The 103,707-nt window shown below is 39.0% G+C and overlaps 1 protein-coding gene, 1 long non-coding RNA gene and 1 other non-coding gene across 11 annotated transcripts; 2 read left to right on the top strand and 1 right to left on the bottom strand.

Annotated features, from left to right (window-relative positions):
• Positions 1-8,275: 8,275 nt before the first annotated feature.
• CLIP4 (CAP-Gly domain containing linker protein family member 4) lies at positions 8,276-90,647 on the bottom strand. Of its 9 annotated transcripts, XM_077152510.1 has the most exons (16): positions 88,984-89,248; positions 61,630-61,777; positions 54,706-54,845; positions 53,827-53,920; positions 52,576-52,737; positions 49,979-50,097; positions 46,148-46,384; positions 39,606-39,741; positions 33,950-34,090; positions 32,528-32,617; positions 31,569-31,712; positions 29,118-29,252; positions 25,981-26,104; positions 21,534-21,598; positions 15,882-15,954; positions 8,276-10,489 (listed from the first exon to the last, which is right to left on the bottom strand). In XM_077152510.1, the coding sequence occupies exons 2-16, from the start codon at positions 61,760-61,762 to the stop codon at positions 10,162-10,164; spliced, it is 2,121 nt and encodes a 706-aa protein (XP_077008625.1). In that variant the 5' UTR covers positions 61,763-61,777; positions 88,984-89,248; the 3' UTR covers positions 8,276-10,161. The 9 variants fall into 9 exon arrangements, with proteins under 9 accessions (XP_077008625.1, XP_077008620.1, XP_077008617.1 ...); XM_077152505.1 differs by lacking the exons at positions 31,569-31,712; positions 88,984-89,248 and adding an exon at positions 90,556-90,647 and having other exon boundaries at positions 8,276-10,492; XM_077152502.1 differs by lacking the exons at positions 31,569-31,712; positions 88,984-89,248 and adding an exon at positions 90,508-90,633 and having other exon boundaries at positions 8,276-10,492.
• On the top strand, positions 73,623-82,869 carry LOC143677036 (uncharacterized). The gene is made up of 3 exons (XR_013172354.1): positions 73,623-74,017; positions 80,083-80,155; positions 82,416-82,869. It is a non-coding gene; the product is annotated as an uncharacterized LOC143677036 (long non-coding RNA).
• Positions 90,648-95,300: 4,653 nt separating the features above from the next.
• TRNAG-UCC (transfer RNA glycine (anticodon UCC)) lies at positions 95,301-95,371 on the top strand. The gene has a single exon. It is a non-coding gene; the product is annotated as a tRNA-Gly (tRNA).
• Positions 95,372-103,707: the final 8,336 nt, after the last annotated feature.

The following is a 103,707-nucleotide window of genomic DNA, read 5'->3' as shown; positions in this document are numbered from 1 at the left end:
TCAATAAGTGACTAGCCCTACGAAAAATACTAAAAGTATTTCTTCCAGCTGAAAAAAAAAGGACAGGAGAGAGAGGTTTGGAGAAGGGCACAGAATTGAAGAGTACCACTGAAGGTAATTTAAAGAATATAAAGAGAAACAGGGAAAAGAGAAACATGGCTTTTCTAGGGTCCATACATCCTTTCAAACCAGCACACAAAGATACAAGTAGATTGAAAGTGAAAGGATGGAAAAAGATCCTCCATGCAAGTTGTAACCAAAAGAAAGCAGGAGTAACTATGCTAATATCAGACAAAATAGACTTTAAATGTAAAAACATCACAAGAGACAAAGAAGGACACTATATACTAATTAAAGGGTCAATTCACCAAGAAGATAGATACAGATCTGAAAAATAAAATTAAAAAGATAAGATGATGGAATCAAGAAATGCCTTTTCAGTAATAACTTTGAATGTTAATGGACTAAATTTACCAAATAAAAGATACAGTTTGACAGAATGGATTAAGAAACATAATCCAGCTATATGCTGCTTACAAGAGACTCATCTTAGACACAAGGTGTTCTAGTTTGCTAGCTGTCGGAATGCAATACACTTGAAATGGAATGGTTTTTAAAGGGGGAATTTTATAAGTTGGTAGTTTACAGTTCTAAGGCCAAGAAAATGTCCCAATTAAAGCAAGTCTATAGAAATGTCAAATCTAAGGCATCCAGGGAAAGATACCTTGGTTCAAGAGGGCCAATGAAATTCTGGGTCTCTCTCTCAAGTGAGAAGGCACATGGTGAACGCAGTCACAGTTTCTCTCTCAGTTGGAAGGGCACATGGCGAGCATGGCATTAAATGCTAGCTTTCTCTCTTGGCTTTCTGCTTCATGAAGTTCCTTCTTTCATCTCCAAAGGTTGCTGGCTCATGGACCTCTGCTTCGTGGTGCTGCAGCATTCTCTGCTCTCTCCGAATCTCCTTCATTCTCCAAAATGTTTCCTCTTTCATAAAACTCCAGAAACTTATCAAGACCCACCCAAATGGGTGGAGACTTATCATCACCTGATCCAGCTTAACAACCACTCTTCATTAAATCACATCTCCAGGGAGATGCTCTGATTACAGTTTCAAAATACAGTATTGAATAGGGATTATTTTGCCTTTACAAAATGGGGTTTTGATTAAAACATGGCTTTTCTAGGGTCCATACATCCTTTCAAACCAGCACACAAAGATACAAATAGATTGAAAGTGAAAGGATGGAGAAAGATCCTCCATGCAAGTTGTAACCAAAAGAAAGCAGAAGTAACAATACTAATATCGGAAAAAATAGACTTTAAATGTAAAAACATCACAAGAGACAAAGAAGGACACTATATACTAATTAAAGGGTCAATTCACCAAGAAGATATAGCAATCATAAATGTTTATGCTCCCAATCAAGGAGCACTAAAGTACATGAGACAGACATTGGCAAAACTGAAGGGAGAGATACATGTTTCAATGATAATAGTAGGAAACTTCAATACACCACTCTCCTCTAAAGATAGAACAACCAGACAGAAGATCAATAAGGAAATGGAGAAGTTAAATAACTTGATAAGTGAATTAGACCTAACAGACATATATAGGTCATTGCACCGCAAAGCAAAGGATATACATTCTTCTCTAGTGCTCATGGAACATTCTCCAGGATAGATCATATGCTGGGGCACAAAACAGGTCTTTATAAATTTTAAAACATTGAAATTATTCAAAGCACTTTCTCTGATCACAATTGTATGAAGCTGGATCTCCATAACCACCAAAGAATAAGAACATTCACAAATATATGGTGATTAAATAACACACTCTTAAACAACCAGTGGGTCAAAGAAGAAATTGTTAGAGAAATCAGTAGCCATCTTGAGATGAATGAAAATGAGGAAACAACTTATCAGAATTTATGGGATATGGCAAAGGCTGTGCTGAGAGGGAAATTTATTGCCCTAAATGCCTATATTAAAAAACAAGAGGGCGGGCCACGGTGGCTCAGCAGGTAAGAGTGCTTGCCTGCCATGCCCGAGGACCCGGGTTCGATTCCTGGTGCCTGCCCATGTAAAAAAAAAAAAAAAAAAACAAGAAAGAGCAAAAATTGAGGACTTAACAGCACACCTGGAGGAACTTGAGAAAGAACAGCAAACTAACATCAAAGCAAATAGAAGAAGAGAAATAACAAAGATTAAAGCAGAGATAAATGAAATGGAGAACAAAAGAACAATAGAAAGCAATAATAAAACCAAAAGTTGGTTCTTTGAGAAAATCAATAAAATTGATGGGCCATTAGCAAGACTGACAAAGAAAAAAAGAGAGAGGATGCAAATAAACAAAATCAGAAAAGAGAAGGGGTATGTAATTTGCTAGCTGCCAGAATGTAACACACCAGAGACAGATTGGCTTTTAATAAAAGGGGATTTATTTTGTTAGTTCTTCAGAGGAAAGGCAGCTAACTTTCATCTGAGGTTCTTTCTTATGTGGAAAGGCTCAGGGCAATCTCTGCTGGCCTTCTCTCCAGGCCTCTGGGTTCCAACAACTTTCCCCAGGGTGATTCCTTTCTGCATCTCCAAAGGCCTGGGCTGAGCTGCAAGTACTGAGATGAGGTATGCCGAGCTGCTTGGGCTGTGCTACTTTGCGCTTTCCCATTTAAGCACCAGCCTATTAAGTGAAACGTCATTCATTGCAGCAGCCATGCCTCCTAGCTGACTGCAGATGTAATCAGCAACAGATGAGGTTCACATACCATTGGCTCATGTCCACAGCAACAGAACTAGGTACCTTCACCTGGCCAAGGTGACAACTGAATCTAACTACCACACCATGGACCCTGAAGAAATAAAAGAAATTATAAGAGGATACTATGAACAGCTATATGCCAACAACTAGACAACTGAGATGAAATGGACAAATTCCTGGAGACACACAAACAAGCAACACTGACTCAGGAAGAAATAGAAAATCTCAACAAACCAATCACAAATAAAGAGTTTCAATCAGTCATCAAAAATCCTCCTACAAAGAAAAGCCCAGGGCCAGATGGCTTCACAGGGGAATTTTATCAAACATTCCATAAAGAAATGACATCAACCCTGCTCAAACCTTTCCAAAAAATTGAGGAAAAAGGAACTCTACCTAACTCATTTTATGAAGCTAATATTATTTTAATATGAAAACTGGGTAAAGATGCTATAAGAAAGAAAAACTACAGACCAATCTCCCTAATGAACATAGATGCAAAAATTCTCAGTAACATATTAGCAAATCAAATTCAACAGCACATTAAAAGAATTATATATCATGACCAAGTGGAGTTTATACCAGGAATGCAAGGATGGTTCAACACAAGAAACTCAATTAATGTAACACAACATATTAACAAATCAAAAGGGAAAAATCACATGATTATCTCAATTGATGCTGAAAAAGCAGTCAACAAAATTCAGCATCCTTTTCTGATAAAAACACTCCAAAAGATAGGAATCAAAAGTAATTACCTAAATATGATAAACGGAATATATGAAAAACTGATAGCCAGCATTGTACTCAATGAAGAGAGACTGAAAGCTTTCCCCCTAAAATCAGGTACAGGACAAGGATGCCCACTGTCACCACTATTATTCAATTTTGTGCTAGGAGTTCTAGCTAGAGCAATCAGGAAGGACAAAGAAATAAATGGCATCCAAACTGGAAAGAAAAAAGTAAAACTCTCAATATTTGCAGATGATATGATACTATACTTGGAAGAACCTAAGAAATCTACAGTAAAGTTACTTGAGGTAATAAACAAATTCAGCAAGGTGGTGGGATATAAAATTAATGTGCAAATATCAGTAACATTTCTACACACAAGTAATGTGCTAGCTGAGGAGTCAGTTAAGGAAAAAATTCCATTTAAGAAAGCAACGAAAAGAATCAAGTACTTAGGAATGAACCTAACAAGGGCTGTAAAGCACTTGTACACAGAAAACTACATAACATTGCTAAAAGAAATCAAATGAGATCTAATTAGATGGAAAGACATTTCCTGCTCATGGATAGGAAGGCTAAATATAGTCAAGATGTCAATTCTCCCAAAATTGATTTACAGATTCAACACAGTACAAATCAAAATTCTAACAACGTACTTTGAAGATTTGTAAAAGCTAACTACTAAATTCATCTGGAAGGGAAAGAGAACCCAAATAGCCAAAAGCATCCTAAAAAAAACACGAACGAAGTGGGAGGATTAACATTCACTGACTTTAAAACCTATTATAAAGCCACAGCGGTCAAAATAGCATGGTACCAGCACAAAGATAGAAGCATTGGCCAATGGAATCGAATCGAGAGTGCAGAAATAGACCACCAAATCTATGGTCAACTGATTTTTGAAAAGGCCCCCAAATCCTCTGAACTGGAACAAAATAGTCTTTTCAATAACAGGACATGGAAATTAACAGCCAAGAGAATGAAAGAGGAATCCTATCTTACACCCTACACAAAAATTAACTCAAAGTGGATCAAACACGTAAATATAAGAACTAGCACCACAAAGCTTCTAGAAGAAAATGTAGGGAAATATCTTCAAGACCTAGTAATAGAAGGTAGTTTCCTAAACTTTATACCCAAAGCACAAGCAACAAAACAAAATAAATGGGAACACCTCAAAATCAAATGCTTCTGCACCTCAAAAGACTTTGTCAAAAAGGTGAAGAGGCAGCCAACTCAATGAGAGAAAATATTTGGAAATCACGTATCAGACAAATGTTTGATTTCCTGTATATACAAAGAAATAATACAACTCAACAACAAAAGAACAAACAATCCAATTATAAAATGGGCTAAAGATTTGAATAGGCATTTTTCTGAAGAGCAAATACAGATGGCTCAAAAGCACATGAAGAGATGCTCATTTTCACTGACTATAGGTAAATGCAAATCAAGACTACAATGAGATACCACCTCACACCTATAAGAATGGCTGCTATTAAACAAACAGGAAACTATAAATGCTGGAGAGGATGTGGAGAATCTGGGACACTTATACACTGCTGGTGGGAAAGTATAATGGTGCAGTCACTATGGAAGACTGGTGGTTCCGCAGGAAACTAAATATGGAGTTGCCCTATGTTCTAGCAATAGCACTACTTGGTATATACCCAGAAGAACTGAAAGCAATGACACAAACAGACATTTGCACACCAATGTTCATAGCAATATTATTCACAGTCACCAAAAGATGGAAACAAACCAAATGCCCATCAACAGACAAGTGGATCAATAAAATGTGGTATATACATACGATGGAATATTATGCAGCAGTAAGGTAAAATGACATCCTGAAGCACATGACAAGATGGATGAGCCTTGAGGACATAATGCTGAGTGAAGTTAGCCAGACACAAAAGGATAGATACTGTATGATTCCATTTTTATGCCCAACATAAAGGTATAATCAGAGGCTTATAATACAGAAAATAGGGGACTTAGAGATACACAGAAGCTAGAGATGGGTGAACCGTTAGCTAATGAGGTTGAATTCCAATGTAAGGGAATAGATAGGGGTGAAGGTGGTTCTCTAGTGGGTCTATAAGTAATATCATCATATTAAAGATGAACAAGATTGAAAGGGGTTGTATAGACCTATGTGTCCCACTGATTAACACTAGAAATACGAATTCTCACAGTAATTACTTCAAAGATATGATTCTTGTACAAAGAATGTTTAAGTCCAGGGTACAGGGGGAAACTGCTATTGTATGCTATGAGCTATGTTCAAAAGAAAACCATCAGCGCTACCACAGCAACAGCAGAGGTAAATAATGGGGGGAGGGACGAGGGTTAAGAGAAAGTTTAGATTTTGTTTGGCAAGCATGTGTTTATTGGTTTTCTTTCTCTTGGGAACAATGAACTTATCTAAAATTGAGAACGTTGATGGACTGCGGACTTTGGGCCCTCTACATGATGCCCGATGAATGCAGGTGGCTGAAGGATGCACTGATGGAGAAGTAGATTGGTCTACGATGGTGTATACTTATGAACAAAGGTTGTGCTGCTACAAAAAGCAGCAAAGTCATGAGGCATGCAACGACGTGAATGAACACATGGGACATTTGGTGAGACAAAATAAACCAGAAACAAAAGAACAAGAACGGTATGGTCACCTTTAGAAAATGCTTATAAGAAAACAGGGGCCTAGAATGTAAGCTTTTAGAGCAGACACATTAAGTCTAGAGTGGTGATTATTATTTCTGGGTTTTGAGAGGTTGTTTTGTACATATATAACCTGATATTTAGAGATAAGAACAAATCCAAACAGGTTGGGGTTAAAGTAATTCAGAAAATAGGGGTAAGGAAGACAGAGTCTGTATTTTAGAACCACACATACTCTTTGAGACCAATGGAAGAAAGGTTTATTTGGTCTGGAACTGAAATTTTTTGTAGTGCATAATCTAATTCAACCCATCTGTATAGCTCATTTGAACAAATGAAACACAAGGAACACAGAATAAGAAAGAGGTCTTTTAATCCTATATAGATTATTGCAATGCCTGGACACATCCTAGAGTATATTAAGCAGATAATCAAAAAGTATTGGCAAAATCCCCTGAGGAATAGGAGAAAAATATCGAACTATTAAATCTTACCATTAGGAAATCCCCTGATACTGTGTCAAATTGTAGGGGCACCCAAATCAATAGGCCATGCCCTCGATCAGGAGGCTTACTCCCGTGTAGCTTATGTAGATAGTGGAGAAGCTTAGACTACCTATAGGTGAGCCTAAGAGTTACTTCTGGAGGACCTCTTTTGTTGCTCAGATGGGGCCTCACTCTCTCTAAGCCCAACTCTGCAAGTGAAATCATTGCCCTCCCCACTTTGTGGGACATGACATCCAGGGGTGAAAGTCTCCCTGGCGATGTGGGAGATGACTCCCAGGGATGAATCCAGACCTGGCACCATGGGATCAACAATTCCATCCTGACCAAAGAGGGGAAAGAAGTGTAATTAATAAAGTATCAGTGGCAGAGAGAGTTCAAATAGTCAAAGGCTACTCAGGAGGTTGCTCTTATGCAAGCTTCAGTTAGACTTTGCTACCTATCATAACCTGCCAACCCCCAACCAAGATCATTCCAGCCAATATAACGAACACCTAGGGCAATATATAATATTCCACAAGGGTTCCAGGCACTAGAGTAACTTTCCAGAAACCTGCTACCTCCAGATGCATCCCTGGCCCACATAAATTCTGAAACCTAGCCCAGCCTCTCCAGAACATCAGATAGTTCCATCTCCCTATCCCATATTAGTGACAGATCCTTCCAATATGAAAAATTTAGAATTGCCATAGCCCAAACAACAGTAAAGAGAGGGATGGAAAAATAAAAGGTGAGGGTGCAGTTATACAGAGAAGATAGGATTTAAGAAACGAATATGAATGCTGAATCATTAAGTTGATATTTCTTTTAGTCTCCAGTATTTTAGAGCAGCTAGAAAAACCTAAAATTGTGAAATTGTGACCCATGTCAAACTCTGAAATATGTTCTACAACTTGTGGTGCTGTGCTTTGAAATGTATAGCTTTTTTGGATATATGTTATTTTTCACAAAAAAAAGAAGGAAAAAAAGTTGATTGTGATGACAAAAAATATTTAAGCCCTCTAGCGTCCTATATTCTGGAGCAGCTAGAAGGAAAAATATGTGAGGATCATATAGTAGTCCATGACATACTCTGGAATCTGTCCTGTAACTACTTGTTAAAGAGTGCTTTGAAAACTATTGCTTTTTTATTTCTTTGCTTTGTATATATGTTATACTATACAATAAAAAAAAAGTTTAAAAAAAATCTTAATTCAATGTGTTCCATCTTACTCTAAATAAGTAAGTGAAACCCTAGCTCTAAAAAAAACAGGACTGGGTGATGTGATGGTGGCTCAGTGCCAGAATTCTCACCTGCCATGTCGGAGACCCAGGTTCAATTCCTACTGCCTGCCCAGCAAAAAAAAAGGAAAAAACAGAGGACTGAAGAGATTTTAGAAAACACTCTTTTCTAAAATGGCCCTCTGCCCACCAAAACAATCTTAATAGGTGGGTGGCTACATACATGCATAGCTTTACATCTTGAGTCAAGTATATACTTTTAAGGCTCTTCACAGGAATAGGACAAACCAAAACCATCATGAAGGAAAGAAATCGTCCATTACAAGGCACACACACTGTGAGTTTCCCAAGAATAGGAGAGTTGATGATAAGGGTAGATGACAAGATACCATTCCAAAACCGCAGCAACTTCCCATTTTATTAATGTTCAAGAAGTAAATTTTAAATGACATTTAATAAGCAAAACATAAAAGAAAACACCTGATTTGCATGTATATTGTATGTAAACATAGGCATTTATATGTACTTAATAATCTAATCTACACATGAGGGGAAACTTTGGTTCTCTGACCTCAAAAATAAATTCACTGTTGACATTACTGCTTCTAACTTATAGTGTTTTCTATTTAACAGAAGAATTATGGACATCCAAGTTCAGTGTAGTCATAGATTTCATCTAAAGATATAAATAGAGATTTTAAGAAATAATCTGTATAATAAAATAAGTTTACTTTTGAATTGCAGTACAGTCATTTTCTTCAATCAATAAAAATATTTCTTGAGTACAAAGCACCCTTATTTTGCAAATGTATTACAGGAAAATAGCTCTTGCGATATTTGAAATACCACACTTAAAAAAAAAGGCAGCAAAGCAAAAGAATTTAGATTAAAAATAGTATATTGCAAAATAGTTCAACATATTATTTCTAAGCACAAAAGAGAGCTCCATTCTGAGGGATGCTTTTAATCTTATAAAGCAAATTGTTCCAATATTTCTACGGTAGTTTAAAGTCTGAATATCTACAATAAAAGATAAATCTTTTACACATATAGGACACAAACATCAATAGAGATCCACAACACAAATGTTCTGCATTATTACACCACTCTGTTTTGAAACTTAGTTTGTTAACATGTACACAAGAAAGAAAATAAAAACATGATACAGTCCCACAGCTTTGCAACAAGCTGGATTCTGCAACAACTGACAGTATAAAAACAGCAGCTACAGCAAACGGTGCAAGTTTCATGAATGATGAAACAATCGAGAAATCATAAAAAGATATAACTGCTATACTCTTCCTAACACATCTTAATTTGTCCTCTTATCTTAACTGCATTTTTAAAAATGTTTTTCATATACCAGGAGGAAACGATGGCAAATTCTCCAAAGAGATGAAAGTGCATCATGTGTTAAAAGTGCTTCGTGTGTTTTACAGATACAACCAATAAAGAAGTATGTGCAAAAAATTCTTAATTATGACTTGAGTTCATAAACCTTAACTGAGGGTTTTCATAGTTCCTCTAGATGAAGCAGTGAGGCAGCACAGAGGGAAAATCTGATATTGTCCAGTCTGTGTAAAGGACGCGCCCTGAGCACAAGGCTGGAGGCCCCGTCTTAGGCTCAGCTCTGCCCACCAGCCAGCTAGGAGCCCCAGAAGAACTGCTTTAGACTTACACCCCCTATTTGGCACTAGGCAAAAGGCTGGGCCAGAGAGCCTCTAAGGCCCCGACCAACTCTGAAATTCTAGTATCTTTAGATGAGGCATCCCTAAAAAGGCAGATAATTTATAGAAAAATCATTCTGATACTGTTCTCTTTTTGTACTTATCGATAGTAAAATACAGAGAGTGATAAAAACTCCAAAAATACTTAACAGGAAAAGGTTGTGTGGAAATCATACCTTAACCAAAGCTAATGAAAGCCTTCACAATTATGGGAATTACGAAAATTCCAGTATTACGTGCAAAGTTAATACATTGCGTGGTCGCTTAATAAAATGCACATTTTTACATCAGGTCAAATTTTTCTTGGGTCCAAACCTTTCAAATCTTTAAAAATTGCTTATTGCTTTACAAGACCCATGACTCCCAGAGTTCATTCTTCTGGCTTTTTTTTTTTTTTTTAAGGATTCTCTCTGAATTGTTATAATGGTTTTTATGACGATAACTATATTTTCAAATTTTAAACAGTGGCTAAGTAAAGCAAACCATCTGCATGGACACTTTATTTTACACCCTAATATGTACAGTATGCTAGCGCTAACGGTTCGTGCAGGCGCGACACTCAACCGCTCTCGTCCACGAGCTTGGACCCGTTAATGCCGCGGTAGGTCACTCTGCTCGGTCTGACCAGGATGCCGTGGTTCGGCTTACAGGTGAAATAGCGCTTGTCCCCCACCGCGCCGTCATTCTTCCCCTTGGCGCTCCGCAGCTCGAGGCCCAGCCAGATGCCTGCCGCGAAGTCGGTGGGACCCACGTAGCGCACGGCGCCCATCTCGCTGGAGCTGGTCAGCAGCACCTGTGCGCCCTCGCGCAGCTTCACGCGCCCGGCGCCGCCGGCGGGACCCGTGGGACCCGCGCTGCTCCAGCTGCGCCGCAGGCCGGCTTTCGACCTGCTGGGAAGGAGGAGAGGGAGAGGAAGTCTTAGGGGTCAGGGCCACGCCATGCAAGTTTTCATGCCCATTCGCCGCCAGGCTCAGAATTCATTATTTCCATCCAATCCAGAAGAGAGCACTTTAAAAATCACCACTTGATTTTTTTTCCTTTTTTAATTCCCAATAACAGCGTTAGAATACACTTTCACTTATCATTAAGAAAGTCTTTCTAATTTTGGCTACTTTACTACAACCCTAACCTGGATGTAAGAATTCACCTGCAATTTCTGGGGAGGTCAGAGGGACTCTATGCACACAGTGTCAGCAACGTAACAATTAGGAAAATGCACTGACACCTCTTTATTATCAATACTATCAAATAGAGCGAAAGGAAAAGAACCTGGCATTTTGGCTACAGTAAATTAAAATAACCTTTTGTTCGCTTTTAAAATATTTCTACTTATGAAAACAAATTTAAAAACTAAATTCACAACTTCAGAAAGTATTTTTATGTCTTCTACATATGAACTGCAGGTACACCAAGACTTGCTCTTGCTCCTTCCCTGACGCTAAAATTAAAGAGGATCTTGATTGCCCAGTGCAGGATTTATTTCTTCTCTACGCCATCACTCACAGTGGCCTCGAGAAGCCTCCCAGCACCCGCCACTAAGCCACCGGAGACCCGAGCAAAGCTCTCCGGGACACACAGGCGAGCTCACCCAAGGGCTCACGTGAGCACGGCCCAGGCTCCCTCCAGCGTCTGCGGGGACAGCTGACCCTGACACTGGCCCCACGAGGGGAGCGTCACCAGGGATCTTACCGCCCCAAACCCGAGACCCCCTAAGACAAGGAGGCAGAAGCCACCAGCCCCGCTTCTTGGAGCCTTCCATCCTCCACCCCTCCCACGGCGCGCACACCCCAACCCACGCCCACCCCTCCGTCAAAAAAGAAAATCTTCTCCTGCCCCTGCCGCACATAGAATGAAGCGCCTGTTACCAAAATTACATTGGCACTTACTACTTACTTTGAGCAGGATCTGGGTCCCGCTTAGTTAACATTTCATCTCATTTTCCATATTTTCTAACCCCACACACTCTGTCTCCTGTGCACCCACTGACCACCCTGTAAGAAGCGACGTGCAAGTATCAGTCATTCCAATTTTACGTATAAGAAAACTGAGGCTCAGAGACTTGTCCTGAGCTACCTCTGCCAGGAAATGGTAGATTTATAGTTAGAAAATACAATGAAAAAATGTATTAACCACATCAAATGCACAAATAATAATAAAGGTAACAAAGAAATGTGTAATGCCTGTAAGAAAAACTAGAAATTTTTACCAAAGGATAGACAAAAGAGAAATGAAAGACCTTTGTTAGTTCTTCCCAAATTCATCCCCAAAGCGGTATTTTTTGTAACCAAAGAAAATTATTCTAAATTTCACACAAATAATAATAGCTCTCATTTACATGGAACTAGCCATGTGCCAAACATATTTCACATGCAACCTCACCCAAGCCAGTGAGGTAGGAATTCTTATCTCTTTCTAACAGAAGGAGAATCTAAGGTACAGAGAAATCAATCTATTTGCCTTGGGTCAGAGAGACGGTAATGCGCAGAGATGGGATTCAAATCCAGCATCCAAGTACAAAGCCGGGCTCTTACTTACAACCATAATAGGCATTAGTAGTTAAGAAATATTGAAAAATAATAATAAAGGAAGACTTAACATTGCCATTATATTAAAATATATTATAAAGTTACAAAAATTAGAACAATGTGGCTCTAGCACAGAATAGACTTTTTTTTTTTTTCGCATGGGCAGGCACCGGGAATTGATTCCGGGTCTCTGGCATGGCAGACAAGAATTCTGCCACTGAGCCACCATTGCACCACCCAGAATAGACTTTTAAATGACACAGAAAAGACATCTTTAGGAAAATACATATAATTATTTTATATATGAAAAAAAAGAACTTCAAGTGAGCGGGAAATGAATGAACAAGTATGTTATTATCACTCACTATATATTAAAAAAATTCAAATTAATTAAAGAGTTAAAAGTGTATATGGAAATAAAAAATATAATGAAAAAGCAAGATATTTATCTGCTCTCACACACGCATACCCACACAGAGAGAGAAGGCGAGATAGAGAAGGAGCACAAACACAAGGACAAAAGATAGCTCAAAGGAAGTGTGATGCTTAAAAGTTGTTCATCTGCTTTTAATTAAATTATAATTCTGGTGGATTTAGTTTTTGTTTATAATTATGCCTTAAAAATGTTTCCATAGCACAGCATAGTCTTGAAAGTCATTTCAAGAGTCACACTGAGGGAAATAATACGGAAATATCCTCATGATATTTTAAGTGGGAAAAGATTACAAAAGGGTATTCAGGGTATAATTCATCCAACTTGGCTTAAGAATTCAGATACATGCATTAAAAATGGGAAAAGTATACATCAAATGCTCATAGTGATAATCTTATGTAGATAACAAGATTATACATGATATAAATGTCTCATTTTTCTTATTTTTTCAAATTTTGTGTAATCAACTTTCATAATCAAAAAAGTTTTTAAGGAAAAGAACAATAACTGAATCCAATACCTAACCAAAAATGAATGGTTTAGGTAAACACAACATTCTATTAAGAATGATTTTAAGTTACATCAAAGCTCAAATGTCCATGGACTTGAAAAACTTACAATGACAGTGCACTTGAAAGCTACATTTACTCATCTGAATATATTTATTGACCACCTAGCAAAATGGAAAACACAGGGCAAGGTTCTAGGAATTGGTGAGTAATAATCAATAAAATGTTATAGGTTCCAAAGTACAGAATAGCACGCACTTCATGGAAGATCTGAGAAGACTGATGAGGAAGTGCCAGTTGAGCCAACAGAAAAGGAAAGCAGAAATACTTAGAAAGCAAAATATATGCATATGGTACTTTATTTGATCAGCACAGAGCTTAGAAAATGTGAGACTTTTTCCATGAGGACTAAGGCAGGAGTGACAGCAGCCAATAACATAACGCCTTAGATGCCATGCCAATGACTCCAGATTTTATCCTGTGTTTGAGAATCGAGAAGCTTCAGGGACAGGCAGAAAGTGAAAACATATGACATGAAATGGTGGAACCTGGGGCAAACTGGATTGTATGGGTTCTACCTAACGGCATTCACACTGGAGCGAACCAACCAAACCATGTCGACGGGAGGGAATCTACAGACAGGACCTAGTAAAGAGTTTTAAGCAGCTCCCAAAGAGAAGCTGAAATAAACTGACAACGAGGAGGCAGCTCTCGACAGGTGAGAGGGAACAAAGACAGGAGGTAGCGGGTGTAGAGGTGCCTGTGCAAGCAGGTCTCCATGGCACCTGTTAAAATCTCATGCACAATGCACACTTTCCTTACCAATTCATCTTGGCACTAGCCTTGGGGAGAATGCTGAAGACGAGCACTGCTTCCAACCCCCTTCCTGTTGCTTCCTCCTTTAGAGGAAATACATCTGTCACTGCTGTCTCAATACATGGAGCTAGAGAAACAAGTCCTGTTCACTCACAAAGGCTGGGGTGGCCTGCCACTGTCCCTGCCCACAGGCATCTTCACTCACAAGGGTCCGACAAGACGTATGCCCCAGGACCTTTCAAGGTCCTTGCCAAGAAGTTTCATCACCTCTGTGTTTTCCAGGTTTCTTCTAGAAATATTCATTTCTGTTTGAACAAGCCACAAAATGGGTGGTTGGTGGATCTCCATAAACTCGTTTTCTCCACACATGCACTTCCCCACTCACTTCCAGACAGCCACCAGCCGGAGGGCCACCACCTATCAGTCAACGGTCACCTCCCCAGGGGAGCCTCCGGTCACTGCTGTGTCACTCTAACCCCAGGAAAGGGGTGGACTTCCTAGTACCTGCCAGCACATAGTCTTTCTTTTGTTCCTTAGATCAGTGATTACCAAACATTTTGGTCGAGAGATCTATAAAGTCAAAAAACAATGGATTGGGTGGGCCACCGTGGCTCAGCAGGCAGAGTTCTCGCCTGTTGTGCCAGAAACCCGAGTTCGATTTTTAGTACCTGCCCGTGCAAAAAAAAAAAAAAAAGGATCATATATCCTCAATGAAAGCATGTTTACTTCTTTAGAAAAAAAACAGGTGCTAGTATTGATCTATATAATATATGTTAGTAAAGCTTAATTTCTTTTCACTCTTATAGAAAATAGAAGTACTGATCTCTTCACCCGCCAGCAGCCTGTCCTGGGTGTAAATGACCATCCCTGCCGCAGAAGTCCAACAGCTCTGGCCTTCTCCTCCTTCCCTCACTCTGTATCATGCTCTTCCACTCACCAACTTCTGGGCACTGATTTGGATGCCTCTCCCCCTTCAGAAGCCTTCATCTCCCACTTGTCTCTTCTTAGTGATTTCTTCCATCCTGCCTAAGAACTCTCAGAGATCTTCAATGAACTGGAGTGTAAGTGCCTGCTCTTAAACTCTTTCCTCTACTCAACCGAGGAGACCAAGCTCAACAATCGCAAAACTGGTGGAAGCCTCAGGGGAGGCAGAATGGGGAGAAACACCGAAACCATCCCGCCCTCCCTGGCAGCAGCTGCACAGCGCCTGAGGACAGGTTAGGGTTCCAAGTGAGATTTCAGATGCTCCCGGGGACAGGAGAAGCCCAGTCTGGCGCGGCTGCTCGCAGGGCCGCAGGGCGGGAGCTCTAATTTCTGGGGGCGCTGAGGGCCCCACGACTTAAACAAGGACGTGTACTTCCCTGCTCAGCCCTTTTTTCCAGAGCATTATTCACATTTTAATTGAAAGGCTTAAAAAAAAAAAAGGAACTCTAGAAGGGTCTCACATTCCTCTAAAAGTAAAAATAGTTGCAAAAGTTTCAGAAAACTTTTGGGGAAAGTAAAGCAAGTCTGAGGGAGGTAAACATAAAATTAAAAGGGGAAAGGGCATTCTCTTCAGAGAGAAATGAAAAAAAGCTTTCTGAAGAGTCTACTGTAAAATAAGAAGTGGACACTTTTTTGAAAGTAAATAAAACATATTTTTTTAATGTATTATCAGTATTGCCAACGATATTGGGTGAAATCTCTGACCAATACTACAAATGGAGTCTAAAATCAATCTCCTCTATTCAAGGATCACTCAAAATGAATGCAAACACCCCCAACTTTTATTAACAGCACTAACCTTTTCAAAAAGAAAATAAATGCAGTGTGCTATTTTTGGTCACTGGTTACATATTTAATTGAGTTTGCAAAGGAGGGAGGAACGCTTTTTTTTCTAAGTGGTAAAAATCTACCAAGTGATGCAAAAGAAATAAAATTCCATTTTTCTTCCTTCACAGAATTCCCAGTCATGTTCATCTTGAAAGGTGTCTTACCAAATCTTTTTAATACTCACTTAGCAAAAGCATTTCTTCTATTAATCTCTTTTTGGGAAGATGCAGAAGTTGTACTGAAACTTCTCCTAAAACCTAAATATGAAAGTTATCATTAGAAGAGGGAAAATAAATCAACAAATTTGCAGTCCGTATTAAATGTCATCTTTTACCATTCCTTCTGTTCATTCATATCAAATGTTTCTTTAGAAATGGAATGCAAAGAGAGTATGCATACAGAACATAACTGTAACTTAGATTTTTTGACAAATTTTTATCCAAAATCTAAATGGTTCTTTGCCTTTCACATCAAACTATGCACACATATGAGTAAGTTAAGATCATTATATTACTTTTGATCGTTTTTGTTATGAGATTTCTTGAAAACCAAATAAAACTGAATTATACATTGATAAAGCTGACTACTATTAAATATTATAGTCCTGATAAAACATTAAAAAGAAAGGAATAAAAATGGTTAAAAAATCCCATTTTTAAAACATTAAGCAATAAATGTCAGAACTTATGATTACTGGCATCTCCAAATGACAGAATTTTTAAAGAAGACTTCCCAAATGGTAAAATTTTTAATTTTTTTTTTTAAGGAACAGGATTTCTGTTCCTGGCAGTTATGGAGGCCAGAGGAGCTGAATGAATCTCTTGATCAAAACAACTATAATTTAAAGCAATTGTAACATTTTTAAACAGAGACTGTTGAGCTGATATAAAAGGCACGATTCCAAAGAAGCCAAAAACTAAACAGAGAAATCATGAGAGGTAAACAGATACCAAAGCAACCTATCTTTTGTATCACAAGAGTTCCCACTGAATTCTAGAGAAGTTGGGTGTGTGCCTTACAGGCTGTGCGGGATTAAAGGGAAGGAAATAGAAGGTACAGCCTGATAAGACTGGGATTCTAACGAAAGCCTCCTGGTCAAAGTTAGGGTCCCAAACAGCTCACTTATAGGGTAAGGGCAAATGAGAAACAAACCGAGACACCATTCAGACAAGGACAATAAGGAAAGTGGCTTGTATCAACCTCAGTGCTCAGCACAGGAAAAAAATTAATCTCCTCAGAATTCATTACCACAAGCCAAATTCATATTATCTATTTAATATAAAATAACATTCCAGAGAATATAAATTAAAGTAGTCCCAGGTTGCCCATGCCTCCAGGCCACTGGCAGATGTAAATATAATCTTCTCTAGAGGCATCAACCCAGGCCTTAAAGATTTCCCAGACACAAAATTATGAGGGAGATAAACATCTCACAGCAATAAATTACAAAGTCACAAGGAAAGAAAGAGCAATAAATTAGGCTCAGCAGAAACACATGGAAGAAAGCAGGCCTACAAAATTCAGTTACTGAATTATTCAACACAAAATAAAAGATGAAAATATAATGTTTATAAATATAAAAGGAAAACTTGAAATTCTCTCCCATAAACAACAAGAGAACTGACTGGTAACAACCAAGATGACTTGCAAAAAAAAAAGGAAAAATAAATAAAAATATTATAATTAAAAACTCTGTAGGGCACTGCAACTGTGGCTCAGCGGCAGAATTCTTGCCTGCCATGCCAGAGACCCAGAGCCTGCCCAGGCAAAAAAAAGCAAAAACAAAAACAAAAAACAAAACTCTATGGCTGGAATAAGCATCAGAATAGACATAGCTAAAGAGAGAATTGGGAAATGGAAAGCTAGTCCTGAAGATATACCCAGAATACAGTTCAGAGAGACAGCTGAGAAAAATATGATAAAAAAGCAGCATAGAAAAAAAAGTGAAAAAGTCTAAAAAATCATTAGTTAGAGCTTCAGAAGGAGATAATAAAGAAAATGGAGAGAATATATGAAGTACAAAAGTATAATAGATAATAATTTTATAGAACTGAGCAAAGATACCAATTTCCAGATCCAGAAAGACTCATGAATTCCAAAAAGGATAAATAAAAAGAAATCTACACACCTAGACACACCATAATAGTGAAATTATAATATGCAGAGGAAATAGAGAGGATCTTAATAATAAAAGATAAACCACCTATAAGAGAATGGATTAGACTGACAGCTAATTGTTGACATCATCAACAATGACAGGAGCCAGAAAATGGTAGAATAGTATTTTCATTGTGCTAAGAGAAAAATATCTTCCAACTTAAAATTCTAACCCAGTAATACTATTAGAAAAGACAAAACCTGAGAAGGTTCAACTCACAGAAAGAGACAGTGATTCTAAATTTGTATGTATCCAGAAATATAGCTTCAAAGTATATAAAGCCAACTTTTATCACCTCAAAGAAAATTTGGCAAATGAGAGATTTCCATATACCTCTCTCAATAATTGACAGATCAAGCAGACAAAAACTTTAAATAAAGATATCAAATAGCAAAATTAACAAACTTGATCCAAAATACATTTTTTTAAGAACTGCACACAACTAGAGAGTACACATTCTCTTTCAGCATACAGGGAACAATTATCAAAATATTGTGCTACATTAATGCAAAGTGTTAATAATAGAGAAAACTGTGGGAGAGGGAGAGTGATTATATGGGAACTCTATATCTTCTGCATGATTTTTCTGTAAACTTACAACTCCTTTAATAAAAATAAATTAGGTTTTAAAAAATATGCTCGACCATAAAGTTAGTCTCAACAAATACTGAAGGGGTGGTTATGATACAAATCACATTATCTGACCACATTGTCTTTAACAAAATAAAATAAAAAGGAGATAACTAGAAATGAAATACCCCATTTATTTGGAAATTTTAGAACACACTTGTAAACAACTAAGGGCCAAAGAAGAAATAAAAATTGATTGAAAATACAGCACTGAAAAATAAAATACCATGTAACCAAACTGGAGAGATGCAGAAAGCAGCATAAAGAACTTACAGTCTTAAATGATTACATTAGAAAAGAAAAAGGCTGAGAATAAACCAAGCACCCAACTTTAAAAAGTTAGAAAAACAGAACACATCCAAAGAAAGCAGAAGGAAGAAAATGAGATCAATAAGAGATAACAAACTTAAATGGAATGGAGCCACAAAGACAAAATTTGGTTCTTTGAAAAGACCCAATTCCTGACAAGAATAATTAGGAAGACGAGAGAGAGAAAAAAAGGGAGAGAGAGAATAAATAATAAAAAAGAACAGAAAGGAGGAAGTACAATTGTAACACATAGTAAATGTTAAACATATAACAACAGGATATTGGTAATAGCCTTTCATCAATAAATTCGAAGTGCACAAATACTTGGAAAAATAAAACTTGCCAAACCAACTCAAGCAGATACAGAGAAACCTAATGTACTAAAACCTTAAAATAAAAAAAAATAAAAATATAAAAAGTGTGGGTTGGTTGGTAAGGAATTATTAACAAAATAGTAAACAACAAAGCCTGGTGAGTGTGACCAAAAATTAATGGAACACACAATTCCAGTCTTATACAAACACAACCTGAAAACAAAAACAAGGCAAAGCAAACAAAAAAGGAATACTCTCCCTTAAATCATTTTGAGACTGGCATAATGCTGATACCAAACAAGACAAAGACACTACACAAAGAAAAAAAATCATAGGCCTTTTACTATCGAATATAGATTTTTAAATCCTCATTTAAAATATGAGAAAACCTAATCTAGCAATGTTTTGGAAAGAAATATATATCATGACCAAATCAAGTTTATCCCAGAAATCTAAGGTTGGTTTAATATTAGAAAATCAAATAATGTAACTGATTACATTAAAAGATTTAAAGAGAAAGATCATAAGAAAATCTCATTAGATGCAGATAAAAATAAATAAAGCTCCATATTCATTCATGATAGCAAAAAAAACTTTAAACCCCCTTGGCAAAGGAGTAATGAAGGACATCTATTTAAAAAAATACAGCAACATCAAACACAATGATAAAATGTTGAAACATTCCCTAAAGAACAAGACAAGGATCCCCTTTTATCACCACCCCATTCCGTAAGTGCTGGAAGTTCAATTCAGTACAGCAAGAAAACAGAGAAACAAAGGGTGTACCAATTAGAAAGAAGAAAACAGCTGCAATTATAAGCATGTGACACACACACACACACACACACTGTAGAATCTATAGATAAATTATTGGTGTAAAAGAGTCTAGGAAGTTTACTGGATTAAAAAAAATCAAAATATACAAGCTAAAATGCAATTCCATACAACAGGAACAAACCACCATGGAACAGTATTTTTAAATGATTCCATTTATAATAGCACAGATTATAAAGTACTTAGGAACAAATTTAGCAAGTGATATGCAAAACCTTTATGGAAAAAAAATACAAAACTTCACTGAAAGCCATTAAAGAAGACCTAAACAAATGAGAGATATATGTCCTTGGAAAGGAAGGACTCCGTAATTTGATCTAAAATTGAGCTAAAATCTCAAAGCAAAAAGAAATCCCAGCAGTTACTGTGAAACCTGACAAGCTTATTCCAAATGTGTATGGACGTGCAAAAGCCAGGAAGGACTAAGATGTTTCTGAAGGTTGATAACAAGGTGTGTGTGTCTGGGGTAGGGAGAGGGAGTGGACAGGTCTCAGACTACTGATACCAAGTCTGGCTGTTATCCCTACTAGTTAAGAGAGCTACAGGGATAGAAAAACAGACCCCTGAATCAAAGGAGAGAGAGGCTAGCAACACTCCACTGCATAAAATGCACTTGATCTGCGACAACACAGGTATTGTAGATCTCTGGAGATCTGCAATCTCACAAATGGATACCCATATGAAAAGAGGGGAAAAAAATAAAAAGAATTAGCTCCAAATCAAATCCAGGTGGACTGACAATTTTAATGTGAAAGGCAAAACTGTAAGTTTTACAGAAAACAATATAGGACGATATCTTTACGATGTCTCTTTAAGGAAAAGTTTTCTTAAGACAAAAAAATGCAAACTGTAATGGAATAGACTGCTAATTTTGACTACGATGAAATTAAGAACCTGTTGCTCATCAAAGGACACCAAGACAAAGTAAAAAAGACCAGCCACAAACGAGGTAAAGTGCACCCTCATCTGTAATCTGGAAAACCAAGATAAAACCACAATGAGACACATCCATCAGACTGGCAAAAACTTTTACACCAAACGACTCCGCTACTGGGGAAGCAAGGAGCAAAGGAGCTGCTGGGGACCGCTGGGCGCCGCGGGGAAGCCGAGGATCGGCTGGGCCATGACCCGTCCAGCCCAGAGCTGCTTCTGCATGTGTGAGCATGTGTGTGCTCACGTACATGTGTGCGCACCACACAGCTTAGATAGGAGCGACAGGCAACCCAAATCCCACCAACTGCAGAACGAATAAACACTGTATTCCAATGGAAAACTAAATAACAGTAAGATACAGCAAACAATAAGTAAAACTAAATGTATATTATTTATGGGTGATAATATAAAGGAAAACAAGGGAATAATTACTACAAAATTCAACACTCACAACCTGTGGATGGGGGTACATGAAGAGGGCGGGGGGCCAGCCTGGGAAGGAATGCTCTCCTCCCCCCAACCCCAGAGGTGGGGAACACACATGCTTTATGATGATGCGAGCTACACAAGTTTTGTGAACACTCTTTATATTTAAACAGATATACTTCCAGTATCTTTTTAAAGGAATTATTAGCAATATTGAAGTGTGTAATCTTACCGGGATAAGAATGAGTCTGTCTGTTTGATGAAATTTCTGAAAGAGTATCCATGGAATCTGTCACTCTATGAATAAAACAAACAGTACACATCTCATTAGAAGTAGGCTGTCTTCAGATCTAAGATGGATTATTAACTGAGCTCAGACACCAACTATTACTTTGCTATTTCATTCATTCCACAAATGTTTACTGAGCACTGGGTGAGTGAGGAATGAGCTTCAATCTAGTACGGGAGACAGGCAGTAATCAAATAGAAGAGGAGGTCGTTTGCTAAGATCATTAGTACTGAAAAATCGATTTAGAGTGGATTCAGTCAGAAGGATGTAGTTTTGTTTCTTTGGAACTTCATCTCCGAAAGTGAAACTAAATAGCTGGAAAATAAGTTTACTTTATATCATATTTAACAGGTGTTAGCTTCTAATTGTAAAAATATGACTAATTGTTAAATTGAACAAAAAATAAAAGATGACTCGTTCTGTGTATGTATGTAATTATTCTGCTAACATGGTCTGGCTAATACAATTCAGTATGAGCTACTTCATATTTGACTTTAAGCATAAAGGTCACTTTCCCTATAGCTTTCCTTCATTTTTTTAATATTCAAATTATTCTCTTCTTTTTTTAATGCGGGCCCTGACAGCCTCGTTTTCATTTGACTGTCAACGGATCTGAACCGCCAAGCCTTCGCGTGTTTGTCATTCCTCCCACACAACTTTTCCCATCCAGAAATCCTGCAACGCTTGAAATTTCATCTCATAATTCATATGCATCATTTCTACAGAATACACAACATTTATCCACTGGTGAGAGACTGACGGAAACAAAGAAAGTAAGTTGAGGAAGAAGACGGATATTTGAATTCAATGAGGGATCGTTAAGCGGAACTGAATTTGGAAAGTGACCAGGTCTTCAGTAGTAAGTACCCCACCGCGAGCCTGAAACTACTGAGCGCTGAGCTGACGGGGACCGCTCGGGCAGTGCGTGCGCTGGGCCTCCGTGACTTTCCTGAGAGTGTCTGTGAAGTAGCAGTGACCGACTGACAGGTTAGCAGGAGGCGTTAACTAGATGAGAGCTGGGTGGTGCAAGGTGGGCCTGGAAGGCCGGCCACGCAGAGGAAATAACATGCGCACAGATTCTGGGGCAGACGTTTTAAAATGGAAAGAAAGGACAGGCCAGCTGCCCTGTGAGAGAGAGAGCGAGGTGAGCCCGACGGCCGCGCGCTCAAGACCACCGGGAAGTGGGACCTCGGTGAAGGCTCCTCCACCTCAGGGGTCAGCGGAGCCTCTGAAGAGCCACGAGGACGGCTCAGATCCAAACCCTACAGCATCGGGGCCACGTCTGTTTTATTTGCTCATAGAATGCCTAGCACAGCACAAAGCACTAAAAGACCCTTAATAGTATCTGACGATGATGAATGAAACAATCAGATGACAGGAAGACAGCTGGCTCGGGGAGCTGATCATTTAGACAGCCGGTCTCTAAGGTGGGGGCTGGGGGGATGACTGCCTTCAAAGGAAACCACCTTCCAGAGGCCAAACTGGAGAGAAGTGAAAAACATGCTCCATAAACAAAGAGAGAAAAAAAGATAAAACCATAACATAAAGAAGAAAAAGCTGTTACAGCACAGAGAAGCACTGAGCTAGGAATCAGATAGTGCATTTGATCAATACTTAACATGCCTGCAATATGCCAACTATGTTTCTGTGAGCAATGAGACTTGAAAGAATTCCAGTCCTCCTGAGTCAGAGACAAACAAAACTTATGACACTGAGGCAGTGTGTCAGGGAAGATATGCCCAAAGTAATACGAAAACAGATAAGACCAGGTGGTGACTCAGCATGGACTTGACTCTCAAATCTATAATTTGCTAGACAGTCCTGGGGAAAGTTCACTGGCCTCTTCTGGCCATCACATTCTGATTGTAGACTACCTGGGTTCAAGTTCCTGCTTGGCAGCTGTGCACACCTGCATACCTTACTTTCCTCGGCAGCTGTGCACACCTGCATACCTTACTTTCCTCGGCAGCTGTGCACACCTGCATACCTTACTTTCCTCGGCAGCTGTGCACACCTGCATACCTTACTTTCCCCGGCAGCTGTGCACACCTGCATACCTTACTTTCCCCGGCAGCTGTGCACACCTGCATACCTTACTTTCCTCGGCAGCTGTGCACACCTGCATACCTTACTTTCCCCGGCAGCTGTGCACACCTGCATACCTTACTTTCCCCGGCAGCTGTGCACACCTGCATACCTTACTTTCCTCGGCAGCTGTCCACACCTGCATACCTTACTTTCCCCGGCAGCTGTGCACACCTGCATACCTTACTTTCCCCGGCAGCTGTGCACACCTGCATACCTTACTTTCCCCGGCAGCTGTGCACACCTGCATACCTTACTTTCCCCGGCAGCTGTGCACACCTGCATACCTTACTTTCCTCGGCAGCTGTCCACACCTGCATACCTTACTTTCCCCGGCAGCTGTGCACACCTGCATACCTTACTTTCCCCGGCAGCTGTGCACACCTGCATACCTTACTTTCCCCGGCAGCTGTGCACACCTGCATACCTTACTTTCCTCGGCAGCTGTGCACACCTGCATACCTCACTTTCCTGGGTGTGAGAGGGATAAATTCGACAGCACAGGGAGGTGCAGAGGTTACAAAAGCTGATGCACATAAAACACTTTAAAACAGGGCCTGGCACCTGTGAGCATTAGTCATGAGCTATCACTTCTTTTTATTTAGAAAATGACCATAAAAATAGAACAAGCTGTCCAAAATCAAGGACTTAGAAAGAAAATCACCATCACCACCCTGGGTTGAGTCCAGACTGAACACCATTAACTAGTCATCTGACTTTCTCTCTTAAGACTTGTTTCCCTACCTGCCAAATGGCCACGACCACAACACCTGCCTCACTGGGTTCGGGCGTTAACGATACGTGCATCCGAAGTACAATGCACAGTGCCTGCTACTGACTAAATGCTCAGTAAAATGTAAGAGACATTGCTATTTTTTTTCAGCTTACCTGACTAAATTACTTATTAGGGTCAAATGTTTAAAACCTACAAAAAATTTATGTTAAGTACTATATTATCATAAATAGTAAGAATTCTACCAAATACATCAAAGAAGAAGAGAATCAGTCAATACAAAAAGTGCATGTAGGGGTGGGCCGCGGTGGCTCAGCGGGCAAAGTGCTTGCCTGCTATGCCGGAGGACCTCGGTTCGATTCCCGGCCCCAGCCCATGTAACAAAAACGGAGAAACAGAATACAATAAAAACAAGAAAATGTTTAAAAGATGTTTCCCTTTCTTCCTTCCTTCCTTCCTTCTATCCTTCCTTCCTTCTAAAAAAAAAAAAAAAAAAAAAAAAAAAAAAAAAAGTGCATGTAATTATTCAGTAAGGAAAACGAACTAAGGACCAAAATAGATATAAAAACTGTTGTATTTGCCAGGAGGTAGTCACAATTTTTGCTTGCAATAGATTTCACTGAAAACAAAACCCAAGAGAAATGCAAATTTATCCCAGGTGCCCAAAAAAAGAAAACAGTAAATATATTATTAAAGCATAGACAATATTAAGGAAAAATCGCTACAAGAAAGTCTGAACTATTATATATGAATATTTGTTGAGAGTATCTAGTCCCACCCAATTTTTTGGTGCTTTTGTTGGAAGGGAGCTAGAAGAGGCTCTACTGTGTGACAGCAGAACTGTTACGAGTGTGATTATCACATATATGCTATTTCTTATTTAAAGATCATCCTATTTCCCATCCACTGGAAAGCATACCAAGCCAACTTCTTACAGCACATAAGAGAAGTCATTTCACATAATGGTCCCTAAAATTTCATGAGTTCTTGTTTCTGCTCAACTTATTTTTTAAAGCCAGAGTGAACTGGTACAAAAGCGTCCTATCTTAGGAAGAAACACCGATGAGGTATATCATATATAAATCCTGAAGCTTCACTTCCCCACAAAGATCTCCTGCCTATCTATTTTTGAAAACTTAAGAAATGAGAGGAAAAAGCCATTTTGGTTCCATTAGGTTTGTAGGAGAATGAATGGGGTGCCTGCTGGCAGGAAATTTAATGTACTTAAGATGTGACTGAAGCAATCAGAGAGCATTTTTACTTTTGTTTGCATGACAGATTAAGCTTGCTGCTCTCACTGTTCTTAGCTCAAACGCCGTTTCTAATAGCCTACATGTACTCATAGGGTTTGCAAATGAGGAATAAAGGTTTCTTAAAATTGCAAATCCTCCATAAAGCCAATTTAGTTTTCTATGAGTCTTCCTCTCTGAACAAGGTGGTTGGTTAACCCCTTTGGAAGAAGACACGAGCATGTTTTGAATGTAGAATTAGGGACCAACTAAAAACCACTACAAATTACAAAAAAAAAAAAAAAAAGTTCCTGTGAATAGCCATAAATTCCATTTGTCTTACCTCTGCACTCTGGATGGAGGAGCAAATATTCCATATCTTGGAGAACAACTGAAATACTGCACACCTCCAACGGAGCCGTCGTTCTTCCCGTGAGGTTTCTCGAGCTCTATACCATACCAGCACCCTAGAACGGGAATACTAGACTTTAACAGCATCTGCACTTTATTCAGAATTGTTACGCAGTTATGCAAAACCGAAGTCTAGATGGTCTAACGTTTTCACAAATAGCTAGAATGATGGAAGATCATCATGATCATTAGACTTCCAAATGATAATGTAATGAAAATAAAATCTGAAAATTTGAAAAGTGATCAGGAATAACATTTTACAAGCATAACTGCAGAGTAACACATTAAGGGAGGAAAATAAAATGCACAAACACACATTTGAAAAGGATCAGCTATTATGCAGGTAGTATATGACCAAAATTATGTAAAATCTATAATGAATAAGAAACTGTCCTTTACTTGATAATATACATGTTTAAGAGAAAAAAGTGTAGCAGACTACTGAGAGGGATAAAGCATAAAACGAATATGCAATCTTTTTATTATATGCTAATATTAGTACATCACAAACTGTTCTTAAATAATTAAAGGATGAAAATAATATGGAAAATACCACTAGACATCACGATGACTCTCTGCTTTTATTTGTATTATTATTTCATCTAGAATAGAAAGAAAAATCATTTTAACCTAAATGAAAAGAATTTAGGTGAGCTAACAGGAAGCTAACAGGAAGCATTTTCTAAAAGGCTTTTAAGTATTTAAAAGGGCCCACTCTGAGGGCAGTAATAGGATTTCCCTTTCCTAGAGAGCCTAAAATTAAGGTAATGAGGTGCTTTTAGTATCGTTCCACCCAATATTAGGGAAATGGGCAAACATTCCCAGAGCAACGATTCTGGAATTAAGGGTGTCTCAAGACCAGTCAAAAGTGCCTAATAGTCCATCCATTTGCAATTCAAAAGGAGGGTAGTGTCATAATTTATTTAGTCCCTTTCAATCAGTACCAAATAAAAAATAAGGACAAAGATTTTGATAAACTTATTGCAAATTCCAAATACAAAACTATTGGTTTCTTTCAGATTATCAGTTCGAAGAGACAATTATATAACCTCTAAAAAAGCCAACCTAGAAGCTCTTAATTTTTTTTCTCTCATATTCAAAAAGATGGCGTCTGAACCCATTCCACGTATTGGGGGGTTTGGGTTACATGACTAACGCATGACCAGTGCACTTTATATGCTACAGCCAGGTACAGGACGGTATCTGCAAACCCCCTGCCTAGCCGCACGACGGCTCTGAAAACAGGTATAAGCCAGGTTGGTCTGGTTGCTATTGTTATTTCTCAGAATGCCACGGTTATAATTGTTCAAGTTTTATTTCCTTCTGCCTTTAATGCTTTCCTAAGTAATTTTTGCATTTTCCCACTTGAATTTACTGTATAACTGATTTTGGTGTTCTAAAATATTCCATCTCTTAAAAACGTGTAACATAACAAATACAATAGACACATGTTAACAATAGTGATGACACACTGTCTGGTAGTAGTGTGGTATGGATATTTTCCCATTTAAATGTGAATTTCCTTTCAGAGGTGGCGCTGATAAAAATGCTAAAGAGGTGACACATGACCTATCTTAAGTCTAGATCTTATAATTTCTTAAAAGCCTAGATACTATCACTGTTCTGTAGAGTCGTTTGGTCTAAATTTTGATGACACAAGAAACACCTTCCTCAAGGGCAAAATAACTTTAACAGATAAAGTTTCCAACTTTACATTGATTTATTACTTTCCAAATTTCTAAATACTTTACCTTAGGAATTTAAAAATTAAAAGTCAGTCTAAAAAGATGAATTGTATCCTAAGAATCAAATCATTCCAGGCTTAATAAAGCGAGAGAAAGGGAACTCAAAAGACATTGTAAAAAATAACCTAACCTCTGGGATCCCTAAGTTTTTATTTGAGAATATTACTAAGAACATCCTAACTAATCTCAATCACTACCTGGAGACTTGAGAGAAACATGAATTATACAACGCACAACCTATCTCAAATCAAATAGTTGGACTGCAATTAAAAGTCGTACAAATGAAACAGTGTATTGGGAGACAATTCTCCACCGCTCCTTCACATTTCTGCACATCTCATAGGTTGCCTTTATTCTGGACCATCTTTTCACAGATGTTTGTACAGGGGAGAGTAGTGGGGGACAGACACACTGCCTCCCTCCAGAGCCAAGCACAAGCATGCTTATTGTTTGGGATAAAAGTCCAGGTTCGTCTCCTGTGATGTAAACCAGGGACTGCAGGTGCTGCCTCATGCTCTTGGCCCAGGGAACGAGTACAGGAAAACGCTGCTCAGGCTAGGCCAGTGCAGTGAGTCGTAACGTCCTTCCTCTCTGAACCGTGAGTCTCGTGTCTTCTACCAACACACATGTGACTGCAGCAGACTAACTCGTTAGGGGTAGAATCTCAGATCTTTCACAGTTCTTGACAAAATGTTACAAACTTTGGGGGAAAAAAATCAAATTTCTAGGTAACATTTTCCTAAAATGCTGCAATGCCACCATGTGTCAAAATAGCATATTGCTATTTCAAACATATAGAACATCGTTTCATTCAACTGGCTTCTATTTGAAACTACACTCAATGAAGGGCAAAAGAAAGATAATTTTTAGTTCTGGAAACACAACAGTAAATCCAGATTAGAATGAATATGTAAATACACAATTTTTTTTTCCATTTTCCTCAGAATTATTTTGCTTGTTTTCCTCTCTAAGCCACTATGTGAAAAGCTATACAATTGCTTCTTATCTATTGCTTTTAGAAATTATCCTTGGCAAAAATCTAGCCCTAAAATGTTCTCCCTTTTATTTAGCACACATATTCAGTGAGAATAAAATCAGCGAGTGACAACTAATTTTAACATAGACAATGTAAACCACAACTGGCAAGAAAAAATGTATAGATAACAGTCAAACTGTATAAAACACGGTGAATTTTAACATTTTCTGTGTCACATCATACACAAGAACTGTTAATCAAGAATTCTTTATAGTTGAATTTTATTGACATGTAAAATTTTAAACCTTTCGAATTTAAACTGAGCAACGATGATACAGGTTAAGTTACCTGGAGCAAAGTTTGTTGTCCCAAAAAACTTAATGGTACCAATTCTCTGGCCTACCACCAGCACCCTATCTCCAAGCTGCAGTTCTCCTTCACAACGTGTATTACTTGCTACAGATGTTGCTGAGGAATTCAGACCTGTTTAGTTCGTTGATGGTGGAAAGGGAGAGAGCAGAAAAAGGGGAGAAAAAACAAAACAAACAAAACTTAAAAAGCACATTAGCAAAAAAAATCATCATGTATTCCAGCCAGTACAATTTGTTGAAGATTTCTATATTTGATGCCTTTCAATTATACACATCATCTGTAACTGTGTTTTGCACATGTAAGGTGAAGTTACTCAAAGGGAATATGAAGGATTTCATGAGAAAATTATTGCCAGAGGTAAGCGTGGAATTTAACACAACCTGATGCCCAATACAGTAATATCAACTCTACCAGGATTGCCTGGCTCTCCCTCGACCAGAACAGGGGTGACGAAAATTTTTCTGTGAAGTGCTAGGTAATAAATATTTTAGGCTTTGCAAACTATTCGGTCTCTATCATAACTGCTCTGATCTGCCACTGCAGCACAAAAGCAGCCAAAGAGAATACATAAAAAAACGGGCACGGCCATCTTTCAATACAACATTATTTGCAAAAAAAAGGCAGTAGATCAGATTTGGCCTGTAGGCCACAGTCTGCCAATCTCCGTTCTAGGGAAATGCTGGAATGACAGTAGTTCACCGGAACTCAGTGTAAACAATACATATAGCAATGTGAGTCGAATGTACAATTGCTAGAAGGTTCTAATCATCACAAACTGATTTCCTTATTAGGAATAAAACCACTCTCCTCCCAGCTAGATTCAAACCCAAACCCTGAAATGCCCAATATTAAATAACAGAAGTACTAGAGAAATACTGTCTCTAGAAAGCTGTTCAAACCCAACAGCCAAAAGAGAAGAGATGGTCCCTAGATTCTTCTCCCATCAGTACATGGTCAGAGATTTGACCAGCTGTCATCTGGACGGCTCAGAGAACCCCAGATGAGGGCATGGGAATGGCACGTTGCATTGTGAATGGGGGAGAAATGCAAGCATGAAGGAACACTGAAAATGAAGGAACATAAACCCACGGAGAAGGGAGATGTGGTTGAAGTGCTCCACCCAAAAGTTCCAGATTCTTGAACAACTACTGTTTTCACAGTACTTCATAGTTTTAAAAAGTACTCTGCACATAAATTGCAAGGATAAATGATAAGATATAAACTCAGGAATTACCTAAGACAGTGTTCACAGCTGGTAGATGGCAGCCTAAGACTGAAGCAGAGACCCTGAGATCAGAACTCCTCAGGTCTGTCCCCAGCTGTCTGTGGACAGCGGGCCAAGGGAGGCAAGTTCAAGAATGAGATACCCAGACCTTCTCTCTCTGCTCCCCCACTCCCCTGATCGCTTCTTTCGGCTCCTCTTTTCTCCAGAATTCTTTATCCTCAACTTTCCATTAGTATCTACTCTCTGCAGTATTCATCTCCCTCAAGTACAAAATTACAGAAAAAGTGGAATGTCCACTCCTTCTAGAATAATTTCTTAAGGTAATATCTCTGAGGTTTCAAACAAGGACTTCTACTCACTTATCTCCATGTTCGTTCACACACACACTCACTCTCTTAGAAGGTCCTCTTTCTCTCTCTAACTGATAGCTTTCTTTATCATCACTATTTTTAAGTCTACATACCCCTCACATTTATAAAAAGACAAAATATTAAAATACAGAAGCATATTAAAACTTCTTATAAAAGATAAAGGGTAAAAAAAAAAGTGAACTCCATGACCACATATAAATTTTAAAGTCAAATCAATGTCAAAAGCTCAAATACCAAATGAAGTGTCTTTAAAATATAAAGACGATGAGGACACAGAGGATTGCTGCATCACTGCATCCTCTCACCTCAGCGACCCTGTGTGGTCAGGGACCAGGGACTCACCTCCCTAAGCCCTGGCTCCCTCGTTCGTAAAATATTAATACCCCTGGATTTATTTTGAGAATTAAAATAATGTATATAAATACCTAGCAGAGCATCTGAAATAGTAAGTGTACAAAAATGCTGTTGTTATTATCCATAGGTTTAGATTAGAGAAGAGATAAGTAAAGAAAGATAATAAAACATGATGGTTTCCAAGTACGTGAGGCTCTGTCACAAAGCTCTGAAATGAACGCTAAAGGAATGGAGGCTTTAGATACATGGGAAGTCATCAGGCAAGATGAGGAGAATGGCATGGACAGCAGGAGGAAGGAGAGAAATCAAAGTACGCTTCCAAGAGGTGGGAACTGAGCGGGAAGCAGACAGGAGTGCAAGTACTTCAGCCTGACTGAAGTAGAGGTTCCTTCTGCATGTTTACAAGCAGCAGATCTACTTACAAACAAACCAAGATAAAAAGCACCAAGAAAGCCTGGTAGAAAACGCCATAGATACCAGCACTGGCTCTAGACGCGACAGAGGGGCCCTTGCGCACAGCCCTCTTGGCGCAGCTACTAGCGTTCCCCTCCCTGGGGTGGCTCCGTCTGTGTTCCAGAGAAGACGCAGAAGAAGAGCTGCTGACGGATCCAAGCAGAGCAACTACAGCAGGTAAACAACAAGAATATAGCAGAGGGTGGAAAATAAGAAAAGAAATGGACAAGCTGCTTTTCCAGGCAAACCGTTCTGAAACTCTTGTTGCACTTCCTCAACTGAGGATCATCTTGTTGTTAGATGCCTGATTTCATCCAAATTTGTTGCAGGTCATACCTAGATGACTGTATAACCCAAACAACAGTATTTTAAGAATTCACACTATAAAATCATAATCTTATATAGGGTAATGTCATCAACATCAGCTAACTTAAACTGGCTACCTAACTTAACCAGCACTGTCTCCAACCACTCATTTTAGATAAGAAAGTAGAGTTCTATCTAATTTATTCTTTTGTTTGTTTTCTGTTGCTGTTGTCCTATCTAATTTAAAAACAAAAAACCTATTAATGACATTCTCAGGTCATAAAAGTTTAATATTACAATGTTCTGAATAAAGCATGAAGGCAAGCAGGAACACTTTGAATTTTCTACGCATACTCTATAAACCTAATGATTTGAGAGTTAAAGGCAATAACATTTTGGTCAAGCCAAATGCAATATAGACTCTCCTTTTATTCCTTCCTTAAGCTATTGTACTAGTTCTCTAATTTAAGAGTATATAAGAATCATAGTACAGGACTATATACAAAAAAAAATGTATATACTTTATTATGAGCTGCTTTAGCAATTTTCAAGGGTAATTTTTACTTTTCCCTCAACTGACTTTAAAACTCAACCCCCATATAAGCTGATTTTTTTCACCAAATTATTTTAGAGTACCATCCATAAAAATATTTTGAGAAACAGCAATTATATATTACCATCTTTCTCTGTAACAGTTTTCAATTCGTCACCAGGAGGCAATGAAAGTGTTGATTCAGAAGTACTGTCTCTTTTTGGTGTCATTAATCCTAGCACACAGAAACAAAACACTTAAGCAAGAATTTTTTTTAATGTAAAAATAAAAATGTATTTTTTAAAAGTTCAGACGTTCTTCACTATTGAAATCTACTCCTGAAAACATTTTGGAGGCCAAATTCACAAATAGCAAGGGCCAATATTTCATGTAACTGAAAAAGATAAGAATGCATTCTTAGTTCACTTGAAAACCTCAATCAATTTCACCAAATATTACTAAAATATCCTTTAAACAGACTGCAATTTAAGTATTAACTTCCTAATGTCAACCCCCCTCCAACCACTGGTAACCTATATTCTAGCTTCTATCTCTATGAATTTGCTTGTTCTGATTATTTCAGGTCCCATACAATATCTGTTCCTTTATATCTGGCTTATGTCACTCAACATGATTTCTTCAAGGTTCATCCTGTTGTCACATGTATTAGAACTTCAATCCTCTTTACAGCTGAATAATATTCCATTATGTGCATATACCAAATGTCATGTATCTATTCATCAGCTGATGGACACTTAGGTTGCTTTCATCTTTTGGCAACTGTGAATAATGACTCCATAAACATCAGTTCACACACCTGCTCTCAGATCTTTGGGGTATCTACCTGGAAGTGGGATTGCCAGGCCATTTAGTAATTCTATATTTTTCTTTCTGAGGAACTGCCAAACTGCCTTCCATAGCAGCTGCGCCATTTTACGTTCCCATCAGTCATGAATAAGTGTTCCATTTCTCCAAATCTTCTCCAACACTTGTAATTTCTGTTTTTTCTTAAATAGTAACCATTCTAGTGGGTGGGAAATGTTCTCTCATTGTGTTTTGTTGTTGTTGTTGCATTTCCCTATGGCAAATAATGTTGATCATCTTTTCCTGTGCTTTTGGCCATTTGTAATTTCTCTGGAAAAATGTCTCCAAGTCTTTTGTCCATTTTTAAATTAGGCTGTCGAGTTGTACATTTCTTTACATATTCTAGATATTGCACCCCTATTGGAGAAGTGGTTTCCAGATATTATCCCCCATTATGTAGGTGGTTGTTCTACTTTCATGATAAAGACCTTGGAGGTACAAAAGTTTTTCATTTTAATGAGATCCCATTTACCTATCTTTTCTTTTGTTGTTTGTGCTTTGGGAGTAAAGTCTAAGAAACCATTGCCTAACACAAAGTCCTGAAGATGCTTCCCCATGTTTTGTTTTCTTCTAGGAATTTTATAATTCAGACTCTTACATTTAGGTCTTTGATCTATTTTGAGTTGATTTTTGTATGTGGTGTGAGGTAGGGGTCTACATACAAAATGCTGAAGAAGATACTTAATTTTCTGGTTTGACCTACCAGTGTTTACTTTGGACATTACGTGGGTTACATCAATTTTCTGGGACCTGATGGAAGGTACAGCTTTTGTAGAAGGAGCGTGTACTATAGTCTTCCTTCGGTCTTTTGCTTTACTTATCTTTGAAAGAGGTGCAAAAATACCTAAGGGAGAATGAAGAATTTTAGTCAGTGTTAAGCAATTAAAAGCATTTCAAATAAAGAGGTAAGAACAACTATTTAGTAATATAAATCTTTAAGTTCTTTGTTAATGCCTACTACATGTCCTGAAACAACTGACAGAATAAAAAAAAATCAAAGCATAGTACTTTCACTCAAAGAGCTTACAATCTAGTTGTCAAGAGTAACACACACACAGAGACACACACAAGAATTTAAGAACCACATAAGAGATACATAATCAGGCGATAAGTGTAATTCACAGAAAAGAGAAATGACTAAGACAATAATTTTCTATTATGTCTGAGTAAGCAACCATCAAATACTAGTACACTATATAATATAAAAATGTGTTCTTCTATATCACTTTATATTTTCCCACATTGTAGCTTTTTATGTTTGTCTTATCTGTCTTCTGCTTGTCTTAACAAAATTTAAATGTTACTCATCTCTGCATTTCCCCACCATACCGAGGCACAGTACCTCACGCATGGCAGAGATATGATTAATCTCAGGAGCATAAAATACAATCCTCCGAAAGGCCCAGTCCTCCAGCCCTGACAAGAAGAAACAGCAGTGTGTCTTGGGGATGAGAGGCATGGAGGGGGCAGGAGTAGAGGAGAGGGCTGCCAACATACAGGGGGTGGGGGGTCTAAAATATCATCAAAAAGCAGTTTTCCAAGGAATGAAACTTTAGTACAAGTAGGCATGCATAGTTATTACAGATAGTGAATATGGACTCTAAATACCAAGATGATGTGGCTCGTACATTTACAAAAAAGAAATAAATTGTCATATACATTAAACTGTTTCATTTCGTTTACTAACAAAGACACATTATGACTAAAATGTAACATATCACAAGCAGATTAGAAATGCTCAGGACTCCACAAAGAGTGCTATGCCAATAGCTAAAAAGTGCCAACTCTACTCCTTTTCTGCTAATCTTGACTTTCTTTTCTTCTTTGGATTCTATACTACTTTACCCTAATTTTCCCAACTCTTCTTTTTTGACTTATCCATAATGTTCTCTCTTCTTTATGTCTCCCACTTACAGGATTCTCCTTGGCTTTCTATTTTTTTCTCTAAATTATTTTCCTTACCAAACACACACTCATACACTGTAAAGTCTGATGATGATGATGGTTGCATCCACTGTTGTTAGGTGTTTGAATAAATAAAATATTCTATACTCTTGGAATTTAAATTTGTACAATCTTTCTGAAAGAAATCTGGACATAATTCCTTAATGGGATATTATAAGGAAATACTTAAAGGTTACAAGGAAATACTTAAAGGCTACAAGGTTACATTTGTACATTATAAGAAAAAGATTTCAAAAGCAAAAAAACTGATCATATGACCCATCACTTTCTAGAAAGTTTATCATTAGAAAATAATCCAAGTAAGAGGAAAAGATTGTAAACCTGAATATTTCATCACTGTAATATTATTCATACATAGGAAAAAACATAACTGTCCAGGAATAGGATGAATGAATCAACTATGTACACGATTATTATGTCATCATTGAAAAGGTATAAGGAGAGTTCATTTCTGGGACCATAAACCCAAAAAAAGGTTTAAAACTTAAGTAGCAGTATAGAAAAATGTTTTTCTATACAGTAAAGAAAAGAAAAATTAAGTTATATATTTGATTACATGATGCTTACATATGTGTAAAAATTATGTGTGGATATAGGAAGGATTGGCAAGAAAACATATTTATGAGTGTAGTCAGACTATGAGCTATTTTTCTAACTTGTTTGATGTGTCATTAATGTCATGATGATGTTGTTCAATGAATGGCTTTTTTTTCATCTCAGGAAAAAATGTGGTTTCTCTTTCAAGGCCTTATCAGAAAATTTCTATAAGAAAAAGTATATTAGTTCAAAAAATATTTAATTCTATGGTTTAAAAATATTTCTATAATATATGAAACCTCACTTATATAGGTCTCACTCTTGTTGTTGTCATTTTTCTTTTTAATTAACAAAATCATTTGGGAGAAACAAATCTGAGGCTTAAAGCAAAGACCAGTCACAGCCAAAGCCCAAAGTGTGCAGGGCATATGGACTAGTTTACTATTCAATAACTCACGTTAACCCAAGCCCCAGTGGGATTTGCTCAGATTTTGACACGAACCTTTAAGATTTAACTAAAAATAAACATATAAGGAAATATTGTAAAAGAGAAGAGTAATAAATTTCCACATAAACATGGTCCATCGAACATATTCATTTAACTTCACTTCCTCCCAAAACCCTACTGAATTATCAGCAAGGAATAAAAATGGTATACGCTCTAAAGGAAAGAAAATGTAAAACAGGAGGAAAAAATGTTAAAATGCTCCCAGAGAAGAAGAAAAGAGATCAAAAACAGAAGGCAATATCAGAATACCAAACTTCTAGGTAGCAACACTGAAAGCTCAAGAGAGCCACTAGCAAACCATGACCTGAGGGTCATACCCTGCCCTCTGCTTATTTCGTAAATAAAGTTTTACTGTCATATACCCATTCCCACTTGATTAAATACTGTCTTTGGCTCCTTTTTTTTTATTACAGCAGCAGAGCTGAATAGCTGCCACAGAGGCTGTATGCTCCACAAGGCTTAAAATATTCATTTTCAGGGCTTTTAAAGAAAAAGTTTGCCAAACTCTATATAAAATAAAAGCATATCACTGTCAAAATACACAGGAATATATTTTCAAACTCAACATTCTTTATCCCACCTCATAAGTGTACCGACAAAGATAAATTTATTTATTACAATGTCTGGTATCTCTGTCAGAAAGCTACCGAAGGATGTGCTCCATGAAAACAAGTAAGTAAACCAAGAAACTGACAAAATAGTAAGAGCGCTAAATCTTTTGCTTCAGAGGAAGAATTCAAACAGATGTGTAAAACTGAAAAGATCAAGAAAATCATATAAATATATCCTTCAGTAGTATGGATATTTATATCAGAAGATACAGCTTGAAAAAAGTTGAAAAAGTTCTTACCTCTGAAAAGCAGAACTCAGCGGTAAGGAAGTAGTAAGTCAGGGGAGTTACTATTTTTTTTAATAAGCCTTGGAATTTGACTTATTAAACTAGGTACATGTATTTACCAATAAATATTTCAATATAAAAAAGAAAAACATTATTACCAACACATATTAAGATTTCTTATAAAATTTCTACAATTTAAAAAACCTAATATGTTCTAGAATTAACAAATCAAAGGAACCAAACAGATAATCCTAAAGTGGACATTCATGCTTATAAAAACTTAATTTATTAATTTTTTTACTTTATAACAATGAAAGCGAAGCACCACAAGCCAAAGGGAAAATGTTAGATCTAGAAAGAAAACAGTTTCTGAGAAAACACAGACTCTTTGATGTGTGAGTAGCCAGGGGTTCCCCTCTCTCACTCAACCCCTAAGTAGCTTAGTAATGACCTGATCAGAGACTAAGCTGGCTGTGCAGGAACGACTACTCCATCATAATCTGTACGTGATCTCTGGCCCAAATGTGCCTTTAGCCATGGAAAGGAGGACTGGGACAGGGTTATTCTGTACCAGTTTCTTCAGGGCACCCAGCTTCGTCCTGATCACACTTGTCTGACCTTGGGATAATGAGAACTTGGGAGAACCACAAGCATTCTGTTGACAATCTATCAAGCATTTCCAATAAATGTGATTTACATCCGCCCTGTGTGTCACTAATGGTTTCTGATCCTGCCCCTAGCATGCTTGACAGTGGCAAAAACATGCTATCAGAGGAAAATTCAAATTAAATTAGATCTTAACCTCACACCATTTAATCCATTTGAAATAAATTTCAGTCTTACACTAAAAACCACCTAATTCACCAATCCCAAGGAAAAACCATAATTAAAACTGACTATCTTCTTCCAATAAAAAGTGTCAAGACAATCCCATCATGCTTATTACACCATTAACTCATCACTACAAGATGTCCAAGACAACCCCAACTGGTCCTCTAAATCCATGCACCTAACCGAATAGCCCACACCTCCCCACACCCTCCAAATACTTCTGCGTCCTATGAAGCTCATGATTTTTCATTAGTAATATCAACTGTTTTGTCTGAATGAGTTCTTCATCTTTTTCCCACAACCGAAACCTAGCTCTCTCTGAAGATGCTGCTTCCCTGCAGCCCTCTCATATGGCAGCTATTATTTGGCCCAACCAGCACCTCATACTAGCCAGGAGAGGATAAAGGGTCCTTCTGCTATCTCTGCATTTCCAGAACAACAATTTCTCCTCCCTGAAAAAACAGAGCAAAGCCAGCCGCTTTGAAGCACAAGCCATCAAACTGAACACCTACTACCTCTACCTCTGGAAGAAGTACAACTACCCACTGCCTCTTCTTCTGGAAGCCTCCCACTGAAGTCCCTGTCACCTCTGCTCGGTCAGGGAAAGCCAGGACACCTGGCCAGCTTACCTTTACTTCTCCCCCATCCTCCCGTCTTCACTCTGGTGACTTCAACAACCAGTGATCAAGCCTCTATCAGTTCCTTAATCACTGTATTTCCCATCATCTTTCCCTCCATCCCAGCTAAGCCAGCCGAAGCAGGCATACCTTCACTTTATTACAGCCAATAACTTCTTTTTCCTCCAATATTATCAAAAGCATCTACCATGCCCTGTCATTCTAGGCTACACCCTCTAGTACTCTCATGTGCTCCAACTGAACTCTTCAGCCTCATCAGGAACCATCATCCCCTTCATGTCCTCATTTTCCTCCTCACCCAGCTTAGATTCCATGGCTCATCATTCCAATCACTCCCTCGCAAAGCTGTATGTCCAGAGAGAGAAAGATCAGTAGACAGGCGAATAGATGGATATCCTCAATTCCTTTGCCTCCTTCCTTTTGTTGTACAATTCATGAAAAAAAAAGCTAACACCTACTCAGTACCTATACCCAAGCAGTTTAATAAGAGTGGAGAAAACACGCAAACTGGTCTTACTTTAAATCTTACAAATCTCAAGGGGATCTGCAACAATACTACACTTCCCTGAACTACTCACATCCCCACTCTATTGGATAACTATCCCACACCATCTCTTCCCTCCTCTAACCTCTAGCTATCCTTTCCTCTCCCAATAGCAGCTAATAATTTCACTTCTTATTTTTTGAGATAAGAGAAACAATAAAGAAAGAATAGGATCATCTTTTGCATTTCTCTCAATAAAGGGCAAGCTGGGTCTGTTCTAACACAAAGCTCACTTGTGTCCTGGAGTCCATCCCCTTCTCTCCTACAATTATCCCCTTTCTCTCCTGCAGCCTCACATTCCCCCTCTGTCCTCTATCATTCTCATCAGTGTATATAAACATACAGTAAAATCTCCTATCTTTAAAGCCCTTCCTAACGCTACACCGTCCTCATGTATTACATAAGTACCCAGGGAAAAGTTTTATTTAAAAATTACAAAAGAGTAAAATTTGATTGTTTTACATTAATTCTTATTAAGTTAAATAACATCTACCTTACCGTATTTGGGGGCACATTTAAAGTATTGGATTTTTCCAACACTTCCGTTGTTTTTTCCTTCTGGTTCATCCAACTCAATGCCAGCCCACTGCCCACTTGCAAATTCAGTTGTTCCACAAAATCTTAATGTTCCAACCTAAAGAAAACATGATACCAGAATAAATTTTGACTATCATTAGTAATTCTAAGTGTTCTACTTTTAAAATTTTCTTTACCAGGGAAGCTTTTAAAAATTATTCTAATTAAACCTCAGAATAAGGAATAATACCAAGGATAAAAAGGGATATTAAATAATGATAAAAGGAGTTGAATCACCAAGGAACATAACAATCCTAAATGTATATGTACCTAACAACTGAGCTTCAAAATATTTGAAGCAAAAACTGATAGAACTGAAAGGAGAAAAAGAAATATCCACATTTAGAGTTAGAGACTTCATAACCCCTCTTTCAGTAATCAACAGACCAAGTAAGCAGAAGATCAGTAAGGTGATAAAAAAGGGAAACCAACTGTAAACCAACCTGACCTATTTATAGACCACCCCTAAACAGCAGAACACAAATTTAAAAGAATAGGAATTACACAAAATATGTCCTTGGATCATAATGGAGTTAAACTATAAGTCAACAACAGAAAGATATAAGGAAAATCCCCAAATATTTGAAAATTAAACAACAAACTCCTGAATAACTCATGATGAATGAAAAAATCACAAGGGAAATTAGAAAATATTTTTAACTGAATAAAAATAATAACATAATATATCAAAGCAAAAGCACTGCTTAGAGGGAAATTTATCGCATTAAATGATTGCATTAGAAGGAAAGGTCTCAAATCAACGATCTAAGCTTCCACATTAAGAAACTTGAAAATGAAGACCAAAGGAAGGAAATAATAAAGAGAAGAAACTGAAAAGATTAAAAAAAATAGAGTAAATCTGAAACTGAAAGCTAGTTCTTTGCAAGGAGCCATAAAATTAATAAACTACTCAACATCCTGTTAGGATTCTTAAAAACACTCAGAAATTCTCTCAGTGACTTTTTGTCTGAGAATGTTTTAATTTCTCCCTCATTTTTGAAGGACAATTTTGCTGGATATAGGAGTCTTGGTTGGCAGTTTTTCTCTTTCAGTAATTTAAAACACTGAATGAAGCTGCATCTGAGCTATATTTTTTTTTTTACTATTATTACTTTTATTTTTTCTCTATATTAACATTCTATATCTTTTTCGGTTGTGTTGCTAGTTCTTCTAAACCGATGCAAATGTACTAAGAAACAATGATCATGCATCTATGTGATGATGTTAAGAATTACTGATTTTGATCATGCATCTATATGATGATGTTAAGAATTACTGATTGCATATCTAGAATGGTATGATTTCTAAATGTTGGGTTAATTTCTTTTTTTCCGTTAATTAATAAAATAAATAAATAAACACTCAGAAAATTAGGAATAGATGGAAACTTCTCAACTTGATAAAGGACATCTACAAAAAAAATAGACAACTAACAATTATCATACATGACGGTGAAAGGCAGTGTTTTCCTTCTAAGACTGAAAATACAGCAGGGACAGCAGCTCTTGCCACTGCTGAGCTGGAGGGCCTGACCAGAGAAGTAAGGAGAGGAAAATAAACAATGGATTAGAAAGAAATATTAAAAATTGTCTCCATTCACACAGAACATGATTGTCTACAAAGGAAGTTCTAAAGGTTCTACCAAAAAGAAAAAGAGCCAATAGAATTAATAAGTTCAGCAAAGTCACAGGATACAGGGTCATATACAAAAATCAGTTTTATTTTTATATTCTAACAATGAACAGTTGGAAAATGAAGTTTAACAAACCTTACCATTTACAACAGCACACACACACACAAAAAAAAACATGATAGACTTATCTAAATCTAACAGAATGTATATAAAATTGTGAATGTTTAAAACCCTGACTAAAGAAACCAAAGAGCTATATGATTGGGGAGCTGTATCAATGTTTGTGAATTGAAAGACTTGATATTTCTAAGATGTCAATTCTCCCCAACCTTATCTATAGACTCAGTACAACTCTAATCAAAAGACCAACAGGATTTCTTGTAAAAATCTATAAGCTAATTCTAAAATATATAAGGAAAGGAAAATAAACAAGAATAGCTAAAACAATTTTGAAAAGAAAAGAATATCACTGAAGGACCAGAGGAATTTCCAGGGAAGACGGCAGATTAAGGAGCTCCAGGGCTCACTTCTTCCACCAAAACAGCTTAACAGGCAGGAACTGTCAGAAATAATGGAGGCCAGAAGAACACTGTACAGCATGCAGAGAAGAGAGGGAGGCAGAGGCTGATACACTGTGATAAAGACAGTGAGTTGCTCTCTGTACATGGCAGGTGCTCATGCCCAGCCCCCACCCTCATGGTGGGCCACCCTGGGGTCCAGTCCCTGGCTAGCTCACTGAAGTCCAAAAGAGACATAAAATTTTTCTCCCCAGAGAACATGAGTGGGGACAGTGGATCTCTGATCACAGCTTTTAATTGCAAATTCAGATTACTGGGTCCTGTCTATGAGCTAATGTTTCAACCCATCCTGAACAGAGGCAAGGGCAGCTCCACAGAGGGGCAAAGCCAGTGGAGATTTGAGATGCAGTGATACCTCTGGGCTCTGGAGGATGGTTAGCTGAAAGGCTGCATTTTGGGGGCAGCACAGTTTTGAAGAGACATCAAAGAGGCTTTTGGTGCCTTCCCAGATCCCCTCTCTCCAGAGTACGCTGGAGCCAGTCAGTCCCACCTCATTGGTCCCTGTCCCTGTTTTGGCTGGGAAATACTGACTTGGGAAAGTCCTCTCCTGAGCAACTCTCTTTCCAGATTAGACCTCCAGGCAAAAGCAGCTAGGACAACAAAAAGAGTACAAAAACTATGAAGGCAAAACAAAAACAGAACAAATCAAGATTCCCAGGGAAAGAACAGAAGAAAGAAAGCTTTCTCTTGCAGATGAAACAATTGCACAAAAAGTTCAATCTTGAAAATTATACCACATATCCAGAGCAAGAATTAGATGAAGAGCTGAAAAATATGTGATCAGTTAAACACAGCCTATTCTAGAGGTATTGTATAAGGCAGACTAAGCATCAAAGAAGACCTTTCACATGAAGCCAATCAACAATAAGACCCTAGTTGAGAGAGAGAAACTGACCTTCAGAATAAACTCCTCTAGATAACCAAACACCCAGAAATCAGCAAAAATCACAAGCCATAATAAGATATGGGAAGATATGGCCCAGTCAAGGGAACAAACTAAAACCTCAGAGGACTTACAGAATTTGGAACTAACTAAAGATGTTCAAATAAATCTACTAAATCAATTCAGGGGGATGAAGGAATATACGGCTAAAGAGATAAAAGGATATTAAGAAGACAATGTGTGTACACGAAGAAGACTCTAAAAGTATAAAAAGGCACATTACAGAATTTTATGGGGATGAAAAGCACAATATAAGATTAAAAATGCACTGGAGGCATACAACAGCAGATCTGAACACGCAAAATAAAGAATCAGTGAACTAGAAGACAAAGCACTCAAAATCTTACAGAACTTATAGAGAAATGAATGGGAAAAAAAATTGAGTAGGTTTCATGGATTTAAAACAGCACAAGGCACACAACATACATGTCATGTATGTTCCAAAAGGGATAGGGACAGAAAGAATATTTGAGGAAATAAAGGCTGAAAATATCCCAACTCTCATAGAAAAGCCAAAATATACATGTACAGGAAGTGCAACTCACTCCAAACAGAATAAGTTCTAACAGACTTACTTCATGACACATACTAATCAGAAGGTCAAATGCCAGAGATAAAAGGATAATTGTTAAAGCAGCAAGAGGAAAGCAATGCATTATATATAAGGCATCCTCAACAAGACTAAGTGCTGATCTCTTATCAGAAATCATGGAGGTGAAAAGGCAGTGGTATGATATATTTAAGATAATGCAAAAGAAAAACTGCTAGGCAAAAATTTTTTCCGCAAAACTGCCCTTCAAAAATGAAGGAGAGTTTAAAATATTCAAAGAAAAACAGAAATTGAGAATGGCTGTTGACAAGAGAACTGCCTTACAAGAACCACCAAAGGGAACTCTGCCAATGGAAAGGAAAAGAGAAGAGAGAGTGGCTTGGAGTAGTGTGAAGAAATGAAGATTGTAAGAAGCATATCTAAACATGTAAAAAGAGAGACAAAGAAAAAAAGATATGACATATAAAGACGTAAGGACAAAACAGCTGAAGTAAAGTACTGCTTTACAGTAATAGCATTAATGCATTAAATTCACCAATCAAAAACACAGATTGGCAGAATTGATAAAAAGGGATGATCCAACTAAATGCTGCTTAAAAGAGACTCATCTACACTCAAAGACATAAATAGACCGAAAGTAAAAGGCTGGAAATAGATATCCTATGCAAATAGTAACCGAAAAAGAACAGGGGTAGCTATACCAATATCAGACAAAATAGACTTAAACGCAAACCTGTTACAAGAAACAAAAAAGGACACTATATATTAATAAATGGGACAATCCACCAAGAAGAAATAACAATCATATCATTATTTTCATTTTCATAAATAAAAATATTTGTGCACCTAATCATGGTGCTACAAAATACATTAGGCAAACACTGGCAAAACTGGAGGGAGAAACAGAAACCCCTACAATAATAGTTGGAGCTTTCAATAACTCTTATCAATAGACAGAACATCTAGGCATAAGATCAATAAGGAAAGATCTTGAATAATATGATAAATGGAACTAGGCCTAACAAAACATGCACAGAACCCTACATCCCAAAACAGCACGCTGTACATTTTTCTCAAATTCGCACGGTTCATTCTCCAGGATATACCACATGTTGGATCAAAGAACTAGTTTCATTCCATTTTAAAAAGACTGAAATCATGCAAAGGACTTTCTCTGACCACAACAGAATGAAGCTGGAAATCAACAACAGGCAGAGAACTGGAAAATTCACAAATACAAGGAAGTTAAACAACACCTGCTTAAACAATCACTGGGTAAAAAGACAATTTCTTTACAATTAAAGGAAATCAGTAAATACCTCTAGAAGAATGAATATAAGAATACAACATATCAAAACTTATGAGATGAAGTGAAGGCAATGTTAAGAGGGAAATTTATAGCCCTAAACACTTACATTAAAAAAGGAGAAAGAGCTCAAATCAAAGATCTAATATACAGCAGGAAGAACTAGAGAAAGAACAGCAAACTAATCCAAAAGCAGGCAAAAGGAAAGAACAAATATCACAGTAGAAATAAATTAGAGAATAAGGAAAATATAATTAACAAAACCAAAAGTTGGTTCTTTGAGGTGATCAATAAAATTGACAAACCCTTAGCTAGATTGACAAAGAAAAAAGAAAAGAAGATGAAAATAAAAATCAGCAGGAAGACGTTGCTACTGACCCCACAGAAATAAAAAGGATCATAAGAGGATACTGAACAACTGTATGCCAACAAATTAGACAACCTAGATGAAATGGACAAATTCCTAGAAACACGCAAAGAGCCTACAGTGACTCAAGAAGAAACTGAAATCTTCAACAGACCAAAGAAACTGCATGTGTCATCAAAAATCTCCCAACAAAGAAAGCCCAGGACCAGATGGCTTCACAGGTGAATTCTACCAAGTACTCCAAGAAGAAATATGCTCAAATGCTTCCAAAAAATTGAAGAAGAGGAAACACTACCTAACTCATTCTATGAGGCCATCATCAACCTAATACCAAAGACAGGTAAAGATACTACCTAATAACCCTCAAATTAAAAAACAAAAAAGAAAAAGAGAGATTGGCACAAGTGAATGACAGTGTCTGAAACTGAGTGTCTGAAGAAAAAGAGTTATCTGGAGCATTTCTAGTGCAGCGGAGAAGTCCTCTTTTCCACATAAATCTTTATTACCTGGTTAATACAATATCTAAGATTTTCCTATTTGTGGGATTTAAAGTCAAGACATCCATGTTGTGGTGAGGTTCTTCTTTGCTCAATTTCTGTGAAGCAGTAGTGGTGGGGGAAGAACCAGTGGGGGCCTGGGGAAACCAAAGGAAAACTCTCCAGATTCAATAATTTCTCATGCTTCTAAACTCACTCAGCAGTTCTGCTATACTCTACTCTTCTCCTACCCCAATAAAGATAACTTCATCATTAAATTCAAAGAGTTTATATCTTTCAAGTATTCTGTATAGTAAACTTACATGTAAAGTTTCACACTTCCCGCTAAGAACCTTTCTGCCTACACACTGAACTGCCTTCTTTTAATCTCAAAATTCTGAGCCACAGTGGCTGAGCAGGTGGAGTTCTCACCTGCCATGCCAGAGACCCAGGTTCGACTCCTGGTGCCCGCCCATGCAAAAAAAAAATCTGACCCAGGTTCGACTCCTGGTGCCCGCCCATGCAAAAAAAAAAAATCTGACCATAATGTGTGGACCCCTTAGCACAGAGGCCATGGACATAGCTTTGGTGACTGCAGTTACTTACTGTACCTTCTGTCCTGCAATAACAACACGATCCCCCAACTTCAGACCAAGAGATGCAAGCATTGCCTTGCCAGTAACATGATCACAGTTTGAAAGCATGGACTTGGAGATATCACATGACAGGGGCACTGCATCTAACAGCATCTGCTTGATTTCTTTAGCAGTGGCTGCGGCATCCGCCATCTCCAATGGCATATCTACAGGGTCTGGAACAACGTCAGCGGGGGTCTGTCCTTTGTCATTCTACAAATAGAGAAAAGAAAAAAATTCAATTCATAGCTACTGAGACTCTATAGAATCATATAACATTATTTTAGAGGAATTTTAAGTCAAATTATTCATCATTCATTTATTCAAAGATATTTACTGAGCACCCATTATCTGCCTTGCATCCTTCTAGGTGCTAGGCATATCACAGTGAAGGAAACAAAATGCCCTGCTCCCAGAGAGCATACACTCTTCTGAGAGAGATGGACTATAAACAACAAAATAAGTAAAATATATGTATATTTAATGGTAATAAGTGTTATGGGGGGAAAAAACTAAGCAGGAAAGGAGAACAGAGGACATGGGAACAGACGTGGCTGGGGAGGTGGGGTGGATATGTAACCAGCAGTCAGGGAAGTCCCCTCCCCGATGAGATTCATTTGCCCAGAAACAAAGGAGGTGAAGGAATAACCATCCAGGTTATTCCTGGATGGGGAAAGCGTTCCAGGCAAAGGGAAGAGCAGTGAAAAGGCCATGGGTGGGGAAGTTATAGAGAAGGCACATTTGGAAACAGAAGCCACAGGACCACTGGTGTCCCAATCCAGATCTGAGACGCTCACCAGGGCATTCCAGAGCTGCCACCACAGCTCTATGACCTTAACCTGCCCCTCCCACCCATGGAGTGACTCAGGTTTCACGAACAGAGTTCATAGTTTTGAGATTTCTAAAACTTGGGCTCTACTCACAAACGCAGCTCTACTCTCACTATGAAGAAAGACTGTATCCTTTGATTTATCCTGTGACAAGATAAAATGGACAGCTACAAAACAGCCCACTCTGGAATGTAGAGTGTTTATATCATCAGAACCCTACCACGTAAATTCTCTCTCGGTTCTCACATCAAGAAGTGTGTGCCTTCCAGGGAAAGTGGCTGAGTAGGGAGTTCCAGGATTCACTCCTTCCTCCAGAACAGGTAGTAAACAGGCAGGAACTGTCTGAAACAACTGTTCTGGGATCTGTAGAACATCCAGGGAATAGCAGGAAGAAGAGGCTGAGAAACTGCAGTGAAGAACTGCGATGAAACCTAGATTAAATGGACAAATTCCTAGAATCACGCAAAGACCCTACACTGACTCAAGAAGAAATTAACGACCTCAATAGATGAATTATAGGTTGAAACAGTCATCAAAAACCTTCCAACAAAGAAATGTGCAGGGTCAGATGGCTTCACAGGTGAATTCTACCAATTATTTTAAGAAGAACTAATACCAATCCTGCTCATACTCTTCCAAAAAAATTGAAGAAGAGGGAACACTGCTTAATTCATTCTATGAGGTCAATATCACCCTAATACCAAAACCAGATAAAGACATGACAAGAAAAGAAAACTACAGACCAATTTCTCTTATGAATATAGATGCAAAAATTCTCACCAAAATACTTGAAAATCAAACCCAACAGTACATTAAATGAATTATACATCATAATCAAATGAGTTTCATCCCAGGTGTGCAAAGATTTTTCAACATAAGAAAATCAATTGATGAAATACAACATTTTAACAAGTTGAAGTGGAAAAAATATTTCATCTCAATTGATGCAGAAAGGGCCTTTACAAAATCAAGCATCCTTTCTTGATCAAAACACTTCAAAAGATAAAAGAGAAAGAAACTTCATCAACATCATAAAAGGTGTATATGAAAAATCCACAGCAAACGTCATATTCAATTGTGAAAGACCAACAGCTTTCTCTATTTTCAGTGACATGATCCTATATAGAGAAAGTCCAGAAAAATCTACAACAAAGCTATTAGAGCTAACAGATGAATTCAGCAGTATACAACTGGCGGTATACAAGATCAACATGCAATAATCAGTAGATTTTCTATACATTAGAAATGAGCAAGCTAAGGAAGAAATCAAGAAAAAAATCCATTTACAATAGAAACTAAAAGAATCAAATATCTAGGAAGAAATTTAACCAAGAATATAAAAGGCCTGTACACAGAAAACTACAAAATATTGCTGAAGACCTAAAATAAATGAAAGGATATTTTGTGTTCATGGATTGAAAGGCTAAATATTGTTAACATGTCAATTCTACCCAGATTGATTTATAGATTCAACATAATTACAATCAAAATTCCAACAGCCCTTTTTGTGGAAATGGAAAATCCAATTCTCAAATCTATTTGGAAGGATAAGGGGCCCCAAAGAGCCAAAAACATCTTGAAAAAGAATAATGAAGTTGGAGGACATACATTCCCTAACTTTAAAGCATATTCAAAGCCACAGTGATCAAAACAGCATGGTCCTGGATTAATGACAGATATATTGACCAATGGAATTAAACTGAGAGTTACAAAATAGACCCTCACATCTATTGCCAATTGATATTTGACAAGGCTGTCTACTCATCTGGGTAAGAAAAGTTTCTTCAATAAATGGTGCTGGCAGAACTGGATATCCATATACAAAAGAACAAAAAAGAAAGCCTATTCACACTATGTACAGAAATTAACTCAAATAGATCAAAGTCCTAAATATAAGCACCAGGGCTATAAAACTTCAACATGAAAATGTAGGGAAGCATCTTCAAAATCTTGTGCTAGACAATGGTTTCTTAGACTTGACACCTAAAGCACAAGCCATGAATGAAAAACATAGATTAATCAGAATTACTCAAAATTTAAAACTTTTGCACATCAAAGGGCTTTATCCAATAAGTAAAAAAGATAACCTATTCAAAAGGAGAAAATATTTGGAAACCACATATCCAGTCAGGGTCTAATATCCAGAATATATAAACAAATCCTAGAACTCAACAACCAAAATACAAACAACCCAATTCAAAATAAGCAAAATAACTGAATAGACATTTCTCTAAGGAGGATATATAAATGGCTAAAAAGCATGTGAAAAGAGGCTCAACATCACTACTGACTAGAGAAATGCAACTCAAAATCACAGTAAGATATTTCACACCCACCAGAACAGCCACTATTAAAAAACAAAAACCTACAAGTACTGGAGAGGATATAGAGAAATAGAAACATTCAATCATTGCTGGTGAGAATGTAAAATGGTGCAGCTGCTGTAGAAGATAGTTCAGCAATTCCTCAGGAAGCTAAGTATAAAACTCCCGCATGAACTGACAACCCACTTGTAGGTATATATCCAATAGAACTGAAAGTGGGAACTCAAACAGATATTTGATCATTGATGTTCACAGCACTGTTATTCACAGTTGCCAAAAGATGTAATCAATATAAATGTACATCAACTGATGAATGGATAAACAAAATGTGGTATATACATAATGGAATGGAATATTATTCAGCTGCAAAAAGGATAAAGTCTTGATGCATGCGACAACATGGATGAAACCTGAGGACATGATGTTGAGTATCAAATATTGTATGGTCTCACTGATATGAACTAATTATAATAAGTGCACAGAGCTTAGAATCTAGAATTTAAATTACCAGGACATAGATTGGGGTTACAGAATGGGGAGTTGATGCTCACATAGAGCAACAGTATAACAACATCCAGATTAAGTCTTCACTCAGAGATAATACATGATTTTTAATTCTTTTACTTTTTTTCACTTTTACTATAATCTCTTACCCTAAATGCAGGATTTGCTCCATGCTCCAATAAGCATTTTATAGCATCTGCGCACAAGTTATATGCTGCAATATGCAGAGCTGTTCCGAAATTAAAATCACTGCATGTGGCATCCACATCTGCAATTAAATATCACAATTGTATTAGCTACAAATTTAAATTTAGCTATTTTAACTTATAAGAACATACTTTTGGGGGTTAGGTGGGTGTGGTTTTTGCCATTTATGAGATTTAAACCAATCCTCCAAAGCACCGTTTCACAATGGAACATAATACATACTTTCACATTATGTTACATATTATGCAGCAATCTGGTTAAGCAATTCTCTTCCCAGTACAATAAAATTTCATTATAATGGAGTAATATCAAAGATTTTCTAACTATCATTAACTAAACCATATTTAAAAGCAATCAATGGCAACAATCCACACTTGTAAAAGTAACTAAGTTAACATAAACTCTCATTAAATCTCTTGCATTGTTACCATAGCAACCACAGTGAAGTAGTGGGGTTCAGGTCAGGGATCAGTAAACTTTGGTGAGTGGGCGAAACACAACCCACCATGTGTTTGGGGGGCTTTGTTTGTTTGTTTGTTTGGCGGGGGGGGGTGCATGATCCAGGAAACGAACCGGGGTCTCCCAGGGGTGCATGGAAGGCAGGCATTCTAACCACTGAATGACCCACACACCTCCACCAAGGGTTTCTGTAAGTAAAGTGTTTTTGGAAAACAGCCACACTCATTCATTTATATATGCTCTATGACTACTTTTATGCTAAAACAGCAGAACTGAGTAGTTCCAAGAGGCCACATGGCCTGCAAAGCCTAAAATGTTTACTATCTTACCCTTCATTAAAAACATTTCTGACTGGTAGGTAAAACTGTACAGAATTTTCAAACTGGAGAAGATTAACTACTAATTAAGTAAATGAATGCTTACAATTACATTGATTTGCAACACTCTATTCAACAAATGAATTTGGGCTTAATAAGAAATCTTGAAAATCTAAAGTTAACTTTCAATAAATCATAATTATGCTATTCTTAAATGTAGGAAATTCTTCAGATTTAGAACCCCATTTTCAGTGTTTTCTGTGACAAGGATTTAATAGACCTGTGGTCAACAAGCTCTACCTTCGCCCATACTGCACAACCCCTTCCTCCAACTGCAGACAACTCAGACATGTTCAAGAAAAACTTTTTTATGAGTTTAAAAATGTGTTACTATCAAGAAAGGCTTCCTCCCCCTACCCAATATTATCAGTAGCCCCTTCCAAAATGAAAAAGTTAGAATGGGCATACCCCAAATACCCCTAAAGAGTGGGAGAAAGATCAAAGGTGATGGTGGAGTTATATAGAGAAGGTCAGGTTTAACAAATGAGTATGCTTGCTGAATCATTATATTGATATTTCTTTTAGTCTCTAGTATCTTAGAGCAGCTAGAAGTAAAAACCTAAAATTGTGGAACAGTAACCCACACCAAACTCTGAAATCTGTTCTACAACTAATTTTTGCAATGTACTTTGAAATTGATTGTTTTTTTGTATATATGTCATTTTTCACAAAAAAAAAAAAGAAAAAAGAGAGAGAAGGAGGAGTATAACAGAGAAGATACGATTTAACAAATGAGTATGACTGATGACTCATTATACTGATATTTCTTAGGTCTCCAGCTTCTTAGAGCAGCTAGAAGAAAAAAACAAAAAACCGTGGAACTATAACCCATACCAAACTTTAAAAGCTGCTTTATAACTACTTGTTAAAATGTACTTGGAAATTTATTGCTTTTTTGTACATATGTTACATTTCACAATGAAAAAAAAAACTGTAAAAAAATTAGAGCGGCTTCTGTCTTAACATCATTCCAAAACTGGAAAGGTAAAATTTTAAAAGAAAATGGACAATTATACAAAGCAGAGGTTAGAACCATTCTAGGAAACTTATCTATTGAATCTCTACTTCAAAACACATCTTCTACAAATGGGGAAAATATTGTATACTTTAACTTAAAATAATACTATTACATTTGCTCTCATTTTTTTCTCAAAATAAAATTGACCCACTGAGAGAACCAGAGAGAAAGTCAAAACACCAGGTCTGTAATTTAGACATGTTAATGTTCAATTTTAGAGTATCACCATCAAGGTAGGAAAAAACATTCTGAAATTTTATCCTTTATGTGGCATCAGAAATTCAGAACTGGACGCCATCTAAAATAAAATTCTTTATTATTTGAATGGCCAGCACTGAAGGCTTTTTTCCGCTCTATCCCTGGCCAACCAAGCATGACAAAAGAATGGAATAGGACACACGGATTTAATAACACATTTATAAAACCCATGGTATCTTGGGGAATTTTTACAAAGATATGAAAACCCAGAGAGTATTTTTTCTTTTGTATCTCTTTGCTTGTACCTTTTGTAAAAGCCATTAATTAATTTTCAATAAAGAAATTTTAAACTATTTCAGAAAAAAAAAATGTGATAGGAAGTTGTATGAACAAGATGGACTGGGAGTAAAAATTTTGAATTATAATTTCTGTGCTACAAATAAAGGATTCAACTACAAACATCCAAATGTGCTCTTATAGTGCTTGCCTTTTGGTTTAGATGTCTTCAAAATCACTCTTATGAGCTCCGGCACATCAAAATAAGCAGCATAATGCAGCGCATTCATGTTCGTCCAGCGACTCCGCAAACCAGCATCTGCTCCCAGATTAATAAGTTGAGTTGCAAATTTGACAGCCGTCTCAACATCACCTAAAGGAAATTTACTACATTATTTTTCTTCGGTACAAATTTTAAGTCCCACAGATGGCTATCTACTACTCACTTAAAAATCACAGCAAAAGGCATCCTGAATATGCGCAGTCACCATGACAATTTCACCTTTAGGAAGTTATTCTAAGAACATAATCATATGCAGGGATGTAGATAAACACTTAGTTATAGAGATGTTCATTGCAGTGCTAGTTATCATTAATATAATTCTGAAACGATCTGAAAGTACAATAATCAGAAGGTTAAACTGTGATACATCCACATAGGGAAACACTAACAAAGCCACTGAAAACAATATCGTAGCATCAGTGCTCCCCAAAGAGTGCCCTGGCTGCCAGGCTCCAAACTGTCATGTTTGTATCTTCTGTATTCTTTCCTTATTCCCTGTGTAATGTCTAGTTTAAATGTAATTTATTTCTTCTGGAAAATATTTGGGCTTCCATAATTCATGTCTTGTGCGCTTTTTTAATTTCATTTTTCTATTAATTCATTTGTATTTCATTTTACAAAAATCAGTTTATGATGGATCAGAAGGAAAAAAAAAGAGTCCTTGAAACTAATAATTTGAAAAGCACTCTATCCGACTACTGAAACCTGGAGAGATGTTTACAGTACGGGGCTAAGTAAGAGAGGCAGGTTTATAAAAATGATAAAGCACAGCAGGAACCAGTTTGGGGAAACATGCACATGTGATGCCTGTGCAGGGACAGACCTGAAACGGGCCTGCAGATGGGGCCTGCGAGGAAATGGAGACCTGGAAACAGGCCTCTGCTCATCACGGCCTCACTGTAAACCCTCAGCAGGTTTCCAGGGCACAGTGTTACGCAGTGGGCAAAAGAGCATGGAGCCTTCTCCAGAAAAGGCAGGAGGCTCCAGGGTATATAAATTCCACTCTCCCCCCCACCCCACCCAGCCCCCAGAGGGGAGGGAAGGGAACAAAGATCTTGGAAGGACCTAAGTGTATCCTCACCTGTTCAGGCAGCATTATCATCAGCCAGTGCTTCCCCAGGCTGGAGGGAAGGGAATCGCATCTCACTGACAGCCATAAATGCAGATTTACACACTTACCAATTCCATGAGCTCCAGATTTGCAGGTGTAATGTAAGAGGGTCATGTCTGTCAATCCATCTCTGTCATTCACGTTGCAACCTCTCTTAAGGATCTGAGGAAACCAAGGAAAATGCAATTAGAAGGTGACGACTGATGGATTTCAAACCAATGCTGAGGAGCAGAACGAGACTCCCAAGTACGAATTAGCTGTCAGTGAAATATATCGACAGAACTGACTTCAAGGGTAAATTTTAAATCTGCACCCAGCAACAATGAAAACATAAGCTGTCACCAGACTGGAGGAAATTCTTACAAAGCCTTCCAAGGTAACCTGGCACCCCCGGCATGTCCCCTAATCCTCTCAGAGAATAAACAAAAATTTCCTTCTAACAGGTGCAATGGCATTTGAAAAACATGTAAGCCCTCTCTTCCTACAACACGACCGCACACTAGTCAAGAACCCACTTATTTTTTCACTCCACCCCCCCAAATTAAATATTTTAAAAAATTATTTTTAAGCCTAGATTTCTACCAAACTACCCAAAAGTTTAGACAGTGACGATAATTAAGTCCCTTTATGAAATCATGACAACTTTTAACAATTTTTTGCAAAATTAATTTGAACAAATAAAGGAAATATGAAAAATGCCTCTCCCTGCTCCTACCAAGAGTCTGTAATGTCAGAATTCGAGGTGTAAGAGAGCGAGAGGCCTGAGGGAATAACGGAAAGAATGTATAGTACTAACTCACCGCCCCAAGAAAAACCTGGAAATACAAAGAACAAGCATCAGAATCTTTAAAGGGTTTCTCCTGATCATACTTCCTCTCAGATGGGGAGATTCTGTACCATTAACAATCCTAATCCTAGGCAAAGCGTAAAAACTGAGAACTCCTTACCTCATTTCCAATTACGTCAATGTTTTGCTGGACCTGAGGAACCCACTGTCTTAAAATGGCAAATAATTCTGATACTGAAGTTTTTGGATCAAAGAGAATTTCCTGGCACGAAGCATCATTAGGATCAAAAAAAGAAAATTCTGAAATAAAAAGGTGTAATTTAAACTTATTAAGGCTTCAAATAAATAAACTGAAAATAATAAACAATAAGATCAAAATGACAATACTTTTACATGCTAGAAGAAGGATTACCTTAAGCAATTCTCAAAACCAAAATCAAGATGGTCAAAATGTATGAGGCATTCCTGAATTGTGGTGAGGGTGCGATTTTCATATATCATTCCACATTTTATTTTAGATGAAACAAAATGTGAGTGCACAGATCCTAAACCCTGAACTTTCCACATACTATTTCTAGGGAACAGAAAATGTGCCAAATTTTATCAATATTTTTGCTTCTCAAAAGACAAATATGTTATGAACAATGATGGATTTGCATCTATGATTAAAACATGCCCAAAAAGAAGTAACAGGCCAAAATATTAGCACTGTACCAGAACTCAAAGTACTTTTACTTTTCTGCATTTTCCTAATATTCTATAATAAACATGTATTGCTTTTTACCCACCAAAGTAGCATGGGAACTACTATTCCAACCAAGGAGGAGGTCACTGCTGGCAATGGAGAAATAAACGAAACCTTGGGACAAAGTAAATGGGTTATTTTAGAATCTGTATTAATGAAAACATAGAATACTAGATGAAACTGAGCTTGTGATCAAAATATTTCTTAAAACATCTTTCCTAGGAGTCAGAGAAAGGATAGATATTATCCTATGACTAGAGTATAAAACTGAATGGCTGATAAAGAAAATAAAACTTTTTAAGGGAAGAAAACCAGATTCTATTGTCTTGAATGATCTAAAAGAAAGAGGGAAAATTGAACAGCAGAGGCATCTAAAAAAGGGAAGCACTGAGAAAAAAAAAAAGGGAAGCATTGGAAAACTAACATTTGCTGAGTGTATACAATTAACTAAAATCTTACAAATCCTCGCAAACATCCTACCTGGCAGGTATTATTACTCTGATTTTGCAAATGAGTAAACTAAAGCTCAGACTAAATAATTTGCTCAAAGTCACACAACTGGAATGTGACAAATTTGGGATAGAAAATTAGGTTTTTCTTGCTTACTTTATATATACACATAGTTCTTACTTTTAGAATCAGGGTAACTAAAAAGTGAAAACAGAGGCACAAAACCAAGGGCATGTATCAAAGCCCAGCAGCCGTTCCTTAAAAGAGAATCAGGGAGACTAAGACAGCATGAGATAACATCCCAAATCTTAGACAACAAAATAGGCCTTCAATAAGGCTCAGGAAAGGCTCGTTGGAAAAGAATCAGCACCCAACTTGAAAAACTCCCTCCCTCCCTTTTTTAAGAGTGCAATTTTTTATTTTTTAGAACAGCTGTAGGTTTACAGAAAACTAATGTAGAAAGTATAAAGTTCCCATATAGACCATTTCACACCCCGCCACCGCCTCACACACACCTTCCCCCATTGACAGCTGTTAACTGGACTTTTTTGTGTGTTTGTTTAATTCATTCATCCTTTCACTATATATTTAAGGATCAGTCACTTTCCTAGGCACTGGAAATTTCCAGTGGGGAAATCCTTCCCCATGTGTCTACAATGTTACATGAGCAATGTTTATGCTAATATTGATTATAACAAAAAAAATTTTAACCGAAATATCTGACAAAGGAATGGATAGAATATGGCATATTCATAGGCTGAACTCTATGCTTATTTACAATTAAATAAATAATTAGCTATCTAAAACACGTTATCAATAAGCATAGATCTCAAAATATACTGATGAATAAAATAAGTTTCAGGATTTGACACACAATACCATTTGCATAAAATGCTAAATACACAAAACAATACTCTTTATTAAAACAATTTACAGACCTAATATAGGTAGTAAAATTATAACAATAAGACCTGAAAAATGTCACTAAATATAAAACAGTGATTGAATATGGGGAGCAAGAGGAACCAAAAAGGGAAATGAGAGGAATTTCAACTTTATCTTTAAGGTCTTATTTCTATTAATTGAGAAATAGAGCAATAGGAAATTTGACAAAATGCTAATATTTATTCATGCTGACTGTGCACATATGTGATACATGTTATCTCTGTATTTTCCGCAAATTTAAAATTAAAAAAAAACATACATACAATAGGGCAAAGGTTCCATACAAAATAACAATAAAAATAATGAAAATACCAATAAACGTGGGACACTTACTTAAAGAAAACTTAAATACTTTATTAAGGAAGGGGGGTGGGGATTAAGTAGCTGGTGGGAAACATCATAGACCTCGACAGGAAGAAAAAAATGTAAAGCCATCAATTTTCTCAGAAACAGTCTTCTGAATTATTTCAACTCTAATTAAATTCTCCTCGGGATTTATTTATGGAAGAAAACAACACAAAATTATTCTAATGTTCATCTGTGCCAGGGTCCCTCCAACTCCACTGCACATCACCTAGGGGCACCGGCCATGAGAGGCTGACCCAGCAACCCTGGGGTGGGGCCCTAACGAGCTCCTGGTGCTACCAGAGCTGCCAGCCCATGGACCACATGTTGAGCAGCAAAGACGCAGAAAGTAAATGCAAGAGAGAGAAGCAAGAACATCTGAGCAGAATAACGGAGGGAGCAGGTTAGCCCAATAAATACCAAAGCATATGATGACGCTTCAGTAATTAAACACCGAGGCAATGGCAAAAGAACAGAGAGAGAGTTTGTTTCAATAATAATGATAACAGGTTACACTTATTAAGTGCTTAATAAGTGCCAGGGACTGTTTTATGCACTTTATGTATACTGATATTTCTTCTTTGTAACAGCCATATGAGGTAGGGACTATTACCGTTTTATTGAAGAAGAAATGAAGGGACGGAGGGAATAAGCAATTTGCCAAGATCACACACCTAGAAAGTGTGTGACCTAAGGCAGGCTGGCTCCAGAGAGCCTCTGCACCACACTGCTACACTCATCAATCCAACCACATTCAAATCTTAAACTGCTGTACCTCAAAAAGAATGCTTTATTCAAAAGAAATTGGGGAGGAAATTTTTTTTTAAGTGGGAGGATCGTCCACTTCAAGTCAAGATGGACTAACAGGGACCCAGATTTACCCTCCCACCTGAAACAATAAAAAAAAGCAGGAAATATATAAAATAATGGCTTTCCAGACCATGGACATCAGGCAATGGAAGACTGACCCCCAAGAAGCCAAGTACAAATGAAGTACGTCTTATGATTGCCTCGGGTTACCGACTTGAGAGAGTTTCCATGCCACGCTGTGAGGAGGGGAATCAGGAGGGGGAACCCAGGAAGAGCCCAGCCAACTACCTGTGTGGAGGAGACAGAGCTCAGTGTGCAGGAAGATGGCGGCAGCTGGAGATCACAGGGCAAAGAGTGGGGAGGAGAGAACACACAGAGAAAAGCACAGAGTGGTGGAACGTCCTCAAGCATTCAGCACATGCTTATGAGGAAATCCCTACCTAAGTCAGAGAAAGAACTATCCAAAAGAATTAGAGGGATCAGTGCACAGTGCTCATAAAGGGTCTAGAACAGTGCCTGTTCCCACCACAATGACCAAAAAAGTTCCTAATGCTCAGGGCGTTGAATAAATTACGAAAGTGGGGAAAGTATGCTGAACACTGAACCAGACCCACCCAACAAATTACAAAAGCAAAACCTGAAAGGATCAAACTATTTCCAAGTAACTTAACTGCATCAAAGAACAAAACTCAAGAATATTTAGAGGATTACAAAAATATCCAAGACCCAATAAGGTAAAACTCACATTACCTAAACAAAGATTATCAGGTACACAAAGGAAGAGGACAATATGACCCATAATCAGGAGAATAATCAATAAATCGATAGAGAGCTAGAACTGAAACAGATATTGTTATTAACAAAAAGACATTAAAACAGTTATCATAACTGCATTCCAAGTATTGAAAAGGATAAGCAGAGATATGAAAAATAGAAAAAAAGGATCATATCAAATTTTAAAGATGAAAATGATAAGGCTTGAGATGAAATATATGATGGATGAAATCATCAGCTAATCAGACATTACAGAAGAAAAGATTACTGAACTTGAAGACATAGCAACAAAACTATCCATAATGAAACACAGTAAGAAAAACATTTTTTAATGGAGTATCAGTGAACTATGGAACAACTTCCAAGCAGTCAAACATACTTGTAATTGGAGTCCCTGAAAGAGGAAGATGGGAACAGAAAAAACAATTAAAATACTGATTTTCCAAACCTGATGAAAACTAAAACTCACTGATCCAATATGTTCATCAAACCCCAAGCACAAGAAACAAAGAAAATTACACAAAGGTATATATATATACTACTTTCTTAAGCTGATGGAATTCAATACACCAGAAATGGAACAGATTTTATAAAGGGAATTTAATAAGTTGTAACTTTACAGTTTTAAGCCTATGAAAATGTCCAAACTAAGGCATCAAGGAGATACTTTAATTTAAGGGAGACCGATGGGTCTGGCACAGCTCTGTCAGCTGGGAAGGCACGAGGCTGGCATCAGCTGGTCCCTTGCTTCTGGGCCCCACTGCTTTCAGCCTCTGTTTCCTGTGGGGGTTCCTCACTTTGCTTCTCTGGGGCTGGCTTTCATCTCTTGGCTTCCCTCGGCTCTTTCCAGATTCTGGCTTGCTTCACATCATGGGAAGGCACACAGCAATATCTGCTGGGCCCCAGTACCTTCAAACACACAGGTCTCTGTTCTCAGAAGCAGCTGTTCCCCAAGCATCTATCTCTGCTCTCTAGGTTGGCTATAAAGTTTCTGTCAGCTCTCTCTCTCCAAAACGTTTCCTCTCTAAAAGGATTCCAGTAAACTAATCAAGACTCACCTTGAATGGCTGGAGTCACATCTCCAATTAAACAGTCACACCCACTATTGGGCATTCTACAGCTCCGTGGAGATAATCTAATCAAAAGTCTCCACCCTACAATATTGAATCAGGGATTAAAAGAGAAGGATGCCCCACAAGATTGGATCAGGATTAAAACATGGCTTTTCGGGGGTACATAATATTCTCAAACCAGCACAGCATCATCATAAAATTGCTCAAAACCAGTGATAAAGAAAAAAATCTTAAAAGCAGCAAAATAAAAGACATGTTACAGAAAAAGAAATAATTCTAGAGAGACAGCAGATAACTATCAGAAATTATCCACGTGAGAAAGCAGCAGAACAACAACTTTAAAGTACTGAAAAAAACATTATCAACCTGGAATTCTTTACCCAGTGACAATATCTTTAAAGAACGTAGCCAAATAAAGATGTTTTCAGGCATGTAAAAACTGAAAGAGGGTGGGCAATGGTGGCTCAGCAGGCAGAGGTCTTGCCTGCCAATACTGGAGACATGGGTTCGATTCCTGGTGCCTCCCCATGTAAAAAAACTGAAAGAATACATCACCAGCAGACCTGTGCTACAAGAAATGTTAAAGGGAGTCCTTCAGGCAGATGAAAGTGATATCGAGTGGATATTTGGATCTGCACAAAGGAAGGAAAACAAAAGACCCCAAAACTCTCTATGTGGGGACAGCACATAGCCTTTGAGGGTACTCATCTAGAGAATAACAGAGAATAATGGGAGCAGGGAGGTTACATCAGATGCAGTGGTCATTTGACCAGAAGTAACTGGTCAACATAAGAGCCCAGGAAAAAGTGTTCAGGCAGAAGAACAGAAAATTGGAGGCAGAAGCTTGGGGAAAAGTGCTTCGGGTATCCTACGAATTAATGGAAAGTCACTGTGGCAGAGAAGGTCTTCTCCACGTAACTGAAATTTTTTTTTGTACGCTGTATGGTGGGGGTCACATTTCATTCTTTTTTCATCTGACTATCCTGTTAATGCAGCATTATTTGTTGACTTTTTTGGGGGGAGGGGCAGTACATGGGTCAGGAATCAAACCCAGGTTTCCCGCATGGCAGGTAAGAATTCTACCACTGAACTACTCTTACACCCCCTACATAACTGAATTTTTACATCTGAAAATAAGCCCAGTTAATCTGTTATAAAAGGGGTAAGAAACTCTTAGGGTCAAGGCATAGGTTTTATGTAATACTTTTGATTATTCCAAGATAAGCTGCTATAGAATCTTAACAGAAAAATTCAGACTGGAGATAAGGAGGTATTAGGATGAATACAATAAAAAAGACAAAGTCCCATTCTGATAAGTTCCCATCTACCAGCACTTTGAGGTCATGTTCTCTCTCCCTCCAAAGACATTCTGAAATGGTGACCCAATATTTTACTTGAAAAACTCTAAACAGGAAATGTAGTATCTCTATCAAATTTACCTCCTAATTTTCTTTTATTCACTTATCTACTATCTGATAAAATGTAGTCCTAGGGAAATAAGTCTAAATAGATGAAAACCAGAATACTTGTAGATTTACATTTCACAGAGGAGATTTTAAAGAGGAAACTACGAACCAATCTTCCTTCCCATTCCAGGGACGGGTGTCTCAGCCTCCTCTGCCTAAATACATGGCTTTTTACGGAAGTCTGTATATTTAACCAAAATAAATACATCAATAGCAGAAGAATGCTTGATATCTAAGTACACTGAATTCTAAAAATAAAATCCTCTAAATTCACCATGGTACTTAAAAACGAATGTTTTTACATAATAAAAATGCTGACAGCAGAAATAAAGTATTTAACTTAAAAAGCTGAAAAAGCAATTACCAATTGTTTTTTTTAAAGAGAGGAAAATACAGCAATTTTATGAAAACAAAAAAGGCATAGAACAGAAGTCAAGTTACCAGATATAGAAAATAAACATAGCTACTTAACATACCACAGTCAGAAGGCATTGGTGCTGCAGAAATGGAAAAGATAACAGGTGTATCAGAACCTGGAAATAAAAATGGGTATCTTCCAATCAAAGGGTTTCCTTCTAATGGAAGATCTGGAAGGTCCTCTATGGTCATCTTCTAGGAAGCCACCTTTAATGAGAAACAAAAGTAAGTCTGTTTTATTTGTATGCAACTTACAATGATTGCCTTCAATCACAAAAAGCCCAGGCTTTAAAAATATCTAACCTACTACCATTTTCAACCTCAACTTTCAAAAGCCTCTTTTAAAGTAAGAAAGGAGAAATCCTTAAAGCAAACTTGTTAAAGACCATACATTACTTCACGTTGCCTCTACAGTCAGGAACACATGTCATCTTTCCAGATGAGGCTCAGGAATAATAAGCAACCATATATTTTCCCAGCAATAGATGAAACCAATTTTTAAATGCTGAGCTAGTCTAAACGAGCAGCATTCTCTTTATCATGGCAATGAACAAGGGCGTATCATTGCTGGTTCTTTAACTTCTCATGGATACTGACGGTTTATAACATGTCATCTGATAGCCCATGCCATGTGCTCGGCAAATGAAAATGATCTAGTTTAGAGTGCTCCCATTATTTTCTGCAGCTCCAAAAAACAGTACTGAAAAATAATTACAGTGCTCTTATCAATCTAATAGCTTACTGGCATTGTTTCACTTCTTATGTAATACTATGCAACAATCTGTTTATTCTATCCCAATAGAAGATGGAAGGCTGTGTCTTTTTAACTGTATCACTTTTCCCCAGAAAACAAGAGGGCTTAGAACAAATTTGTTCTAAATTAAACATGCTGAACCCTAGGTCTGTATCTCGGAGAAAGGAGAGAAGATAAAGTAGAACTGAACTTCGAAGACAAAAACCTTCCAGTTTCTTTCAGTCAGATCTTTAAAGCCCAAACTATTCTGAATCCCCACATGCTTTTAAATGTAAGCAGAAAATCATATTATAGAGGACTTCCTGGAAGATGGCGGCTTAGTAAGACGCGCGAATCTTAGTTTCTTCTCCAGGACACCTACTAGGGGAGTAGAAACGATACAGAAAGCGCCCAAAGCCACAACAGAGATAAAAAAGACAGCGTACCCCATCCTGGAACGGCTGGCTGGCTGAGAGAAGCAGCTCGGGTGAGATCGCCGAGGCGCGCGGGCCTTACCGGGCGGGGTGGCAAGCGGCTGGAGTTACTCCCTTCCCCCTTCCCGGGCCGGCTGGGAGAATTGGAGAGGTGGTCCCCTGAAACCAAGGCGACTGGCGCCCACACCACGCGCAGCCCCCGGACCAACTGAGAGAATTGGATCGGAAACCCCCAGGCCGCGGAGAACGGTGACCCCGTGACTCCCGGGGAACGTGCACTCTCTCGGGCAGGCCGCTGCTGCTGGCGCCCTCCCGCCACGCTTGTTGCCCAGGGCCGACTAGGAAATTCGGACGGGCTCTTTCCCTGGCTGCGGCGACCAGCAACCCTCCCTGCGTTCGGACCCCGGGCCGGCTCAAGCCGCTTCGGCTAGCGAACCCCCAGGACGGCGAGAGTTTTCCAAAGTTTAAGGTCCCACAGCACCTTTTACTGGTGGGACCCGCAGACAAACGTGTGCCACGAGCGCCACCTACTGGGCAGGATAAGAAAAACAGAACCCAGAGATTTCACAGAAAAATATTACAACCTTGCTGGGTCCAACACCAAGAGAAATCTGAATAAATGCCCAGACGCCAGCAACAGAAGATAACTGTCCACGCTCAAAAGATTGAGAATATGGCTCAGTCAAAGGAACAAACCAATAGCTCAAATGAGACACAAGAGCTGAGACAACTAATGCTGAATATACGAACAGAAATGGAAAACCTCTTCAAAAATGAAATCGATAAATTGAGGGAGGACATGAAGAAGACATGGGCTGAACATAAAGAAGAAATAGAAAAACTGAAAAAACAAATCACAGAACCTATGGAAGTGAAGGACAAAGTAGAAAAGATAGAAAAAACAATGGATACCTACAATGATAGATTCAAAGAGACAGAAGATAGAATTAGTGATTTGGAGGATGGAACATCTGAATTCCAAAAAGAAACAGAAACTATAGGGAAAAGAATGGAAAAATTTGAACAGGGTATCAGGGAACTCAAGGACAATATGAACCGCACAAATATACATGTTGTGGGTGTCCCAGAAGGAGAAGAGAAGGGAAAAGGAGGAGAAAAACTAATGGAAGAAATTATCACTGAAAATTTCCCAACTCTTATGAAAGACCTAAAATTACAGATCCAAGAAGTGCAGCGCACCCCAAAGAGAGTAGACCCAAATAGGCGTTCTCCAAGACACTTACTAGTTAGAATGTCAGAGGTCAAAGAGAAAGAGAAGATCTTGAAAGCAGCAAGAGAAAAACAATCCATTACATACAAGGGAAACCCAATAAGACTTTGTGTAGATTTCTCAGCAGAAACCATGGAAGCTAGAAGACAGTGGGATGATATATTTAAAATACTAAAAGAGAAAAACTGCCAACCAAGACTCCTATATCCAGCAAAATTATCCTTCAAAAATGAGGGAGAAATTAAAACATTCTCAGACAAAAAGTCACTGAAAGAATTTGTGACCAAGAGACCAGCTCTGCAAGAAATACTAAAGGGAGCACTAGAGTCAGATACAAAAAGACAGAAGAGAGAGATATGGAAAAGAGTGTAGAAAGAAGGAAAATCAGATATGATATATATAATACAAAAGGCAAAATGTTAGAGGAAAATATTATCCAAACAGTAATAACACTAAATGTCAATGGACTGAATTCCCCAATCAAAAGACATAGATTGGCAGAATGGATTAAAAAACAGGATCCTTCGATATGCTGTCTACAGGAAACACATCTTAGACCCAAAGATAAACATAGGTTGAAAGTGAAAGGTTGGGAAAAGATATTTCATGCAAATAACAACCAGAAAAGAGCAGGAGTGGCTATACTAATATCCAACAAATTAGACTTCAAATGTAAAACAGTTAAAAGAGACAAAAAAGGACACTATATACTAATAAAAGGAACAATTAAACAAGAAGACATAACAATCATAAATATTTACGCACCGAATCAGAATGCCCCAAAATACGTGAGGAATATACTGCAAACACTGAAAAGGGAAATAGACTCATATACCATAATAGTTGGAGACTTCAACTCACCACTCTCATCAAGGGACAGAACATCTAGACAGAGGATCAACAAAGAAATAGAGAATCTGAATATTACTATAAATGAACTAGACTTAATAGACATTTATAGGACATTACATCCCACAACAGCAGGATACACCTTTTTCTCAAGTGCTCATGGATCATTCTCAAAGATAGACCATATGCTGGGTCACAAAGCAAGTCTTAACAAATTTAAAAAGATTGAAATCTTACACAACACTTTCTCGGACCATAAAGGAATGATGTTGGAAATCAATAATAGGCAGAGTGCCAGAAAATTCACAAATACGTGGAGGCTCAACAACACACTCCTAAACAACGACTGGGTCAAAGAAGAAATTGCAAGAGAAATTAGCAAATACCTCGAGGTGAATGAAAATGAAAACACAACATATCAAAACTTATGGGACGCAGCAAAGGCAGTGCTAAGAGGGAAATTTATTGCCCTAAATGCCTATATCAGAAAAGAAGAAAAGGCAAAAATTCAGGAATTAACTATCCATTTGGAAGAACTGGAGAAAGAACAGCAAGCTAACCCCAAAGCAAGCAAAAGGAAAGAAATAACAAAGATTAGAGCACAAATAAATGAAATTGAAAACATGAAAACAATAGAGAAAATCAATAAGGCCAGAAGTTGGTTCTATGAGAAAATCAATAAGATTGATGGGCCCTTAGCAAGATTGACAAAAAGAAGAAGAGAGAGGATGCAAATAAATAAGATCAGAAATGGAAGAGGAGACATAACTACTGACCTCACAGAAATAAAGGAGGTAATAACAGGATACTATGAACAACTTTACACTAATAAATACAACAATTTAGAGGAAATGGACGGGTTCCTGGAAAGACATGAACAACCAACTTTGACTCAAGAAGACATAGATGACCTCAACAAACCAATCACAAGTAAAGAAATTGAATTAGTCATTCAAAAGCTTCCTAAAAAGAAAAGTCCAGGACCAGATGGCTTCACATGTGAATTCTACCAAACGTTCCAGAAAGAATTAGTACCAATTCTCTTCAAACTCTTCAAAAAAATCGAAGTGGAGGGAAAACTACCTAATTCATTCTATGAAGCCAACATCACCCTCATACCAAAACCAGGCAAAGATATTACAAAAAAAGAAAACTACAGACCAATCTCTCTAATGAATACAGATGCAAAAATCCTCAATAAAATTCTAGCAAATCGTATCCAACAACACATTAAAAGAATTATACATCATGACCAAGTAGGATTCATCCCAGGTATGCAAGGATGGTTCAACATAAGAAAATCAATTAATGTAATACACCATATCAACAAATTAAAGCAGAAAAATCGCATGATCATCTCAATTGATGCAGAGAAGGCATTCGACAAGATTCAACATCCTTTCCTGTTGAAAACACTTCAAAAGATAGGAATACAAGGGAACTTCCTTAAAATGATAGAGGGAATATATGAAAAACCCACAGCTAATATCATCCTCAATGGGGAAAAATTGAAAACTTTCCCCCTAAGATCAGGAACAAGACAAGGATGTCCACTATCACCACTATTATTCAACATTGTGTTGGAAGTTCTAGCCAGAGCAATTAGACAAGAAAAAGAAATACAAGGCATCAAAATTGGAAAGGAAGAAGTAAAACTATCACTGTTTGCAGACGATATGATACTATACGTCGAAAACCCGGAAAAATCCACAACTAAACTACTAGAGCTAATAAATGAGTACAGCAAAGTAGCAGGTTACAAGATCAACATTCAAAAATCTGTAGCATTTCTATACACTAGTAATGAACAAGCTGAGGGGGAAATCAAGAAACGAATCCCATTTACAATTGCAACTAAAAGAATAAAATACCTAGGAATAAATTTAACTAAAGAGACAAAAAACCTATATAAAGAAAACTACAAAAAACTGCTAAAAGAAATCACAGAAGACCTAAATAGATGGAAGGGCATACCGTGTTCATGGATTGGAAGACTAAATATAGTTAAGATGTCAATCCTACCTAAATTGATTTACAGATTCAATGCAATACCAATCAAAATCCCAACAACTTATTTTTCAGAAATAGAAAAACCAATAAGCAAATTTATCTGGAAGGGCAGGGTGCCCCGAATTGCTAAAAACAGCTTGAGGAAAAAAAACGAAGCTGGAGGTCTCGCGCTGCCTGACTTTAAGGCATATTATGAAGCCACAGTGGTCAAAACAGCATGGTATTGGCATAAAGATAGATATATCGACCAATGGAATCGAATAGAGTGCTCAGATATAGACCCTCTCATCTATGGACATTTGATCTTTGATAAGGCAGTCAAGCCAACTCACCTGGGACAGAGCAGTCTCTTCAATAAATGGTGCCTAGAGAACTGGATATCCATATGCAAAAGAATGAAAGAAGACCCATCTCTCACACCCTATACAAAAGTTAACTCAAAATGGATCAAAGATCTAAACATTAGGTCTAAGACCATAAAACAGTTAGAGGAAAATGTTGGGAGATATCTTATGGATCTTACAACTGGAGGTGGTTTTATGGACCTTAAACCTAAAGCAAGAGCACTGAAGAAGGAAATAAATAAATGGGAACTCCTCAAAATTAAACACTTTTGTGCATCAAAGAACTTCATCAAGAAAGTAGAAAGACAGCCTTCACAATGGGAGACAATATTTGGAAATGATATATCAGATAAAGGTCTAGTATCCAGAATTTATAAAGAGATTGTTCATCTCAACAACAAAAAGACAGCCAACCCAATTACAAAATGGGAAAAAGACTTGAACAGACACCTCTCAGAAGAGGAAATACGGATGGCCAAGAGGCACATGAAGAGATGCTCAATGTCCCTGGCCATTAGAGAAATGCAAATCAAAACCACAATGAGATATCATCTCACACCCACCAGAATGGCCATTATCAACAAAACAGAAAATGACAAGTGCTGGAGAGGATGCGGAGAAAGAGGCACACTTATCCACTGTTGGTGGGAATGTCAAAGGGTGCAACCACTGTGGAAGGCAGTTTGGCGGTTCCTCAAAAAGCTGAATATAGAATTGCCATACGACCCAGCAATACCATTCATTGCTAGGTATCTACTCAAAGGACTTAAGGGCAAAGACACAAACGGACATTTGCACACCAATGTTTATAGCAGCATTATTTACAATTGCAAAGAGATGGAAACAGCCAAAATCTCCATCAACAGAAGAGTGGCTAAACAAACTGTGGTATATACATACGATGGAATATTATGCAGCTTTAAGACAAGATAAACTTATGAACCATGTAATAACATGGATGGACCTAGAGAATATTATGCTGAGTGAATCCAGCCAAAAACTAAAGGACAAATACTGTATGGTCCCACTGATGTGAACGGACATTCGAGAATAAACTTGAAATATGTCATTGGTAACAGAGTTCAGCAGGAGTTAGAAACAGGGTAAGACAATGGGTAATTGAAGCTGAAGGGATACAGACTGTGCAACAGGACTAGATACAAAAACTCAAAAATGGACAGCACAATAATACCTAATTGTAAAGTAATCATGTTAAAACACTGAATGAAGCTGCATCTGAGCTATAGGTTTTTGTTTTGTTTTGTTTTGTTTTGTTTTGATTTTACTATTATTACTTTTATTTTTTTCTCTATATTAACATTCTATATCTTTTTCGGTTATGTTGCTAGTTCTTCTAAACCAATGCAAATGTACTAAGAAATGATGATCATGCATCTATGTGATGATGTTAAGAATTAATGATTGCATGTGTAGAATGGTATGATCTCTAAATGTTGGGTTAATTTCTTTTTTTTCCGTTAATTAAAAAAAAAAAAAAAGAGAAGGGATAATTGGAGATGAAGGGATACAGACTGTACAACGGGACTGGATATAAAAACTCAGAAATGGACAGCACAATACTACCCAATTGTAATGCAATTATGTTAAAACACTGAATGAAGCTGCATGTGAGGTATAGGTTTTTTGTTTTTGTTTTTTTTGTTTTTTTTCTTTCTATTATTGTTTTAATTCTTATTCTGTTGTCTTTTTATTTCTTTTTCTAAATCGATGCAAATGTACTAAGAAATGATGAATATGCAACTATGTGATGTTATTAAGAATTACTGATTGTACATGTAGATTGGAATGATTTCTAATTGTTTTGTTAATTCTTTTTTTAATTAATATAAAAAAAATCATATTATAAAACCAAATTTATATGATTATTTCAGTAGAAAGAGTAGAATAAGTAAACTGATAACTTACTCCTGGTCATAAACAATGCCTCTTGGAACTAACTGGTTTCTTTCCAATTTGAGTTAAACGTTCCTCAGTACTAGAAGGAACTGGTAGAGATAGAATGCTTTCTTTTATCTCCTAGTATGCACCTTATGTATGGAAGTAGACATATATTGAATAACCTAATACAGTGTTACTATGTTAGAAGTACTTGAGCTTTCTTGAAAATGCTAAAATTACCTGCCACCCAATATTTTCAATCATTTTGGTATTAATTTAGCCACATATATAGGAAGGTGAGAGGGAAAAGGAATCAGTGTTATATAGCAATGGCAAGCTTGGTCAAATACTTTCAATTCCAAAAAGTAAGGTATACCAAAAAGACAGCCCTCCTTTACTATCACAGCTTCTCCCTAACTCGGGATTCTATGTGCTGGCCTCTACTTCCTTGGCAGTAAATTTTGGCAAATGATTCTACTCAGCGTAGGAAGCTTCCTTTAAAATCAGAGAACAGAAATGAAATTTAATAAATATCTATTAAGGAGTCACTACATAGAGACACAATTCTAGATGCTTCAGAGATTACAAAAATAACACAAATAACTACAGATCCTGAGACAGAGCTGGATATGTTCCTTAACACAAGTGCAAGTATAAGGAGCATTTGCTATGGGAGCTTCTGAGAGTTGGGAACGGTTAAGGTTCTCCCCAGCGTACCTTCCCGCTCCACATAGCCTGCTGAGATCCCTAGAGATAAGAACTCTACCCACCACCATCAATTGCCACAAGACCTGGAATAGTGCCTCACACATATTGAGTAAATATTCCAATTCTAGCTTCAAAGCAGAAAGATAATTCATTCCACGAGTACCAGCCAACATCAGCATTTCTCCTGTTAGAAGCCTCACGCCCAGAGAAGTTACAATATTACCCGGCCTATTTAGCGAAAATTCCTTGTATTCTGTCTTGTTGCATTCTCCCCATCCCATTTCCTTTTCTTCACAATAAACTCAGCATCCTACCTTGTTCCCAGCAAAAAAAAAAAAAAAAAAAGAGTCCCCTTCTATAAACTTTTTTATAGTCTTAGGATCCTTACTTAAAAACAATTCCTGGACCTGATGACCCAGAACACCCAGGAATCTTGGTCAAACTCTGAGATGTACTTACTCATCTGGGCTGAGGACAAACTTGCACTCCAAATTCTACTGTGGTTAACTTGGGCTAACTAATTATATAAAGTAACCTAAGATGAAGAAAGATAGTCCTACATAACTACATACATAACAGATGCCCCTGAGAGTTAAAATAGCTAAGAATCAAGTTCCACAAACTTTGATTAGATGGGAATTCTAATCAGTCCTGAGCAAAATAATTTTGTAACATAGCACTAATATCCTAGGTTTTTGAGGGGTTCCTGGCCCATGCCTGTAGTGGGATAAATTACGTACCCCAACACAGACATGCTCTTAATCTTAATCTGCCTTCCCGGGGTGTGAACCCATTATAAATAGGACTTTGACCTTGTGAAGATGTTATTTTTAATAAAGCGGTCATCAGCTGAACCAGGGTGGGCCTTAGTCCAGATTACTGGAGCCTTATAAAGACAAAGCTGCAGGGATGAGCCAGGAGCTGAAAACAAGCACAATCTGGAAGGGAAAAGAGAGAGAGGACATCACACGTGACCAGAAGCAGAGCCAAGCATTGCAGCAAGCCAGGACCAGAAACCACTCTAAGCCCAGGAGGAAGCAGCCTGCTAGACTCAGAAACTGTGAGACAGTAAATGTCCGATGTTTAAGCCAATCCACTGTGTGGTATTTGTCACAGCAACCAAGCAAACTAAGACATGCCCTAACAGAGAATGGTGGTGAGCAGACATGTCCATTAACTTCCACAGGGCAGTGCAGGGTTGACAGGTCCCCACAGCAGAACTCCCTGCAGCCGACACTCAGTTACCTGAGAATGGTTCAAGCAAAGCATCCTTGAGCTGCTCAACCAGCAAAAGTTTCAAGCACTGTCCACAGTGAATCAGAATCATGCAACTCCTTCATTCAACATTAGATAGTACTTAATTTGTCACAAGTCTCCATTTTTACGATTCATAAAAAAAAAGGAATCTAACCAAAAAAAGGCATTTAAGCATACATCCATTTATGCGCTACCTGTTCAATCACCTAACAGGTGTTTATTGACAGTATCTGATGCTTAGTCAGCTCTAGACCCCAGAGAGAACATAAAAGGTAAGCTACCTGCCCAAAAGAAGTTCATTTATTGATTCAACAAACATATATTTAGTGTTTCCTACTAAGTTCTAGGCTGGGGATAGCAAAGGTAAAGCAAAGAGATAGGCCCTTGCTCCCATGGAGATTACAATCCAGTAGGATTCCTACCAGGAAGCCACAATTACTGTATAATTGTGATAAAAGCCATGGCCAGGTAGTGCCAGGTAGTGCCAGGTACTGCAAGAGGGCAGAAGTACCTAATCCACATTCAGAAGGGTTAGTGGGGGGTTCCTGGGGGGCTAAAAATGTAAAGCTGTACAGTTTAGATGAAATTAATTTCCTCCAATGCTCTAGACCCATCTCAGTGCTCAGAGGCCCGGTGCTCAGTGGCTATCATATTAAACCGAGCAGGAAGAGCACTGCCCTCTGAACAGGGCTGAAGGAAATAAGCACAGCTCACAATCCAGCGAAGGACGCAGCACACAGATGCTTGGAAAAACAAGAAACAAAGATATGCCAACAAACCCAACAGCCCACAACAGCACAGTTAATTATATATAATTAAAAGGGGAACAAGCAAGCCTAAAATAACCAGATGTGTGTAGGTTATTGGAGGGAGAAAGTCAAATTAATTCTATAACAAAGCTCGCTATTAGAAGTTTCAAATCTGAAGTAATCATAAGCAATAAAATTGGCATATTACTACTTTTTAAAGAGCCCCTGTTAATTCAACTGTACTTGGTAAATCAGAAATGTCAGAAGTAAATCTCATAAATAATGTTTCATGTGCTCAATCTTCTATAGAATAGCAATAAACATATTCAATGCATTTTGAGACCCAATTTTATAGTCCAGGTGGTCAATATCAACTGAAAAGCACTACAAATGTATCATTATATATGTACGTGCCAAAATGAGACAGAACCAGGATGGAAAATTGTAGGAAGCTAGACTCCTGTCATTTTCGAGTCTCTGCTACATGTCCGGCACTGCCTGGTCTTGCACTACTGAAAGTAGATGACTTGCTTTAAATTGCGCAGAAGACTCAGAGATGACAAACGTCAATGTGAAAGCTAGATACAATTGAAGTATTCAGCGACTTCTAAGGAGGAGGGTGGTTATTAAAATATCTCAAAGGCACCAATCATAGTTTTCTTGCTACAATATGAACTGCAGTCTTAGCTTGGAACATATAGCAAACTAGTATCCACGTAAGAACACCATCTCCGGACACATATTAAAACACTGTTTCAGAACAGAGTCTACATCCAAATTGTCGCATGGGCTCGGAGGAAGTGACCAAGTTGACATCGAATTCAAAAGGACGCTGACAGGATAAACCCATCAATCTAACCCATAACGAGGCAGGCTAAGCCGCATCTCCACTTAGGACAGGTCTCAAGTTTCCCCCAATTCCCGTTCCCAATCACATGGCTTAGAACTAGGGAATCTCTGGGTAGCAAAGGACGCCAAATCATTTCGTTCTAGCTTTCCTTGCCCCCTGGCCCAAAAAAAGCTTCTCAAACAGAAAGCCGTCAATTTGATTCAAAACGAAAAAGAAAAGGAGAGGAAAGGGCGGGGGGTGGGGAAGAAGGGCCGCGTGAGACATCCCTAGAGGCACCTCGCCGGGAGCCGGCGAAGGTCAGGGCTCGGCTCGGCGCTGGCGGGAGGCGGTCAAGGGGCGCCTGGTGCCAAGCCCCGTCCGGGCCGCCCCAGCCCGCGCCGTAGAGCGGGGACGCGAGCCCCTGCGCGCCGACGGTCCCGCCGGGGCCAGCACCTCACGGCCTTTCATCCGAAACTAGGTCCGTCCGTCCTCAGGCGAGACCAGAAACCTGCACCCCCGAGGCTGGACCGCGGCGCCCCCGGCACCGCCCCAGGGAGGCCTGCCCGCGGCCGGCGACACCGGCGCCCACGAGAAACGACCGCGGCTCCGCGGCTGCTAGCGCCCCCAGCGTCGCCGCGCGGGTACCCCCGAACCGCCATCCGCCCCCCTCGGGCATCCGCGACCCCGCCGACCCACGCCCACCCACGCCCAGGGAGGCCCGGCGCGCTCCCGCCCCACCTGCCTCGGCCGGGTCCTCTCGGGGCGGCGGGCTGGGGACGAGGGGTCGCCGAGGAAAGGCCGAGGGGCGCCCACCGGCTGCCCCCGGCTGCCGGCCACCGAGCCTCCCGCCGCGCCGCGCGCGCTTGTCAGGCCCCCACGCGGGTTCGACGCGCGCGCAGTGCAGGCGCCCGGGTTGCGCGCAGGCCCCGGCCTCGGCCCCGCGCACGCGCCGGAGAGCCGGGAGGAGCGCGCGCGCCGGCACTGGCTCGCCTTCGGGCTGCGACCCGGCCGCCCCGCGACGCGCGCAGGCTCAGCTTCGCCCCGCGTTGCTTCTGCCTCTGCGTCAGGGCTGCGGGGGGCCTCGTGGGTAACGCGGCGCGCGGCTGGCAGGCTTCCCCCCGCCCAGCTCTCGGAGGAGCCTCACCTCGCCCTGGGCCGCGATTTGGCGAAGCAGCCCGTGGGCCAAGAGGCAGGCCGTTGGCAAGAAGCGCCCTTGCCAACTTCGTAGGCGCAGGGACCCGGGCTCGCCCTTCCGGGGCTCCCTGGCATCTAGAGCCGTGCTGGGCCCGGCGTGGGTCATTCGCCCTATTGGCGGGTCTTTCTCTAAGAAGCCTGGTCAGTGCCCCACCCAAGCCGAATAATTCCCCTGAGGATTTCAGTGTGGAGGCCGAAGGGGAGAAGTGGGTGAGTCATCCCAGATGTTTGTTTCCCCGGCTTCTTCACTCCCTCTTCACCTGCCTTCCTTCCTAATCCCCTTGGCCATCCCCCAAGAACCAGAAGTGGTGAAGCAGGACAGCCGTGAATGCTCACGACCCCGCTGTCCATCGCCCTGTGGAAGGAAGGTGGTTCCTAGTCCTCGGTCCACTGTTTCCCTGTGACACTGCCTATGTCAATGGTTTACACCATATCAAGTCTCTGAGGCCCCTTTGTTTATGGCTCTGCTAACACAAACCACTACACCATACAGCCTTGTTCACATAATAGATGGTGAGTAATGAATAATGCTTATCAGACTCTCTACAAGAGCCGAGTTAAGAGCTCAAGGCAGACCTTCACCATTTGGCGTCATTGACTCCCGGGACTGGAAAAGGCCCCCTGCCAGGTGCTTGAGTCCTCCTTCCAGTAGCCGCCCACCAAGTGGCCATAGTTGAACACCTCCAGTAACTAGGCACTCACTACCCCTCAGCACAGCGGTTTTCTCTTTGACCAAAAGCTGAAGTCTGACTCCCAGGATCTCCTCCTCCGTGGGTACTTTTTCTACCCTGGAGACTCCCAGATCAAATCTGAGTCCCATTCAAGGTCACCAGGACAAGCTTGCCCTTTAGGCCGCTCCTCATATGACATGTTTACACTCCCACTCCTCAGCCAGTTGAAGGACTCTTTAGACTGCATCTCAGCTTATCTAGGGCTCTCTAAAGTGATATTCAGGAATGAATGTGGTGGCTTGTCAAATGGTGAGAAAGTGCCACCTCTTTCTAGGTCCTGTGCTTCTATTAACACCATTGAAAATATCACATTCGTTGTTTTTCAGCAGTCAGGTCACATTGTTGAATTGGGTGGAGCAAACTGTCAACTAAAATGCATAGTTGACGCAATATTTAGTTATCGTGACCATCCCACAGAGCCGGTCAGCTGCCAGTTTCTCCGTTCCCTCAGATTCAGCCCCTTCATGCGCTCTCAGGGCTGAGAAGTGACACACATGGTCCTTCCTCCTCCCTTTGGGTGTTGCTCCTCGCCTCTGGGCTCTGTCACACCCTCTTCTTGCCTCACCTCACCTAGCTCTTTAACTGGATGAAAGAAGGAAAGCAATGGACCATTCATTGGCATTATGCATCTTTAAATGAGGCCTATTGTCATTGAGCCAGAGAAACACATGAATATCTGTTTATAACAGGGGAACGTGGGTGAAGTTTCCACTCGTTACTTTCATTGCTGGTTTAAATTTTCCTTCTGAGACATCACTACTAGTAGGCAACAGGGTGTAGCTAGCTGAGTTCTTGGCTCTGACAAAAGTCTCTGTTAGAACCAGTCAGTCCGTGGACTTTTCTGCTACACCCAAATACTGTAGAGGACACGTGCAAATTCCCAGATACCAACCCACAAGTGAGAGAGTTCCCCACTCAGTTTCCTTTGTTCAAAAAATTGAACTTATCCCCCAAACTATCATCAGGAATGCAAGTGCTCCAATAAAAATAAGTAAATGAAATAAAATAAAAATAAACAAGCAAAAAAAAAAAAGGAACTGCCCATCTGATCAGCATTACAGTGGTGGAGAAGGGATACTCCTGACTGACACCATGGGGCACCGTGCCATGGGATCTTCTTGGCCCTCACTTTACTGTTGAAAAAACAGACTCTGGGAGGCTGGGTAACTTGCTCAGTGGGTCATGGGGCTCAAATGAGATTCAAATCTAAATCTGTCTACTAGAAGGCTGTTTTGTGCTGCCTACACAGGATCTCCTTTTGGGCATGCAGGACTGAGAAATGCCACCTTGAGCTTCAGATATCATTCAGAAATTGGATCTGAAGAAGGTCTAACAATAGCTAATAGGACCCAGCCAGGAGACAAGGATCAGGAAGAATAACCTAAAGAAGGCAGAGCCAGTGCTGCTACCCAGACTGAGAGCAGGCAGAATATTGAAATAGGGGAGGAAGACAGCAATCCCGTTTCCAGAACATGGATGCATAAGAGGGACAAAAGGCCTTAGGATTGTGGAAGACACCCAGCTATTAGAATCTGGTCACCAGATTGGAGCCCAATGAGCAGAGGTGGTTAAATGCAGGGCACCAGGACTATTGGATAGAACCCCCAAAATCTTTCTCTATCATGCTGCAGATGATAGGATCATCAGCACAGAAAACCAACAGAATCAGCAAACAAACTAGAAGTAATAAGCGAGTTCAATAAGGTTGCCAAGTACAAGATCAATTTCTAAAAATCAATAGCGTTCTTCTACATCAGCACTAAAAACTAGAAAATGCGATAGACAATAAGAACCATTCACAATAGCAATAAAACTCTAAGCATGCTATCTAGGAATTAACCTAACAACTTGTAAGAACTTTGTGGAGAAAATGTGTAAATTCTAAAGGCATAAAAGGAGCCTGAATAAATGAACTATACCATGGATACAATGACTTTCCATTGTGAATATATCAATTTAATCTCTAAACTCGATGTTATGTCAACCAAAATTTCTGTGGAAACTAAAAAAAAAAAAAAGAGAGAGATCTGCCCTGCTAGAAATTATGTTGGTCCTATGAAAAGATGCTCAACGTTATTAGTCATGGGGAAATGCAAATCCAAACCACATTGAGATACCACTTCACAGCCACTCGAATGTCTACTACTTAAAACAACCAAACAAAAAAATTTTTAAAAACCAACAAAAAGTGCTGGAGAGGATGTGGAGAAATGAGAACACTCATTCATTATTGGTAGAAAGGTAAAGTGGTGCAGCCACTGTGGAAAACAGTTTGGTAATTCCTCTGAAAGTTAAGTATAGAATTACATTATGACCTGGAAAGCCTACTATTAGTTATATACCCCAAAGAATTGAAAGCAGGGATTGGACATATAGTTGCACACCAATGTTTAATAGCAGCATTATGAACAATTGCCAAAAGATGGAAACAACTCAAGTATCCATCAGCCAATGAGTGGGTAAATAAAGTATGGTATATACATAATATACATACAATGAAATATTCAGCAATAACAAGGAATGAAATTCTGATACATGCAACAACATGGCTGAACTGTGAAGACCTCATGTTGAATGACATAATCAGACACAAAAGGAAAAATATTGTATGAGCTCACTGATATGAGATAATTAGAATAAGTAAATTCATAGAATCAGAAACTATATAATGCAATTTATCAATTGCATTATATATATCAATTGCATTTTCATGTTGCTCATGCTTTTGGTATCTTATCTAGGAATTCATTTCCAAATCCAAGGTGCCGTGAAGATTTATCACTCTAAGAACTCTTGTTTAATAGGACATAATGGATGAGAAAATTAAAACAACTCCTAATTCCTCATTTAATTTCTTACATTACACACACAGCAGTCTTAAAATAGCACGCCAAATATTACCCTATAGTTACCGACATCAGTTAAGCATTTGCTGTCACCATTCTTAACTTCTATTACTTTTATAGAAATGCTATATCTAAAGCATATGTGTATGCAGCTCCCTTTAGTCATCATTAACCTCAATTCCACATATATCTATAGTTTTAATGTTTATCACCATTGTTTCTGTTGACTAACACACAACTGTTTTTCCCCGCTTGGGTGCATGGTTCAGGAATCGAACCCGGGTCTCCCACATGGAAGGCGAGCATTCTACCACTGAACCACCTGTGCACCCAACACAACTCCTTTTAAAAGCCTTGTTTATGGAACAACGTGAAGGAAGAAGGAACAAGGGATTGTTTCAGGGCATCCGGATCAAAACTGCCACTGTTCAAGAATTAAGATTTTCATATTAGTCATCCAAACTTATGGTCACCTCCAGAAAAATCTCTGGCACACGAAAACAGCTTCAACCCACTTTCCACTAAATGTTAGTTCCAATGCCCCCAAAATTGAACCTGACTCTAATCAAACCTCCAGATTATTATAGAAAACATGAGCTATAAAAAATATATGATAAATAGCACCATGATGACGTGATCAGTCAAATCCAAAGTGTGGGAGTTCTAAAGGACAAATAACCCAATCCCTATAACAATGGCTATAAATGGCTGAGGGGAAGTGTTATAGGTTAAAAGTGACATTAGAGCTACATACACAAACTATAATGGATCTGGATTTAAACAAATGAATGTAAAAAAAACATTACTGCAGTAATTGGGGGAAACTTAAGCCAATCTGGATGTTAAGTGATATCAAGAAATTTTTGTTACTTCTGTTAGGTGTGATAATGACACTGGGATTATGTTTTTATTAAAAAGCTCCTCCATTAAAGATTCATACTGAAGCAATTGTGGTATTATGTTTGATATGTGGGATTTGCTTTAAATTGTGCCATTAAAAATAATAGCTTATGGGGGGGAAATAGATGGAACTAAAACAACAAAATATTGATAATTATTAAAGCTGAGTGATAAGTATATTATTCTTTCTTTTGTGTGAATTTGAAATTTTTCCATAATAAAGTTTTAAAAGTAGCAGCTTCAAGAGAGCAGGAATTTTAGTCTATTTCTGTCACTACTGTAGCACAAGTACCAAGAATGGTATGTGGTACCAGGCTGGTCTGAGAGGATTATGCACCATAGAAAAGCCATGATTTAATCCTAATCCAATTTTGTGGAGGCAGCCATTGCTTTTAAATCCAATTCAGCACGTACATTGGAAGCTTGATTAGATTATCTGCACAGAGATGTGATGCATCCAACTGTGGATATTCGCTTTTGATTAGATAGAGATGTGCCTCCACCCATTCCAAGTGAGTTTTGATTCATTTGCTGGAATCCTTTAAAAGAGGAAACATTTTGGAGATAGTCCCTTTTAGAGTCACAAGAACCAGGAGAGTCCATGCAGACAAACCTTTGGTGATGAAAGAATATTCCCCTGGGGAGCTTCATGAAACAAGAAGCCTGGAGGGAAAGCTAGCAGATGTCATCATGTTTGCTATGTGCCTTTCCAGTTCAGAGAGAAACCCTGAACTTTAATTGCCTTTGTTGAGTGAAGGTAACCTCTTGTTGGTGCCTCACTTTGGACATTTTTATAGATTTGCTTTAATTGGGACATTTTCATGGCCTCAGATCTATAAATCTGTAACATTAAATTCCCCCCTTTAAAAGCTGTTCTGTTTCTGGTATATTGCATTCTGGCAGCTAGCAATACAGACAGGCACATAGTACAAATTCAGTAAATATCAATTGCTTGAATGGGTCTGGTTCTTTACAATGTCAGGTCCAACTAGGAGAAACCATTATGTTCAAGGAATTTAGAATTCAAAGAAGTTGCCTTTGTGCCACACACAAACTGTAAAACGTGTGGTGTGCAAACATCACTGAAGTTCCCTCCAATTGTCTTTACAAGAGCTGTTTGCAGAACCAATCCAGCTTAGTCCCAGGCCACTGTAAACCATCAGCTGCTTTGATAGCATCTGGATTAGCAGCTGAAAGAATGTCAGACCCACTGGAGTTTCCACACCGAAAAAGCAGCATGTACCTTGTCAAAAATGGATCAAATGACTCACCTACCCAAAGAGAGCCATTGACAGACCAATTAGCTGGTACTGAGTCATGAGAAATGACTGTGATAAAAACAGCCCTGGTAACAAGACCGTTTCTGACATTCCTCATCTAGCTATATTTGAAGCAGCAGATAACAAACAATTAAGGTAAAGTTAAATGGAAATTACTTTTTTTTTTTTTAGGTTCACAAGGGCTTCAGCAGAAAAATAACAAGTTATGGTGCATCTTTTCATGTGTGGTTAAAAGTCACATAACATGAAGCACACTGGGTGGGCCACGGTGGCTCAGCAGGCAGGAATGCTTGCTTGTGATGGCAGAGGACCGGGGTTCGATTCCCGGTGCCTGCCCATGTAAAAAAGAAAAAAAAACCATGAAGCACACTGTTATACAGTGTCCAGTCTGGTGGCATTTAATGCGTTCGCAGTGTCATGCAACCCTCACTTCATCTAGTTCTAGAACATTTTTGTCACTCCAAAAGGAAAATCCATACGCATTAAGCAGTCCTTCTCTCTCCCTGCCACCTCCTCAGCTCCTGGAACCACTAGCCTGCTTTCTGACTCTATGGATTTGCCTATTCTGGGGATTTCAAAGCAAACCATAATGTAAGTGACCTTTTATGTGTAGTTTCTCTCTCTTAGCATAATGTTTTGGAGGCTTATCGATATTGTAGCTTGTACCAGTACTTCATTCCGTCTTATGACTGAAGAATATTCCCCCAAATGGACATACTACCCTTGCTTGTCCATTCATCTGTTGTTGGACATTTGGGTTGTTTCTCCCTTTTAGCTATAGTGAGTAGCTCTCACTTCTCTTGGGTACATGCTTATAAGTAGACAGCCTGGTCGTATGGTAATTCTATGTTGAACTTTTTTTTTAATTTGTCTCCCTACATATATGTATATTTATACATACATATACACAGAAACAGATATGCGATATGTATGTCATAGGGAATTTTGTTCAATACGTGTTTTTTATTTTGGGGGGGTCAGGTGGAGGTGCATGGGCCAGGAATCGAATCCGGTTCTCCCACGTGGCAGATGACAGTTCTACCGCTCAACTACCCTATGTTTAACTTTTTGAGGAACCATCAAAGTGTTTGCCGCCAGCAGTGTATGAGGTCCCCAGTTTCTCCTCATCCTTGTCAACACTTTCTGTTTTCCATTAGGATCATGCCTGTAGGTGTGGGGTGGTACCTCATTGTGCATTTGATTAGTGTTTCCCTAATAACCGTGTTGTTGTGAATCTTTTGGCCGTTTGTATCTTCTTTGGAGAAATGTTTGTTCCAGTTCCAGTTCTCTGTCCATTTTTAAATTGGGTTGTCTTTGGTTGTTATTCTTTTGTATATTCTTGATACTAGATCCTTATTAAACACATGATTGGCAATTTTTCCCTCCCCTTCTGTGGGTTCTCTTGGTAGTGTCCTTTGATGCCCAAAAGTTTTTAATTTTGATGAAGTCCAATTTATCTATATTTTCTTTTGTTTCTTGTGTTTTGTCATATCTAGAAAACCATTCCAAATGCAAAGATCATGAAGATTTGCCACAAAATAGTTTCTTCTAAAACCATATAGTTTTAGCTCTTATATTTAGGTCTTTGAGCTATTTAAGTTATTTTTGTACATCTTGGGAGGTAAGAATCCAAGCTCATTCTTTTGCATGTAGAAATTCAGTCTTCCCACACCATTTGGTGAAGAAACTATTCTTTTCCCATTGAATGGTCTTGACACTCATCAAAAGTTAATTAGTCATAGATATGTGGGTTTATTTCTGGACTCTCAATGCTATTCATTGATCTAGGTGTAAAGTCAGACTATTGATCTGGGAGCTTTTTTTTGTGGGGGGAGACTGGAATTCCTTTATTTTTTCTTAGAGCTGTGCATTTATCATCACAATTGACTTTTTTCTTTTTTGTGAAAAATAACACATATACAAAAAAGCAATAAATTTCAAAGCATATCACAACAATTAGTTTGATTTCAGAGTTTGGTATGGTTTACAGTTCCATAATTTTAGGATTTTACTTCTAGCTACTCTAAGGTACTGGAGACTAAAAGAAATATTAAAATAATGATTCAGCACTCATACTCATTTGTCAAACTCTACCTTCTCTGCATAACTCCACCATCATGTTTGATCTTTCCCCCATTCTTTAGAGATCCTCTTTTTTAAAAAATATTTTTGTTGTAAACAACAAACAAACATACATTCTTGACATACAAACATCCTTGACATGGTTACAATCAATGGCTCACAATATCATCACATTGTTGTGTATTCGTTACCATGATCATTTTTTGAACATTTGCATCTCTCCAGCAAATGAAAGGAAAAAAAAAAAAAACTCATACATGCCATACCCATCACCCCCCCATTGACCCTACTCAATTTATTTTAACCTTCCTTCCCCTTGTTATTTATTTCTTATCCATATTTTTTACTCATTTGTCCATACCATAGATAAAAGGAGCAACAGACACAAGGTTTTCACAATCAGACAGTCACATTGCAAAAGCTATAAGAGATCATCTTTTTTTAATGGAAGACTTCACAGCTATAAATTTCTCCCTGAGCACTACGTTCCCTGAGCCCATAACTTTTGGTATATTGTGCTTTTATTTTCATTCACCTCAAAGTATTTTCTAATATCCATTGGAATTTCTTCTTTGGCCCATTGGTTAACATTGTGTTCATAATGGGTTCATTGTATCTCCAAAAAGATGTGTTTAAATCTTAACTTCCAGTACCTTGAATAGGACTTTATTTGGAAACAGTGCCTTTGCAGATGTATGTGATCCAGTTACAATGAAGTCATACTGGAGTACGATGGGCCCTAATCCATGCCGGTGTCCTTATAATACAGGGAGACAAATGGACACACACACAGAAGGAAGAAGGCCTTGTGAAGATGGAGGCAGCGATTGGAGGGATGCTGCTACAAGCCAAGGAAGGCTAAGGATTTCTAGAAGCCACAAGAAACGAGGGAAGAGGCAAGGAAGGATTCTTCCCTAGAGCCTTCAGAGGGAGCACTGTCCAGCTGAGACCTCAGTTTCAGGCTTCTGCCCTCCAGAACTGTAAAACAATAAATTTTGTTGTTTTAAGCCACCAACTTTGTTGTCATTTGTTATGGCAGCACTAGGAAACGATTCCAGTATTGTTTAATTTTCACATATTTGTGAGTTTTCCAGTTTTCTTTCTGTTGTTGATTTCTAGCTTCATTCCATGTTGGTCAAAGAAGGTACTTTGTGTGATTCCATTCTTTTGATATTTATTGAGATTCATTTCGTGGCCTAACACAGAGTCTGTCCTTAAGAATATTCCATGTACACTTGAGAAGAATGAAAATTCTGCTGTTGGTGGTAGAGTATTCTATTTATGTCTGTTAGGTCTAGTTGGTTTGAAGAGTGGTTCAAGTTCTCTATTTTCTTATTAATCTTCTCTATAGCTCTTCTATTCATTATTGAAAGTGGAGTATTTATATCCTGTCTTCTTAAGGCTCCTCAAATTCTATCTTTATCATCATCAAGGTAGTTCATGACCATTAGGCACCAAATAACACTTAGAAAGTCAACCAAATTATATACCGGCCCATCAAATCACCAGAAATACACTGAGCTTGTCCTGCGTGAAGGCTAGTATGGAGGCTGCGATAAAGTATAAGAGTCACTCCTTGTGTTCTAGAAGAAGAGAGAGTGTGTCTTGGCTGCAATCATCGGCCTGAATTGAAACCCCCAAATCTCCTCATACCAACTCTGTAACAACATACAAGCTCCTTAACCTGCATGAGCCTCAGTTTGCGCCTTTGTAAGATGAGAGAAGTCATTCCTGCCTCCAAGTGTTGTCATGAGCACAAGGCCTGACTCAGACATGAGTACTCTGTAAATGGCTGGAGGAAAACTGCAGCCTGTGGTCCTAATACATGCGCATGAGAAAAGATACCCAACCACCTGCCAAATAAACAGGGTCAATTTGCAGAGTGCATAGGTCAGGAAAGACTTTGGCAGGGGATAGGTTGGTTTTTTTTGTTTGTTTTTTAGGGCATAGGTTTGAGCTAAGTGGGAGGGTAGTGAGGTCTAACTGTGGTAAGTGGGGAGTTAGCATTTGAGTGCTTGGTCAGTATTGGGCAGTTTTCCAAGTACTTTCATGAATTAATTTCTTTGTTCCTACATAAGAGAAATACCATTTTTAGTTTCGTTTTACAGTTGGAGGAATTGAGGCATACTGTGCATAGGCGACTTGCCCCAGGTGACACAGGAAGTAGAGAATGAGGGTCTGAACTCAAGCAGTCTAGATCGGGTGTTTACCCACTTAACCACAACACTCAGCAAGAGAAAGGCTTGGAGGCAGAAAAGCTCAGTGTGTGTTTGGAAGTTGGAAAGAAAAGAGTCAGGCCGGAACAGAGTCTTATGGAAAGAGCCTGGTAGAAGATAACTGGAAAAGAAGGCTTGGGCTAGACTGGGAATGGCCTTCTGTGTTCATAAAGGTGCCGAGTCTATCCCAGGGGAGGAGGAAAAAATTTCAAAAGTGGGAAAGACAGAGGGAACTGTCAGCAGTGTACAAAACGGGAACCCCTGCCCAACCTTTGCGCCCCATGTATATTCTGTTCTCTTAAAGTCTGAAACACGAAAAACATATAAAAGAATTTAAGCATTTTGAAGTGAAATTTAGCAGCTAAAAATGAAGTTGCCTTTTTCAGATTTCTAGAGGTTAAAGTGTCATGCAGCAAAACAGGAACCTTCTTTACTCTTCTGGACCTCATTTCAATCAATATACTGTTTTATAATTTAATATTTCTCTTCTACTATAGTTTGTATTTATTTACAGATTTTTTTTTTGTACTCTGTGATTTGAACATTTTGTTCCTTGCTATGATCAATATTTATGTAGTAGAGCACTTAGGATCACAAATTAAGTTTTTTCGTTCGATTATCCTACATTAAAGTTTTTTTAACTTTTTTTGCGTGTAATATAACATATACACAAAGCAAAGAAAGAAAAAAGCAATAATGTTCAAAGCACTCTTCAACAAGTAGTTATAGGATGGATCCCAGAATTTGTCATGGGCTACCTTACCATCATCTCAGATTTTTCCTTCTAGCTGCTCCAGAACGTTGGAAGCTAGAAGGAATATTTATTTTTTATAATCACTTTTTTTCTTTTATGTGAAAAATAACAAATATCCAAAAAAGCAATAAATTTTAATACACAACACAACAATTAGTTGTAGACCAGATTTCAGAGTTTGGTATGGATTACAATTCCACAATTTTAGGTTTTTACTTCTAGATGTTCTAAGATATTGGAGACTAAAAGAAATATCAATATAATGATTCATTAATCGTATCTGTTTGTTAAACTCCACCTTCTCTGTATAACTCCACCATCACCTTTGATTTTTCTATTCCTCCTTTTAGGGGTATTTGGTCTATGTCCATTCTACCTTTTGCATGTTGGAAAAGTTGTCAATAATAAAAGGTAGGGAGATGGAACTAGCTGATGTTCTGAAAAGGCTGGCCCCTCTAGATTTCAGGATTTATTTGGTTCAGGGTTCCATCTGGAGGTTGTAGGTTTCTGAAAAGTTACCATAGTGCACGGAACCTTTTGATTGCACTACATGAAATTTTAAATACAATTCTGATATTTGACTGGACTAAAATAAATGGTGTTTTAATGTATGTGAGAAGTCCTTAATTTTTAATCTATGTGGTCCCCTTCTATTGCATTGTATGTCAAAAGCATTAATGTTTTCATGCATATGTAAGATTTAATGGCTCCATTCTATTATTTGACTGACATTTTGGAGAAACATTTTCAGCTGTAATGTTATATATGGTAGTTCTCATTGGATGCTAGACTTTTCAAAACCACTATTCTAATAAATTTTGTGTGAAAAAATTTATTTTTAAATAAAATTGCCAAAAAGAATGAAGTTGCCCTGAGATTTTTAGCCTTTATCAATTCAACTTCACTAGATTTTTCTTAAAATAGCAAATGATTTTTACAAACATTTCTTCCACACACAGTTTAACCTTTATATTTAATGTGCACTGGATGACCCACATTTGAAATGAAGTGGAGACAAATCATAGAGGTGCCCTGGATTGATGGAAATCCACCGTCTCTGCCTTCCCCATCACCCCTCATGAGCCACTTTGCAGCCTGAAGGCAATGCCTACACAGTCATTGTCTTTGTCACTTGGTTATATAATAACAGCAATAATATAATCTCCTGGACATGTGCCCCTTCCACAAATGCACAATCCCAGCCAGCAAACAGCAGCCACACTGCTCCCCGGGGTGCTGTCCCCGCCAGCCAGGTGCTGACGAGCTTGCTGCCTGCCCAGGCACCTCTGCAACTCTGGGTGCCCCAGCAACGAACTCACCCTTCACAACAGTGAGACTCTCAAGTCACTATTTTGTCAATTGAGACACCACCACACACCTACCAGGAAGCTGTGTCTCCAGCAACAATGACCTAGGGTCTTTGCAAGCAATGGCCAGCGACGTTATAGGAACGTGTGTGCCCCTATTACAAAGGCCACTGGCCATGCTCAGATCCCAGCTGCATCGCATATTGGCCACCCCCAAGCTCCCCACGGATTTTAGCTCCTGTAATCTAAAGCGGCTCAAGAAGAGAGGTGTGGCCTCTGGGGAACAGCCCTTAGTCCTCATTTATGAGGCACTTACTAAGGAATTCTTAGGATCAGGAAATAAAATCAGCTATAGCCCCTGTCTTTAGGGACTTCATAACCCAAAAGAGAAAATTAAAACTCACAAATGGAAAGAAGGATAGAGTTCCAGGATTTAAAGTCAGATACACAGGGCTTTGCCCAAGGTGGGGTGGGGGGAGGGGGTTCTCGAGATGTGGGACTGTCTGTTTTAAACCAAAACAGTGCCAGGCAAATCAGAATGTTGATCCAAGTTCAAGTTCTTAATTAGCTTTGGGACCTCAAGCAAATAAAATAACTTACCCACTCAATGACTCAGCTTCATTGTGTGTAAAGAGCATCATAGTTTTACCTACTTTATCACCTATTTCTTGTAAGAATTCAATGAGCTATTTTATGCAAAGTATTAGCACAGCACCTTACTCAATAATTCCTCAATAAGTTGTTAATGCTGTACATGTAATTAATAAGAAAAAGATAGCACATAATGAAGGACTGAATTGGGTGTTTCAGGAACTCAGGAAAAATGATCAGTAAGAATTGTATCATTAAGAAAAGGTACTCCATGGTGTTAAGCTTGATAGAGAAACTATAAGATGCTCAATTAAATTTGGATTTCAGATAAATTGTAACTATTTTTAGTATAAATAAGTTCCATATTTTGAAAAAGTATTTGTTTTACCTAAAATTTAAATTAAACTAGGAATCCAGTATTTTTATTTGCTAAATACAGAAACCCTACCTAGAGGAGGCAGAATTTGAATTCTCCTTTGAAGTAAAGGGGAAGAAAAAGTGAAGACAGACAGACAAACTTAGCAGCTGTGGAGCAAAGGAGGCAGCAGTGCCTGAGACAGCATTGTTGCAAGTTTTGAGAGGGAACCTCAAGATTCAGGTCAACGAGTCCAGATTTGATGCAAAATACACAGGAGAGTCAGAGGTGAGATGCTGGAGTCCTGGGAAAAGGTGGGAATCAAAAGGAAGCGATGCTTCGGAGAAAGAGTCTAGGGACCCCATGAAGGAAAAGAATGGATCCAAGAGGGGCCAGTGCTTTGGGTCCAAGTCACTGCGAGAGGGACCACGGCTGGAGAGACTGAGTCCGTGGCCGTCCATAAACTCCAGGGAGGGGGCCTGGGAGCGGGGGTGCTGGTTGGAGTAGGAAGGAAAGGGGAGAATACAGAGATAGCATGAAGGAAAGTAAGGTCTGTGGGGGAAGGAAGTGACCACAATTTGAAAATGAACGTGTCCCTTCCCTCTGCACACTGGCTCGAGTCCCTGCAGGGTTCTTCTTGCTGGCCTGAATAAGCAATCCCATGTAGATTTACAGAGGCCTCTCGAGGTAGGTTAACTAAGACCAGACAAAAAAAAAAAAAATAGGGCATTTAATACCCTCCTTGAAAGTCCCCTGGCTGTGAAAGGAGATTAAAGCGACAGGATTAGTTTCTTCCATCCTGAGCTACTCCACGGGGTTCTCGTGCCCCACCAGCAATGGGGCAAAGCTCCCCAAAGAGAGTTCAGCACAGCCAGCCAGGGGGCTGCACTCAGAGCAACTCTCCTGCAGTCTACAGTCCCAAGTTTTAGCTCCCAAGCTGATGGCTGGATCCCTGCCATGCGTCCGCAGAATTCCATTCTTGCAGCAAGTGAAAAACTGTGGCCCCTGTTGGGAGTTTCCCCTCCGAAGGGCAATGCTGCTCTTTAGAAACATTCCCTAGCATGAGCCTTTAATTCTGATTCAAAGAAGCAAATGGTTCAGAATACCTGCCTTAAAGATATATGTGACTCCAATACAGAGTTTCTATTTTGGATGGTAGGACACTTTCGGTTGTAAATGGTGGTTATGGTAGCACAACATTGTGAATGTAATTAACAGTGCTGAATTATTTATTTGAACATAGATAAAAGGGGAACTTTCAGTAACATATATATATGTTACTAGAATAGTCTTTAATTAAAAAAAACAAAGATACATGTGAAACCCAAAACCAATGGCCCTAAAGGAACCAGATGCAAAGGATCTCTTAGACACTCAGCTCTCTTCGACTCTGATTCTGGCATGCAGGACATCCATCCTTTCTGCTCTTCAAGCTCACCTCCCACCTCTGCCCTATGTGATAAAGACTTCGACATGCCCCCTTCTGTGTCCTCTTGCATGTCATTCCTTCTTCTGCCTGTCCAAATCCTACTGCCCACCTACATCTCACCTGCTCCAAGGGAGCTCCCAAGTACTCCACACCACGCTGATGTCCCCCCTTCCCCAAGGGAGGACACATTTTGAAACCCAACCATATCTTCCTTTATATTAGTTGCTCCTATGGAGATATCTTGCCCTGTTTTCCCAGTGAGGCCATAATCCCCACGAGGGCAAGGAACATTTCTTTTTGTACCTGAAAGCATTCAATACCTACTCACTGTATCAAATTTAAAATTTAATTTAATGTCTTTCTCCTGATTTCTTCTCTTTCAAGAGCCAGAAGGAGAAAAAGGGCAAAGAAGCTTTTAAAAAGTAGACTAGAAAGCGTTCTTAATACTCCATCCAGGCTTGCAGCACTGAACTGACTCTTTGATTATGCTATTATGCAGGAAAGGATACATTTTTGTAAAATACGTCTTAACTGTTTCACAGCATATGTCCAATTACTGAAGTGCATGCTCATTTGTCTGCAATGCTGCTCGGCTTTGTCCGGCCTGCCTGCCACTGTTTCAGCAGAAACCAGGTTTTGTCGGAGGCGTGGGTGGGCAGGAGAGCCATTTTACAGTGACACTTACCCCACTCATGTGACTGGCTTCTCAGTGTCACCCAGAAGTAGTGTCTTCAGTCCCTCAGGAGTCTTCCTCAGCAGAAGCACAAATTACTCGGTGTGGGTTCTGAGCTGGCGGAAATCGGTGTTGTCAAATCGGCCCCCTTTGGGCCCATGGGCAGATCCCCACGACAGAAAGCCCAGGTGGCAATGGCAGGCTTTGGCTGCCTCCCTTCCTCTCCCCCGCAGTCCTTTGAGCTTCCAGCTGTCCCCAGAGGCCACTAACGAGTAATAATGGCCTTGCCCCTGGTGCTATGGATACCAGATTTAAAGGGCCAGAGACTATTTATGAACCTTAACCCACCTCTGAGACGGCCGGCAGCTATGGCAGAGAGAGGAGAAACTTTAAGGGTGCCTAGTCCTATACCTTACAGACAAGGAAGACACCCAGGAAGCTTAAGAGACTCTCCCAAGGTGACTGTCAAGGAGTTAAAGGACCTCAGCCATGCTGAATTCCAGTCCAGGATTCTTCCACATCAGCTCTTCTGAACTTCTGTCCAGTTTCTTCAGGTGGACGAAGAAAAGACTGGTTCCAGGACTGGGTAATATACCTGTCAGGCGTTAGGCTTCCTGTCACGGAAAATTTCCATGATTCGTGTCATGGAATCCCAAATGGTAAGCCCGGGGGTGGGTAGCCGCCCGCCTGCGGTCACTGAGCACCTTCGGCCACTGGGAGTGGTTGCTACCAGAGGCTCAGCTTTGGAGGACGAGACAACTCCCATCGTGGCCTAAATTGCAGAAGTTTCTCTGACTAATGAGCGACAGGAGGCTCCTGTGTGGTTTGAAACCGTGCCCTTGGGTGCACTGTCAGGAAGGGAGCGAGGCCACAGGAACTGCTGGATTTTTGTTGGGTTTCTCTCTTCTGCAAACAGATTAGAAATCACCTCGTGCTCAAGGAAAGAACTGCACTCACTGCCAGACCTAGAGCTGTTGATTTGGAGCGAGGCTTTACCAAGAGAGAAAGTCTAACTGCATTCAAGTTAGCTAAAAATTATATGGAGTCGGATTTTTCTAGTCTCCACACAAACCACGGGGCACAGCTCTAGCTCTCAATGTATTACAAGCTTTTTCGACCCAACAGCCACTATGCAATTTCTAAGAGGATGCTTCCTTGTCTCCCCCTCCAAGAAAAAAAAAATGCCAGTTATCGAAAAAAAAATCTTTATAAAAATTTAAAAATGCCTTGTTAATGGCACACGGAACATTGAAGAAATTTGAGGCATCATCCCTCTGTCACGTATATCGGGGCGAGGGGGAGTTACAGCTTCTGGGACTTTCTTCAAGCAGGGAGCCACTGGGAAGGGGCCAGAAGGATCACAGTTTTTATTGAATAACACTGGCAGGATGGAAGCTGGGTGTGTCGAATGCCTTTTTCTTTTTTAGATGAGGCAGCATAGGAACTTCTCCTTTTCCTGTTCCAATTTGAATATGAATTGTCTACCCCCATCCCCCCCCCCGAAAAATCCCTAGCCTGAAAGAGTTTATTACTCACGCTGTAGTCCAGAATCGTCTATTGATTATCCTTTTCCCACCAATTTACCATACATAATGAAGATCCTGAAGAGTTGAAAGAACCCAAAGTACATCCACAACCATGTCCAAAGACTCTGGAACTTGCACCAAAGAGAGCCAGTTGCCTGTGAAATCAGGGCCACTGGCTTGGCTGTCAAGGGAAACCAGCTTTGTGTCACCGGTGACAGCATGACCGGTGACAGCACAACTGGCTCCACGGCCTCCCTGCCGAGCGCACATGGCTGTCCATAGCTGTGCCAAGCAGCAGCCAGGGTTTTTGGCGGGACATCGTGGCCGACTCAAAAGGGTAAATTGAAAAGGACTTCAAAAGGGACGGTCTTCAAAGTGTGGGCAAAGTTAAGGAAACCCACCAGGGATGGGGCAGTACCCCTGGGAAGAATGAGCAGCAGATGACACCCCAGCCTACAGGGAGAGGGGGTGGATGGGGGGGCTGGAACTCAGAAAGCACCTACATGGGAGCGGTGGTGTTTCCCGAAAGGGCTGGCACCTGGGGAGCTGGCAGCAAGGAGGAGGAAATGACCTGGTTCACCCTTCTCCCACCTCCTGCCGATGCCTCTCCAGGACGCAGGAGTGCTCGTGCTGAGTGCTGACTTGCCGAACAGGGTGCAGAGCCAGGGGTCTGCAGGGGGCAAACGGAAGCCATCCAGCACACAACCTGCAACTTCACAGCTTCCCGCTTTGGGCCATAGGGTTATAACCTGGGTGGGCTTCCTGGGAACGCCTCTAATGCACCTACATGTCATGATGCATAGAGGCTCCTTCTGATTCAAAGAGAGCATTTGGGACAGAAATGGGTTTCATCATGATTTCTGATGATAAGACATTGTGTCAACCTTTGGAGCTGCAGCCACAGATCAGGTAATAACTTGGAAAAATGACTTTTTGGTCTTGAGATTTTACTGATACCTGGCTGCCTGTAATCCCTATGGCCAGTATGAATCTCATAGCCTTTGATTTGAGCATAATTATTGAGCATAATTTCTGCCCTGAGTCTCCCTTCTGCCTCAAAGCAGAGAAACTTTAGTCACTTTCAGATAAAGTCATTCAAGTTCAGTCATTTCTTAGTCAATTCAGTCACAGTTGGGTTTAAACCTCCCTCTATCCCCTCCCTGCCCGCCCCCTTCCTTGGAATAAAATCTCAGTTTACAAGGGCTTATCCAAGGTCTTAAATTGTCCTGTCGGGCTCTGGGCATAGCAGCGTCAGGTGCTCCCCTGAAAGCTGGTCTGGGTGGTCCGTGGGAGCATGAGGGGTGTGCCCAGAAGTCCTGCCCACCGAGAAAAAGCAGCCCAGCTTGGGCCTCGCTGGGCCTGAGGGGGCCGGCCCCTTCCTTCTGGGGAACCCGCCGGCAAGCCCCTCTCTCTGCCCGGCAGCCTTTGGGCACAGCAGCCCCCTGGCTCCCCCTGGCCTGTGGAGATGGGCCTGTGGTCCCCCACCCTTCTGCACCTGGACCAGCCACAGACCCATGTCCACTCTGCCTCATCCATCCGGCTGCCGCCAGGCATTTCTCCCCACGCTTGCCAGCCCACCATCTCTCTCCAGCCTCAACTATGGCTCAGGCAGAGGGGTCCAAGCACCCCCAGACCCCATCAGGACCCCCAGACAAGACGGTGGGTGGGGAGACAGCCACAGAGAGCCCCCACACTCACAGACAACCCTGTGGCTTCTCCACACCTCTTCCCTACCGCCTGCTCGGAGGGTATCTTTTAACTAGAATGGAGGAAGTGGGCAACTGTCCTGTCTGTTCCCAACTCCTTACAGACCTTTTCTGTCTCATACTTGGGTGGAGCCTTTGAATTGACAAGTCAGGCATTGGTGGACTTTGTCTCGGGCTCCTCGCTGAGCTGCTCAGGCCCTGGAGAGAGCTGGCCATGGAAGGAGGGAGAAGACAACCCGTTCGCAGCCCACGCACCCTCCTGCCCCCGGAGCCGGGCTGATTACCACTTACCCCATTACCTTGTGAGCCACAACCAACAATGATTAGACTAAATTACTTCACCACCGAAATTGGCTCAGAAGAAAATCCAAAACAGATTGTTCTAAAAATACTTTTGAGAAACAGGTACCGGTGGAGAGACATGCTTCTGGCCCCACCACCACCGCTCCCCCTCAGACTCCTGTTTGGTTTGTCAGTTACGGAAGGGTGCTGGAAACTGAGTCTCTTTTCTTCATTCTCATCTCCTCGCTTCATACGCTCTAACCCTCATTTCATTTAAGAGCTCATGCATTTCTCAGTCACCTTCTCAGGAAATCCCATTAGCTTGCCATTTCATGACCCAAAATAACTTGTACCTGAAACTAAAGGGGCCAGCCTTTCCAGAACATCAGCTAGTTCCATCTCCTGACCCTTTATTATCAACAACTCTTCCAACATGCAAAAGTTAGAATGGGCACAGCCCAAATACCCCTCAAGAGAGCAATAGAAAGATCGAAGGTGATGGTGGAGTTGTACAAAGAAGGTCGGGTTTAACAAACAAGTATGATTGCTAAATCATTATGTTGGTATTTCTTTTAGTCTCCAGTATCTTAGAGCAGCTAGAAGTAAAAACCTTAAATTGTGGAATTGTAACCCATATCAAACTCTGAAATCTGGTCTATAACTAATTGTGCTGTGCTTTGAAATGTATTGCTTTTTTGTATATATGCTATTTTTCACAAAAAGAAAAAAGTGATGACAAAAACATATATATACTCCTAGCTTCCAATGTTGTGGAGCAGCTAGACGGAAAAATCAGAGATGATGATAGGGTAGCCCGTGACAAACTCTGGGATCTGTCCTATAACTACTTGTTGAAGAGTGCTTTGAAAACTATTGCTTTTTTCCTTCTTTGCTTTGTATATATGTTGTATTATACAATTTTTTTTAAAAAGTTTAAAAAAATAACTTAGACTCATGCCACCCAGTTCACTTCCATTTTGAGAGTCTTTGAAACACTGAAAGTAGTTCTGGAAGCCCTCAGAGAGGCATCCTTTACGCTGATCATCTAGGAATGTATCCACTTGATTCCTGTTTCAGAGACAAAACTTAATCCTTGCCAAAATATGTCCTCCAGTTTCATGGGAATTCGACTTTTAAAACAAATACCTTTTGGGATGTACATTTATCAAGGTATTATACAAAGTATAAGGTTAGCCTTTCTAAACATGACAGCAAAGGTAGGAATTACAAAGAAAATGATTGGTGAAGTTGTATACATAAAAGCAAAAACTTCTCCCCCCAAAATATCGTAAACACAATTAAAAGGCAAAAAGAAAACAGTAGCAACACATATAACCAGATAAAATGTTAAACTCCTCATTACAGAAAAACCTCTGAAAATTAATAAAATGCTGGCAAACACCCAAACTTTTCAAACAAGCAGTTCACGTGTCGATAATCCCTGAAAGAAAATATGCAAGTGGCCAACAAAATGTAAAAATTGTTAACTATCCAGTCTTGCTAATGAACCAGTAAATGGAAATTAAAATGAGATGCCATTGGCCCTCTTTCCAAACAGCAGAGATTCCCTGTTTAAAGCATAGTATCCAACATAGGCAAGCTTGCAAGGGAGTGGATGTTTTCACACTACCAGTGAAAGCTGATGTGATCCTTCTGGAGAATAATTTCACAATTTGCAGCAAAAGCCTTGAAAATGTTTACATCCAGGGAAGCATAATCCCCACTCCTTCAGCGTGGGCTGTGTAGAGCTGCCTCCCTCCGGAGTGCACAGCATGGGAGGGGAGGAACTTTACAGCTGAGAAACCTGACAGACACGACCTCAACCAGGTGGCCAAGGTCAGTACAAAGCCATAAATCTTAAAGTATGTGCTCTTGATCTGATGTCGTGAAAATGGCACTTGATCTCCATGATTTTCCTCCGCAAAACCCATATCTCAAATTTAATCATACACAGCAGGAAAATTCCAGTAGGACAGCCTACAAAACTACTTGACCAGTGCCCCTCAAAACTGGACAGGTCATCAAAAAAAAGAGAAGTCTGAGAAACCGTCATAGCCAAAAGGAGCTTCGAGAAACAGGATGACAAACCGTAATATGGAATTAGGACGTTAGACAAAAAGGACTCAAGGTAAAAACAGAGACAATCTGAATAAACCATAACCTTCAGTTCATCATAATGTGTGAATATTGGCTCATTAATTGTAACGCATGTACTATATGAATGTAAGCTGTTCATGGGGGCTAGTGGGGGGAAAGAGGTTGGTAGGAAATCTGTGCTTTGTTAGCAATTTTTCTGTAAATCTGAAAGTGTTCTTAAATTAAAGTTTCTTTTAGTTTTTAAAGATGTTTATATTCTTTGGCTCAGCAATTCTATACCCCAGAACTTATGCTGAGAAAGTAATCACAAATGTGGGCAAAGGTTTACCTACCAGGATATTTCAGAATTATTTATCGTTGAAATACATCTAAATGTCCAATGATAAGAATGTGACAAAAGAAGCTATCTTTCCTCTACTCTAAGGAATACTGTGGAGCCATCTGAAATGCTATAAAATAATGCACGATGTGATTCTTTTTTATTTTCTTTTGCACTCATCCATATTTTCTAAATTTTAACACAGCATATATAGTTAGTCGTTCAATTGTTGTAATATTCTTTCATCAATTGTAACAAAGTACCCCACTAATGCAAGGGTTAATAATAGAGAGGGTACATAGGAACTCGGTATTCTCTGCAGGATTTTTCTGTAAACCTACAATCAATCTAATAAATTTTAAAATATATATGATGTTTTTAAAAGATGTAGCTAAGGGTGCACGGGTGGTTCAGTGGTAGAATGCTCGCCTTCCATGCGGGAGACCCAGGTTCGATTCCTGGACCATGCACCCCCCCCCCCAAAAAAAGGACATAGCTAAATAAATAGTTCTCACAAAGCCCTGCATCTATATTAGGATTGATTTTCTCACAAATTTATTAAATTGGTTTGCTTATATTCTATGATCCATCTTCCATCAGTTACATGGGTGAAATTCCTAGACCAACACTTATCTAAAACCCTGCAGGATAGTTTTTTTTTTTCCACCAAGAAAAAGAAATAAAATTCAAGTGACTAAGCTTTCCAATTCACTATTTGGAAATTGAACCAGATACCGTGATATAGTAATATTTGAGAATAACTCATTTTTTTGTCTCTCTTTGGCTAGTCTGAAAGAAAGAGGGATTTTTACAGTTTCATCCTCTTACAAAAATTCTACACAACATTTTGCACCGTATGGTCTATGATGAAGGCCAAATTTACTTCTAACTCTCATGATAAAATGGCACTATTTCAAAGCTGCGGCCAGCTCAGGGGTAGACAGACCGGTTCATCGTTTATTTAGAGTACCTGGGCGTGGGCAGGTCTCTTAGGAGAAACTTCAAACTGTTCATCAAAAGTTAATCATGTAGGTATTACTATGCAGCAATAAAAAGCTATGCACTAGTGATTTACATATTAGCATGAAGAATCTCAAGATAATTATGCCGAGGGAAAGAAGCCTAATCAAAAAAGCGCATACTGTGTGATTCCATTTCCAAAAAATTTTAGACAGTGCAAACTCAGTGACAGAAAGCAGATCAGTAGTTGCCTGGTGGGGGGGTGGGGAGAGTCTGCAGGGGGGTACCACCAAGGGGCAAGAGAAAATTTATTGGGGTGATGGAAATGTTCATTATCTCATGGTGATGGTTGCATGGCTATACACATATTATCAAAACTTATCAAACCATATATTTAAATTAGAGATGGCAATTCTATCTCAAAAGAAGCTGAAGCAAAAAAGCTAATATTGTGGGCATCTGCACAAATGAGTTCTTTATAGTGGCCTCCTTCTCAGTTTAAGGTGAGAGCAAACAAAAAGGGAAGGGCCATTGGATGTATAAAAGTTAGAGGCATGCTAGTTCTTGGTGGATTTTATTTTCATGGTGGGTTTTGAGCAGTCCATTTAATGTAATTTATGCAGAGATCAACTCCTTGATCTCTGTATTAATGCCAAAATGAAATTGAATCAGTCCAGAGGTATGCTCCTTTCGCAAGGCCCAAATGTTTTAATCTGTCTCCCTTAAACATACTTAGGAATACTTAGTTGTTTGCTTTTGTTCTCTTTGCTTTAGTAATCCTAAATTTGTAAATGGAGCATATTTCTAAAAGTTGTGAGAAATAAGGTGATAAATGGTGACTGTTGTCCCGTCTCCCATTCAGTACAGACAAACCATCATTATGTGAAAGAAGAACTGAATCTATCTGCCATCTGCTCTTCAATCTAAGTGCAATTTCATTGAACTCTCAGAAAAATTTGCAGTATTTAAATATAAGGAAAACAAGCACAGAGTTGTCTACAGTGTTGAAAAGACATTCTCTCTCTGATTGCATTGTTAACCCTGGGAAAATGTCAGACTCAGTGGTGACTTATGCTCCACCATGAATCATAGCTTCACCCATTGTCTTTCCTCAAATTGGCCACACACACATGCAAAGCCATAAGCAAAGACAAGAGTGAAGAGTCTATACTGAGAAGCCATCTGACAGCCATCATTCCTTATATATATCAAAGGGTGCATATGTGTAAAAGTAAATACACAAATAAACAACCGGTCAAAAGTCAAATACTTAGGTTCTCCTACCATATTCCTACAGATCTAGCAAAATTGTCCTGCAGTTTTAAGAACAGTTTTTTCCACAGGTCCTTCTGATAGCTAACACATGCCTGAGCCAGGTTCTAACAGTTTGGGAAGAATTCGCAATTACCTCTGCCAAGTTGAAATTAAACATCTCCCTGCCCGTGCTTATTTACTTTGTTCATTAATCTTGTGGAATTTGTAGTATAGGTTAGATGATGGTTGTACATTACAAGTCCAGCTTCTCCCTTTCTTGTTTCCTCTCCTCCCGACCCTCAATAGCCCTACAAGCTCCCCTACAGCAAGTCCAATGACTTTTCATTATTGTAACTCCCTGAACCAAATACAAAATAGGCCCTCTGATAGGTTGGTTGACTATGTGAATAAAGTGATTGTTTCCTGCTCCAGCAACCCTCATACTAAAAAATACATTTAAAAAAAAATGTTGTTTGAAACATAATTTTAAAAATATACATACACAGCTGAGTTTACTAGAGGAAAACTATCCCAAGATACCAACAAAGCTCTGGAAGTCAAAGTAGTAAATGCTTCAAGCCAGACCAAGTGGCCAAGGGACCAGGGCTGCAGGAAGTTATTTGTCCTAATGGTCAGTGCTTGGATTTCATGGCCACACTGGGGCAGGGCTGGGGTTTGAGTCTGCATGCAGTGCCAAGTTCATCCAGGGAGAGCTGTATAAAGCCAGGAAGCTCAACAGCAAAAACTTCAGGGAAAAGAAAATGGTCCTTCTCTGGCCAAGGTGATGGCAAGGAAGCTTGTCTCTACCTAAGGACTCTGCATAAGAAATAAAAAAAGATTTCAAAACCTCAACCCTATAGTGTATTCAACTTCAAAGTTCCAACGCACAGTCCCATATATTATAGGACTCTCCCAGCTGAAAAGTTAATGTAAAATTTGGCCTTGGGCTAACAGTTTACATGGGGCACTTGGCAGAAGCAAATACAAAACACTGTGAAGAAACACTAGTGCAGCAAGTCATATAGAAATCTCACATTTAAAAAAAAGCCCCAACTTATCATGAGCACATAATCAAAACTTACAGAACCATGAGGTTTCAGTTAGCCATTGCTCCCATCATAACTTGCCAAACCTCAACCAAAACCGTTCCTGCCAATCCTGAGATATATATATATATATATCTCGTATAACTAGCATTGTATGAGATTCTACAAAGATCCCATGCACTAGGGTGATACAACCTCCAGATGGGTCCCTGGACTAGATAAGTCCCGAAATGCAGAGGACCCAGTCTCTCCATAACATCAACTATTTCCATCCCCTTATCCCATGTTGTCAACATTCCCTTCCAAAGGAAAAAATTAGAATGGACATAGCCCAAATACCCTAAAGAGTGGGAGAAAGAACAAAGGTGATGGTGGAGTTATACAGAGAAGTTAGGATTTAACAAATGAGTAAGAGTGCTGAATCAATATATTAATATTTCTTTTAGTCTCTATTGCCTTAGAGCAACTAGAAATAAAAACCTAAAATTATGGAATTGTAACCCATACCAAACTCTGAAATCTATTCTACAACTAATTGTTGGGATGTACTTTGAAATTTATTGCTTTTTTTTGTATATATTTATTTCTCACAAAAAAGAAAAAAAAGGGAAGGAAGAATATAATAGAGAAGATAGGATTTAACAAATGAATATGACTGCTGAATTAAAATATTGGTATTTCTTTTGGTCTCCAGTGTCTTGAAAAAGCAAGAAGAAAAAAATGAAAAATCATGGAACTGTAACCCATACCAAACTTTAAAATCTGTTGTATAACTACTTGTTATAATATACTTGGAAATTGATTGTTTTTGTATATATGTCATTTTTCACAATAAAAAAATACAATGAGGAAATAATTTACCATAGTCATTAGTTAACAGAGATCCCCAGAACCTGGGATAATGAAACAATCAAAAAAAACTACAAATTAAGTATTTTTAAAATTGAGATACATGAAAATTTAACCAATATAAAAATAATAAGACTTTTTTAATGGGATATATAGTCACTGAAATAAAAAAAATACTTAGACACACCAAAAAGAATTTTTAAAAGAAAAAACATTCTAGGAGTCATTTGGAATGTAAAACAGATAAATGAAGAAACTGAAGTTATAAGAGATTAAGAGATATGGAGGATAGAATCACTATTACAACAAATATCTAGTAGTAGTTATAGAAAGGAATAAACAACAGAGAGGCACTAATTGAAAAGAAAAAATTCAAAATTAATGAAAGATATAATTCCTTATATGCACAAAGCACAACAAATCCTAAACAGAATAATAAAAATAAATCCTCACTCACCAAAGGAAGAGAGGTTTATTTTGTCCAAAATCTAAATTCCCTGTAACACATAATCTAACTCAACCTGTCTGGATAGATCATTTAAACAACTCAAATTCATGGACCCCAAAATGGGAATGAGGGCTTATGTAATTCTGTAATGCCTGGAAACATTCCTTGAGTATGTTGACCAGATAGATAATCAAAACTATTGATAAAGTCTCATGAAGGATCAGAGAAAAACTATGGAACTATTAAACTTTCCCACTGGGGAAACCCCTGATACTGTCTCAAACATTTGGGACCCAAGTCAATAGGCCAAGCCCTTGATCTTGAGGCTTGCTCTGCTGAAGCTTCTTTATATAGTGGAGAAACTAAGCCTACCTATAGGTATGCCATAGAATTACTTTCGGAGGACCTCTGTTGTTGCTCAGATGTGGCCTCTCTCTCTCTAAGCCCAACTCTGCAAGAAAAATCATTACCCTCCGTCCTAAATGGGACATGACATCTCAAAGTGAAAGTTTCCCTGGCGTCGTGGGACATGACTCCCAGGGTTATGAGACTGGCCCTGGCCCCGTGGGATTGATAATGCCTTCCTGACCAAAAGAGAGAAAAGAATTGTAACAAAATAAGGTATCAGTGGCTGAGAGAGTTCAAATAGGGTCAAGAGGCTATTGACGACCCTAATGCAAGCTTCCGCTAGTTTTTCCTCTTTATCATGGTTTTCCAAACCCCAACCAAAACCATTCCTGCCAACCCTAACCAAAACCTAAGGCTCTATCTGAGATTCTAAAAAAGAATCCATGCACTTTGATTACTTTTCAGAAACCTGTAACCTCCAGATAGGTTCCTAGGCCAGTTATGTCCTGAAACCCAGAGGGGCCAACCTCTCCAGAACTTCAACTAGTTCTATCCCCCTATCCCAAATTATTGGCTATCTTTCCAACACAAAAAAATTAGAATAGGCATAGTCCAAATATCCCTAAAGATTGGGAGAAATATCAAAGGAGAAGGTGGAGTTTTATCAGAGAATAAAGGATTTAACAAGTGAGTAGTCATTACTTTGAATCATTACTTTGATATTTCTTTTAGTCTCCAGTGTCTTAGAGTAGCTAGAAGAAAATGCCTAAAATTGTGGAACAGTAATCCATACCAAACTCTAAAATCTGTTCTGTAACTAATTGCTGCAGTGTGCTTTGAAATTTATTGCTTTTTTTGTACCTGTGTTACTTTTCACAATAAAAAATAAATCCTCATCCAGTGTCTTCATCATGAAACAGCAATACAGCAAACACGAAGAGACAAATCATAAATGAAACTAGAGAAAAAACAGACTGACATCAAAGAAACAATAACAGGCTGGCAGCAGATTTCTCAACAACAATAGAGTTTTGTTGGGGATTGAATCATGCCCCCCTCAGAAGGTATGTTCAGGTCCCAACCCCTGATCCTGTGGGTGTTTTGTTTTTGTTTTTAACCCATTTGTAAATTTGACCTTTAAAGATGTTATTAGTTAAGGTGTGCCCAAACTGAATGAAGTTACGCCAACTCATTGTTGATATATGTTTTAGCAGCTGGGAAACTAAAACAGTTTTTGGTACCAGAAAGTGGGGTGCTGCTATTATAAATTACTTTAGTTTCCTTATTGCTAAAGCAAATACCAAGCAATGGGCTGGCTTAAACAGTGAGAATTTATTAGCTTACAGTTTAGGGACTAGGAGAAGTCCAAATCAAGTTGTCTTCAAGGCAATGCTTTCTTCCCCAAAATTGGTGTTCTGGGGCTGGCTGCCAGTGGTCCTTGGTCCTGGGCTCCTCTGTCACATGACAATGCACATGGCGGCCTCTCCTGGCCTCTCCCTTCTCATCTGGGTTCCACTGACTCAGTTCATAGTGAAATGAGAGAGGGAAGAGACAAACTGAGGACTGAACTGTCAAGCACAAAGAAACCAATAATTATTTAGAAAATTCTCATCTTCTCCATAGCGTGCTCTGAGACTGGGGCCAGCAGCAGCTCCATCAAGGACCTCCCTGAGCTTTCAGGAATGAGTCCGCAGAGGATAAGTCTATGCATGAAAGTGTAACTGAACAACCTTTTGCTAAACAGGGTATGGCCAAACATGGATCTAGTCAGCTATTTTTGTGGAAGACAAGATTGGAAATGCAGTTACCCAGGAAGGACCTTTGGAAAGTTCTATTGTCTAAACTGTGCACAAAGTTGAAAAAGTTTTTCAAAATTTGTATGAACAGAATCACTGCTGGCCTGGAATGAAAGGGACAGAGTAGAGATGAGTTGGAGGAAGAAGGACATCAAGGGCAGAATCATGGAAGTTGAGCTCTGGACCAAAAAGATCTCCCTGGTCCAAGAAAGTGTGCCTGCACATGTGTATGGAAAGGGTGAGTCCACCTGCACTTGCAGTGAGCAAGTCAGCTACCCTGCATTTGGAGGGGCAGGCCTTGCACCCATTGTTGAGGGAGCCAGCCTGGACTCCAAAGCTTAGTGATGGTGGGACCCATGTCCCAGCATTCACAGAGAGCTTGGTTGCCATTCTGATGCTCAGAGAGAGTGGGGTCTTCACCTAGTCTTCAGGAAGAGCTTGGCCCCTGTACAAGGGCTTGGAAGGAGTGGGACCATAGCTCCATCAAAACCAGAGGACAAAGAATCAAGCTACAGATGGCTTCCAGGCCTTGAGATCTAATGGACTTTTACCCTGCAGAATTTTAGACTTGTTTAGGACCCCTGAGTTTTAGTTCCAGTTTCTCCTGTCTGAAATGGGAATGTTCATCCTTTGTCTGTCCCACCATTGTCTATTGGAAGCAGATAACTTTTTCCTAGGTTTTCCAAGTCCACCAACAGAAGAATTTTGTCCCAGGGCTAAATACACCCTTAAGAGATTTTGATGAGCCTTTGTACTTAAGATTGTTCTGAAATGCATAAGGCTTTTGGGACGTTGTGATAGAATGAATGTAGTTTGCATGTGTAGAGAACATGTCTTTGTAGGGTCCAGAGGGTACACTGTTGGGGATTGAATCATGTCCCCCATAAAAGAAATGCTCAGGTCCTAACCCCTGGTTCTGTGGGTGTGAACCCATTTGCAATTAGAACGTATAGAAATGTCATTAGTTCAGGCATGCCCAAACTAAATGAGGGTTGGCCTTAATCCAATGTCCTGATGTCCTCATAAGCAAACTATGTTGGACACAGAAAAAAAGCCTCTGGAGTCAAAAGAACCCAGAAAAAAAAAAAGGAAAAGACACCACCATGTGCATTGTCTTGTGTTGGAAAAGTCAAAGAATCCCAAAGATTGCTGGCCAGCAAGAAGATACCAACCCTCGAAGAAAGCAAGACTTCTAGCTTCTGAAACCATGAGCCCATAAATTCCTGTTGATAAGCCAGCCCATTGTATGGCATTTGTTTCAGCAGTTGGGAAACTAAAAAGGAAAAACTGTGACTACTTTAAAAATGGTCAGGAAAAAGTTATCAGCAATGAAACTAGTATCCAAAACTGAGAGCTAAATAAAAATATTTTGAAATAAATACTGAGAGTTTACCACTTACAGATACTCACTGTAAGAACTACTGAAGTATATACTTCAGGGAGAGGAAATTGAACCCAGAAAGAAGACCTTGGATGAGAAACAGCAAGACTGAAAAAGACATCAGTAAGCATGAAGACAACTTTAGATCTGCATTGACTAGTAAAATAACAATAATAAGGACTAATTATAGAGGTTTAAAAACAAGAAGGAAATAAATTAGATAGCAACCACCTGAAATATTGGAGGTGCAGTGCCTTGTATTATTCAGAAGTAGAGACATTGATGACCTTTAGCCTTTTTTAAATGAAGTTTGCATATTAAAGGTATACCTATTAAAATAATAGAAATGGTGTTTGTGGGGAAGGGGAAAGAAAAAAATCTTGATAAATTCATTTGAAGGCAGAAAAAGAGGAAAAAGAAGCCAAAAATATGGTAAGTAGAAAGCACAAAATACGAGAGAAATAAATCTATATATACATATATATTTAATATTAGTAATCACAATAAATGTAAATGAATGCTACCTATCAGTTAAACAATGAGGACTCAGAAAATTTTTTTAGTCCAACTATTATGATTTTATGAAGGACATTTCTAAAGTATAATAATAATCACTAAAAATAAGGAGATGGGGCAGCCCATGGTGACCCAGCAGGCAGAGTTCTCACCTGTCACGCCGGAGACCCGGGTTTGAGTCCCAGTGCCTGCCCATGCAAACAAAAAA

Source organism: Tamandua tetradactyla, chromosome 3, assembly GCF_023851605.1.
Source record: "Tamandua tetradactyla isolate mTamTet1 chromosome 3, mTamTet1.pri, whole genome shotgun sequence".
Classification (NCBI taxonomy): Eukaryota; Metazoa; Chordata; class Mammalia; order Pilosa; family Myrmecophagidae; genus Tamandua; species Tamandua tetradactyla.
This window is presented reverse-complemented; position numbering and strand designations above follow the sequence as displayed.

What these genes read in the sequence shown, in the direction of transcription:
- CLIP4 (XM_077152510.1), bottom strand. Translation starts at nt 61,762, where the DNA reads ATGACCATAGAGGACCTTCCAGATCTTCCATTAGAAGGAAACCCTTTG. An exon ending in GAAGACATCTAAACCAAAAG is followed by an intron (nt 50,098 to 52,575) that starts GCAAGCACTATA and finishes ATTTAATTGCAG; the next exon opens with ATGTGGATGCCACATGCAGT. An exon ending in CCTCCATCCAGAGTGCAGAG is followed by an intron (nt 21,599 to 25,980) that starts GTAAGACAAATG and finishes TTTTATTCATAG; the next exon opens with AGTGACAGATTCCATGGATA.